The sequence below is a fragment of the Cheilinus undulatus genome, linkage group 22 (genome assembly GCF_018320785.1).
Source record: "Cheilinus undulatus linkage group 22, ASM1832078v1, whole genome shotgun sequence".
Classification (NCBI taxonomy): domain Eukaryota; kingdom Metazoa; phylum Chordata; class Actinopteri; order Labriformes; family Labridae; genus Cheilinus; species Cheilinus undulatus.
In genome coordinates, this window is record NC_054886.1 from 10,856,144 (window position 1) to 10,997,029 (window position 140,886).

A 140,886-nucleotide genomic window follows, 5' to 3' on the forward strand; every position below is an offset into this window, starting at 1 on the left:
TTGAAAACTACTGATGTAAAGGATGTTTTGATACTGTATGGTTGATGCTATGTGATTAAATGTTGTGACACAATAACACACAACAGACTACGATATAACAGGATACCATGAAATGTAATAGGATATGATCTGAAATTATACAAAATGAAAGTAGATGATTTATACAATATCAGAAAATGGTATGTCCAAATGCAACACGATAGAATAGAATATGACAGGATACTACGACATAGTAAAAATAGGATATCATACCTTACTATAGGAAATCCCATAAAAGAATAGAATATGCACAATAGGATTCATTATTATACAAAATGATGCGAAACAAATAATGATACAGTTATGATACATATAATACAGTTCTATAGAATCTGATTCTCAGCATGATATAATACAATAGGATACATAATGAAATGATATATGAAATATATGATACAAAGTGATGCAATACGATAGTTTTGATACGATACAATATATAAGGATACAATAAGAGGTTAAGAGGTTTTGCTATGAGACAGTATTGTATGATACGATATGATACATGATATGATATGATATGATACAATACGATATGATACCAAGTGGCTCTACCAGCCTGTTCCACTCTGCTGTTGTGGGGACAAGTAAGGCAGAGTGAGCGCAGTGAGCAGTTACAAACAAGTGGAAAAAAAGAGACCAAAACTTCAGTAGATCATCTGTTCTACTGCACTCATGAAGTGCGTGAACAACACTGCAGACTGCAGTCTCTGTTAACAGACGGATGATCTCCACAAACCTCTCAGTCCTCCTCGCCTTTGTTGTAAATAAACCGCCGGCACCTGCTCATTTGTTATAACTCCTGCTTGCCCAAAATAAAGGATTGTTCTACTACCTTACACTATCTGACCAACAATTCTGAGCTCTTTTAAAGCTTTAAGTAAAAACATATTACCTTGGCAACAGATCAGTCGATTACAAGCGATCCATGTAAACATAGCAAGTGATGTCTGCACGTCTGCTGCTCATCCTTCCTGTTCTAAGTATCATAAACAACAAAAACAACCATCTCCATGTGGACTGGCCCTGAGTATTTAACATGTAGGTGGCATACTCTAAAACAAGAGACGATATGAGGTATGATATGACCTGTTACAATACGTTAAGATACAATACAATGTGATACCAATCAATAAAATATGATACAATGCAACAAGATAAGACCAAACTTTATAGGATTTTATGATACATTAGTGAAAGTTGTCTCTGAATCCAGTTTTCACTCATGTAGCTTCCTTACTGGTTAATCAGCTGTTTATGATGATGTCATCCATACTGATGAAACCAGTCATCTTCATCCTGTGAGCTCTGTTCCCGGGTTCTTGCCCAGGACATTATTGGGGGTGGGGGGGGGGGGGGGGGGTGTTATTTAAAGCTCGATTATTTACTTTCTTATCTCTCCCCTCTTTAAAAATTCACTTTCTCCTCTCCCCCTCCTCCCCCCCTCGGGTGGATGGTCGCTCGGCTCTGTAATTGGCCGTGTCGGAGGCTTCATTGTCCGCTTCTTTTCAGGCCGCAGGTGCAGATAGTAAAGCCGGAGTCTCCGCTCCTCCCCCGGCCGCCTTTGTTCCCTCTCCCCACTTCCCCCTCCCCCCCGCCGGGCAGAAAATTAGGGCTGCTTTCTGGGGGCTTCGTCCCCGAGCTTAACCCTTTCACCGACCGCCCGCTTTCTCATGGAAATGTGAAAGAGCCTGCACCGGCTAATCGGTCACTGAGAGGAGGGGGAGACGCGGGGGAGGAGGGGGGAGGAGAACAGATGCATGTGGGGAAAGTGGGAGCTCCTTAGGGTAAATTTAATTTAATTTAAGGAAGTGTGCATCATTTTAAACTTGTCTAAAGTTTGTAGTGATGATCATAATGTTGAACTTTCTCTGGTAGACTACGAAATCTTTCCTAACACTTTAAGAGGATTTCAGTAAATTTGGTACTTCTGCAGAAAAGTTTGGAGGGAAATAAACTTTATATGATGGCAAATTTTACATACTGCCTAATCTGTCGATATTTAATGTTTTGGCTTTGACTCGCCAATCCAGAACATTCCCCTTGTTGTCTCTCTGTGGTGTTGGGTTGTCTTACTTGAAACTAAATCTACCAAGCCACAGTTTTCTTGCAAACTGAATAAGATTTTCCTCCAGGATTTTCCTATATTTTAATTACTTTTTACCTTTACAAGTCTTCCAGTGCCGGCTGCTGAAAAGCAACCCCACAGCATGATGCTGCCACCATCCTGTGTTTCGAGTCTTTGAGTCTCTGATGGCCAAAAAGCTCCATTTTGGTCTCATCAGACCAAAGAACTTCCTTCCACTTGAGCATGGAGTTTCCAACATGCCTTTTGGTGAACTCTAGTCCAGATTTAATCTGAGTTTTCTCCAACAGTGGCGTTCTCTCTGCCACTCTCCCACAGAAGCTTGGATGGTGAAGAACCAGCCAACAGTTGTTGTATTGAGAGTCTCTCCTATCTCAGCTGCTGAAGCTTGTAACTCCTTCAAAGTAGTCATAGGTGTCTTGGTGGCCTCTCTCACTAGTCTCCTTGCACGCTCACTCAGTCTGTGAGGACGGCCTGATCCAGGCAGAATTACACATGTGCCATATTCCTTCCATTTCTTGACGATGGAATTGACTGAACCCTGTAGGATGTTCAGAGCCTTGGAAATGTTTTTGTATCCATCTCCTGACTTTTCAATCATCTTTTCTCTGAGCTGCTTGGAGTGTTCTGTTGTCATCATGGTGTAATGGTAGCCAGGAATACTGACAAACCAGTTGAGACACATTGACTGCACTCAGGTGATCCCAATTTCACTGATTGTGAGACTACTAGGACCAGTTGGATGGACCTCTGTTGAATTAGGTCAGTCACTTTAAAGGGGGTGAATATTTAGACAGTCACTTATTTTACATTACAGATTTTTATTTAAATTACATTACTTTGTAGAAATCTGTTTTGACTTTGGCATTAAGGACTTTTTTTGTGTGTAATTTTTGGTCAAGAAAGTCAAATTATATCGACCATGATTGATTTATAAAATGAATAAAGGGAAAAACATCCAAGGGATTCAGTACTGATTACAAGAACCGTATTTGTATTTAGCTGGGCCTTTTTCAAACATTGTTTTTATTGTTTTTAACCATCTTTGTGTTTTTCTTCTCTGTCTTCATCTTAACCCCTCATGAGGGAAGGTGGGATACTTTATAAATAAAGAATAAATAAAATAAAGCTATAAATATTAATAATTATAATTAGGACTTGTTTAAAGCTAAATAGTCTGACTTCCTTTTAACCCGTCTCTGTTTTTCTGGCAGAGAACCAAACAAAGTGTCTCTCGTGTTCACGACTGCAGAAGTTTCAGCATGTATGAGGGTTGTTTTGGCTGCTGTCCGAGGGCGGGGGGGCAGGGGGAGGAGGAAGGGAGAGGAGGGGGGAGATGGGAGGTGAAGGGGGAGGAGAGGGGGGGAGGAGGGGGGGAGTGTCAATGAAAGGATTTTCTGGTCCAATACATCCTGTCACTTAGCAACGAGCAGCGAGGCTTCAACAAGTGGTTTCCATGGAAGTGAGGAGTGACTTAAAGTCGCTCACAAAGACCGGGTCTGTGTGGATCAGGTGCTGCTGCTGGGCTCAGTTTAAATGTTTTTTTTTTTCATTTTTTTAATGTGATGTTTAATTAAAATCATAACCTCTGTGGTTTGTTTATGCAGTCTGATTCTGGTCTCTGTTGATCTGATTTCATTCTCTCTCTCCCGGTAAGGGTCAGACTCTCATTCAGACGGCGTTTTTGTCTCTTTTCTTCAATGAACATTCCTACAACCAAGAGGAGGAATCAGGAATGAAATCAACACAAAAAGACAGGAACAAGTTCAGACAGCGGCTCTTCAAACGCTGTGGGTACGATTTTATGTTGAAAATAAAAACTCTAGTCCTATCAGCTAAAAGGCCTTCAAATATGGACACTTTATTTTTTACTATAAACCCTCATGGATGAGCTCAGGTTTTGATGTTTGTAGTGCAGTTACTGTACATTTTAGAGAATGGCACCAGAGAATTTTTTTGTCATCTTATCATGATACATGTGTGTATCAATTTTCCTGCACACAGCTCTTACCCAGTGCCCTATCTCACCTTTGGCACCCCCCAGGGGCCAATGAGTGATGGATTTGCACAGCTCCACCACTGGATGGCTATTTCCACAGGGGAACAATTTTTTAAAAAACGATTCCTTTACTTTTTATATATGTTAAGGACCCCAAAACAAGCCACAAACAGTTGGAAAAGATAATTCCTGCAATTTCAATAGGGTCCTCGCTGACCAAGGTTGGTGCTCGGGCCCTAAAAAGTCAAGTCAAGATTAACGCTTAGCCTGAACCTCCAATGTTAGTCGCGATTAACAGTCGAATTTAACACTGAATGTAAGTCAAGATTAATGCCTAACCCTAACCTCCAATGTTAGTCAAGATTAATGCTTAACCCTAACCTACATTTGTCAAGATTAATGCCTAACCCTAACATCCAATGTAAGTAAAGATAAACCCCTAACCCTAACCTCCAATGTTAGTCAAGATTAATGCTTAACCCTAACCTCCGTTTGTCAAGATTAATGCCTAATCCTAACCTCCAACATTAGTCAAGATTAATGCCTAACCCTAACATCCAATGTAAGTAAAGATAAACCCCTAACCCTAACCTCCAATGTTAGTCAAGATTAATGCTTAACCCTAACCTCCGTTTGTCAAGATTAATGCCTAATCCTAACCTCCAACATTAGTCAAGATTAATGCCTAACCCTAACCTCCGTTTGTCAAGATTAATGTCTAATCCTAACATCCAACATTAGTCAAGATTAATGCCTAACCCTAACATCCAACGTTTGTCAAGATTAATGCCTAACCCTAACATCCAACGTTAGTCAAAATTAATGCCTAACCTCCAACGTAAGTCAAGATTAATGCCTAACCCTAACCTCCGTTTGTCAAGATTAATGTCTAATCCTAACATCCAACATTAGTCAAGATTAATGCCTAACCCTAACATCCAACGTTTGTCAAGATTAATGCCTAACCCTAACCTCCAACGTTAGTCAAGATTAACGCCTGACCCTAACCTCTGTTAGTCAAGATTAATACCTAACCCTAACCTCAAATATAAGTCAAGGTTAACACTTAACTGCCTCACCATTCTCCTTGTCTCCTTTATCACCTTCCTTCAGCCTTTATAGAACTACAGTGTTGCTGGGCACCGTGGTGAGGCCAATGGGAGACTAACCCTAACCCCCTAACCCTAACCTGCACTCGTGGTCCCAAAATGATGCCTAAAACCACCTAGTGTGTCTCCAGTCTACACAAAGAACTTGTCAGTCTTTATATCTCTCATTGAAAACAACCCTCCCTCCTCAACAGGTGAGTGTGTTTGTTGGCGTGCAGGTGAACGTGGGCGGCTGCTGTTCTGCCTGTTTGCCTCTTCAGTTGTACTGAACGCCACACTGAACATGAGATGGACTCTGGGTGTTTGTGAGAGAGTGAGTCAGCGTCATGGCGTGCGGCCGCTGGCATGCAAAGCCAGGGTGGAACCGAGCGGCCACACACGCTCAGAGCCAGGTAGACTGGTTCTAAAAGTGAGATAAAGATCCATGTTTAGTCTGAGACGAGAACAAAACACCACTGATGACACACGGAGGAGGAAATGTCCGAAAACAAACTTTAAATTAACCATGGTGTTATTTTGGGAGAAGGTTTTAAATTCTGCCTGAATCACCTGAAGCTGCTGTGGTTTTTATTTTTAAGTTTAAATTTGCAGAAGAATTAAAAAAACCTGGTGAGATTTAAAGGTGAATCAGTGCACATTCAGACCACCATGACGGGTGAGGAGTGAAGTGTTTGCTCAGCCCTGAAAGATGTCTGACAGGTGAGGCTAATGAGGTGAAGAAGGCGAGGTTTCACATGTGTGGAGGGGAGCGGCAAGGCTCTCTCCCAGGTGAAAAGGTGTATTTAAGGGTGGAGCATCAAGGTGTGGGCCGCTTTTGTTTTTAACAATCAACACATGAACACACTTAGACTTTACGTGTTGTTTGTGGACTAACATGTTTAAGTTTAAGTAGGCCACTTTTTAAAAGGCATTTAAAGCAGGAGTTACTCACGTCTATCCTCAGGATCCACTACGACCTCTTTAATGAGCAATCACAGCCCAAATTTACTAAAATATTCAACCAATTAAATTGCATGTAAAATAAATTATTACAACAAGGATATTCAGGTCAAAAACGAAATAAAAATAATAAACATTCATATTTTTTCCCAATTTATTTTACAGAGATCTTTTAATTAAGATCAGATCTGATCATAAATATAAAAATTTGTTAAGTTTTAGGAATTTAATCCTTGAAATGCTCCTTTGAATGCAAAACTTTGAAAAACCCCAAAATTTAAATATTGTTTACATACTACACGCAAATTGGATTTCCTTGAAGGGGGTTACCACAGCCTTGAATAGGTTAATAATGAGCTACAACTTTTCTTTCTTTCTGCTTTTTTTTTTTTTTTTTTTTTTTTTGCATTTTAAAATTTCTTTTTAAATTGTTAAAACAGCACCCTCATAGGAAGCCAGGAAAAAGGCATGTAAGGATTAAACATGTGATCAATCAGGATTAACTTTGGGGATCCAGGAATCATTCAGGATTACATTTAATAATAATACTGCATTAAATCAAAGTTGCTGCTCATTTTTAACATATTCAAATTTGCATATAGAATATGAAAAATATTTCATTTTTTGTCTGTTCATCACAAACATAACACTTGTGTGGTTAAATTCCTAAAAATCATTTGTATTTGATATTTATGATCTGGTCTGATCTTGGTAAGTTTCATTAGTGTTTTTTAATGATTTTGTTGGACCACAATTCAGAAATAATGTCTGATTTTTATTAGTTAATTTTTCAGTATATTTTTATTTATTATTGGTTTAATCATTCTAAATTATTTCAGTGACCATTGAGGGTTTTTCTTTCTATTTTGTCCACATGTGTATGTTAACTGAGATGTACCATGTGTCACACATCCTTAATGTTCCTCAAAAATGGAAAAAACAAACCAAAATAAAGCGGTAGATTTTAGACTGAATCAGATTTATGTGAAACTAAACAACAAAATCATTTTTTCAGTCTCAAAGGACAAAAATCTTCTCAGACATTTAGAAAAAATCATCAGAATCAAAATAATAAACCTGGATGTGAAACTACACATATCAGTGCAAAATAACAGCTTCAAGATATTCAGCGTTTTCTGTGAGGCCTGAGGTTGTCGCAATCTTTGATGTGGTTTTAAAAACCACGTCTTTTAATTGTATAATCTGTTATTTACATGATCAGGCAATAAAAACAGACCAAAGCATGAAGATAGAAAGGAGAAGAATGAAGATGTCAAAAACAGCAAGAAAACTCCTCAACTCTGCTTAAATAGCACAAAAACATTGGCAAGATCTTTACTTTCTCAAAATCTTTTGTGAAGGAAATGGAAAATGTAAACTTTTTTAGACAAATGTTCTTAACAATCTGGAGACAACACTTCCAAAAAATTTTAAGGAAAGTTTAAGAGAATTTGAACAAGTTTTGAAGAAATGTTTGGAAGGTTTTTTGACTGTTCCTGTTGGAAAAAAAGTGATTTTTTTTCAACAGAAGTTTTTTGGATGAAATGTTTCACAAAATTTTGATTTAATGTTTCAAATTTTAGACAAATGTTTGGCTCTTCCTTAAAACTGCAAACAACAACAACAAAAAAAATCACCAAAGATTAGAATTTTTCTTGGAAAAAAAAAAAAAAAATATATATATATATATATAAATATATATATATATATTTTTTTTTTTAAGCAAAATGACATTTGGATGGCAGTTTCTAAAAGTTTAGCAGAAATTTGAAAAAAAGAAAAATATTTATATTTTCAAGCTGTTCAAATAAATTTGTGACAATGGCTTCAACAGTTTAAAGGACAGTTTTTTTTTAAATCTTAGACAGAATTTTGGGATCTTATTACAAAACTTGTCAAAAAATTTGAACAGAATTTTTAACATTTTATGGCAAAATTTCAAGTAAACGATTACTATAACTTTGAAAATCCTCATCAACCTTTTCAAAATTTCCAAATGAGAATAGTGCCAATGTTTCTGAACAATTCTAAAAGTGCATAGGAGTTTTCCAGTGTTTTTTGATGACTCACATTAATAAATTGCCCATCATTGTGTGTCTGGGACTTCTATTTTTGCTGCTGTGGAATCAGTCATCATCATCATCATTCATCCTTTACCAGAATCATATTGAATTTCTGAATGATGTTATCATAACAACCTCAGATTAAACACAGCCTGACTGGAATGAGACAACTTTCACTAAGAGGAATGTAAAAACAGAAATCTGGACCCAGCAGAGACAGAAACCAGCAGACTGTCTGTGTTTTATCTGCATGTTTGTGTTCACATCGTGTTAGTCCACTAGGTTCACCGTCCCCCTCGGTGGCCCTCGCCATGATTCCATTTTCAGCCGTCTCTATGACGGTCTGAAGTTTGATAAGGAGAGATAAAGTGTTGCTCTATGGTTCAAGTTTAGCCTCAGTCTGTCGTTTCTTTACTCCTTCTTCTTTTTCTTCTTCTTCTTACGTTCTGGAGAACTGTTCCAGTAGTAGAGGACCTGCAGAGCGATGATGCCATTACAGGCCGATGATATGACGTAGGTGAGCGCCATCAGAGAGTCTCCTGTTTCCTGTAGAAACACCAGAGAGCGCAAGGTGAACAAGAGCTGATGAGAGTTTTGGAGCAGGATGGAATGCTTTATAAGCTTTAAAGGATAACATCATTTAAGCAGTGGATGGAAGGTTTCATAAACCTCAAACAAACACATCATTAAAGGAAGAGGATGGAATGTTTCATAAACTTTAAAGGATAACATCATTAAAGGAAGAGGATGGAATGTTTCATAAACTTTAAAGGATAACATCATTAAAGGAAGAGGATGGAAGGTTTCATAAACCTCAAACAAACACATCATTAAAGGAAGAGGATGGAATGTTTCATAAACTTTAAAGGATAACATCATTAAAGGAAGAGGATGGAATGTTTCATAAACTTTAAAGGATAACATCATTAAAGGAAGAGGATGGAATGTTTCATAAACTTTTAAGGATAAAATCATTAAAGGAAGAGGATGGAATGTTTCATAAACTTTTAAGGATAAAATCATTTAAGGAAAAGGATTGAATATTTTAATGCTTTAAAGTATGACGTTATCTTCAGACCCAGGTATGGAATACTTTATACTCTTTGCAGGTTGATATCATTAAATGCAAGGATGGAATGTTTTACAAACTTCAAAGGATTTTATCATTAAAAGCAAATTTCAAGGGCTTGAGAGGATGAAATCAACTTCAGAGGCAGGGATAGAATGTTTTATACACTTCAAAGGTTTACATCAACAAAGATAAGAATGGAATGTTTTAAAGGCTTTAAAGGATGACATCATCCTTACAGGAAAAGAATGAGATGTGACGTAGTAGCACACATGTGCAGCTCTGCAACAAACCTACTGGCGACGCTACCGTGGTTGAGGAACTGTGGTTTACAATGTGGATTAAACGCCAAGGCCGATCAGAGGAGAGAACGTCTACTTCGCCAAGAAGAACTTACTGTGTGGCTCTTTGCTCTTGTTTAAATAAAGAAATGTGGTCTAGTTCTGATTACACTGCTGCTTTACCAATGCTACAGCCGAGCTAACCGCTCCAACAGCTCCCATTGTATATACAGACCCACACTTAACACCCTGGCCCCGTAACTCGTTCAAACTCAGACCAAAGCGGGTTGGCAGAAGGGGGGAAACATCTTTTCTTTTCAGCTTTGTTTCTTGCCCATAACTGTATAAAGACATGTGGTCCAGAAGTGACAAAATTACCACATGGAAGTTGTTGTCGGCTCACAGTACAAATAAACCTGGCCCATAGCTACCGCCTTGTTCTCCTCAAATGAAGCTGATTGGTCTGAACAGTGTCTGGTTCACCACAAATGTTGCAGACAAGAGCTTTGCCTGGATTTGCCTGACGACAGACATGGAGTCTGGCCAATCCATAAGCTTAGCAAGGTTAGTGATTGTGTTGCTTATTATCACGTAAACAAAGAGGATTTTTATTTTAATTTCCTGATCAAGATGAGTAAATAGTTTCCAAGAAAAAACTGAAGTAAGAAACAACAAAAAGGAAAAATCTGATCTCTAAAATGACACACATATGTTCCACCCAGTCTCACCTGCAGTGAGGTGAAGATGCGAGCGAGGGATCCAGCAAACAGCAGGAAGACGGAGATGGCCGACAGCTGACCGGTGTGTCCGTTACGGAAGTTAGCAGCCGCCTGAATCAGCTGAGACAAAAACATGCGCTCACATTTTTACAAATATTAGAAAGGCAGTTTCTTCTCAATCATGATTTTATCTTAAAGCAGGTAAAGGGGTGGACTCATCATCATTTTTCACAAAAAGGCACAAAAATCATAATCAGTGACTCATTTTTACTAGAATCATATCAGTCAGTAATCCTGGTGTCACATTAGCCCTTATATTGATCCATCATGTATGTATTAGAGTCCGTAGCATTCTTTACCCTGCCGATGATGATGGCTGGCATGTTGGAGGCCTGCATGGAGGTGACTACGGACATGGGAGTGACAGGAGAGAGGAGGATGAGCAGCAGAACGAAATACACGACCAGGAACAGCAGACCTGGAGACAGGGGAGACACCATGATGTTTTATGTTTATGTCTGAACCAAAAGAGGAGGCAGTTCACATTATCCTAGATTATATTAGTCAAGATAAAACAGTTATGATCAATTTTCATTTTTTATTTTCTTCAGAAACTTTTTCAAACAACAGTGCTGCAGCAAAAGCTTAAGAGTAAAACAAGTCAAATTTAAAATAAGAGTTAAAGACTGATTAGAGGTGGTGTGTATGAACAGAAATCTTGTTCAAAAATGTCTGCTGCTCACAGGTTTTAGTGACATGCCTGCTTTATGTTGAACCAGCCACCAGATAGCGCTGTGTGTCTATTTTTGAAGGTCTGATGCTTCAGCTCTTTTAAAATGAAAGAAAAGTGAAACCATCTTCTAACCATCACAATCTTAAAATCTTTGAATGTTTTATGATTTTTTTGTATTTTAATGTTTCATTTAACATTTGATGGACAAATTGAGTAATTAATCTTTGAATAAGTAATTCTCATACCTGCAATAAATCAGTAAATAAAAAGTAAAAGTTGTTCCCAATTTGATTTTTAAATTGCTGATTAATTCTGTTGATTTTTTTCTTTTTTTTTTCTTCTTTAATTGTTTCTTAAATCTGATGAATTGCTGCTCTTTTTTGTTTGTTAGTAAAAGTTTTAATCTTAAATGTTTATTGGATAAGAAAAGTAAATTGACTAAAATTTTTGGGTTTAAAAATGGTGTAAAAGAGGGATGGTCCTCTTTACTTTAAAGCCTGGTTACATTTAGCATCAATAACTGGCATTGGAATACTAAGTGACTGCATGTTAGTACACTATCAGAAATCTCTTTTCCTAACACACATCATCTCAGGAGCCTGACAGGTGCTGATAAGAATGACTGGGGCCAATTATCCACCAGCTAACTGGCTAGTGGTGCCGTTTGAACAGCTTCCTCATGTTGTCATAAACATGCTTTTAAAGGACAGCCTGACATCCCATTTAGACAGTAAATCTAGAGGAGCACTGGCTAGACTGGAATGAAAAATGGGGGCACCTGCATGTAAAAGGCAAGGATGGAATATGCTACAGGCTTCAAAGGATGACATCATCTTCAAAGACATGGATGGAATGTCTTTTAGGCTTTAAGGGCCTGTGTCCATAGCAGGCTTTTTTAACACTGATAGTACTTATTTTTAATCTTAAGCCAGGGTAGTCCAGAGGTCTGAGCGCTCAGCTCAGCGTCATCTGTTTTTGTCCCAGTGCCAGTCAAAATCAAGAAGGGGCGGGACTTCTGACAACAGTGAAAGGGAAGCTAATAAATCTCATTTTTTCCTCATCTTTTTTCAAGGGTAGTTTTCAGGTCTGCGGTTGCTGCCTGTGTGAGGACAGGATTACTTTACATTGTCTGCATGTCTGCTGTGTGATATTTCCTGGAAGTATGTAAATATGAAGCACATAAGAGTTATTTCAAAACAATGTTAGAGAGTCTACCAAGGAAAGCAGGGTTCAGTTTTTGTAATGTAGCAACAATAAGCACTCTGGAAATGTGGTCCTGAGCATTGCTAGGCTACTAAAAAAACGGTTATTGACACGCAGCCTTACAGATGACTTTATCTTCAAAGGCAAGGATGGAATGTTTTATGAGCTCCACGGGTTGACTACCTTAAAGGCATGGAATACACATTTTATAAGCTTAAAGGATTGAGGTCGTATGCAAATTCAAATTTACAAAGGAATGTTTAATGCACTTAGAAGGCTGACACCATCCTCAAAGGCAAGGACGGAATATTCAAAGGCTTAAAAGGTTGACATCATACTCAAAGGCAGGGATGGAATGTTTCATAACCTTAGAAGATTGACTTAATTCTCAAAGGCAAAGAAGGAATGTTCTATATGGTTAAAAAGTTTGACATCTTCAAAGGCAAGGATGAATTGTTTAAAGGCTTAAAAGGTTTACATCATCCTCGAAGGCAAGAATGGAATATTTATAGACTCGAAAAGGTATCATCCTCAAAAGCAAGGATGCAATGTTCTGTATGTTGAAAAAGGGTTGAAATCTTAAAAGGCAAGGATGGAATATTTTGTAACCTTAAAAGGTTGACTTCATTCTCAAAGGCAAGGATGGGATGTTCTATTGGATTAAAAAGTTTGACATCACTCTCAAAGGCAAGGATGGAATGTATATAACCTTTAAAGGATGACTTTATCAAAGACAGTGGACAGAATGTTCCCTTCCATTTTCGCCAAATAGTAGGCTATAGATGGCAACTAGGTGTCCTTTGTTAGGTTTTCAGTGTTGTCTTTTTTTTGTGAAATCCTGCTGTTAAAATAATTTCCTCATGTGGAACAATAAAAATCATCTCAATCTGAGCCTTTTCCAAACCCTCTGAATTTTAGATACTCCACTTTAAAATAATCATAATCATAATCATACACAGATTAATCAGTCGTTTCAGTTATTGTGGTTGCAGTCCAACAGTATTATCTTTAATGTGAGCACTCTCTCACCTCCCTTCGTTCGCCCTCCATAGTGCTGGATGAGGAAGCCGATGGCGACAGTCTGCAACATGAGGAAGAGCGCTTCGCCCCACGCGCTGAGGAAACAAACGGCACACATTACACAACAAGTCACTCAACATTTAACAGAAGAGAAACTCCAGGATGACCAGACCCACCGCACTGACAGACCTGAAGGGGAACTTGTTGGCAATGCTGTAAGCCATCGTTCCTGTGATGGCGAGAAGCTCCAGCAGCACTGACTTGAAGCTCAAACCTTCAGCACTCTTTGCTCCAATCAGCTTCAAGATCTGAGGAAGCTTCACTGTAAACAAACAGATGTTATAATTTTAATCAAAATTACATCTTTATTATCAGAAGTTCAGGCTTTTCAAATTATTAAACATTCAAACACAGGTATTATTGTGCAGTCTGGTGCAGCAGTAGTATGTATTCAAGAACTGTATTGGTGGAGCTGACAGTCCCCTGGGGAGGACCACATGGAAGAGGTCAACAACTGCAAGCAGCTCAAGTACAAGTAGGCAGAGTAGGGGCTGGAAAGCTTGCTATGAGTAGATACAGGTGGGATGTAGAGGCTTTGCTGCCTGCTTCCTTTGCAAACTCTACTCCCTTCTTGGCATTATGGGAGCTGCAAACAGCAGAGCCATCAAGTCCACCACAGAGTCTGCAAAAACAGCCTCTGTACCCGACCCGATCTGAAACACCCGATAACCTCAGGATACATCAGTGATCCATACTACTTTTAGAGACTGAAGGTGTAAAACCTTTTCACTTATCCTGATGTGATCACTGAATTTTCAAAACAAAATGAAACATTTTTGAAGAGCAGGGTTATGTCATGAAGATCTCCATGTACCAGGCTTTTCTCTGAGTAAGCTTCTTGACAAACCTTTAAGCTACAGTTAAGATATGGTTTATCTCGAATCTAGTATGAACTTTGTTAAGTTTCTGTTTCAGACTTTGAGCACGCTGATATACAGGGGACGTTTAGTCTCATTCGAAGCTTCCTCTGTTTTAAGACAGCTGTTTGATTGTTGGACTAAAAATAACAAATGCATTTTTAATTTTATTTATTTAACCTTTATTTAATCAGATAAAAACCCATTGAAATCAAGATCTCTTTTACAAGGGTGACCTGGCCAAGAGGTCAGCAGCACACGTCATAATAAATAATCATATTCAAGAGACAAATAATAAACAACATGTTAGAACACACAATAACAATTAGAGGTAACATAGCATACTCTGAAGGACAGAGGACTAGAGAAAATGATGATGCTTATTTATGCTGATGTTAATTGATAAGCTGATTTTGCCATTTGATGAACTTTTAGTGTTTATTACATTTTTCTAATGTGAAAATTTCTCACTGTACAACTCCTCAAGCTAATTGTGACACTCAATTTCAGCAGAATCATCAGAGACTAATATCAGGTCTGATAGCACTTCATGCCATGCAAAATACTAACGGTACTAATGAATTGATTGGATTTAAAAGGCAGCATGATGATGTAACAAGGCTACCTAAATAAAAGTTAATAGTATCATATAAGTTTGGTTTTAAAATCAGTCATGTTAAATAGACTATTAAGGATATTATGACAAAAGATTTGAACGCTGCTTTCTTAAAATGCTTCATCCTGGTCAAACTTTTACTGCAACTGAAGATTGTTAATGTCCCCTGAGAACACTGAAGACCTTTCCAGGTAATCACTCAAAAATGCTGATGCTTTAGAATCAGAGTGGAAGAGTTTGTTTTTACCCATCACTGATCCCAGGATGATGCCGATCCCCAGACCTTTGCTCAGCACGATCTTCAGACATGGTACTGAAATTATAGATTAAAAAATTAGTTAAAAAACAAAAATGATCATTAAAAACATATAAATATTTCATGACTTCAAAAATATTTAAATGATCACAAAATGCATTTAATTGAGTGTGAAAAACATTAATAATTTATGCAAAAAAAAAATCCCTAACATTTCATGGACACAATAATATTTCAGAAAAAACAAAAACAATGTGAAAAATTTCACATTTTACATAGAGTGACCAGACATCCCCAATGTCCAGGGACAGTTCCCATTTGAAAGACCCGTCCTCGGCTTGTGCTGTCCTGGAAAATGTCCCTGATTTTAACCTTGAATTAAAAAAAAACTTCAAAGCTAAGTCGACGCTGAAACTCTGATTGTGTCTGCACACAGGCTAACAACTTCTTCTTCTCTAACTACAGACTGAATAAAACTTCCCCCTGGTGCATTTCAAACTAATCAGGTGCCCCAAAAAATCAGAAAAGTTCAGCTTTGTCCGTAGCCTTACGTTACAATAAATTCAAACATTTCCTGTAAGGAGTCTGTCTCTTCTTCCAAATAAAAGTCCATTTGCGTTTTACCAGTTAAATGCATCCAGTGGGATGCTGCAACATAACACAGCACCAAGAAGCTCCTCGTTAATAAATAATAAATACAATAAATAAAATAGGATATGATAACAATTCCTGGACCTAGACCAAAAAATGACGCAGGTCACTTCCAGAATTTCTTAACATGGGATTGGTGCTCCTGGGGACCTCTGGTAAATCATCACAGAAGACATCTTTTAATACAGTTAGGCCTATGAAAATTAACAAAATCAATAATTAAATTTAAGAATTTAATGCAAATACTATGTTTAGGTTCATGCATTACTGCATGTACTAGTAATCTCATTTTACAGTTTCGTGTATTCTTACTCTTTTTTGTTTTCTTGTGGTCTGTGCAGCTTTTTCAGCACCTTTTCCCCGACAAATAAAATAATAATAAGAATATTAAAATAATGGAACATTGTAAACTAAGATACTGACATTTTTAGCCTATTCTTAGTACTACTATAGCTTAACCAAACATACCCTAGTAACACAAGTTATGTACCAGTGTTAATAATCTACTTTGTTGTTTAAAAAAATTAAATATGTTAAACTGAAAGTGTCATGACTATATTTCTCGGCCACTGAACTTGAAATGTTCTGTTTTCACTTCAGAGATTTGGTCACCTTCGTTTTATATCAAGTCTTTTTTTGTCCATAGAAATGTTATTTTTTTCATTCATGAATCTGTTTTAGTGTTTTTACCTTCAGGGCTACCGTAGAAGTGAAGTAGAGCTGATGTGTGTCTACTTCTGTTTAATATGAGGAGGAAGGACACGGTTTCTCTGTTTTTAAAAAAATTAACGCTTCAGCTTTTTAATTTAGCTTTACAACTAACTCTTTGTCTACACCTACAGTAAACACCGGATTAAACAGATAAATCTGTCTTTATATATACCTTTAGGTGAACATTACATTGACACAACATTCATTTATGAAGCTAACAGTTAGCTGATTTAGACTTAATCAAGCCGTTTTTATATTAAATAAATATTTGTCCTACCATCCAGGAAGTTAAAGTTCAGGAAGAATTCATCGTAACATGATTCTGGCATAAAATAAGAGATTAAAAGTCCTTTAAAAGGGTCCATAAATGATGACCCTTCATCTACTACAGCTTTCTCCGCCATGGTGGACAAGAGGACTGACGTAGCACTAAGACGTGTAACACATAAAGAGTCCCACCTTCATTTCGTATTCCAGCGCAAAGGTTCCGCTCCAATTATTGATTGAACAAAGATAATTGTATAACTAAAATAACATAAATGAAATGAAATAAATAAATTAGGTAAATTAAAAATAAATACAAATAAAGTAAAAAAAAGTAAATAAACAAAAACAAACAAATAAATAATAGAACAATAAGAAATAAATTGATAAAAGAAAATAGTAATTAGAAATAGAAAAAAGGAAGAATTTATAAAATAAATTTCATAAAAATATATTATTTATATGAATAATAAATTAAACAAAAAATTAAAAAAGACACTAAAATACATACTCTTGAAAAATATTAATAAACCACATAGTTGCATAATCATAATCAACTATTTATAATTAGATTAACTTAAGGGCCATCATTTCCTTTATTTGAATAGCATAACGGATAAGTTCATAAACACATTTTTTTTTAAATATTAAATACAATACTATTAAAAATGTATTTAGAACTGCACACTTAGCAGTCTATGGCATGCATATTGCATGAGCAAGGAAATCCTTTTTCCCCCCAAAAGTTGCCAACTTTGACCTACTATTTAGCAAAGATGGAGGGAAAGAGGTCACCAACATCCCCAGCTTCACCAGCATTCCATACCCTGCCTTTATTGATGTCAACCTTAAAAGTTTATACATTCTTTCCTTGCCTTTGAAGATGATGTCATCCTTTGAAGGGTATCAAACATTCCATCCTTGCTAACATTGCAATTGTATGTTGGATTTGAATGCAAATGAACACCGTTCTAAACCATACTTTCCTTTAAGCAGCAAAAATAATCTGTATTATTGCACATTGTCCCCAATAAATAATATCAATACAAATACATATCAATTGTATGGATCATTAGATAAATACATACATGTAATTTATAATTTTATCAAGACATACTGTACCTTTGGGGAAAATGTACAGTAAACATATTCAAAAAGATGCACAACAGTGTTTTCATATAAAAATGCCTCTTAATGTCTTATTTTCAAATCTATTATTGTCATATTTTGAAATTCTATTTTAGAGTATAGCATTAACTAGAGAAATAATTTTACTGAAATAATGACACAGGTAACACAAGGATTTTAAAAAGTGATTATTTTTTAATATAAACAAGTGTAATTCACATCTACATTATTTGTCTGTACATTTATGTCAAAACATTTCTTGGAGATACCAGTTTATCTATATGACACATATTGGTTAACTTCAAATATGTTTTTTTCATTTTTATTTGCTTTATTTTCTTCTCCTGTTTTCTGTTTGACCACGACCCAAAACCAGCTCAGTGATTAAAAAAAAAAAAAAAACGAAAGATCAGGACAAAACTCTTAGAAAAAAATCATTAAAAAAAATTATGGAATACATCTGTACTTTCATACGTACATCCATCATCTAGTCACCCTGTGGGTTGGCTCTTTTTGGTTGGGAATGTTGTCTCCTCTTTGGTTGGGAATGAGCTAGAGCTGGTGCGGAGGTGGAGCTGGACATACACACACAGCATCGGCTCTGGTACTAAACTCCTGAGGAGGGCATGGAAGTTCTTTTACTCTGGGAAACTTAGAAACCCTGGCTAAGCGCTCAGTGTTGGAGTTTTCCCAGGAGACGAACAGCAGCACAGGGTAGATAGCCCTCTTAGAGTATCTGTGGGGAATGGACAGGGAACTGATCACAACCTGGTGTTGTGTTGGATCAGATGGTGGGGGAAGCTGCCAGACAGACCTGGTAAACCCAAACAGGTAGTGCGGGTGAACTGTGATCTTCAACTCCCACTTCTGAAAGAACTTTGTGTACGTCCCGGGGGGGGGGGGGGGGGGGGGCAGATGGAGTCTGAGTGGGACATGTTCAAGGACTCCATTGTGAAAGCCTTGGCTAGTAATTGTGGCCAGGTGGTCATTGGCGCCTTGTGTGGCAGCAACCCCAGAACCTTGGGGTTTCTCATCCAGTCTACATGTTTTTTGTGGACTTGAAGAAGGCCTAGGATCGTGTCCCTCAGGGGCCATATTGGCCTTATTTAGTTATCTTGAGATATGAAGCTGGTTTTCCTGTCAAAAGAAAATACGATACAATATAATGGGATCTCAACATCTCTGTCCAGCTACCTGAAAATAGGGATCAAACCATGTTCAAAAGTATCAGAGAAGGTGTAGATGTGAACCCTTCGATCTGCATCATAAAACGACACCTGACCCTCCTCCACATCCACGTACACCCCGATCCGTGCAGGCACGGTCACCTTCTGCAGGTTAACAAGTGTGTCGTTGCACGCCCAGAATTTGGAAGCCATCCACAGAGTGTAGAAGCCTCCACGAGGGGACATGTTGTAACATTTCATCTTCAGAGCGGACTGGGACATCACACCAATCCTCCAGTAGCCTTCAGACGACACCTCCACCTCCCAGTAATGTCTCCCTGAAGAGATGATGGTGTCTCCCAGCACAAAGGGCTGCTCGGGGCTCTGACTCTGTGAGGGAGATGAGGAGGAAGGCCCAGACTCAGAGAGCTGCAGATGGTCTGAAGACATAGCGAGCCAAGGGTGACATGTGGAGATGTCGAACTTTACAGAAACTGGGTTAGAGAAACGGATAGAGAAATACTGCATCAGAAGTAGTAGTGATTAAAAACTCTGCTGGTCAAGGTTTAAACTCAGCCTGATACATTGTTTAGTGTGGCCCCTGAGCGTTTCAAAAGAAAATCACTTTTACCACTTTTAAAGGAGCATATTGTGGATAAAATATGTTTTAAACTTAAATTGTACAGCAGTTGTACACTTGGTCTGTTTTTCATCATAGCATGTTTTTGGTTGTCAGTACTGATTACCTGTTGCACTCTGAATCCACTGCCACACTGAAACAGACACAAACAGATAAAAACATGATGAAAGCTATTTAGTAAAAGCAAATATTAAACACTTGTAAAAAAAAAATAGAATAAGCTCTAGTACAAACATGTACTCCATGAGGAGGCCTAAATGAGAAATAAAGGATTTAAACCAGTAAAGGATATTAGCTGACTTACCAGAGTTCGGGATGTATTTGGTGTTCCCACTCGCTGTCTTCCACGCTTTCTGTTTGCTTTGCAGCCACATCTTTGAGACAGCTTCCTGTAGGGTCAGATTCATCATACTATATTACTGTCTGTTGCTGGAATTAAACCGATATTTTTCCTTTCCTTCTGCTCTTACGCTACTAATTTGGTGAAAACATGCTCTATATTAGTTGTACAGTGACACGATACAATACAGTATGGTAAACGATAATATAAAATACAATATGACATGATACCCCATTATACAATAGATAAAACAGGATGCAACACAATAAAAAATGATACATAGCTGGGCTATGATACAGTACGATATGATACGATACAAAACAATACGATAGGATATGAAACAATGTGATGCGATACAATACGATAAAATACAATATGATGCAATATGATAGAATACAAACAATATGATACAATAGAATAGGATACAATATGATAAACGATATAATGGGATGCAAAACAATACAAAAGGATATGATACAATGGAATAGAATGAAACATGAAACAATAGAATAGTATACAATAGGATACAATATGATATGCTAAAATAGGATACAATACAAAACAATATGATACAATAGAATGGGATACAGTATAATAGGATTCAATATGATACGATATGACCCGATAAGATACAATACAATTTGATAGAATAGGGTACAATACATTATGATACAATTCTATACGATAGAATAGGATACAATACGATACAATATGATACTATACAAGAGGATACGATACAATACAACACAATACTATAGAAAGGAATACGATATGATACGATACTATAGAACAGAATAAGATCTGATAGAATACAATACAGTACAATACAATACAATACAATACGATACAATATAATACAAAAGGATACAATATATGATAGAGAAGAAAACAATACAATTCGCTACAATATGAGACAACACGATACAACACAATACCATATGATACCATACAATACCATAGAATGGGATACAATATGATAAAAAGAATAGGATGCAATACAATATGACAGGATACTATACCATACGATACGAAACATTACGATACATGACGATATGATACGATGCAATCATACAATAGAATATGATACAATACGATTTGCTAGAATAGGATCAATACATTACGATACAATTTGATACGACAGAATAGGATACAATACCTTATGAGGTGATACGATACAATACGATACAATACAATAGAGTATACAATATGTTACAATACAAGACGATACAATACCATACGACATGATACAATATGATACGATAGAAGAGGATACAATACGGTACAATACGATAGAATACAATATGATACTATAGAGGAATACGATAGGATACAATACTATACTATACTACAATACTATAGAATAGAATACAATATGATAGGATAGGATAGGATACGGTCAGATATGATAGGATACGATATAATAGGAAAGGATATGATATGATAAAAAAGGATGCTGTTGAATGGGATATGATAGGATAGGATACAATACAATACAATACAATACAATACGATACCATAGAATAGAACATGATAGGATAGGATAGGATATGATAGAACAGGATACAATATGATACATTACTATACAATATAACAATACAAAATGGTTCAGTACAATAGGATACAACAAAATACAATATGATACAATACGCTGCGATACGATACAACATGATATGATACAATAGGGCAGGACATGATACAATGCAGTATGATATGATACAATATGATATGATTCAACATGATACAATACAATACGAAATGTTTGGATGTTATGACATGTTACAAAATGATAAAATACAATAAGTTATGATACGATGTGATACGATACAATAATATTTGATAAGATCTGATACAATATCATTTAAAATGATACAATGTGATTTAATGGTAACAATACAATATGATAGGACATGATACGAGAGTTGACATTAGAAAAAATTAGATCAGATGAGATAGAGAAGATGGCATAATCTGATAAAATAAGATCCAGAACTATCTGTTCCGATCTGATTTGATATGATGTGAAAAAGCAACAGTTAAGCAGGACACCAGAGGGTTTTAAAAACAGAAGTCTACAACCAAAAGCCAACATTACCATGTCCATGTCCACTTCTGATATATAGTCCATGTTTGTTTCTAAATAAACTCATGGTGATAAAGGTGCTAATATCATGATCAAACCAATCCATAAATGTTAATCATAAAAAACCCACCTCAGTATCCTCAGCCAGCAGAGACCAGGCCACAAACTCCAGCAGAGGAAGAATGGCTGACATCCTGGACTTGTTGGATCCTTGAGCATACAGCAGCTTCTTCAGCTCATCATCAGACACACCATGAGCCTGGAGGGACAATTTGAGATTTATGACAGGATATATGACACATCCTGACATGTATTTATATCCCCAAACATGAGAACTTGTCTCCTAAACAGACCTCTTTAATATCCCTCAGCTCTACAGCCCACTGCTGCAGTCTGTCGTTGAGTTTCTCCTCCTCTGGTCTCTCTTTCTCTCTTCTTCTGCTCTTTACATCTGTGACCCTGGTTTTCATGTTGGCCTGGAGATAAAACACGGAGCCTCAGAGTTACTACTTTACTGTAAAAACAGACACATTCGGGTATTTCAGTGTTTAGATAGGATGAAGAAATTAAATAAGCATCACTGACCATGTTCATCTCCAGCTCTGAGGCCCAGCTCAGGATCAGACTCTTGTTGATCTCCAGGCTCTCTGGCTCTCTGCTGCCCTCTGCTGTTGTCTCCCTCTTTTTACTGCTACATTTCCCCTGGAGAAAGAGAACTTTGTATCTGAAATGCACTTTTTTTTTTACACAAAATCCTCCACACAGTTGCTTAGATTACAAGAGTAAAACAAAGTCAGAAATGTGGATCTTGGTTTCTCATTAAGGATTTATTGATCCATCTGGAGGAGAGAAATACTGGGAACTGCTGATTGACACACAACCCTTCCAAAAACATGCTTTATTTAAAGCTTTGGTCCTTAGTCCATCACCCATCAATATAAGAGAAAAAATATGTTGAAAACTATGAACACATGGAGCATGCTGAGATCTGTTACCTGGCTGATGTTGTTGACCTCCTCTGACAGTTTCTGCAGCAGCTCCAAGCACTCAGATAAACTCTGGAGTGTCTTAAAATTGTGCTAAAAAAATGAAGAAACAGTAAATTTATTATCCTCTTTCACACAACCAACTCCTGTTTAGTTTTTTGTTTTATGATTCCAACTTTTTGTGACCTTGGCTTCAGATGAGGGGTTCCAGGCAGATAAGGTGCTTGACAAATTCTGAGAATCTTTTATCTGCAAGAGCAAAATTAATTAAAATATACGTTAAAAGCTAAAAATCTTTAGTTTATGAATGCTGAGAAACAGCTGACCTGGAGCTCACTGAGGTGAGGTTTCAGCCAGGGTTCAGAGCTCACGAGACTGACTTTCTCCAAAGATTTGGCCTGAGGATGGAAGAAGAACAACTCAGAATTCAGGGATCTAAGACAGAGTTCTCAAGTTAAAGTCAAGAACCCCAAGAACCAGATGTAGAAGAGTAGGAATCCTGATTCCCAAGGAGAAGGAGTCCTCTGATCTGAGCCTGTTCTGTATCATGTCACAAATAAACTGAAAAATGAGTAATAGAAATAAAAATCAAAACAAAAAGAGTTTGTTTTTAGTTTTCTGTTCCCCAATATGATATAAAGTGCCTGAAAGTGCCCTGGGCAGTCTTCATTCATTTAAACAGGACGACTTCATTCTGGATATTCTGTCTCTATATTCAAAATGCCAAATAAAAATCTTCTTGTTCTAGTTTTAAACACGTCTCCAAAGCTGAACTTTTGACTCAACTCTCTTGATTGTACTGCAATCTTGACATACCAGCTTTATATCTCACATGTGGACTTTATCCTTGTTATTTAAACAAGATTATTAAAATTCAGAGTAAATACACTACTTTCATCGGATAAATCAGTGTTCCTCTATTTACCCCTTTTAAGTTTGACTTTGTCATATTGGCTTTACTCTAAACAGAATGACTTCACATATCAATGGTTGACCCTTTCACCAACTTTTTAACATTCCTTTCATTAGAAAATAAAGAGAAAAAAACCTACCCATTTCTTTGTGATTACAATTTTACTTTGGGTCTCTGACACAGTTGTCATATTTGCGGCCATTGTCCATCCAGAGTCAGTTGACGGTCTCACCTATAAAACCCACACGAAGAACAAAATATGAACTTATAGACACAAAAACAAAGTAAATCTGATCTATTATTCCAAATGAAGTTTCCTTCAACCACAAACATAAAACCAAAGAAATAATCCCAGAAGTTACTTTCCGTCTTTGATGTTTCTGTGAATCAGTGATCAGGTTTTTGGAGTCTGAACTTTGGATGATTTTATGATCTCATAATAAATGTCATAAAACTGTTTACTGGATGTAACCTTAAACTTCTGAATGAAGGACTTTGATCAGATCAGATCATATTGAAACTGGTCTAACCATCTTGGCCTATTAAAAAACAAAAGGCGAAGCAAAGTAATACTAAAAAAACAGGTATTCATTTCTTCCCCTTTTCTCTCCTGTTTTCTGTTTACGACTAAGATTCAAAATCAGCAGTCATGAAAAAAACAACAACAAAGAAATATTTTTCAAAAGGTCACGTGAAATCCCTTAGCTATTCTTTCCATTTTCTCATTCCTTCTTTTGTTTGCCTGTGCTTTTTAATCTAATCTAATCTACTCCATCCTGATTGATTCAGTGTGTTGCTTCTGTAATTATAGCAGGAATAAAACAAGAAAATACACAGATGAACAGTGATTTATACCATTTATTGTCAAGGTGGCAAAGTGCAATCATTAAGAAGTGATTAAAAATAATAATTAATGACATTAACTCATTGATTGACATGAACATGCTTTTCATCAGAGAGAACACAGACAACCTCCATCAGATCAAACAGAACAAATCTGTTTTTACTGAGCACAGAAACCGTCCAGTTGCCATCATTTTTAAATATTTTTCCTCCAAGATAACAGATCAGTATCAGTTTGTTCCCTGATCTCTGGGTGTGAGTTTCCTCTCCATAAAAATGATTCACTGATATGTTTTTTTTTTTTTTTTTTAAATCAAGGTTAAAGTTTTTATAAAGTATGAAAAATAACAGAAAGAGAGAGACAACAGAGGATCAGTTTAGGTTTACAAAGGGGAATATAACTTTATTTGAATTAATGAATAGCTAAGAGATTATAAAGGGATTTTTTAGTTTACCTGGAGTTTTGAGGATCTTAATGTATATGTTTAAAGTTTACAATAATGACAAGCAGCTGGAGTTTGTTGTAGGACGTTTATTACATCATGACCCCAATTAAATGTGTATCGCGATTAAATAGTTATCTGTATGTCCTGCATCATGGCCTCTGTTATTGTTATACGTATTGAACAGAAGCCTCTGTATTGTGATATGTATCCTATTGTGGCCTCTGTATTATGATGAGTATTGTATTTTCAGTCACTGTTAAAAGCAGATGAATGATTCCAGAAGAGTTTGAAATGATGGATATAACCCAGTTTTAATAAACAGCAGAGTCATTGTAGGCAGGCACGGAACTGCAGGGTCTGCTAAAATGACCACTGAATATCTGACAAAAGAGTAAGGGTGTTTGCTGCAGTTTATGGGGTCATGGGAGAACAGCTTCCTGTTGAAGGCAGAGCCAAAGGTAGAGGAGCCTGGGATGATTTCAGGAGGGATGAAGGGTTTGCTAATAACGGGACATGGCAGTGGTGGTGACGTGAGGAAAGGAACGGATACACATGCACAGTGAAAACACTATTCTTTGAGAGTAACTAATGTTTTGGTGGTTGTTGATTCTTTTTCTTTTATTTCTAAGCACAGACTGAGACGAGACTGAAGGCAGTCCCAGCATTCATCCGAGCCCAGGGCGCATACTCCTGCAGAGGAAGAATGGATGGCATCATGGACTTTCTGGGTTCTCGGGGATCCAGCAGATTCAGGTCAGATATTCTGTGAGCCTGGAAGGACAATTTAGAGTTATTGATAAACAAACAGACCTCTTTAAGATGAGATTAGATAAGATAAGATAAGATAAGATAAGATAAGATAAGATAAGATAAGATAAGATTTTCCAAAGCACACAAGAGAGTAAAAGGAGGATTCAACTGGTACAATGAATAAATACAAATAGGAAATATAAAAATGTAACTTACAAATGATAAACTTAACTTAATCATGATTAATCACATTTTTTTTAAAGTTTACATATATTTTTAGATTTTTAAAGGCTGTTATTGTCAAGTGTTTTATTTGTATTCTTTTAATTCTATGTACAGCACCTTGAAAATGCTGATCTGAGTCCTTATCGATACTTTCTATGGTTTGGTGAAAAGACAAAATAAGGGCCAATATTTAAACTACTAGTATTCTTATCTGAGTAGTGCTTGAGTTAAAAAGCTTTGATTCAGTCTGTAACATCTATTGTATGTTCCTCAAATATAAACACATTCACAACTGTATTTATTGAAGTTTCTCATCAAAAACTAAATTTTCCCATTTTTCATCAGTATATATAGAATATAATCATCTAATTTACTGAGGTTACCTGGATGCGTCATATTTTCAGTTTTCAGCTCGTAAAGTTCGTTAATTAACTTCAGTTTTGGCAATTCCACTGCAGATTTCTACACTGGATTAATATAGTTAACAAACAGGACTTGCTCAAAGTTTTGGAACTCTTTTCAGCATTTCTCTGAGCAGCTGAAGAGACTGGTATGACCATGGTGATCCTGTCTTATTGTTAGCATCTTTGCTAACATTAGCAAAGATGTGCTTTGCCCGAAGGTGGAACTTAAGACTCGTTGTGCTTCGGTGTAAAGACAGTCCATCACTGCAGTACGTACCCACAATTTAGGTTTTATCTTAACTGATATTCACCAGCTTTTAAAAAAGAAAATTGCCATTAAGCAGACCTGAGTCTGTCTCACTCATCACTGCTGGCTGTGTCTGACCCTCTCACCTCTTCACCCCCAGCCACGTAAACATCCGCACTGAAGGACTACGGGAGCAAGTTGTGGTCAAACTTAGTCATATGATTAAATTGCATTATCAAGATTAATCACAAGCGTTAACGCATTAATGTTAACAGCCCTAGTGTATATACACATATATACATAAACAAATATATGTAAGCAGATGTGTACGGATTACACACATAAATATTAGTTATTGATCAATAGTTAATACTTGGTGCAGTTCTTATTGTGGAGTCTAACAGCTGCAGGAAGGAATGGCCTGGGATACCTCTCCTTCACACACTTTGGGTGTAACATCCTGAATATTCCTGGTGCTTCCTCTAAAATACCCTACTTGACATTCTAGTGTATCTACAGCCTGTGTCTACTTTAAATGTTACATTTTTCCCATTTACTTTTAGCTCTTTTCTGATTGTTTCTTCTCTAGGGATGACTATCTCCAGTGTGGAAATTTAGGATGAACATCTCACAATGTGACTGCTGCTACGAACAACGTCGACTAACCAACCCATAGGAATGCAGGACGAAATGATGCAACTTTAAATGTGACACTAGTGCCAACATACAAGTTAGATTTAGAAAAAAGACAATGCCAAAATGCAGAAGTTTGTGGGATTCCAACAAAGAGGAAAATCATGATCCAGATGTTTTTCTCAGCATATATATGCTACATTTAAATCAGGTTTGTTGTTGCTGTGCTCTATGATTTACCGAGGCACTGGTGGAGTAGATGGATGATGCACACTGATGTGGTGCACACTGATGACGTTTATTTCTTTACACATCAGTGTACATCATAGCCTGCAATTCAGTGGCATTCGGCGGGAGTTGTAATCATTCAGTCTGCACACATCAAACTTGATGTATAAGATTCATGTCTCACAGCGTAGCATGGCAGAGATCGCTAAAACTGCAAAATCTGCAGGAGGCCTAACAGAGACAGGATGAAAAGTTTTCTCCAACTTGGCTCAGCGCTATGATGCATGAGTGTATGCTGGTTGGACGGTTCCAGTGTGATTTTAAAGGTGTGACAGAGTCACAGGCTTGCAGTACAAAACAATTTGCCATATTCTATACATTTTGTCCCCAAAAAGTTACATTTTTTCATATTATAGATCTGGAAAAGATGCAGCAGAAAAAATAGACCCAGTATGTGAAGACCTTAATATGATACATGGTGAAAAGTTCCTCATCCTTTACCCCGTTTTGTTTCTGTGGGCTCTTTTTCTATAAGTCACTTTTTTACAGTAGTGACATTTTTTATTGGTGAACCTGTAGTCTTTGCCAGGCGGTTTTCTCCACCGCATCTGTAGCATTTTCTAATGTCTGGCTAGAGCTTTGGTCGTGTGTTGCCGACCTTTTTCGCCAACCTAGCTGCTCCTTTCCATTTACCAGGTTCCTTCATGCCATGTCAATCCATAAAGTCTCTGTTTGTCACCCTCATTGCTTATATAAACTTGAGTGCAAGTCTCCTGACCGGCCTTGGCATCAATTATATCCACTGAGAAACGTCATTTTGTCTTGTCTAGTCTAAACTTTTCTCCAATTACCCTTCGAGAATTTTAGAAATGTCCTGCCCTTCCCAAACGCTTTCTCAGGGAGCTTTCCCAGATGAATATGAAATATATATATATTCATGCAATGGAGATATCAAACAGTCTATGTGTCCTGTCAAGTTAGCTGTTTATTATCCACAGGGCTTTATGTTGTAAACTTTTGGAATCCATCAATTCTCAACCCACAGACCTAGGGACAGAACAATTACACACCCCAAACTAATCACTCTGCCAAAGCACACAATTCAGTCTAGCACTTCAACTGGCATCTCAGACAGTTGTGGTCAGCCATATTAGCGTTAAACCTAGTCTTGTTCAAAAGTCAGTCTCTTTGAGCTTAATCTAGAGAATTTTTAGACATTTCTGTCGTTGTTTTAGGTTGTTGCTATGAACAAACATTTGTATAAAGAAATCATTTTTGTCTACTCATGTTGATAAAGGGATTTCAGTCTTGATATATTCCTGTATGGTACATTTAGACCAAATAAAAATAGTGTGATTAATTTGGGATTAATCACATGTTAAGTATGAAAGTTGTGACATCAATTAAAAATCAAGATTAAAAATTCTAATCTCTTAACAGCCCTAATAAAAATGCAGGTGAAAACCTGAAAACGTTTAGTTTATGAATGTTATGAGAAACAGCTGACCTGGTGCGTTCTGAAGTTCGGTGTGATCCACAATCCAGACTGACTAACAGACCACCGAGGCTGAAAGAAAAACAACATGTAGTCAGTCTTTATTAATCTTGACTGGCCTTGGCATCAATTAAATCCAAAGAGGAACTTGGTCATTAACAATCTATGGTGACAGTGGACTGTCAGCTCAAGAGTTGCGCATGTGCATAACATCTTTCTGTCTTGTTCAGACTCTTCATTTGTGCCACTGATCACTAGATCTCTCATCACTGTCAATGAGAATTCATAGTCCTGCTCCAGATTTCTCAGTTCTGCCACATAATCACCCACACTTTGCTTTTTTTCTAGAGCCCCCTGTTGGCACAAAGATGCAACAACATTCCACAGTCACTTCATGACACAGGGGAAGGGCACAAATTTTAGACATTTTAGAATATATCCAAAATCTGTACATATTAATGATTATTTTCAAGGCTCCAGTTTCAAACCAGGACACCCAAGAAGTTTTCTGAGAGGTATCAAGGATGATTGGAGCAACAGTGTGGCATCAATTTTGACACAGACAGACAGACAGACAGACGGACGTTGCAATTATAGTAGTAGGACATTTGTCTGTTATGTGTCTGATGTTACTGACCCCCTCTGACAGTTTCTGAACCACAAGCGAGCCCTTGTGGTCCGTTATGAGCGACTCTGCGGCCGCTCATAACGGACCTGAAAGGAGAAGAAACTGCAAATTTTGTTTCCTCTTTGACACAACCAACTACTTTATTTGACTTTGATTCAGACTTTTTTGTGACCTTGGCTTCAGATGAGGAGTTTTAGACCATTGTACTGATGAAAATATTCTACCAGATATACTTAGAAAAACCTAGGCCACTTTTTTTGCATAACATTTCCATTCTTCACACTAGAGGAATTGATAAGATACATGCATGTGAAGTACTTAATGTGCTTTTTAATTTCTAGAAGACCTCAGGATGGAGCTCTGAAATAAGATAAGCCAGTTGTAATTACTGATAACTGTTCACCTCCAAGCCCACACTGACCACGTATATATAAGAATACCAGCAAGCCCTCAATTCTGCCTGGTCCACCTACTACTCCCAAATTATCCTTTCCAGCTCCTCCAACCCTAAAGCTCTTATCGCCACTGTCAATAAACTCCTTAAACCCTATAACAATAGCCCCTCAATCTTCCCCATTGACAAATGCAACACATCCCTATCAAATTTCCAATCTAAAATTTACAACATTTACAGCGGATTAAGCAACCTCCCGTCCACCCCTGACCCCATCCAATCAAACCTCCTTAAAAAATGTCTCTTAGCCATCTCTACTGTCATTACCACCATCATCAACTCCTTCCTTTGCATGCACTGGTTCTGTTCCCCTATCCCTAAAACTTGCAGCTGTTACCCCATCCTCAAAAACCTGAATCTAACCCTGATCACATGACTAACTCCCAGCCCATCTCCAACCTCCCCTTTCTGTCAAAAATTCTGGAATGCGCCATCGCCACACAACTCAAGTCCCACTTCTCCCATAACAAACTTTATGAACCATTCCAATCCCACCTCTGACCCCAACACAGCACTGAAACAGCACTAGTGAAAGTCACCAACAACCTCCTCTTCTTACTTCCTCTGACTCCGGCCACATCAACATCCCCATCGTCCTGGACCTCTCAGCTGCATTTGATACCATCAACCACTCCATCCTGCTCTCCCATCTGGAACATTCACTTAACATCACTGATACAACACTTTCCTGGATTAAATCACGCACAGACAACAATTCATTCACATCAACAACTGCTCCTCCTCCACCACTCCCCTGACACTAGGCATCCCCCAAGGTTCGGTGCTTGGTCATTATCTAACTGCTCCCTCTTGGTAATATCATTCGCCACCATGGACTTCACTTCACTGTTACACTGACGACATCCAGCTTTACATCTCCACCACCTCCATCACCACAAACACACACTACACCTTAAACAACTGCCTCTCTGAAAAAAACCCCCCTGATGAACAACAATTTCCTTTCACTAAAATACAATTAAAAATCAAGATTAAGGATTCTAATCTCTTTACAGACCTAATAAAAATGTAGGTGAAAACCTCAAAAACATTTAGTTTATGAATGTTATGAGAAACAGCTCACCTGGTGCTGGAAGGTAGGTGTGATCTGACGTTCAGGTTGTCGAAAACACCACTGAGGCTGAAAGAAAAACAGGATTTTTCAAAAAAATGTATTTGATTAGGACAGTGCATGTCAATCAACATTTCTGCAATATACATCAATGTAAATATGCTGGTAATAGCACAACTTTATCAATCCTGACCAGCCTTGGCACCAATTATATACACGAGAAACTCTGTCGTTAACAATCTACGGTGGCAGTGGCTCGTTAGCTCAAAGGTTGCACATGTGCACAATGTCATTTTGTCTTGTCTAGACTAAAATTTCCTTCAATTACCTTTCCAAACGCTTTCTCAGGGAGCTTTCCCAGATGAAAACGGAATATATTCATGCAATGAGTTTACAAAACAGTCTATCTGGTGTGTCAGGTTAGCTGTTTACTGCTGACAGGGCGTTATGTTTTAAACTTAAGAGATCCGTCAAATTTTCAACCCACTGGCATAAAGGACAGCACGATTACACAAACCAAAATCTAATCACTCTGCCAAAACACACAATTCAGTCAGGCACTTCAACAGGCATTTCAGATAGTTGCGGTCAGCCATATACTAGGCTTTAAACCTATTTTTGTTCATAAGTCAGTTTGTCCTCCTACAGCAGCCTCCACTGCCAATGATCACTCAATCTCTCATCATTGTCAATGAAAATTCACAGTCCTGCTCCAGATCTCTCAGTTCTGCCACATAATCCCCCCACACTTTTGCTTTTTACTCTGCCCCCTGTTGGCCCAAACATGCAATTGATTTCCACAGTCACTTCATGACACAGGGGAAGGTCCCAAATTCTGACATTTTAGAATTATATTGAAAATCTGTTCATATCTGTAATTTTTTCAAGGCACCAGTTTCAAACCAGTACACCCAAGAAGTTTTCTGAGCGGTATCAAGGACAATTAGAGCAACGGTGTGGTGTCAAATTGAGACAGACGGACTGACAGACAGACAGGTGGCCAAATAATAGTAGGATGTATGGCTGTTACCTGTCTGATGTTTTTGACCTCATCTGCCAATCTCTGACACACATGCAAGCTCTCCAACAGACTCTGTGGCTGCTTATAACGGATCTGAAAGGAGAAGAAACTGTAAATTTGATTTCCTCTTTGACACAACCAACTACTTTATTTGACTTTGATTCAGACTTTTTTGTGACCTTGGCTTCAGATGAGGAGTTCCAGACCAGTTCACTGATAAAAATATCCTACCAGATCTTCTTAGAAAAACATATGCCACCTGTTTGCATAACTTTTTTTCTATTCTTCACACTAGAGGAAGTGATAAGATACATGCATCTGAGGTACTTTATACATTTCTTTATCATTTCTAAAAGGTTTCAGGACGTGGCTGTTGAAAAATGTTCAGGCAGTCATAGTTATTGTCAGGAAGGAGTCTCTTCACTCGTGATGCAAAACTGTTGAACATCAAAAACAACAATAATCCATCAGAAACATCAGAAAAGGAATCCCTGCAGTGATCTCTGGACAACATCCAACATCTAAATGCACCTGAGCACATTTAAACACATCTAAACACATAGAAACCCTCTGCCTTAGGGCAACATGGGAAAACTCTGCCTATAGAAAAATGAGGGCTGTCAAAGTTAGCCCATTAATGACTCTGTTACTTGGAGTTTGTAGAGTCTAAAATACCCCTCACTACTTGCTGGCTAAGTACACTGCCAATGCAGAGAGGAGCATTCAGTCTCTTTGAGCTTAATCTAGAGAACTTTTTGGACATTATCTGTTGTTTTGGGTTTTTGCCATGAACAACCATTTGCATAAAGAAAGCATTTTTGTCTACTCATGTTGATAAGGGGATTTCAATCTTGATATATTCCTGTATGGTACATTTAGACCAAATAAAAATAGTGTGATTAATTTGGGATTAATCACAAGTTAACTATGAATGTTTATGAATGTTATGAGAAACAGTTCACCTGGTGCTCTCTGAAGATAGGTGTGATCCGATATTCAGATTGTCCAACAAATGACAGAGGCAGAAAGAAAAACAACATGTAATTGGTCTTTATTAAATCCTGACTGGCCTTGGCTTCAATTATATCCAAGAAACTCTGTCATTAACTATCTTTATTGGCAGCAGCCTGTCAGCTCAAAGGGTGTGTATGTACACCACATCATTTTGTCTTGTCTAGGCTAAACTGTCCTCCAACTACCTGTTGAGATGACCAGGGAATGCCCTGCCCTTCCCAAACGCTTTCTCTGGGAGCTTTCCCAGATGAAAATGGAATATATTCATGCAATGGGTATAAAAAACACCCTGTCATGTCAAGTTAGCTGTTTACTGTTGACAGGGCTTTATGTTTTAAACTATCAAATCTAGGGGGACAGCACAAATACACACCCCAAAAACTAATCACTCTGCCAAAACACACAATTCAGTCAGGCACTTCAACAGGCATTTCAGATAGTTGCGGTCAGCCATATATTAGACTTTAAACCTAGTCTTGTTCATAAGTCAGTTTGTCCTCCTACAGCAGCCTCCGCTGCATTCTTCCTCATTTGTGCCAATGACCACTCATTCTCTTATTATTGTCAATGAAAATTCACAGTCCTGCTCCAGATCCCTCAGTTCTGCCACATAATCACCCGCCCACTTTGCTTTTTACTCTGCAGCCCCCTGTTGGCACAAAGATGCAATAGACTTCCACAGTCACTTTATGACAAAGGAGAGGGTCCCAAATTATGGTATTTTAGGATTTTATTAAAAATCTGTATATATTCATGATTTTTTCAAGGCACCAGTTTCAAACCAGTACACCCAAGAAGTTTTCTGAGAGGTATCAAGGACAATCAGAACAACTGTGGCGTGTTAAATCCAGACAGACAGACAGACAGACAGACAGACAGACGTCACCAATTACAGTAGTAGGACATTTGCCTGTTATCTGTGTGATGTTGCTGACCTTCTCTGACAGTCTCTGAAGAATATTCCTGCTCTCCAACAGACTCTGCGGCCGATCATAACGGAACTGAAAGGAGAAGAAAGTTTTATTTCCTCTTTGACACAACCAACTACTTTATTTTACTTTTTTGTGACCTTGGCTTCAGATGAGGAGTTCCAGACAATTATACTGATAAAAATATCCTACCAGATCTACTCAGAAAAACCTAAGCCACCTGTTTGCATGACTTTTTCTTTTTTTCCAAACAACAACCATAATTTATCAGCTCCTTTAAAAGCATCTCAGAGCTCTAACTCAGCACATTCAATTTTTCATGATTGTAATTTGTTTTTACAAATCAGTGCTATTGGTCACCCTTTACATCTGTCAGTGGGTTTTTAACTAATTCTAAATGAATAAAATATGTAAAAAGATGTATTTTTTATTCCCTAAAAACCTCGGATTTTGAAGTCTTGAAAGAATGAATCATTTTTACAAGCTGAAAATAATTGAAATTACATGTATCTCAAAGAAAAAACAAGTTAAACAAAGGTAAGTCTCATTGAATCTACTTGAAAATGTAAGTAAATTTCACTTCAACTTTTTTGTTCTTGAACTTTAACAGAGTAGCAGTTTTTTTTAAAGATTAATTTGGCTTATCTACAAAAATAATGTATGCAAAAAGTTGCCTAGGTTTTGTGGGTTGGGCTGAATATTTTTTATCAGTGCACAGCTCGATAAATCCTCAGATTCTTTTTTTCTACAGGAAAAAAATCCAATGAAAATGGAGACTGTCAAAGTTAACCCATTAATGCCAAAGGCAGGCCATGCTGGACTGTTTACAATGGAGATGCTCAGACAACTCTGCAAGAAACAAACTTTTAACAGTCTTTGTTCTCATTGGACTGTATCATTCTGTTTTGAGCCCACTTGGTGTAACGGGATTTTTCTGTTAGCCTTTATTTCCCCATGTGAGGCTGAAATTCTCTGTTTTCAGGGTAAAGGACCCAGGAATGATCTTAAAGAGATTTAAAATTGAACTGACCATGTACTTTATGAATATGTGTGATGATGAGATTTGTTGTTATGTGTTAGGCTGCTGAGAACAACAGAGGAGTAACTTCTAGAAGTCTGAAGTTGGACACTGCATTATGGTGTTATTCAGTATTGTAACATTAAGGTCAGTATCCATTACCATGCTATGTAGCATTCAGTCTCTTTGAGCTTAATCTAGATATATTTTTAACATTTCTGTTGTTGTTTTGGATTGTTTCCATGAACAAACATTTGCATAAAGAAAGCATTTTTGTCCACTCATGTTGATAAGGGGATATTCATCTTGATTTATTCCTGTATGGTACATTTAGACCAGATAGAAATGGAAAAAAAAATTTGGGATGAATCAAAAGTTAACTCTGAAAGTTGTGACATCAATTGAAAATCAAGATTCAAAAATTTAATTTCTTGACAGCCCTAATAAAAATGTAGGTGAAAACCTGAAAACATTTAGTTTATGATTATTATGAGAAATAGCTGACCTGGTACTCATTGAAGGTAGGTCTGCCACCAGTCTTGTAAGAGTGTACAGCACGCCGGCGAAGCTGAAGAAAACCAACATTTAATCAGTTTAAATCAATCCTGGTGTTCAGAATCAACTGCATAGAAGATTCAACCCCAAATTGAAATAAAACACTGAAACAGCTACCTGACAAACATTTAGTTTATGAATGTTACGAGAAATAGCTGACCTGGTACTCATTGAAGGTAGGTCTGTTGCCAGTCTTGTAAGAGTGTACAGCACGCCGGGGAGGCTGAAGAAAACCAACATTTAATCAGTATAAATTAATTATTAGTTGTAACAATAAGGCTTAGTGCATCTGCACTCTCTCCTGCTCATTTGATAATTTTACTGAAAAAGAAAAAACTGCAAAATACTGAAAATCACTGCAAAAAATTCATTGAGAAAAAGGAAATGTCATAGTGCTACTGACATGATTAAACCGAATTTTTAAATTACTTTTCCTTTTAATTACTTGAGCCTCTAAAAACCAAGGAACAGAATACAGAATTTCCATAATATATTAATGATCTATTATTATTATTATTATTATTATTATTATTATTATTATTATTATTCCCTCTCCACACAGGTACATACTTACTGATGGTGACATGATCTTAGTTTCAGTGTACCTTTCACATTTTAAGGAGGGCTGTCTGTCTGTATCAGGTATTGATAAACTAGTAGAACGAATATTAATTAGATGAGGATTAGATTGGGTTATTTATTTAAAGAAAAAAAATGCACTAATAAAAGGGCACTTACTTTCAAGGAAGAAAAAAGGCAGGTGCTCAAGCCCCCTTTGACGTCTATGTATGCGCGTGCCTGGCGCAATGGTCAGTAATATCAGTGTGTCATCGTCCTCCGTTTCATCATCTTCATCAAATAAATATTTCCTTACTGCTCTGTTCATTGTAATTATAGACCACGCCTGTGTAAACGTATGTCTGTAGTTGTTTCAGTTTTGGCTGCTGTTCATTCATGGTAAAAGAAATCCTGAATGTATAAATTAATTGATAAAATATCAATTTATAAAGCAGGAAGTTAAACACCATCAAGGATGATTTCTCTGAACTATTAATGGCCAATGACTGATTTCCAGACCTACTAGTTCGTCTGATAATAGTGTGTTTTATGTAATTTAATAAAAACAGCAGGGATACAGATGTGTGTTTTTTTTTTTTCCTTTTTCCAGCCTCTGAGTCACACATATCCAATCATCATCTAATGGGCCAACAGGTGTGCGTTTTGCTGCATGTCTCTGCAGGAATGTGATCTCGGATTGAAAATGGTATTTTATCTTTTTTTCTGTCTCACTGGCATTGTGGTGTTGGTGATCTAAGTGCATAGCCACTGATGTGCCACATGGCCTGTGGCAAAACAAGCGTGTCCATCTTGTTGGGGAGGGAGTGGGCAGGTGCAGAGATGCCTGGTATGGCAGGTTTGTGTGGGGCTGCTCTTAGCTTGCAGCCTCGCTCGTTTTCCCCACTTCCGCTTTCTCGCACAACGCCATCTATGCCTCCCCCCCATCTGGCTGTAGGTGTTGTGCTGCTTTCAGGTCCTCCTCCTTTCAGTCTCCGAGTGCCCCATTCTCCGGATAATCTCCATTGGGACAGATGCTAACTCTGCAGGCACGCTTCCTTTGCAGTAGTCAAAGACATAGTCTCTTATACACAGAAGTTGAGTGTAGGGATTTGTTTTGCTGCTAGTGATGGGGCGCCAGGCCACTGTGTTCATACGCACCACCATGCTACCTCAGTAGGTAGCATTCAGTAGTCTCCTGTTGATCAGGCAGTGTTCTGTGGCAGTTACTTCCATTTGTTGTAAGCCTTTAAGCTAACCAAGAGTTGTAATTGAGACTGAGATCTTCCCTTTCGTCTTTTTTGTGTTTTTCTTGATGGAAATTTCCCGTTCTTTCTCTCAAAGGTGTCCTGGACCATCCATCTTGTTTGTTGTCATAGGTTTCAACACATGTTGATTTAATGTAAAATAACACTACAATTCCAAGATATAACTAAAGAGTTCATCTGAAATTGTGGGCGGTTTGACATCTGCATCCCATCAGAGCTACTTCTTTAGTGGAGTAGTTGCAAAAGAGTATCTACGTATATGCACAACTGGCACAATTGTTTGTGCTAAAGTCCACGCTATTAGAATGGTGCAACAAAATCTTAGTGGATCTCTCCCAAAAAGTGTCTGCTTGATCTCAAATCTTTATTTGATCAAACTTCCTGCACCCATGCTTCTACCTTGCACCATTGCAGTCGACTTCTTTTTGGCTGTTAGATTTTTAACATGTGTGTGTATGTGATAGTATGTTGGGACTTCTTAGTGAGATCAAAGCAAATTTCTCCTGGAGAACAGCACAGCAACAACAGGCAGAGCAAACATGATTAGTCCATCTTCTACCTGTTTCTCATTGGTTGGGTAAACAAAGAATTAAAGAGCAAGAATAGGTTTAGAGTGCACAGAGAAAGTTTGTACACCACAGAACGTCAGTAAGTCATAATCTTAAAATGCTAGAATGCGCTCCTGAGTTTTGCAACAATATTGACTCCGTAAACCAAAGCTCAAAATGACAGCAGCAATTCCTGCATGACCTTGTCTATGTCAGACCTAATTTAAAACATCTTAAAATATTCCCTGCTACATTTCCAAGCTCATAGGTCTGCTGTTTTCATGATGACCCATTATTCACCATGACGCAGGAAGTTGTTCTTTGAAGGGCAACATTGCTCTAAACTAGGACTGGGTTAAAAAAAAAAATCGATTTTCCGATTTAGATCGATTCGTTAAAAAAATTATGATATCAATTCATATAATCCAAGGAATGATCTTTAATATCTGCCTTTTCCTTCTCCTGTCGGCTCCTCATGCTACCAGTCTCAGACTTACATCACTTATGACCAGCACTTGCCTTAAAAGAGTTTAGACTGATTCAAGGTTTAAATCTTACATCCAATCATCTTATTTTGGATATCTAGACGCGTTATTAATACGAGCTGGACATCTCTTCCTCAAACGTAAACCTCAGCTGATGCAGTGAGAGCAACTGAGCTATGTGGGTGACTCAGTGGAGAGCGCTTAAGCTGCTGCTGCAGACTCATACACACAATAGTGATTGTCTGGGGTGCTACGTTCGAGAGAAGCAAACCCTGACTGTTTTGTGAAACCCCTCTACATCAAAAGGGTTAGAATGAAAAAACTTGCCTTTTTCCTCATGATTTTAATTTCAGTCTGGTTCTCTTCAGGTGTTGTATTCTCCGCCATTATTTATCCAGAGTCTGCTAAAGGTTACACCAATAAAACACACATGCAGGGCAGAATATGAAGTAAATCTGATCCATTGTTCCAAACAAAGTTTCCTTAAACTATAAAAACGAAATTGAATAAATAATCCCATGACTTACTTTCTGTGTGTGATGTTTCTGTATAGATGTCGTCGTGTTTGTGAAGTCTGAACTTTGGATAGTTTTATGTTCTCATAATAAATGTTATAAAACCACCCCCTGGATGTAACTTTAAACCCCTGAATGAGGACTTTGATCAGATTTAATCTGGTCATACAGTTACAAGAAAAAGTATGTGAACCCTTTGGGATTTCTTGGATTTCTGCATAAATTGGTCTTAAAATGTGTTCTGATCTTCATCTAAGTCACAACAATAGACAAACACAGTCTGCTTAAACTAATACCACACAAAAATGATGTGTTTTCATGTTTTTATTGAACAAAACATGTAAACATTCACAGTGCAGGGTGGAAAAAGTATGTGAACCCCTAGGCTAATGACTGGTTGACCCTCCTTTGGCAGCAATAACCTCAACCAAACGTTTCCTGTAGTTGCAGATCAGACCAGATTTTGGACCAATCCTCTTTACAAAACTGTTTCAGTTCAGCAATATTATTGGGATCTCTCTTGACGCCATGCTGCAGCATCTCAATCCGGTTGAGGTCAGGACTCTGACTGGGCCACTCCAGAAGGCGTATTTTCTTCTGTTGAAGGCATTCTGTTGTTGATTTACTTCTATGCTTTGGGTCATTGTCTTGTTGCATCACCCATCCTCTGTTGAGCTTCAGTTGGTGGACAGGTGGTCTTAAGTTTTCCTGCAAAATGTCTTGATAAACTTGGGAATTCATTTTTCCATCAATGACAGCAATCCGTCCAGGCCCTGAGGCAGCAAAGCAGCCCCCAACCATGATGGCCCCTCCATCATATTTCACAGTTGGGATGAGGTTTTGATGTTGGTGTGCTGTGCCTTTTTTTCTCCACACAAAGCGTTGTGTGTTCCTTCCAAACAACTCAATTTTGGTTTCATCTGTGCACAGAATATTTTGCCAGTAGTGCTGTGGAACATCCAGGTGCTCTTTCGTAGACTTCAAACGTGCAGCAATGTTTTTTTTTGGACAGCAGTGGCTTCCTCTGTGGTTTCCCTCCATGAACTCCATTCTTGTTTAATGTTTTACTTATTGTAGATTTGTCAACACAAATGTTAGCATGTGCCAGAGATTTCTGTCAGTCTTTAGCTGACACTCTAGGATTCTTCTTCACCTCATTGAGCATTCTGCGCTGTGCTCTTGCAGTCATCTTTACAAGACAACCACGCCTAGGGAGAGTAGCAACAGTGCTGATCTTTCTCCATTTGTAGACAGTCTGTCTTCCCATGGACACATGAACATCAAGACTTTTAGAGATACTTTTGTAATCCTTTCCAGCTTCATGCAGGTCAACAATTCTTGATCGAAGGTCTTCTGAGAGCTCTTTTGTGCCAGGCATGGGTCACATCAGGCAATGCTTCTTGAGAACAGCAAATTCAAAACTGATGTGTGTTTTTATAGAGCAGGGCAGCTTTAACCAACACATCCAATCTCATCACATTGATTGGACTACAGGTTGGCTGACTCCTGGCTCCAATTAGCTCTTAGAGATGTCATTAGCCTAGGGGTTCACATACTTTTTCCACCCTGCACTGTGAATGTTTACATGTTTTGTTCAATAAAAACATGAAAACATATCATTTTTTGTGTGGTATTAGTTTAAGCAGACTGTGTTTGTCTATTGTTGTGACTTCGATGAACACATTTTAAGACCAATTTATGCAGAAATCCAAGAAATCCCAAAAGGTTCACATACTTTTTCTTGCAACTGTATGTCCCTCCTTCTCATTGGTGAATTAGGTTTCTTCCACAAATAGTCGGGTCAAATTCCTGTTATGGTCTACCACAGCTGTTTAATAAGTGAGTTGCGACATTCCCATGAACTGCAATTAAGGAATAATAATAATGAAATCAAATGAGAGTTCCAAACATTAGCTGTTTCTCAAAGTCCAGGGTGAAGGGTCCTCCCAAGTCAGGTCCCTGATCTGCGAGGCTAGAGTCCTTCCTGGCAACTATTGAACACAAATTTGGAACAGTGTGTGATTACATCATAGGAATGCCCATGCCCATATATGCAGCGATGGCACAACAACTTTTACTCAGGGTCATTTAATATCATCATAATATAAATAATAACATGGTTGTATACTCATACTCATCATTCAGTTTAACAAATTATGTACATAATAAATAATTTTTACCATCTCACATTAGACAACTGTACCAATGAGAGGTATCTTGTGGCAACTAAGAGCAATGAGACAGACTCAGAGGTAGATCATGCCCTGAGCTGAAAGGCTGCATTCTCTCTATCATAATAAACCAGCTACATACCACAGTCAGCAAGTGAGCAACTTAGTAGACAACTTCATTCATGTGTAGAGGTTTTTCAACATCTAAAACAGCAATAATTCAAAAAACACGTGCAAGTGAATCCCAGCAGGGATCACTGTAAAACAAGCAACATCTTAACACAGCTAAACATCTAAAACAGATCTAAATACCCTGCACTCATGCATGATGGGAAAACTCTGCCTCCCAGATCTGAGATGGCAGTAGGCGGAGCTTAGATCAATTGACTCTCTATATCAGGGGTATCATGGTACAGTTAAACCTGGTCTGCAAGATCATATCATATTTTTATTCTAACTGGCCCACGGGTATAAGGTCTGCAGATTTCCTCTAGTAAAACCTTGATGATCGAAATTATCCTTAAGTTATAAAAATGTGTAAAAGTAAAAAGGAAAAGTAATTGGATCAAATGTCAGGAATGTAGGAAAAAAAATAGTTTGTGTTATATCATATTTTCAATTTCACAGCTCATATTTATGACTTAAACTTGTGATTTTGACATTTTATTTCATATTTTGACATTTTGAACTCAAGATTTCAGATTGAATCTCATATTTTGTCCTTTAAAATGCAAGATTTCGAATTTTATCTCATTTGCCTTTTAAAGTCATTATCTTGACTTTAAATTTCATGTTTTGATCCCAAAAACTTATCTTGTCATTTATTAAGTAAGTATTAAGTATTATCCTGTTTTGTAAAACTGCAATAATGCAATTACACAATGCATTAAGAATAATAAGCACAAAATTAAGGCACAGTCAAAAACTATAATTAGCAAACTCAAATGCTTAGTCATGCTGCCAACTTACAGCTCTGCTAGCTAAAATTCTAACTACAAATATAGAGCCAAAAATATGAAGCGCAAACTTAAACATCACACTCTGTCTCTATCATAAAGCATAAAAATATCATACTCACTGACAAATAGTGTCCAAGACCAAAAATCCCCCCCCCAAAAAAAAAAAGAATTCTGCAGGAGGTGAATCAATGCCATCTGCACTCCAAGGTACTCACATGACAATTAACTAGCACATAGCCACTGGTCTCTTTTCAACCAGGAGGGGGCAGTGTAAAAACAAAACTTAACTCAGACTGTATACAGACTTTACAGGCAGTGTAACAATCAAACTGAACTGACTTAAAGGACAGAATAAGAAGTATGTAGAAAAGTAAAGTTAGAGATTTTTAAGACTAGTCAAAAAGTAAAATTACACAAAAACTACTCAATAACATTATGGGTAAATGTAATTAGTTACTTTACATCCCTAAAATGTTAAATCCCCTCCCTATATCATAAAAAAGGCTGGTATACTTGTGGTCAAAGTTGTAATTAGTATGCATCCATTCATCCATCTTCTTCCACTTATCCAGGGTCGGGTGGCAGCAGGTGAGCAAGTCCACCCGGACGTCCCTCTTCCCAGCAACATTTTCCAGTTCTTCCTGAGTTTTTCTGAGGCGCTCCCAGGCCAGATGGGATATATAATCCCTCTGGCGAGTTCTGAGTCTGCCCAGGGTCTCCTACCAGTTGGATGAAGACCTCCACAGGAAGGCACCCAGGAGGCATCCTGATCAGATGCTCGAACCACCTCAACTAGCTCCTTTCAGTGTGAGGAGCAGCTGCTCCACCTCGAGATCCTTCCAGATGTCTGAGTTCCTCACTCTATCTATAAGGCTGAGCCAGGCCGCCCTCCTGGGGAATCTCAATCATGAGGTTCAGGTGCAATGGAGACCAGGCAGCAAGGGTGGAGGCCCAGGAGAACCGACCCCTAGCCGTGTAGACTGAAATTAGACATTATGCATTAGTATTTACTGGAAATTGCAGCGAATATATATTTTCTACTGTTGATATAAGTTATGACTCGTCAAGTAGAAGTGGGATGTAGAGGGTTTGTAGCAAGGTCAGTGGTTTCATTACTCAGAGAGCTGGGGATGCAGGGACAGAATTTACAAAAGACAGTTAAGGAGATGTCAGACGACGCAGTTCAGGCCAGTCAGTTGATTTGGATGAGGAGTCATAACGCTCTACCTCCCCCTACTCCCTTGTATTCTGTTTAATCATGACTAGAACCCAAAACCAGCCGAGTCATGAAACAAACCATCAAAGAATAGCAAAAAACAACAAAAAAGAAACATTAAAAGTCACGTGGTATTTTATAATGTGTGTATTTTTTTCCATTTAATCTATCTAATCTTAATCTCTTCCTCCTTTAAACTGATGGAGTATTTTCTTCTGTAAATAAAGGAAGAATAAAACACAAAGAAATGAATTCAGGATTTCCATCTTTTATTGTGTTAAAGGTGGCCAAGTGCAGACATTGGAAGGTGTAGTGATAAGAAAAATATAATGGAAGTAACTGATAAGAACAAGATCTTCACGGGGGACACATGAAACTTTCTTCAGATGAAGCAGAACATTTGAATCTCGATAATTCCCGATATGAATGCAGAGCACAGAAACCTTGAGTTGATTCTGAGGGAGGATTCCCTCACTCCTCGCCAGTTCAGCACACTTTTCCTGAAGTTGCCAACAAAGACAGTTAGCATGAGATGGACAGTAAAGTTGTGGTTGTTACTCCAATACAGTCTAAACTAAAAGATACAGAATTAATGTCAAACAGAACCCAGGAGACCTTCTGAAGATCTTCATGAAGCAACAGATAAATACTCATTATTGCAGGAAATCAGAGTAAAGTGAACTTTGAAGAAGCATGTTCCCTTCAAGCATCCATCACTGTTACATGTTTTCCCTGAGCATGGACTAGCAGGTCAGCTTGTCTGATTTTCAGCTGTGTGCCTTTCTCCAGCCACCCAAACACAGGGATCAGACCGTGTTTGAAGGTATCAGAGAAGGTGTAGATGTGAACCCTTCGATCTGCATCATAAAATGACACCTGACCCTCCCCCATGTCCACGTACACCCCAACCCGTGCAGGCATGGTCGCCTTCTGCAGGTTAACAGGCGTGTTGTCACATGCCCAGAATCTAGACGCCCTTAACAGGGTGTAGAAACCTCCATGAGGGAACAGGGTGGGGCTTTTCTTCTTCAGAGTGGACTGGGACATCACTCCAAACCTCCAGTAGCCTTCAGACGACACCTCCACCTCCCAGTAGTGTCTCCCAGCAGAGATGATGGTGTCTCCCAGCACAAAGGGCTGCTCGAGGTCCCTCTGACTCTGAGAATGAGATGAGGAAGGCTCAGTCTCAGAGAGATGCAGGTCTGAGGTGAGCCAGGGGTGACATGTGGAGACGTCAAACCGTACAGACACTGGATTAGAGAAAGAGACAGAGAAACATCAGGAGTAGAAGTGATAATAGCACATATGTCAAAGTCAAAGTTAGGTTCAACAGTTCAACGGTCTGTTTTCTATCTTAATATGTCCGTCGTTGATTGTGAGTGTTAATTACCTGCAGCGCTCTGAATCCACTGCCACACTGAAACACAAACAGATAAAAACATAACAGCAAGTTATTAAAAACAAAAATCAAACACTCAGAAAGAAAATAAGCTCCATATAGTACGAACAGGCACTCCACAAAGCAATCTAAATGAGAAATATAGATATAGACCAGTAAAGGATGTCAGCTGACTCACCAGAGTTCGGGATGTATTTGGGGTTTCCGCTCGTCGTCTTCCACGCTTTCTGTTTGCTTGGCAGCCACATCTTTGAGACAGCTTCCTGCAGGTTTAAATTCATCTCACATTACTGTCTGCTGTTGTCAATTTGAACATGTTTTTTTCTGGTCTTTCTCCTCTTTACCTCATGTCTGGTTTAAACATGTTCCACATCATGTGTACACTCATCAGTAATCAGATTATTCCTTATTTATCAGCAGTAATGTCACAGCAGAAACAAAAATGGAAAGACACATTTTTGGACACAACGGGAAATGATCTGACACAATCTGATCTGATCCAGTACAATAATATATGCTAAGATATTAAATAATACAGTATGAAAATCTAACAGGATATGATATGATGGGTAATGATGAGGTGAAATGACACAATATATGATATGATATGGAAAAATACAATGTGATGGAAGATGAGAAAAGACAAGAAAATACCAGATAAGATTATTTGATATCTAAATCGATTAGAAAATTTGTGGTACAATTTTTTTTGAAGACATGATACAGTATAAAATATGATTAGATATGAGAGAGATGGAACATGGCCAAACAAGATGATAGAACACAATCTGGTACAGTACTCTATGATACGATACAGTATAATATGTTACGATAAGATTGTATAGTCACTTACTGCTAAGCTATGACAACATACCCAAACATAATGTTTGCGTAACACAAACATTACATTATGATAAAGAAACATTAACTTTAATGTTTTCCCTAATGTATAATTTGTTACTTAAACATGAAGTTCATGTGACATTAACATTACGCAAACATAACATTAACGCAGTGTTTACATAATGTAAACATTAAATTATGAGAGTGTATCATTTACGCTTGCAATAACGTAACATGTATGTCATGTAATGTGACATGTGATAATGTGATTTAACATTTACATTAACCTTGCGTTTGTGTTACATAAACATTGAGTTATTGTGACGTTAACATTAATGTAAGTTTTATGTGATGTAATGTTGAGGTTAATGTAATGTTATGTTAATGTAAAATAATGTTCAGTTAACTTTTGTGTTATGTAAACATTACATTACTGTGATGTTTATGCTAAGGTAATGTTTACGTTAAGGTTATGAAACAATACAATGTGAAACGATACAATACATCGGATAAAAGAAGGCATGTTATGTTTAAGTTACAATAATGTAATGTTTTTGTTTCATTATAATTGAATATATGTGAGATAAAGTAGGTTACAATTCAGTATGTTACATTATGTTATGTTACAAGAGCACATGATGCCACAAAAAAGGTGCAAAACAGTATGACATGCTATGAGCTACGCTGAGTTGATACGATATGAGCTAAATTTAGATTAGATGAGACGAGACAAGACGGGATGATCTGATAAAATATGCCATCAAGTCTAAGAAGTTTGGTAATAAAATCTATGACATCCCTATTAAAACGTATTATAAATAATAACCAACAGAAACTCACCTCAGTATCCTCAGCCAGCAGAGACCAGGCCACAAACTCCAGCAGAGGAAGAATGGCTGACATCCTGGACTTGTTGGATCCTTTGGGATACAGCAGCTTCTTCAGCTCATCATCAGACACACCGTGAGCCTGGGGGTACAATTTGAGATATAGGACAGGATATATGACACATCCTGACATGTATTTATATCCCCAAACATGAGAACTCATCTCCTAAACAGACCTCTTTAATATCCCTCAGCTCTACAGCCCACTGTAGCAGTCTGTCATTGAGCTTCTCCTCATCTGGTCTCTCTTTCTCTCTTCTTCTGCTCTTCACATTTGTTCCTCTAGTTTTCATGTTGGCCTGGAGATAAAACACAGAACCTCGGGTTTGTGGATTTACTGTGAAATATGTTAATATGATTCACATATTTCTCATGTTTAAGTCAAAGTATGACTAAATGAAGGAGTACTGACCATGTTCATCTCCAGCTCTGAGGCCCAGCTCAGGATCAGACTCTTGCCGATCTCCAGACTCTCTGGCTCTCTGCTGCCCCCTGCTGGTGCCTCCTTCTTCTTTCTGCTATGTTTCCCCTGGACAAAAAAAAAACCCATCTGACATAAATCTTAAATACACTTTGAACCTGTGTTAGCTGTAGATATCACTCTGAATTTTTTTTTTCTAGTGGATTTATTTGTCTCCTACATCACTGGTTCTTTATTATTTTCAGTCTCCTTTTAACCCCAGTCTTAATGAAGCCAAACATGATGTAGCTTTATTCCACGTTTTGGGACTTTTCTGCACCATTGACCATGATATATCAGACAATATAAGCAGGTTAAAACATGTAGATTTGGAACTATGAAAGTATGGAGGATGCTGATATCTTTCTGTTACCTGGCTGATGTTGTTGACCTCCTCTGAGAGTTTTTGCAGTAGCTCCATACACCCAGACAGACTCTGCATGGACATCAGATCAGACTGAAAGGAGGAGAAACTGATTTCAACACACTATCCTTTATTTATTTGACTCTGATTTGGACTTTCAGCTACCTTTGCTACAGACGAGGACATCCAGGCTGGAACAGTGCACGATAAATCATTAGATTCTTTAATCTGCAGGAAATATCACATGAAAAATGCACCTTAAAACCGAAGAATCTTTCAGAAATAATGAATGAATGTCATGAGATTGAACAGCCGACCTGGAGCTCACTGATGTCAGGTCTCAGCCAGGATGCAGAGCTCACTTGAGTGATTTTCTCCACAGCTTTGGTCTAAGGAAAAAAAAAAAAAAGTTTGGTGTACACAAGCCCGAAGTGGACATACATCCATAGTCTTTATTCTACTTAGTTTTCCTGTTATAACAATTAAAACTTCAGCCAATTATTCAAGATTTCACTGTAATTCATAATCATTCTGGGCATAACAAGGCTGGTTTCCCCAGTACAAAGAGGTAATTTCTAAGAAATTACCAAAATTTCATTCTAAGCAAAATTCACAAACTTAATTTGTGTGGTCAAAATGTTTTCAGGTGTGGGTGTTCATTAGTCATGAGTGGGTGGAAATGAATCCTTATGTCTGACTAGTTTAGAACCACTGCTGTTGAATTCTGATTAAATGAAGAGACCATGAAGACTGACACCATTGATAACATGGTGACAAATTCAAGTTTTTAACTGTGTAATAAAGCTGTTTAAAATTAACTTAACAAGATGTCTGCAGCATTTTTATGTTTTTAATAAATCAGGTTCCTTCAGGCCCTGTTTACTTCATTTATTCATTTATTTATTCTCATCTTTGAGTTGAATACAAAAACCCAGAACGATTGAATTTGCATGTTAAATGAATTTATCAGATCATGCTGATATTTTGTTTTTATGATGCATTTTCAGAATAAAGTAAAAATTGAACATTCGATGTCTTTGATACCTGCAAAAGTATTCATCCCCTTGGATAAATCTTTAGTTTATGAATGCTGAGACACAGCTGACCTGGAGCTCACTGAGGTGAGGTTTCAGCCAGGGTTCAGAGCTCACAAGACTGACTTTCTCCAAAGATTTGGCCTGAGGATGGAAGATGTGCAGAAGTGTCCAATGTAGAAGATTGAATGCCAAATTGAAAATAAACATTGGAATAACTGCTTTATGAATGATTTATTTTTATTTTACTATTTATTTATTTTTAAAGCTTAAAAGTTAAGAGAGGTATATTTTTGTTGTTTGAGACACAAACATTTTTTCTTAAATTCTGTGTTTTAAGTCGGGATTCGGAAATTTAACTCAGAATTCAGGGATCTAAGTCAGAATTCTCAAAAAGGTCAGGCCTCAGGGTTTAGGGTCAGCATTCTGAAATAAAATGAATTAAGAATAATGAATCTCATGATATACAGCCGACCTGTAGCTCACTGAGTTCAGGTCTCAGCCAGGGTTCAGAGTTTGAAAGACTGAATTTCTCCACAGCTTTGCCCTGAAGATAAACATTAAAAACATTTAATCAGCCTTAATTAAATCTTGATGTAAAGAGAGTGGACTATATTGAAGCTCCAACAGCAAAATGGAACTCAAAATTGGAATAGCTGCATGTTAAACACTATCAGGTTTATAAAAGTATGCTTGATGTTCTTAGTTTCTATGTGGCTACTCAGGTTACTGTGGGAGAAACAGCCTATCCCAAGAACCAGATGTAGATGAGTGGGAATCCTGATTCCCAAGAAGAAGGAGTCCTCTGATCTAATCCAGTTCTGTATCATGTCACTCTTGAATGTTGAAGGGAAGATTTTCTTTAGTTTCAGACACAGAGGTTAAATAGTTATTTAGAAATGAACAGGTTAAGAGACACAACAGCGCAGAAAGAAAATGTCAAAAAAGAATGTCACAGCCCCAGTGTTCTATTGTTCTATTCAGTTTCTTTGAAACTGATAAATGAGTAACAGAAATAAAAATCAAAACAAAAAGAGTTTGTTTTTAGTTTTCTGTTCCCCAGTATAATATAAAGTGTCTGAAAGTGCCCTGGGTGGCTGGTCCCCCTTGTTTTGCTTTTATGTTTTTAAGAGTAAATTGGTGAACAGCTTGTTTCTTGATTATCAACATAAAAATCTGTTTGCTATAATGTACACTGACCCGCCCTGACTGACCTGTCCAATCAGATTGGTGAGATTTGTTCTGCAGTCCATCAATCTTTGCACCTTATTTTTGTCAACCATTATATGTGTTTTGATTCAAAATAGATGAATAATGCTATGTCAATGTTTGTCTTCTAGACTTGGAATAAGGATTTGATTTGTTATTTTTTCAGTCATTTAGGCTATCTTGTGGTTATCGTTTATAATACAAAGGGTTAATAGCTTATAGTCAAAGGAAACCAGAGTAGCCCACAAAGGTGCAAACTTTGATTTCCTGATCATTGTGTCACAGTGAAACAGGTACATGTACTACAACTGTAAAATAAAGGTTTGAATAACAAGCCGGCTTAAACATGCCCTGGATTTGAATATCTCTGGATTACTGTAAATCCCTTCATGCAATAAATCAAATAAAAAGTGGAGTAATCTTTGAGCTGAAGTATTTTTTCATATCAACATAAAGCCAACCTTTTTATGTGTTGATATTCAGAGGAAGAGCAACACAAAAATCAACATGGAATGTTTGATTATTTAAAAATCAGACCAAACTTCTAAAAGTAACTGCAAGAAGACATCATGAGTTTATTTAGTTAGTTGATGTGGTGTATCTAGTATGTAGCAGCGAGAAGCATGAGATGTCATGAGAAGTACAGTATTAGTGGATTTCAAAACTACAGATTTGGTTATTAGTGCCCCATGATAGTTTTCAAAGTTTAAGTCACCTTTTTCGAATTATGCCAAACAGTTATGAAATTTACAAGACAAAATAAACAAGATTATCAAATTCAGAGTAAATACACTACTTTCACCGATAAATGAATGTTCCTCTAATATTCTCTTTAAGTTTGACTTTGTCATATTGGCTTTACTCTAAACAGAATGACTTCACATAACAAAGGTTGACCCTTTCGCCGACTTTTTAACATTCTTTTCATTAGAAATAATAATTTAAAAAAAAACCTACCCATTTCTTTGTTTTTACAAATTTACTTTGGGTCTCTGACACAGGTGTCATATTCACTGCTATTGTCCATCTAGAGTCAGTTGACAGTCTCACCTATAAAACCCACATGAAGAACAAAATATGAACTTATAGACACAAAAACGAAGTAAATCTGATCTATTATTTCAAATGAAGTTTCCTTCAACCACAAACACAAAACCAAAGAAATAATCCCAGAAGTTACTTTCCGTCTTCGATGTTTCTCTGAATCAGTGGTCAGGTTTGTGGAGTCTGAACTTTGAATGTTTTTATGATCTCATAATAAATGTTATAAAACTGTTTACTGGATGTAACCTTTACTTCTGAATGAAGGACTTTGATCAGATCAGATCATGATTAAAACTGGTCTAACCATCTTGGATTATGAAAAAAACACAAAGCAAAATAATACTAAATAAATCAGGTAATCAATTCTTCCCTTTTTCTCTGCTGTTTTCTGTTTAATCACGACTAAGATTCAAAATCAGCAGTCATGAAAAAAACAATAAAGAAATGTTCTTTAAAAAAAAAATCACATGATAATTAGCTATTCTTTCCGTTTTCTCATTCCTTCTGTTATTTGCCTGTTTATTTTGCCTTTGCTTTTTAATCTAATCTACTCCATCCTAATTAATTCAGTGTGTTGCTTCTGTAATTAAAGGAATTAAAGGAATAAAACGAGAAAATACAGAGATGAACAGTGATTTATACCATTTATTGTCAAGGTGGCAAAGTGAAATCATTAAGATGTGCAGTGATTAAAAATAATAATTAATGACATGAAATCATTGATTGACATGAACATGCTTTTCATCAGAGAGAACACAGACAACCTCCATCAGATCAAACAGAACAAATCTGTTTTTCCAGAGCACAGAAACCATCCAGTTGCCATCATCAGTTTCAGTTTGTTCCCTGATCACTAGGTGTAAGTTTCCTCTACATAAAAATGATTCACTGATATGTGTTTTTTAAACAAAAATCAAGGTTAAAAGTTTTAATGACAACTTTCATATAAAGTATGAAAAATAACAGCAAGAGAGACAACAAAGGTAAATATAACTTTATTCAAAGGTACTAGATCTCCCTTGCCCGGACGTGGGTCACAGGGGCCCCCTCCTGGAGCCAGGCCTGGGAGTGGGGCTCGATGGCGAGCGCCTGGTGGCTGGGCCTGCACCCATGGGGCCCAGCCGGGCACAGCCCAAAGAGACAACGTGGGTCCCCCCTCCCATGGACTCACCACCCGTAGGAGGGGACATAGAGGTTGGATGGGCGGCGGCCGAAGATGGGGACCTTGGCGGTCCAATCCTCGGCTGCAGAGGCTGGTGCTGGGGACATGGAATGTCACCTCTCTGGTGGGGGAGGAGCCTGAGCTTGTGAGTGAGGTTGAGCGGTACCGGCTAGATATAGTTGGTCTCACCTCGACGCACAGCTTGGGCTCTGGAACCAGTCCTCTTGAGAGGGGTTGGACTCTTTTCCACTCTGGAGTTGCACCTGGTGAGAGGTGCCGAGCAGGTGTAGGCATACTGATTGCCTCCTGGCTGGCAGCCTGTACATTGGGGTTTACCCCGGTGGACGAGAGGGTAGCCTCCCCTCCACCTTCGGGTGAGGGGACGAGAGGGTAGCCTTCCTCCACCTTCGGGTGGGGGGACGGGTCCTGACTGTTGTTTGTGCGTATGCACCGAACAGCAGCTCAGAATACCCACCCTTTTGGAGTCGCTGGAGGGGGTGCTGGAGAGTGCTCCTTCCGGGGACTCCATCATCCTGCTGGGAGACCTCAGTGCTCATGTGGACAATGACAGTGAGACCTGGAAGGGGGTGATTGGGAGGAACGGCCCCCCTGATCTGAACCCGAGTGGTGTTCTGTTGCTGGAATTCTGTGCTCGTCATGGGATGTCTATAACAAACACCATGTTCAGGCATAAGGGTGTCCATATGTGCACTTGGCACCAGGACACCCTAGGTTGCGGTTTGATGATCGACTTTGTAGTCGTATCATTGGACTTGCGGCCACATTTCCTGGACACTCAGGTAAAGAGAGGGGTGGAGCTGTCAACTGATCACCACCTGGTTGTGAGTTGGCTCCGCTGGTGGGGGAGGAAGCCGGTCAGACCTGGCAGGCCCAAATGTATGGTGAGGGTCTGCTGGGAACGCCTGGCAGAGTCCCCTGTCAGAAGGTACTTCAACTCTCACCTCCGAAAGAGCTTCAACCACGTTCCAGGGGAGGCAGGGGACATTGAGTCCAAGTGGGCCGTGTTCCGTGCCTCTATTGTCGAGGCGGCTGATAGGAGCTGCGGCCGTAAGGTGGTCGGTGCCTGTCGTGGCAGCAGCCCCTGAACCCGCTTGTGGACACCGGCGGTGAGAGGCACCATCAAGCTGAAGAATGAGTCTTATCAGGCCTTTTTGGCCTGTGGGACTCCAGAGGCAGCTGACAGGTACTGGCAGGCCAAGCAGTTTGCAGCTTCAGAGGTTGCCAAGGCAAAAAATTGGACATGGGAGAAGTTTGGAGAGGCCATGGAGAATGACTTCCGTACGGCTTCAAGAAGATTCTGGACCACCATCCGGTGTCTCATGAGGGTGATGCAGTGCGTTTTCAACACCTTGTACGGTGGAAATGGCGTGCTGTTGACCTTGACTCAGGACGTTGTGGGTCGGTGGAAGGAATACTTTGAAGACCTCCTCAATCCCATTGACACACCTTCCGATGAGGAAGCAGAGTCTGGGGACATGGGTGTGGGCTCTTCTGTCTCTGGGGCTGAGGTTGCCAAGGTGGTCAGAAAGCTCCTTGGTGGCAGGGCCCCGGGGGTGGATGAGATCCGCCCTGAGTTCCTCAAGACTCTGGATGTTGTAGGGCTGTCTTGGCTGACACGCCTTTGCAACATCACCTGGGCATCAGAAACAGTGCCCCTGGACTGGCAGACTGGGGTGGTGGCCCTCTTTAAGAAGGGGGACTGGAGGGTGTGTTCCCATTATAGAGGGATCACACTCCTCAGCCTCCCCGGTAAGGTCTATTCGGGGGTCCTGGAGAGAAAGGTCCGTCGGATAGTCGATCCTCAGATTCAGGAGGAGCAATGTGGTTTTCGTCCTGGCCGTGGAACAGTGGACCAACTCTACACTCGGTAGGGTCCCACAGGGTGCATGGGAGTTTGTCCAACCAATCTACATGTGTTTTGTGGATCTGGAGAAGGCATTCGACTGTGTCCCACGAGGAATCCTGTGGAGGGTGCTCTGGGAGTATGGGGTGCTGGACCCCCTGATAAGGGCAATTCGGCCCCTGCACGACCGGTGCCAGAGCTTGGTCCGTATTGCCGGAAGCAAGTTGGACTCGTTCCCGGTGCGTGTTGGACTCCGCCAGAGCTGCCCTTTGTCACTGGTTCTGTTTATAACTTTTATGGACAGAATTTCTAGGCGCAGCCAGGGCGTTGAGGGTGTCCGGTTTGGTGGCCTCAGGATTAGGGCTCAGGACACGCTGGAGAGACTATGTCGCTCGGCTGGCCTGGGAACGCCTCGGGATCCCCTGGGAAGAGCTGGACGAATAGGCCGGGAAAGTTCCTCCGAAGAGAGGAAAGTCTGGGCTTCCCTGCTTGGGCTGCTGCCCCCGTGACCCGATCTCAGATAAGCAGAAGAAGATGGATGGATGGATGGAGTTTAAAAACCTTTAAAGGTCACCTCTTCTGTTGTCCACTACAATAATGACAGGCTGCCGGAGTTTGTTGTAAGACATGTTTATAACATCATGTTTATGAAATTAAATTAAATGTGTACAGTGATTAAATAGTTATCTGTATGTATCACATCATGGCCTCTGTTATTGTTATACGTATTGAATCGGAGCCTGTGTATTGCGATATATATCCTGTTGTGGCCTCTGTATCATGATGAGTATTGTATTGTCAGTCACTGTTAAAAGCAGATGAATGATTGCAGAAGAGATTGAAATGATCAATATAACCCAGTTTTAATAAACAGCAGAGTCATTGCAGCCAGGCGTGGAGCTGCAGGGTCTACTAAAATGACTGCTGAATATCTGACAAAAGAGTAAGGGTGTTTGAGTCCCGACTACAGTTTTACAGGGTCATGGGAGCACAGCTTCCTGTGTCAAGCAGAGCCAAAGGCAGAGGAGTGTGAAATGATTTCAGGAGGGATGAAGGGTTTTACTATCAATGGGACATAGCAGTGGTGGTAAGGTGAGGAAAGGAATGCAGTGAATAGATTATTCTTTGAGAGTAACTAATGTTTTGGTGATTATTGATTCTTTTTCTTATATTTCTAAACACAGACTCAGATGAGACTTAAGGCAGTCTCAGTATTCACCCGAGCCTAGGGTGCATTCTCCTGCAGAAGAAGAATAGATGCCATCTTGGACTTTCTGGGTTCTTCAGGATCCAGCAGATTCAGCTCAGTGAGCTCTGTGAGCCTGGATGACAATATATAATTATTGATAGGATATATGATACATCCTGACAATGTGAGTGTTTCAACGCATGTGTATCTTCAAACATAAGAACTCTTTTCCCAAACAGACCTCTTAGATAAGATTAGAAGAGATATCCCTTTATTAGTCCCAGAAAGGGAAATTCCAAATTCACAGCAGCAAGAGTGGTGTAAACAAAGCACACAAGAGAGTAAAAAGAGCATTCGACAAGTACAATGAATAAATACTAATAGGACATATAAAAATGTAATTTACAAATTAAAAATGTATAAATAGTATTTACAGGAGACATTTATACGTACACCTATATACACAAATATACATGCACAAATATATATAAACAAACTTGTAGGGATTATACATATAAATATTAGTTATTGCACAATAGTTTTTATTTGGAACACTTTTTGTTGTGGAGCCTAACAGCCGCAGGAAGGAATGACCTGCGATTCCTCTCCTTCACATACTTCGGGTGTAGCATCCTGAATATCCCTGGTGCTCCTTCTAAAATACCCTACTTGACATTCTAGTGTATCTACAGCCTGTGTCTACTTTAGATTTTGCATTTTTCCCATTTACCTTTAGCTCTTTTCTGATTGTTTCTTCTCTAGGAATGACTATCACCTCATCCAGACTCTACATCGTCACCTTCTTTAGGCCTTTGCACACAGAGTCCGTTTCTTTCATCTGAATTTTTGCACGTTTATGTTGAGAAATAAAATGGAGCTCATGGTGTGCTAATGATTTTTACACATTGATGATTTGGATTGGAGTCTGCTGCCCCACTTTAAACATTGTAATTTGTCTGTGTATTATGTGGATATCAACTTTGGAATTATAACAGATAAAGGCAGAAGTTTGTACTCAAAGCCATCTAACACCTAGTCTACACTGTGTGATTCTGGGCTGTCCCAGACCAAAGATGACCAGTCGTGGTGATATCTTTGGTTGTGGCTCTAAAACGATGGTCCTCACTGGGACAGACGGCTGTTGTCATGGTCTTACGACCCAAGATATCCTGGGATAAAATTCTGACAGTGTCAGAAATGTAGGATGAATATCTCACGACATGACTGCAGCTAAGACCTACGTTGACGAACCAACGAGTAGAAATGCAGGATGAAATGATGTCACTATAAATACGACACTAGTCCCAACAAACAAGTTTGCATTAGAATGGAGACAATGCCAAAATGCAGAAGTTTGTGGGATTCCAACAAGAGGAAAATCATGATCCAGATGTTTTTCTAAGCCTATGAATGCTATATTTACATTGGGTTTGTAACTGCTGTGCTCTATGATTTACCATGGCACTGTCAGCATAGATGGATGATGCACACTGATATGGCACACTGATGACATTTATTACTTTACACATCACTGTACATCGTAGCCTGCAATTCAGCCTGCTGTTTAGTGGGAGTTGTAATCATTCAGTCTGCACACATCAAACTTGATGTTGTGTAAGATTCATGTCTCACAGTGTAGCATGGCAGAGATCGCTAAAAATGCAAAGTCTGCAGGAGGACCAAGAGAGACAGGATGAAAAAGTTCTCTCCAACTTGGCTCAGCGCTATTATGCATGAGTGTGTGCACGCTGGGTGGATCCAGTGTGATTTTAAAGGTGTGATGGAGTCACAGGCTTGCAGTACAAAACAATTTGCCACATTGTATGAATTTGGCCCAAAGAAAGGTGACGTTTTCTCAGATTATAGAGCTGAAAAAAAGCAGCAGAAAATAATAGACCCTGTGTGTGATGACCTTAAGGACAGAACAAGAAGTATGTAGAAAAGTAAAATTAGAGATTTTTAAGACTACTCATAAAGTGAAAGTATGCGAAAACTACTCAATGACAGTAATATGAGTAAACGTAATTAGTTACTTGAACATAAAATGCTAAATCCTGTCCCCATATAATAAAAAAATGCTGGTATACTTGTGGTCAAAGTCGTAATTAGTACACATCCATTCATCCATCTTCTTCCACTTATCCGGGGTCAGGTCGCAATGGCAGCACTCAGTTCTTCCTGAGTTTTTCTGAGGCACTCCCATGCCAGATGGGATAGTCTCTTCCCAGTTAGGCGTGCCTGGAAGATCTCCACAGGAAGGCACCCAGGAGGCATCCTGATCAGATGCCCAAACCACCTCAATTAGCTCCTTTAAATGTGAGGAGCAGCACCTCCACCTCGAGATCCTTCCAGATGTCTTGAGTTCCTCGCTCTATCTATAAGGCTGAGCCCAACCACCCTCCTGAGGAATCTCAGGCATGAGGATCAGGTGCAATAAAGACCGGACGGCAGGCAAGGGTGGAGGACCAGGAGAACTGACCCCTAGCAGTGTAGACTGGAATTAGACATTGTGCATTAGTATTTACTGGAAATTGCAGCTGATATCTATTTTCTACTGTCGATGTAAGTTAGGACTCGTCCAGTAGAAGTGGGATGTAGAGGGTCTGTAGCAAGGTCAGCGGTTTCATTACTCAGAGAACTGGGGGTTGCAGGGACAGGAGTTGCAAAAGACAGTTAAGGAGATTTCAGATGATGCAGTTCAGGCCAGTCAGTTGATTTGGATGAGGAGTCATAACGCTCTACCTCCCCCTACTCCCTCGTATTCTGTTTAATCATGACTAGAACCCAAAACCAGCCGAGTCATGAAACAAACAGTCAAAGGGTAGCAAAAACCAACAAAACAGAAACATTAAAAATCATGTGGTATTTCATAATGTGTGTATTTTTTTCCATTTAATCTGTCTAATCTTAATCTTTTCCTCCTTTAAATTGATGGAGTATTTTCTTCTGTAAATAAAGGAAGAATAAAACACAAAGGACAGAGATGAATTTAGGATTTCCATCTTTTATTGTGTTAAAGGTGGCAGAGTGCAGACACTGGAAGATGTAGTGATAAGAAAAATATAATGGAAGTAACTGATAAGAACAAGATCTTCAGGGAGGACACATGGTACTTTCTTCGAATGAAACAGATCATTTGAATCTCGATAAATACCGATATGTGACCGAAGCCAGATGAAGTTCCTGCAAGACGGTTTCCCGGTTGTTGAGAAAAATGGATACAAAGTCGTTTTCTTCAAAATGATCATTTTCCGTTTTTTCTCATTTCATGCAAGTCCGACATTTAAACTACTCAGTCGATGAAAAAAGTAACACAATGTGATATTTAAAAGCGTTAATTTTGTGTTTTAAAATGCCCTATTCTCGCAGTTGCTGCAAGGATATTGAGGGGAGGGGAAAGCGAAACTGCAGGGTGATAATTGGCCACTCAGTCTGCCATTGTTCCCAGTTTTGCCTATTGAGATGGACAATAACAAACACCGCATGGCTCAAACGCCACCCCCCTCGGCACGTATACAGCTGTTTCTAGTTATCACCTTTATCAACAAGCCTCAAGATGCACCCTGCAGCGAAGAAAAGTAGAAGAGATGATGAAGAAGCAGCAAGAATTATCAACAGACTTCGGACAACTTCAAGATCACTCGACAGGGCAAGTTTGATGACGGCGGATTTGCTTTGGGAATATTTTGATGAGCTCAGTCCGATTCAGAAGCTTGGTTTGGGTGGACTTTATGTAAATGTGGCCCTATTGTTCACACCCATCTCCCGGCTTGCCTGAAGGTAGGAGAAGTCCTGAAACTTTGAGTCTGTTTTTCTCAGAACAAACAGGAACTAGAAGTTAACATTCAAATGAGCATATCTTTGTAAAATATGCTCAGATTAAGGTGTGCGATAGACCGTTTGAAAGCTTGGACTCTATGCTTTCATAATGTGTAAAAAACTCAAAAATGACCTTGGACGACTTGCAGGACTTTTTACCAGCTTTGGTGTCATATGAATGCAGAGCACAGAAACCTTAATTCTGAAAGCTATGAATACATGCTAGGCCAGTAGATGGCAGTGTGACTTTGTAAAGAAACGTGCATGCTGGTGTCCTCTTCCTCCTACAGAGAAGTGTGGTGAAAATATGCAAAAATGGATAACACTCCTAGGTTAGTGGGGATGGATGATGAGGTGGAGTGCATGCAAAAGGCAGAGGATGGAATGTTTGTGAAGCTGAGGATGCTGGTGACTTTTTTTTTTTCATTTTTTTCCATTTTTTGCAAATAGTAGACCATAGTTGGCAAATTTTGGAAAGGTGGGTTGAACTGGCGAGGAGCGAGGATACCCTCGCTCCTCGCCAGTTCACTCACTTTTCCAAAAGTTGCCAACAAAAGACAGTTAGCATGAGACAGACAGTAAGTTGGGGTTGTTACCCCAAATTCAGCCTAAATTATAAGAGAGAATAATTTTCAAACAGAACCCAGGAGACCTTCTGAAGATCTTCATAAAGCAACAGTTATATACTCATTATCACAGGAAATCAGAGTAAAATGAAATTTAAAGCAGCATGTTCCCTTCAAGCATCCATCACTGTTACATGTTTTCCCTGAGCGTTGGCTGGTAGGTCAGCTGGTCTGATTCTCAGTAGCGTGTCTTTTTCCAGCCACCCAAACACAGGGATCAAACCGTGTTTGAAGGTATCAGAGAAGGTGTAGACGTGAACCCTTTGAGCTGCATCATAAAACGACACCTGACCCTCCTCCACATCCACGTACACTCCGACCCGTGTAGGTACGGTCACCTTCTGCAGGTTAACAGGTGTGTTGTCACATGCCCAGAATCTAGACGCCCTTAACAGGGTGTAGAAACCTCCACGAGGGAACAGGGTGGGGCTTTTCTTCTTCAGAGCGGACTTGGACATCACTCCAAACCTCCAGTAGCCTTCAGACAACACCTCCACCTCCCAGTAGTGTCTCCCAGCAGAGATGATGGTGTCACCCAGCACAAAGGGCCGCTTGAGGTCGCTCTGACTCTGTGAGGGAGATGAGGAGGGAAGCTCTGCCTCAGAGAGATGCAGACGGTCTGAGGAGACCTTGAGCCAGGGGTGACATGTGGAGACGTCAAACCGTACAGACACTGGATTAGAGAAAGAGACAGAGAAACATCAGGAGTAGAAGTGATAATAGCACATATGTCAAAGTCAAAGTTAGGTTCAACAGTTCAACAGTCTGTTTTCCATCTTAATATGTCCGTCGTTGATTGTGAGTGTTGATTACCTGCAGCGCTCTGAATCCACTGCCACACTGAAACACAAACAAATAAAAACATAACAGCAAGTTATTAAAAACAAAAATCAAACACTCATAAAAAAATTTAAATAAGCTCCATATAGTGAGAGCAGGCACTCCACAAGGCAATCTAAATGAGAAATACAGATATAGACCAGTAAAGGATGTCAGCTGACTCACCAGAGTTCGGGATGTATTTGGGGTTTCCGCTCGTCGTCTTCCACGCTTTCTGTTTGCTTGGCAGCCACATCTTTGAGACAGCTTCCTGCAGGTTTAAATTCATCTCACATTACCGTCTGCTGTTATCAATTTGAACATGTTTTTTTCTGTTCTTTCTCCTCTTTACCTCATGTCTGGTTTAAACATGTTCCACATCATGTGTACACTCATCAGTAATCAGATTATTCCTTATTTATCAGCAGTAATGTCACAGCATGAAAAGGTGGAAAGACCCATTTTTGGACACAACAGGAAACGATTGACACAATCTGATCTGATCCAGTACAATAATATATGCTAAGATATTAAATAATACAGTATGAAAATATAACAGGATATGATATGATAGGTAATGATGAGATGAAATGACACAATATTTGATATGATATGGAAAAATACAATGTGATGGAAGACGAGGAAAGATAAGAAAATACCAGATAAGATTATTTGATATCTAAATCGATTAGAAAATTTGTGGTACATTTTTTTAAAAGACATGATACAATATAAAATGTGATTAGATATGATGAGAGAGATGGAACATGGCCAAACAAGATGATAAAACACTAACTAACAATTTGGTACCGTACTCTGTGATACAATACAACATAATATGTTACGATAAAATTGAAAAGTCACTTGATGCTAAGTTATGAGAAGGTATCCAAAAATAATGTTTTCGCAAATGTTACATGATCATAATGTTTATGTAAAGTAAACATTACATTATGATAATGAAACATTAACTTTAATGTTACATTTGCCTTAATGTGTCATTTACATTACTAAAACATTATGTTTATGTGGCATTAACATTACGCAAACATAACATTAACGCAATGTTTACATAATGTAAACATGAAATTATGAGAGTGTATCATTTATGCTTGTAATGTTTACATTGATTGAACATTTACATTAACCTTGCGTTTGTGCTACATAAACATTGTATGTTAGGGTTAGACATTTACATTAATGTAAGTTTTATGTAATGTAATGTTAAGGTAACCTGACACGCCAGATTTGTTTCACACATCCATCTGGGAAAGCCTCAACAGGAAACATTTGAGAAAAGGCAGAGGCTTTGAAAAAACTCAGAGTGTGATTGGGTGAACGTTCTGTCTGTCACATCTCTATGGGCCAATCAGAGCAACAAAACACATGACGTAGCCGCTATTGAGCTGCCTGTGCGCAGCTACTGAGGAATAATGTGAAACATGGCGACTATGGACATGTAAGTACTTGACTTTGGCGTTTTGAAAAGAAAACAACTCACTGCTGTTCTTTGTTCTGCTTTTAACTAAGAAATGTTGTCAAGTTCTGATAAAACTGGTGCTTTAGCAACATCCACGCTAATCTCTTCCTCCATAACTGCACCAGCTCTTGCTGCTGCTTGTTAATGTCACGACTCTGCTGCGCCTGAAAGTACTGCCCCTCGTCGCTGATTGGTCCTGTCACTTTCTAAACGGGCCCAAACGGTTCAGATGGGAGCTTAACAAGATGGCAGTTTTCATCAAGATTTGCCAGTGAGAAACCTGGAAATGGGCGTATCCATCTGCTTTGCAAGGTTAATGTTAAGGTTAATGCAACATAATGTTTAGGTAACTTTTACGTTATGTTAACATTACATTAATGTGATGTTTATGTAAAGGTAATGTTTACGTTAAGGTAATATTTACATTAATGCAACATTAATGTAATTGTAACATTAACATAATGTTACATATACATTTACCTCACATTTCATTATGTTATGTTACAACAAGTTATATTATGTTACTTTATGATATAATATAATTATATACAGTAGGAAAATATATGTTACAATAAAGTACGTAACATTATGTTACATTACATCATGTTAATGCTACATTAACATTACTTTAATGTGATAGTGGGTTAAGGCACCTTTTGTAAGCTTATGTTACATGTATGTTACATTGACATATGTCACAAAAGATGACTAACACTTAATGTTACAGTACAACAACATACAATGAAATACAACATATTACGGGATACAGTAAGATGAAGACAAGATGAGGTATGTCATGTTTCACTGATTAATTTATGTCATGTCAAGTAATGTTATGTTACATAATGTTATGAAACAATACAATACGAAAGGATACAATACATTGGATAGGAGAAGACATGTTACATTTATGTTACATTAATGTAACATTTTTGTTTCATTATAATTGAATATGTGAGATAAAGTAGGTTGCCATTCAGTATGTTACATTATGTTATGTTACAAGAGCACATGATGCCACAAAAAAGGTGCAAAACAGTATAAAACGTTGATACGATATCAGCTAAAATTACATTAGATAAGACGAGACAAGATGGGATGATCTGATAAAATACGATCTGGTACTATCTGATCTGATCCTTTTTGATATGATATGGAAGAATATGAATTTTGATTATAGCCAAAAAATAAGTATTTAGTTGGCAACATTTAATCAGGAAACCAGAATGTTTCAAAAACAAAAGTCCACAGACTAAAAGTCAACATCAAGTCTAAGAAGTTTGGTAATAAAATCTATGACATCCCTAATAAAACGTACTATAAATAGAAACCAACAGAAACTCACCTCAGTATCGTCAGCCAGCAGAGACCAGGCCACAAACTCCAGCAGAGGAAGAATGGCTGACATCCTGGACTTGTTAGATCCTTTGGGATACAGCAGCTTCTTCAGCTCATCATCAGACACACCGTGAGCCTGGGGGTACAATTTGAGATTTAGGACAGGATATATGACACATCCTGACATGTATTTATATCCCCAAACATGAGAACTCATCTCCTAAACAGACCTCTTTAATATGCCTCAGCTCTACAGCCCACTGCTGCAGTCTGTCGTTGAGTTTCTCCTCCTCTGGTCTCTCTTTCTCTCTTCTTCTGCTCTTTACATTAGTCCCTCTAGTTTTCATGTTGGCCTGGAGATAAAACAGAACCTCGGGTTTGTTGATTTACTGTAAAATATGTAAACATGATTCTAAATATTTTTTATGTTTAAGTCAATGTAGGCTATAAGTAAATGAAAGAGTACTGACCATGTTCATCTCCAGCTCTGAGGCCCAGCTCAGGATCAGACTCTTGCTAATCTCCAGACTCTCTGGCTCTCTGCTGCCCCCTGCTGTTCTTTCCTCCTTTCTGCTATGTTTCCCCTGGACAAAAAGAACATATCACATAAATCTGAAATACACTTTGAACCTGTGTTAGCTTAAGATATTACTCTGAATTTTTTTTTACATTTCTGGTGGATTTATTTGTCTCTTAAATCACTGGTTCTTTCCGTCTCTTTTTAACCCCAACCTTTATGGTGCCAATCATGATGTAGCTTTATTCTAAGTTTTGGTACTTTTCTACACCATTGACCATGATGTATCAGAGACTGCATCAGGTTAAAACATGTAGATTTGAAAACTATGAAAGTAAGGAGGATGCTGATATCTTTCTGTTACCTGATTGATGTTGCTGACCTCCTCTGAGAGTTTCTGCAGCAGCTTTACGCACTCAGACAGACTCTGCATGGACTTTAGATCAGGCTGAAAAGAGAAAAAACGGATTTCAACACACCATCGTCTACTTATTTGACTCTCGCTTGGACTTTCAGCTACCTTTGCTAAACACGAGGGCATCCAGGCTGGAACGGTGCTTGATAAATCATCAGGTCCTTTAATCTGCAGGAGGAATATAATATTAACATGTGCATTAAAACCTAAAAATATTTCAGAAATTAATAAACAGTGAATGTTAAGAGACTCAACAGCTTACCTGGAGCTCACTGATGTCAGGTTTCAGCCAGGGTGCAGAGCTCGCTTGAATGATTTTCTCCACAGCTTTGGTCTGAGGAAAAAAAAAAACATTTCATGTTGGTGTACAGAAGTCCGAAGGGGACATACATCCGCAGTCTTTATTCTACTTAGTTTTCCCGTTATAACAATTAAAATTTCAGCCATTTTCACAAGATTTTACTGTAACTTATTGTTATTTATTGGGATAACAAAGCTGGTTTCCCCAGTACAGAGAGGTAATTCCCAAGAAATGACCAAAATTTCACTCTACCTGAGGAAAATTCATAAACTAAATGTGCATGGTTAAAATGTTTTAAGGTGTGGGTGTTCATCAATCTTGAGTGGGTGGGCATGGATCCTTGTTTCTGACCACTTTAGAACCACTGCCGTTTAACTCTGGTTAAATGAAGAGACCATGAAGAACAATAACAACATTTTAAACTGTGTAATAAAAGTCTATATTTAACTTTACAGAGCTGTTTTACATTAACTTAACAAGATGTCTGCAGCAATTTGACCCCATTTTATGTTTTTATAAATCCAGCTTCTTCCTTAATGTTGTTCAGACCTTGTTTTCTTCATTTACACTGATCTTTGAGTTTTTAAACCAAAAAAAGTAACATTTAAATTGGCATGTTAAATGAATTTACCAGATCATGCTGATATTTTGTTTTTATGATGCATTGTCAGAATGACTGGTTAATCAGTATTCCTGGCTACCATTACGCCACTAAGACAAAGGAACACTCAGAGCAGCTCAGAGAAAAGGTCATTGAAAAGTGTAAGTCAGGAGATGGATACAAAAACGTGTTCATGTCATTGAACATCCTCTAGAGTTCACTTAAATCCATCATCAAGAGATGGAAGGAATATGGCACATGTGTAACTCTGCCTAGATCAGGCCGTCCTCACAAACTGACCTAAAAGGGGATGAAAATTTATGCAGTCACTTATTTTATATTACAGGTTTTTATCTAATTGACATTACTTTGTATTAACTGACAAGGGTTAGGGTCCTTTTCTGTAAATCTATTAACTTGTGTTTTCACGTTTTTGCACATGCAAATTGACGACTATTTTCTGCCTTTGCATGCAAAAGTAGACAGTGAACCACTTCTACTCTAAATTCAACCCTGCTATTTTCAACATTTTAACCTAAATCTTTACAATCTGCATTAATGTTTTTGCATTAATTTTAGAAATGCTGTCTTAATTTTCAAAATGCAAAATAAAAACCCTCCTTATTTAACTTTAAACAAGACCCGAACACTGATCATTTATTTAAACTCTTATTTTTGACTGTATTCATAAAGTGACAATATTAAATCTCACATTTAGGCTTTATTCTCAACATTTAAACAATAATCTCAAAATTCAGAATAAACGCTGCCTCTGTGTTAGATCAGTGTGCCTGTGTTTAACACTAAGTTAGCATTTGTTATTATCTGAACCTTACTTTCAACACAATACATCCTTTATATTAGAATTAAAAATGAAAGCATACCCATTTCTTCTTAGCTGCTGATTTAGTCTGAGTCCCTGAGGCAGGCGTCGTGTTCTCTGCCATTGTCCATTCAGAGTCTGCTGACAGTCACACTTGTTGTTGACACACAACAAACACAACAAAATATGAACTTTTAGACAAAAAAATATACTGAATCTGAATGATAATAACAATAACTTCATTTGTATAAATAAAGCAATAGTACTTAAAATCAATGTCCTACCTTCTGTCTGAGAAGTCTCTGTTTATCTGCTGGTGTGTTGGTGGAGTCTGAACTTTAGTCGACCCTATCATGATCGTAATAAACGTTATAGAACCGTCTACTGGAAGTTACCTCCACTTCTGAATGAGGACTTTGGCCAGATTTAAACTGGTTCAAACCATAAAAACACAAAGCCCTCAGTTATTCTCTTTCCTTAGAAACTAGAACGTCCTCCTGGTGGTTACCTCCAACAGGTACATGATCACAGGTGATGATGTGATTCTAAGGAATTCTATTAATGGGGGATGAATATGAGGCAAAATGATCTTCAAACATTGACACGGCATCCCAACGTTTTTGGAATTGGAGTTGTACTTAGTTTTTCTGTGATAACAATTAAAATTTCAGTCATTTTCACAAGATTTCACCTTACTTATCTTGTCTTCTTCGGATAACAAAGCTGGTTTTCCCAGTACAGAGAGGCAATTCCTGAGAAATTACCAAGATTTTACATTTACATTTTACACAGCGCCCCGACTTTTTTGGGAATTGGGGTCGTATTAGAAATACATCTAAAAGAGAAGAGCTGGCTAGAATTAGATATGCAAAAATGCAGAGTTGTATGAAATAAGCTGTTTACAGTAGAGATAAATAATGGAAAGGTTACGGTATTTACAGATGTTGTTGACCACTACTCAGAGCCACAGCTCATTTTTGAAAAATCAGGTTGAGTCAAGAGCAGTAAACCTGGCCTTGTCCCAACTTTTTTGGAGATGTGTTGCTGCCATCAAATTCAAAATGAGCCAGTATTTTTCATGAAATGGTAAAATGTCTCCGTTTTAACATCTGGTAAGTCATTCATGTTTATTGTGAAAAAAATATGGGTTTATGAGATTTGAAAATCATTGACCTGTTATTTATTTACATTTTAAACAGTGTCCCAACCTTTTTGGATTTTTTCTGATCTCAGCTTTATAAATGACAGCTCTGTTTGTGGGTGATATTGACTCTGGGGGTTAAAGGTTGGTTAACATTTCATCATTAGCCTGACACAAAGTTACAGTTACACAACATTAACCCATAAACCTGTGAAAACCTTTAACATGATCTGTTCTGGCAGACTGTCTGATAGTTAGTGCACTAGCGCCATCTTCTGGACTGATATACACTGGCACATTTCTAAGTTTTACTTTCTAAGCTGATTAATGTTGACTGTTTCTGTACAGTCTTATGAAAACAACCAAAAAACAAAAACACATGTAATATGTTAAAGTTTTGGCATTTTTTATGATCAGGATTAGAACCAGAAACCTTCTTGCTGTGAGGCAACAATGCCAAACCCTGCACTGAAGGAGACAAATGAAATAATTTCTTATTCAGACAAAACTGAATAAGAAAGAAGCTCATTCAGTCAACATTTTAGTATGTGATAATGTTGGATCCATGAACCAGGCTGCCTGGTTTCTCACTCGCTCATTGTACCATTATCTTTTTATTTTGTTTTAAAATATTCTAATTATACAAAAGGTTTTTAGTTCTTGACCCCCCGCTCCAGTAGGTGGCGGTAAAACCCCAAAGCTAAGTTTACTAACCATGGTTGGAACCGTAGAAGAAGACTTCATGTTCCTGTAGTTTGTTATGATGAACGGTACCGGTCTTCCAAACTCTCCCCGGGTCCAGACTCTCCCTCTACCGGACTCTCAGACTCATTTTCCCGGGTCTCCGTACTCGGTATCGGTTCTGAAACCGGGGTACTGCCGCTCTCAGCCGGACGGCTCGTTTCGGGCTGACGGTACCGTGTCTCTGATCTCCGGACCGAGGATTATCCTGGTGGACACTGGAGGACCCTGGGACAAGGACTTCCTCATAGGAGCCCTGGAGAAGCGGGACATGGACCCGGGGCACGTGCAGGTGGTGGTGGGCACTCACGGACACTCTGACCACGTGGGTAACCTGAACCTGTTCCCGCACGCGCTCATGATTATTGGCTATGATGTAAGCGAAGGTGAGACGTACCGTCCAAACAAACTGTCAGAGGGAGAGACTTACGTCATCGACGAGCACGTGAGTGGTAATTATTTATTATCAATTATAATATTTTTGTTTTGGTAACATTTTTTAATCATTGTTATTATTATTATTATTATTAATAATAATAATAATACCAATAATGATAATAATAAAATAATATGACACCAACAATAATTATAGTATTAATAATCATATCCATAACAAAATAATATTAGTTATTATACTATATTCATGATTTTTTATTTTGTTACTATTATTTTCTCAATAGTTATTATCATCGATATTATTATCATTATTATTTTTATGATGATGATTACTATTACTATTATTCTACAATAAAATACAAATAATAGTAATGTTTTCATTATCTTAATTTTTATTGTATTTTATTATGAATAATATCACTATGACAATTATTAATATTATTATAACCATTATTATCAATTATTATTATTATTATTATTATTATTTACAATTATTGTATTATTATTTTATTATGGTTATCTTTTAATTTTACAGTCATGATTAATTTTAGTTGTAGTATTTTATTGTTATTATTATTATCATTTTTAGTATTTCATTGTTATTAATAGTGGTACTTTTTAAATTGTCATTAGTTTTTTCATTATTAATAGTAGTTGTAGTATTTTATTATTAGTAGTTGTAGTATTTCTTTTATTATTACTGTTATGTGTATCAGTACATATGTGTGTAGTATTTAATTATTATTGTTTTTAGTACAAGGATGTCATTATTATTGTTGTTCACTGATTTATTATCTTCACATTTTTACATCCAAGAACACAAACTGACAATTTATTATCCCTTTACTTTGTGTGGGAAATTATTAAAACAGTGGATAAAATGAGCTCCACATAGGTGGAAAAGCTAAAAACCTTAAATAGACCTGTGTTTTTGATTGTGTCTCTTCCAGGTGAGCGTTGTTCCCACTCCGGGTCACACAGGACAGGACGTCAGTGTACAGGTGAAGGGAACCTCAGCAGGTACTGTGTTCATAGCCGGGGACTTATTTGAGTGTTGCTCAGACGAAGACAGCTGGAGAGAACTGAGCATGAACCCTGCAGTACAGGAGGTCAACCGCCAGGAGGCGCTACGTACCGCTGATGTTATCATCCCGGGACATGGACTGCCATTTAGAGTTGTCAGGAGCTAACGATGAAGTCAGAGAGTTGGAAGTGTCATGTTTGTTATGTAATGGAAAAGTTCAGCTCCATTATTAAATCACCCAGATGTTATTAATAGCTTTGGTATTCTTAATGCTTTTTATCAATAAAAGAACGACTAAAGCACATTGAAAAGTATGGGACATTTTAACAATCTAAACATGGAGATCGGGGTTCCCCAAGGCTCTCTGTTAGGTCCTTCATTTTTTATAATGTTGCATCCCAAATTTTGCCAATCCAGTATTACAAATGAGACAAAAATGTGTAGTTCATTAAGATTTGGTGAGTATAAACACATTTTGACCATTTCTTGACTATTTTTAGAACCTCAAACCCAAACCTGACAATGGAAGGAGTGAGGTTAGTATTTTTTCGCTTATATTTGTGTATCTGGAGACTTACTGACCAACAACATATAAACTATAGCTGACCACACAATACATGATTCTAAACCTGACTTGAGGCCACATTTGTCCCCTCTGAGGATCCTCCCATCAGGTCAGCCATGATTTAAGGTTCGCCATAAACAACTATTAGCCCAATTAAATCCTCAAGTTTGACTGCTGTTTGATAGTTGCTGTTGTGCACTGGTGCCCCGCCTCGTTCAGCAGCTGTATTAATTATTTCTTTACCCACAAACATGCAGAGCCCACCAGTGTCTATACTCCTCATGCTCAGATGTTGTCCTCACCATAGGCACCTTGGGTTTAAACTTGACTAGTGGCCCCTTTCCACTGTGTTGTCCTCCGCTTTCTCTCTCCCCAGTTTCTGACTCCATCCACCGCCCTCTCTTTCAAATAAAAGCAAATGACCCTAGATAGAAAAAACGTTAAGATAAAGCTCCTCTGTTATTTGGTTTTGTTTAATTTTTGACCAAATCCCAGCACAAACATTTACTTTTGACAAATAGGGATTGTTCTACCCTCCTGATTCCTGAGCTTTTGTTTAAAAGACATTTTTAATTTGTCCCTCTTATTTTGGCTCTCTAGGACCTGATTAGACTAAAACCCAAGCCTCGTCTTTGAACAGGAAGTAGTTTTCAACAAAAACTTATGAGGATGATAGGCTTATCTTACTGTACAACACAGAAAATATTATTTTTTTACTTGATTGAAGACATTTTTTTTTTTTACAAAGAATGTTTTGAAAGTGTTAAAGATGCTACTTCAAGACCTGATGAAGGACTAATGAAGAACTATTAAAACTTTTTACGGCTCAGTATGAACTAAAACTCCACAAGTTATGAAGGACTATAAGTTTTCTTTAAGATTATAGAGATTTCCAAAACATGAAAAATCCACCCAAATTCCACCAAAAGTCCAAGACAAAAATATTTGAAATATATATGTATTTTTTATTACATCCCTTAAAAATGCACTTAAATGTCCTTAAATGTTCCCCAAACCTTTCTTAAAAAGCCTAAAGATCTCATTAACATTCACCAAAAATTCACAGGAAATCCTTTGAAACAAATTTCAAGTGAATTTCCACCAAAATTTCTTGTCAAATTCCCCCAAAACTCCAAGAAAGTTATGGACTATTTCCAAACACTTTCCCCCAAAATCCATGAAAATTAGGAAGGAAATTCCTCACCCAATTTTTTTTTTAACAAATTCCCATGTACTTTTAGAGTTTTTCTAACTTTTTCTAACTTCTAGAGTTTTTATAAGGTACAAAAATTTCAATTAAATTAGACATTCCAGGCAAATTACCATAACTTCTATGGAATTTCTGGACTCATCTAAAAAATTCTTACAGCAGAAATGATTACTTTTGTAGGAAAGTCGAAAGGTAACGTCCCCATATGTACCTGCAGGGTTACAGGACGTTGATTTTAGAGAGGGGTTGTACAATGATACCTGTAAGGGCCATGACTGCTTTGAAAAACAACAACCACCAGGTGGTGGTATGAATCCAGACTAATTGTCAACTTAACTCCCCAAACCCTTTTCACTGGTATGAAAATAGAAATTACTGAGTAAACTACCAACCTGCTGATATTCAGCTGCAGAATCAGTTTATATTAAGCTTACTCTGGATCATGTTTAACACATCCCTGTTGTTTTTAATCTTTATGATTGACAAAACTTGCATGCCATGCATGACATTTTAAATCCTTTCTTATATTTCTATACTTCAGATTTTGTTTGTTAAATAAATTAATAAAAAGGCTTTCAAAAGAAAAAAAAAAAAAAATCATTAGAATTATCAGCTCATGTTTAAAGCTTGATTTTAATAATTTACAACCATACCGGATAGAACAATTCTGGTCATTTCTCTTTTTAAAAGCAGTAATTTCCCACGCACAAATGCTTGCTTGTAGTTGTTGCTGCCAAGGATGGAACAACCAATTATGGGGTTTAGGGGGTGACGATTTTTTCACATAGGGCCAGGTTTGGATGGCTTTTTCCCTTCATAAATTAAATCTTCATTTTAAACTGACCTTGTGCTTACTCAGGTTATCTTTGTCTAATATTAAAATTAGTTTGATGATCAGAAACATTTAAGTGGGACAAATATGCAAAAAAAAAAAAAAAATCAGGAAGGAGCAAAATGCTGAGATGCATCCCCACAGCATGATGCTGCAACCACTGTGCTGTGAGTGTTTTTTTTGTGTTTGTGGTGATATGCAGTGTTTTGTCGTCTTGTCTGATGGCCAAAAAGCTCCATTTTGGTCTCATCTGACAAAAAACTTTCTTCCACTTGACCATGGAGTCTTCCTCATGCCTTTTAGTGAACTCTAGTCCAGTGTTAATTTGTTTGACTTAAACTATGAGTAAAAATGTTCATTGACCGCCTTTTTTTCATGACAAAGACTAGACCAAATCTAGCCAAAATTAGATCTTTGATGACTAAAACTTACAAAAAATAAGTTAAGTTTTAGTCAAGATGACGAAGACTAGACTAAAAGGTAATGTAGTTTTTGTCAGACATTCAAAATCCATATTTTTCCACTGTGAGTAAAAAATCTGTCAAAAAAACTATGTATCTGTTGCTATTTTACCTCTCAGCGGTAGAAAGCAGGAACCCAACGTTTGGCAGAGTGCATATGACACACTACCATGATTTGGTACCAGATTTAGGCAAGAGAATAAATGCTTGGACTAAAGGTAATGACTAAAATGTGAGAACTTTATATAGACTAAAATGTTTCTGAGTTTTTGTCGACTAAAACTAAAAAGGGTAGAAATGACTAAAATGTGGCTAAAACTAAAATGCATTTCATCTAAAGACTAAAGCTAAGACTAAAATTAAAAATAGCTGCCAAAATTAACACTGGTCTAGTCCAGATGTAATCTGAGTTTTCTTCAACAGTGGCTTTCTCTTTGTCACTCTCCCATAAAGCTTTGACTAAATGCCACATATGACTTTAAATAAGTGATGTTAGATTGCAACCTGTGAGCGTGTAAATGTATGAGGGTGAATAAAAGCAGCGTTTGGACAGACAGAAGCAGCAGGTTTCTTTATTTCTGTTGCTCGAGCTTTACAAAGTCGGCATTCATGACACACAGAGACGCAGTGAGCTACAGAAGCTGAAACACATACAGGACGAGTGAGTGAAGAAGACAACGATGAGGAAGAGGACGAACTCATCAAACCAACAAGGAAGAAAAACTCAGATTTATGGCACTCAGAATAATATATTGCTTTGAAAACACAGCCTCTATCCGCCATCATTGTTTGATCACCACGGCTTTAAATATCAAATATATTCTTTACCACGTTATTGCTAACATGACACTAACAGGAGAGATCAACACTCACTTTGATAATATTTGTACAAACTTTACAGAAAATAACAGTCCAAGTTTGGCAGGATATACTTCAGGACATGCAGGGATCTGATAGGACGGAGGGAGGGAGGGGGAGGGCTTAAGCATGGGGGGGGGGTCTCCCATTGGATGAGAGGAGCTGTCACTCACACAGCCAGTCCACCATGCACACGTTTATCTACTGGACGATAGGTACAATCCTTTATTCATGTTTGTTCTCTTTAAAGCTAAACTACACCAGTCCCAACATGCCAACGGAGACGCTTCGGCCAATCACAGCTTCCTACAGTCGTACGCACACACAATTACACGCTGATACGGTGATATTAAAGTGGTAAAAACAGAAAAAAAACATGGAGTGAGAGCAGCACAAGACAAAAGTCTTTTAAAAAGACAAGAAAAAACCCCAAATGTCCCTTAAAAAATCAAACTTGTTAACACTCGTTAGCTAATTTGTATTTCTATTGATACTTAAGGACAGCAATTATTTCTACTTCCTGCATCCTATTTGGATCATTTTGAGAGGAGGTTGTACAGTGGCCCTAAAGATCCAGTGCAAATACGTTTCACCGAATAAAAAAATACTTTACTACATGGAAAAAAACTGCACAAGCAAAAATGTTCAACAATAACCCTCCAAATGTTGAATACAATTTCAGGGCACACCCACAAATGTACTACAGTGATTTATTACATTTATACATATGTAGGAATGAAAAATCACTGTCTCTCAACATTGTACTAATTTCCTCTAATGTACTGTCAGCTGTCAATGGCATCTTTAGCTGAAGTCCCATCAAAAAAGGTTAATTTTTTCTACCATGAAACAGAAGTAGTTTTTTCAGAGTCTTAAACACTGGTGGAGCCATGAATCTTCGCGCAAAAATCTCAAAGTGAAAGGGAGAAGATTGAATACAAGTTTGGAACATATTCCATCAACATTTGAACAACAGCATTGAAAGCAAAAGGGAATAATTATTTTTGCGAAGCTATAAGGTCTGTGTTAAATGCTCTTGCCACATTTACAAATTGCTTACTATAAATCAGGAGAATTTAGAAGTTTGATGTTGGTTTTGTCAGTGATTATGAGAAAATCTCTTAGTTGTGCCCCCTAAAATCTGCAAAAATGCAACCCCTGCAGCACTTTACACCCAGGATTATGAAATTTGGAGGGCATATTTATTTTCCTGAGATCTACAAAAAAAAGCCTCTTGGGTCCATATTGAAAAACTAACAGAAAATCAGCCACATTGATTTTAAACATGGGTAAAATTAGCCATTTCTTGGATGCTATTCTAGGGTGAACTCCTCCTTTAGTGGCCATCCAGTCTATTTGAAAATTTCTCCACAGATAGGGGAGACACAACCAAAAAAAAAAAGGCTATAAAACTTGTGTATAAAACTTAAAGGGTGTGGCTGTGGCAACATCAAAATTATAATACAAAAAGACAGTGGATTTTTTTCTGCCTTATTACAGGGATCCTTTTTGGCATCGTTCCTCCTAGGAGGTCCATCTGATCTGATTAAAACTTGCAGCAGAGCTTGAAAGTATCTTAAATAAGAAAATTTCTTGAACTTGTTTATGAAGCTCAAGGGACATGGCTGTTTTAGCTTGTCAAAGTTTGATATCTGGCCATATTATTTAAACATAACCATAAGGGAGAGACTAATAGGAATATGCTATATAAATATGTTGTAGTTTTAAATGTAAATCTTGTTTTTTTTTTTTTTTCTGAGGCAGTTTATTTAGGAATATTCTTAAAAAGAGCCAAACGCGCCAGTATTTTAGGCGGGAAGAGACCAGTAAAGGCTGTTTGTGCAGGATTTTATTCTATATCATGATCCCTGACTGTTATTTATTCTATTATTACCCTCTTTATCGTTTATTTCTGATGCCATGTGTGCTTTTGCATTATCAGAGTCACTTCAGAGCTGCAGCTTTCTCATCCTCGGTTACATAACGATGCATTTCTTTGCCTGTCTTTTCATCTTCCCGTCACATCTCCACCTCTCCTCCTGCCTCGTCCATCTCCCCTGCCCCGTCCTCCCCCTTCACCTCCTCCTCTCCTCCATTTTCCATCATCCCTCCATCCTTCATGTCCTGTCGGCTGAGCCAGCGCTCTGTCACTTTATCCTGCACTGAGTGAATTACTCTCCCTCCATTAGGCTAACGAGAACGCAGGAGAACGCAGAGGGATGGAGGGGGGAGGGACAGAGAGAGATGATGGAGGGGAGAAAAGTTAGATGAGGTGGAAGGCTGGAAGGAGAGAAGGATACGAGGATGAGAGGAAGGACGGTGGGTGGAGGCTGATTAGTGATGAAGATGACAGGCGGAGCGGAGAGGAAGATTAAAGATGAGAAAGATGGCGAGAAGGGTGAGGAGGACAGGGATGGCGGGAGGGGCAGGTACAAAAGAAGAAGAAAAAAATGGAGGAGGGGGAGATGAGAAGAAGAAGAGTGTTTTTGAAAAAACAGACAGCTGTTTATGACACCGAGTGTACAGCAAAACACATAAAAAGAAACAAACTCAATATCCAGGGCAGATTTGCCCACCCAGTTTTTTGAATACAGCAAATATAGATTTAATACATTAAATTTATTGAACTAAAACTTAAATTAACCTTTAGTCTTTGTATTCACTTTTATTTGGTTGTTGGTTTGCTTATTTAGTGGAGGTTATTAGTACTGATAGGCATTTTTGAATATTCTCTCTATTATTGCCTACTTTGGCTACAAGATTGAGCATATTTAATTTTGAAAAAAATTATACCCTGAGATAAAGAATAACTACTTTTGCAAAGCTATAAGGCCTGTGTCAAATACATGCTGCAATAGCACAGTGATAATTACCAAATAACAGGAGAATTCATTAGTTTTAGATTGTTTTGACAATGGATGAGGCAAAAATGGCTTGGTGGTGGTCCCTGCAACATTTAAAAAATGTAGCCCCTGTGGCACGTTGCAGTGAGAATTATGAAATTTAGTACACATGTGTTTCTTACAGAGACCAACAAAAACTCCTCTCAGGACCACACCGTAATCTCAACAGGAAGTCTGCCATTATACATTTTTGGTAAAAATATGGGTAAAATTAGCCATTTCCAGCGTGTCAGTCTAGGATCAGCTCTTCTGCTGTGGTCATCTGATCCAGTTGAAATTTTTCTCACAGCAAGGGGACAATAAACAACAAAAAGCTATAAAACTCATGTATAAAACTCAAAGGGTGTGACCATGGCAAGTGGTAAATACAAACTGTATATGCTTGTTTTTTTTTTTTTTTTTTTTTTTTTACATTATTCCAAGTGTTCCTTTTTGGAGTTACTCCTCCTAGGAGGTTCATCTGATCCAACTCAAACTTGTAGCAGAGCTTGAAATGATCTTAAATAAGAAACGTTATTCATCTCATGTATGACACTCAAAGGACATGGCTGTGGCAGCTTGCCAAAGCTTGATGTCTAAATGTGGAGATTGTTTGATGTTTATTGGGTAATATGGTTAAAATGAGCCATTTCCAGTATGCCATTCTAGGATTCACTTCTCTGGTGGTTATCCAATCCACTTGAAATCTTCCTGATCGCTACAACAGACATCACCAACAAAACACTAGAAAGCTTGAGTACAAGTCTCAAAGGTCCTGGCTACGGCAACATTTAAAATTTAGAAGACAAAAAGCCAGTAGATTTACTTCTCGCCTCACTGCAGGGTTCCCTTTTGGAGTCACTCCTCCTAAGAGGTTCATATGATCTGGTTCAAACGTGTAGCAGAGCTTGAAATGACCTCACAGAACATAACTTGTTCATCTTATGTAAGAAGCCCAAAGGACACAACTTTGGTAGCTTGCCAAAGGTTTATATTTCTTGATTGTTTAATGGGGTTGATCTCTGATCTAGTGAATAAACCAATGAAAATGTGTTAGGTGAATAGCTCAAAGGGCAAGGCCTTGGTAGCTTGTCTTGTTTTGGTTACCAAAAATTTAAAGCATAGTACTGTACATTGTCCACATTGCGCTAAGACACTGCCAACATTTCCATCAGTTTCCCCAATTTTTGAGGAAATTTAAATGTCTCTACTTTTTTAAGGGTTAGGGTAAATTTTAACAAAAGATGTCAAAAAATGTTTTTAAAAATTTAAGAAATAGTTGTGAATGTTTATTTAATTAAAGTTAAAAAAAAAAAACTTTGAGCCTGATTTCAGTTAATAATGTGATCCCCAGTCCTCACCAATACGTGACGTTTTAGCAGCAAAAAGTTTAAATTTCCAGAGTTTCTTTAATTTTTTTGTGCAGCTTATTAATTTAAAACTGTGAGAATATGGCCTTACCCAAACACAAAAAGACAAAGACAGACAAGGTGCAAAGTGAAGCAGAACACCGGTGTTGTGAAAAAAGTGGTCTTCAACAGAAAAAAACCTGAAAGACGGAAAACAAAAACCCTGATATGTTGAAAAGAAGGAATCGTCTGAAACAAAGATGAGTTTATGTCCATGTATCAACACTCATGCACATGTTAGACACACATGCACACACAACAACACATCAGACATTCACAGCAACACATTACACACGCACGCACACATTAAACAGTCCAACATGTTAGACAACCATGCACAATAAGACACACACGCACATGGTAGACATCCACACACACATTAGACACACACACCAACACCTTAGACACCCACTTACATGTTAGACACCCACGCACACGTTAGACACACACACAAACACCTTAGACACCCATGCACACGTTAGACATCCACGCACACGTTAGACATCCACACACACATTAAACATCCACACCAACAAGTTAGACAAGCATGCACGCTTGCACGCCCGAGGTAATGACGAATCTTTGACGCTTGTGACATCACTTCCCTCCACAGCCCTTAGACAGACACACTGAGACGTCAGCTGAATAAATAGAATAAATTAAATAAATACACGTCAACAAACAACCAATGAAGTCACACTTCACTGTGAGGGGGCGGGGCTATGGAGGGAAATGAGCGCTCTCTTGGCCGGCCCCCTCCCTCGCCGCTCTCGCTCTCTTTCTCTCTCTCTTTCTCTCTCTCTCTCAGTGGTCGGGGCTCAGAGGTCGGTGCAGCGCTCCTGCTTGCTGTAGTGATCAAACTGACTCTTCCAGTGCATCATGTAGGAAGACCAGCGGTGGAACTCCACCTTCCACTGACGCTCCGCCTCGTCGATGTTATCTGACAGGAAACACATAAGAAGAGGGCGGGGTTAGACAGGTGAGCACGCAGTCATAGTTACCTGAAGAACTCTTCATTGAGGCCATGAAACTGGTCATGATACCAGGACCTCAAACTTTGAATAACTCTAAGTCTAACTAAAATCAAAAAGTTTGGACATTAAATATGAGACTTTTTCAACATCAAAACACAGAAACAACACTGACTTAATCAGACAAAAACATTGCCATAATGCCTCTTCTGAAGTTTTGCAAATGCAAGAGGCAAACAAACCTTGTCTAAGGAGACACCATAGTCCTTAAAGACATAATTTGCAAAGGTAATGGAAAATCTAAAACTCTTTTCCGTTTGCTTGAAAAATGTTGACAAAATTTTGTTAACCGATTCAACAAGACAGTCTGAACATTTATGACAAAATGTTGTAAGTCTCTTTACAAAATGTTTAAATATTTTGACAAGTTTTGAAAGGAAATGTTAGGATTTTTTTTCTAAAAAAATGTTTAAATATCTTAATATAATATATATACAATATATACCTAAAAAATAGAAAATTTTGACAACTGAAAATTGCTCTTAACAGCTTTGAAAATAATTGGTGTTTTTCTTAAATTTGTTTTTATAACAAAGGTTGTAAAATCTTTTAGATGGCATGTAAAAAAAAAACAAAGAAGTTTCAAAAATTTTGAGGAAAGTTTTCAAATTCCAAAAAGAATGTAAGAAAAGTTCCCTTAAATCAAAGTAGGTTTGAGTAAGTTTTAGAATCAAATTTGTGAATTAATTCGATATATATATTATTCAATATAATTTTTAAAAAAGTAACAAAATGTTTAAAACTATGATAAAAAAGAATGTTTTGTAAATGCTGGCTAATTGTAAAGCATACAAATTTATTATCAGCTACAAAATAGCTGAGGAATGTTAGGAACATTATTGGCGGCACTATCTGAATTGATTTTAACTTTTCCCCAAAATTCTTAACAAAATAATTACTTTGTATTTATTTATCTATTTAATATTTTTTAAGAAAATTTCAAAATTAGTATAATGTTTTTTGATAAAAAAAATAGTACAAAAATTGTAAAATGTTAGGATCTTTATGTAAATAAGGAAAAAAGTTGTGAAATCAAATTTTAAAAACATTTTTGGAACTTTTGTCAAATGTCAAAATGTTTCAGGCCAGAGTTAAAAAAAAAAAAAAAAAAAAAAAATATATATATATATATATATACCAAAAGTTTTGAAAATCTGAGCATCAGGCAGTATTGGTGCTAAAAAGTGACGCAAAGACAGAGGTACTACAAACTACAGAATAAAAATGGAGTTTAACATTTCAAGAACACATTTCAAATTAATTTCCAATAAAAACCAAATGATGCCTTAATAAACCTAATGTACTGTAATATGCTTGTACTTGTCGGGTTTGTTTCATAGAAGCTTTATATTCATTTATTGTATTATTTACCAGTGATGTTGAGGAGGCGTGGCAGGAAGCGGTTCCAGAAAGCACACATCTGGTTCCTCAGTCCTCTGTGGATCTTCAGCGGCTCGGTGTTCAGACCAACATGTTTCTGCTCGCTCAACGTGAACACAGGCCAGCGCTTCTTATTCTCCACCATACCATCATGGTTCAGATTTGGGTTTCTACAGAAACAGAGAACAAAGAGAAAAATATTGAAGTCAACAAGGTTAATATGAAGTAAGAGCTCATCATTCTCTCTGGGCTCTGCTGCCTGGTTTTCCTCTGCTAAGGCTGGATCCATGCAGGGATGATTCTGGACCTGATTTGACTCCACGAACAATCAGGGGTGTGGCCCAATTTGAGACTTGACTGTCTAAACAATCCCTGAGTATGGAGAGTCAATCTGATTATTTTACTGCTCCTGGTCAGGTCAGAGCCTTCCTGATCCGGAATCATGAATATAAATCAGGTTTCATAGTCATAATTTGAGATTGGGCTGTCTATGATGGAATACTCCTGAATCCCGACCCTAACCCCAAGTCTGAGGAACATTAAGTATCACATGGAAACATTTATGTAGTCACAGGGAGCAATCAATGAGCAACTACTGTATATTTGTTTTGATCAGGCATCTGGAGTCACCAGTACTTTCTTTACCACAACCCCAATTCCAAAAAAAGTTGGGGCACAATGTAAAATGTAAATAAAAACAGAAGTCAAGGATTGTCAAATCTCATAAACCCATATTTGATTCACAATAGAAAATAAACATGTCAGATATGTTGAAACCGAGACATTTTAACATTTCATGAAAAATATTTGCTCATTTCAAATTTGATGGCAATAACACATCTCAAAAAAGTAGGGACAAGGCCACAAAAGCCTGGAAAAGTAAGTGATACTAATGAAAACAGAAGTACAGATGGGGAGATGTTCACAAATCTGTGAAAAATGTGTCTAAAAATTGTTTAACAACTTCTGAAAAATGTCCTCAACATAAAAAAAAGTGAGGACTTTGAATATCCCACCATCTACAGTCCATAATATCAAAAGATTTAGAGAATCTGGAGAAATCTCTTTGAGCAAGGGACAAGGCTGAAGGGGCCCTCAGGGGCCACTGCATTAAAATCAGGCATGATTCTGTACTGGAAATCACTGCATGGGCTCAAGAATGCTTCTAGAAATCACTGTCTTTAACACAGTTGGCTGTGCAATCCACAAATTGCTTGCATCAGGCCAAAACCTCTTACCTCCAGAATCCCCAACTGAAGCTAATGAAAAAGATGCTGTATTTTGGCGAGAATTTATAACACTAAATGGTCATAGTCAGCATCTTTTTGACACTTTATATTGGTTTACTATTTATCAAACCCCACTGACAGATGCAATGTGTAACTAATAGAACTGATTTATGAAAAAAAAAAAAATCAAAATCATGAAAAAGGAGGATACAGGGTTTTGGTCTGATGCCAGAAAAAAATTCAAATTATAGAAATATCATGCAAGGAAGAAGCCATATACCGACAGGATCCAGAAAAGCTGCCGTCTTCTCTGGGCTGAAGCTCATTTAAAATGGACTGAGACTACATGGAAAACTGTTCTGTGGTCAGATGAATCAAAATTTGAAATTCTTTAAGGAAACCAAAGATGTTGTGTCCTGAGGGCTAAAGAGGAGGGGGACCATCCAGCTTGTTATCCTGGCACAGTTCAAAAGCCTGCATCTCTGATGGTATGGGGTTGCAGTAGTGCCTATGGCGTGGGCAGCTTACACATCGTCTACAGACAGTTGTTAAGAGTGGATGCTACACAATGGTTAACATGGCCCTGTCCCTACTTTTTTGACATGTTCTATTGTAATAAAATATGGGTTTATGAGACTTGACAACCCTTACATTGTTTTTATTTACATCTTACACACTGTCCCAACTTTTTTGGAATTTTGGTTGTATAAGCACGCTATCATGCGTATACAACACATGAATATGATTTCAATTTTTTAAATTCTGTGTTTGTTTTTCTATTTTTTCAAAATGGCCTCTTAGACCCACCAGGGTGCCATGGTCTAGACTTTGGGAATTACCGGTCCTTTGTAAGTGTTTAGAGAATGCTAATGCTAAAAATGGGATCAAACTGTCTCCCTTCCTTTGGTCTTCCACTTTTTTAAAACCTGTTAAGATCTTTACATCCTCTCCTGTGTAACCAGCCTGATGCGTAGAGAGTGGAATAATCTTTAAGACTCCGTTTGAAGCTGTGTTTGTGCTTGTCCATGAATAACAGGAGTCAGTGTTGGTGTGTTAGAGCCTGAGATCAGCGCTGGTGTTTCTGCAGCAGAGTCATTCGTCACTGCTGACACGGACAGAAAGGCTGCTCTGAGATCATTACATTAAAAGCTTTAATGATCCTCTCCCTGCTGAGCTCATTTCTTTACAGCCTGCAGGACGGGTTTAATGTTTGAATCGTAGAAATTATTCCTCACCCGGTGCGAGCGAAGTTGGCCCAGTATCTCATCATGCGGCGGCTCAGCTTCTCCTCCTCCAGCGTGTAGTTCAGCCTCTTCACCAGCGGCAGGCCGAACACAAACTCAATCTCGTAGCCGTGGATCACTCCCATCCACTCGGGCCACGGCAAGTTAGACGCCTGGTGGTCAAAGAGGTACAGGTAGACACCGCCTGGATAAAGAGGAGAACAAAGAGATGAAGGCTCAATTACTCTATAGCAACGTCATTGTCTGCAGACGTTTATAGTAAATGATCACCATCTGTGTTTTTTAGAAAGAAAGGATTGATCTCTTTCTGATCATTAAACATATAAAATCAAATCAATATCATTTCCCTTTCTTATCCAGACCTGGAGATCTCTTCTTCCTATCCCCACTGGCTCAGTCAGCTAGGCAAGTGGCTGGTAAGTCCCACACTCAGGGAAGAAACTGAGCTAAGGTTCAAATTTCACTACCAAGAAATCCTCATAAACATTTATTAATTAAGGGTGACTGTGGATCAGTAGGTAGAGTTGGTCCTCTTAAATCCAGTTATCCCCAATCTCTAATATCACTTGTGTCTCTTACCCTGTGAGTTTCCCCCGCTGTTCATCCCGCCCAGTCCTGCGTTAGCCTTCGTGGCGAAGTGCTGGGCGTAGGAGCGGGCAAAGTGAGCGAGCGGGCAGATAACATTATGGTCCCCGACGATGTCGTCCATGGCATCACGGTTCTTAATCCCGTTGTTCTCATCCATCCAGTCGGTGTACTGCAGCACCACAGCCTCCAAACCGATGTCGTTGGCGTGGGGAACGCTCAGCTTCACACCTACAGGAGAAATTTAGAGATACAGTCTTTGAAGTTGCTGTCAATTAAAAGAGTAGCGTGGCTCACTTCCTGTCGTGGACTCAGTCCAATAAAAACCTCTCTTCATTTACTTAACAGTAAACCAACGCTGTGGTTTCATGGATTTGAGCATCCTGGAATCACTCTCAGCATGACCCAAAGAAGCCACTTTAACACTTTTTCTCTCTCAATTATGTGAAATGTCAATTAAAAGGAGTCCTAAACTCATAACAGGAAACAGGAGGTGAGAAATTCTGACTAAATCTTCAGGATTCTGCCTTTTCTAGGAATTCCTATACTATTCTCAGAATTCTGACTTTAACCTCAAAATTATGACTTTAATCTTGATTTTCTGACTTTTTTCTCAGGAATCCAACTTTATTTTCAAGATTCATACTTGAATCTCACATCTTTTTTCTTTAGAATTCTAGTTTAAAACTCTGAATTTTTCCTTTTTTTCACAGAATTCAACCTTTAAACTCAGATTTCCAACCTCTTTTACTCAAAATTTTGACTTTAATCTCAGGAATCTGACTTTTTCTAGGAATTCCAAGTTTAATCTCAGATTTACAACTATTTTTCTAAGAATTCAGACTTTTTCTAGGAATTCCAGTTTAAATTTCATAACTTTTTTCCACAAAATACTGACTTTGATCTTGGAATTCTGTGTATTTCTCAGAATTAGACTTTGATTCAGAATTCCAACTGCAATTGCAGAATTCTAACTTCAATCTCAAACTTCCAACTAATTTCAAGGAATTACAACCTTAATCAGAAATAATTTTTTTCTCAGAATTCTAACTTTTATCCCAAAATTTCAACTTTGATTTTACAGTTTATTTTGATCTCAAAATGCTGACTACAATTCCAGGACTTAGACTTTTTCCCAAATTTATGACTTATCTAGGAAATGTGAATTGAATTTCAGAATTCTGACCTCAATCTTAGTATTCTTTTTTCAGAATCTCTACTTAAATCTAAGAATTCTGACTTGTTTTCACAGAATTCCAGCTTTAGTCTCAGATTCCTGACCTTTAACCCCACAATCACACCTTTAGTCTCAGAATTCTGACTGTAGTCTCGGAATTTTGATATGATTCATATTTTTTTTTTCCTCAAAATTCCAACTTCAGTTGCAGGGTTCTCACTTTTTTCTAAGAATTAGACAAAAAAATTATTATTATTATTGTTATTATTGTTTTCATCATTATTATTCAGTTTCCTTAATTCTTTTCAGAATAATCTATCTAGTAATAACTCAGAGGAGTTTTAGAAAAATAATGATAGTCTTAATTTAATGCAGGAAAACTAACACAAACCAGAAGTTATTATTATTACTATTATTATTATTATTATTATAAATAGGAGATTACATCTTCTTTTATATACTGTATATTATTATTATATTAGTATTATGGTCCAGCATGGGCTGATGGAAGCCACGGACTTGCCCTGCACGGGTATTAACCACGAGGTGGGACTGGCTTTGAGAGGATTTCCTCCTTTATATTTTTTTGAATATCTGAAATAAACTTAAGGGCCCAATGAAGCCCCTGAGTTGCCAGTTGTCTACCCCCGATCTAGTGTATATCCACAGTGTATATACAGAAACGCAGTTTACCAGTGGCGAGTGTGAACAACACTGCAGACTGTAGTCTCTCTTAACAGACTAATGATCTCCAAACAGCCCTATGTCCTTTTAGTGCACATCACCGTCTGCCTGTCTGCTCATCACCCTGACTGCTCAATTTATCATGAACTATAGAGTAGACCATGTATGTGTGAGTACTCAGTCTAATGATTGTTGTCTGTTGAACCATGAAAACGTCCTAAAATCAGTGTAAGCCGCGGTTATTGTCACAAACATTCAAATGAATGAATAAAATGTGCAGCAGATACTCCTCATATCCACTCCCTGTGATCACTCTTTGGTCTGTTGTAATAAGCTTTGATCAAACAGACACTTCTAGATCATTTCTGTCTGTCTTCCTTCTTCACCTTCCAGGAAGTCCTCTCTGGAGATGAGGCTGTCATTGTCTTTGCTGAAGCCTGGAGCGCCATACAACAAGAAGTAGGATCCCTCGTCCTGGTTGACCCCGAGCAGCACTGAAGTGTCTTTAAAGTTTCCTGAGTTCAGCATGGCCTCGGGTGTGTCGGGGAGAACCACGCCATCGACCATGGGGACGAAGGAGAACCTGAAGAGGGCCGACCATGGCAGGACCTGATCAGAGGGGTACGACAGGGAAACAGTGAGTATGTCTGACCAATCAGAGGACTGTCAAGGATACTGAGGACTGTGAGATCTAGTTTTTCCTTGCAGTTACCTGCCATTCCTGGTCGATGAGCTCCTGGGGTGTTTTGCTCCTAAGACAGTCCACCAGCTCTGTGTCGTTACCTCCATTGCAGCCGACCAGTTTCCCTAGCAGCGTGGCCCGTCTCCGGGCCTCAGCGGGGCTGACCGAGGCCCAGGGGCAGTTAGGGACACCGCTCTGAAGGATGGCCCGGGTAAAGGTGGGCCGGCTGTTGGGAGACAAGAGGTGGTACCCGACAGAAGCTCCACCAGCGCTTTCTCCAAAGATTGTCACCTGATAAGGACAATCAACCACAGAGTTTTAAAACAGTCTTTCACTTGATACACATTTAAAAGTCTCAAGACTTTTAAGGCCCAAACTAAGCAAAACATGGACCAAATGAAAAACCTCTGCAGGAAATCCTAACTTAAAGGAACAAACAGATTGGTAATGAATGTACATGTACCTGTCTGGGGTTTCCTCCAAAGGCATGGATGTTGTCTTGGACCCACTGCAGCGCCATCCTCTGGTCAAGCAGACCCACATTTCCAGGAGCTTCTGAAGAGCCATGCAGAGCGAGGAAGCCAAACGCTCCAATCCGATAGTTCATGGAGACCACGATGACCGTTTCACTGTGAGCGAGGTAGCGACCGTCGTATACATCCAGAGAAGAAGAGCCGCTGTAGAAACCTGGTGGATAGATCAACAAGCTGTTAATGTCACACAGAAAACAGATGTTTTGTTTGCATTCAAATGGCCTATGATTTGGCAGAAATGGAGGGAAAAAGGCCCCAACATCCCCAGCTAGGCCAACATGCTGTCCTCTGCCTTTAATGACATCATCAAAGCTTATAAAAAAAATTCAATTTTCTGCCTTTAAAGATCATCTTCAAAAGCAGATGATGGAATGTTGGTGAAGCTAGGGATGTTGGGGCTTTTTTTCCTTTGTTCTGGCTCAATAGTTTGCAACTTTTAGAAAAGTAGCTGGAACTGGCAAAGAGTGAGGGAAACCTTCGCTCCTTGCTGGTTCCAGCTGACCTGACCCCCTTCAGTCCCGGCTGACCTGACTGGAGTGAGTATTTTGATGAATGGGAAGTCAGTACCTCCTCCGTAGATCCACACCATGACAGTGAGGTTGTGTGGTCTTGCCGAGGATGGCACCCATATGTTCAGATACAGACAGTCCTCGCTCATCTCTCTGTTAGGGTTCCACATCTCGCTGCCATGGAAACCAGGGTACGATGTGTCCACAAACTGGTAGCAGGCGTTGGGGTACTCCATGGCTTCATACACCCCCGTCCAGGGGCGTTTGGGCTCGGCGCGGCGGAAACGCCGCTTCCCCACGGGAGGCTCGGCAAAGGGGATGCCCAGGAAAGCGCTGACATAGCTGTGGTCCAGCACGGGCTGACGGAAGCCACGGACTCGCCCTGCACGGGTATTAACCACAAGGTCGGACTCGCTCTGAGAGGAGCAGAGGGGGATGAGGAGGGAGAGGATGAGCACGGAGGAGAGGAGGAGGAGGATGGAGGTCTGCATGGTGGAGGCAGAGACGGTTGGCGTGGTCGAGATTCCCTCCGATCAGTCTGCGAGGGTGGGGTTGGATCTGAGAGAGAGAGAGAGAGTAATGTAATTAGAGTGATGGAGAGCAGGCAGAGATAGATCAGACCAGAACAGGGAGCAGGAAGTCTTTGTCGTGTCATGGGGGGAAAAACAAAGATCTACTCAGACAGGTAGAGAATGGACATCTAAAGTCTTATTTTATATGTTAATTATTCATCAAACATCGTCCTAAAACCTTTAAAATCTGTTTTGGTAACTCTCTAGGCTGCATGAATCAACGTAAACATCAGATTCACTGTGTGTGTGTTTTTTTTATCTGTTTAAGAAGATTGAGCATGTCAGAGAGTATTAATGAAAACTATCCAGTGTCAACCCCAAATCTGTTTGACTATAGGTTCGGAAATCTCCTGGGAAATGAGCTGACAGAGGTGGTGGATTGTGCCTTAACAGAAAATCTTCATTTGACCATGAGATTCTCTAAGTCTTTTCCCTTATACTCCTCTACACCAGTGATAGCCAGGGTTGGATGGTATCATGTTTACAGGTAGTCTGTCTATACGCATGTATGAGCTGTTCAAGACAAACAGCAACATCAGTATTGGCTGATATCAGCTCTTTACAAAAATCAATAGTAGTAGCGGGCAAGGCCGCCCATAAGGGGGGATACAGGGGAAAGCTTTCTGGGGCCCAATCAAGCTGGGGGCTCATGGAGGTCAGTAAATCATGGTCCAGTGTAAAGTTAAGCCAACCATATTTTATTTTTAACCTGAAAAATAACCACTCTTATCAAAAAAACAAAAGTAATTTTATTTATATATGCTGTAATACAATTTTGACTTTTTCAAGATGTAAACCCCTTTTCTTAAAACAGAATTATGTTTTTTAGGTTCTGTTAACAATGTGGATGGATGGATTAAACTAAACCTTTTGGAATGTCATGTCATAAATTGGATTAATTGGCAAAAGGGTATTTTTTTTACCTGGCAAAACCAGGTTAAAATTGGGAAAGCAGAGCAAAAATGGGTTAAAAAAGTCATAAAAACTTGTGTTAAAAAAGTGTTACAACTTGGTAAAAAGTGGAAAATGGCTAAAAGGGGTGAAAGAAAATGCAGTAAAACTTTCCAAAGACTGGCAAAAATGGGATAAAAGTGGCAAATTGTGTAAGCAGTGAAAAAAATGGCAATAAATAGTTAAAAGTAGTCAAAAGAGAGTGTCAAAAATGGGTTTAAAGCAAAAATGCATTAAAGGTTGCAAAGAAGTGGTAAACATTGGTGGAGAAAGTGGTGAAAAAGAGTTGAAAAGTGCCACAATTTTATAATTTCAACATCAGAACCCAATATAAGTTTGAAACTTTTCTGCTCCAAAATGAAGTAACTGTTAGCCAGGATGATAGCATCAATGCTACTGATCCAACACGCATGAACTGGTATCATCAATAAATCATTACTGGAGAGGGGCCATTCACTGGTTTTGTCAGGGGTCAAGGCAATTCTGTAGGCCTGGTTGTGGGTGGTAAACATCAGTACCATTAGCGGTAAAATTTCTCTCATGGAATGGATTATCACAACACCATCATTACTGGTTTAAATGTTTGCATTGTGTTGTAGTGGAGACAGAACCAATGCCACCAACAGGTGCTGTTCTTACTATCCTGCAGCACAGTAAACAGACAAAAACATGCAGTGAGTGTACTCGCTCTGTAGAGTGTCTCTATCTGGAGCTTTAACACAAAATGTGAGCTGTAACAGATCACTCATTTTTAACTCATGACTCTCTTGTTTTAAGTTTGCAGTGATTCAAAGAAGCGAGCTGTGGGGTTAAAGAGGTCAGAGGAGCAGCTGTATACACTGTAGCTCCATACACTCGCTGGTACTGCTGCCAAAGCGAAGTTAAATCAGTGTTAAACTCGTTAATTCTGACAGGTTCTTTACAATAAAATTCTGTAGTTGTTATTTTTCTTGAGTGTTTTTTATGTGGAGGCTGCAACAGGAAATGTGGTGTTGTCAGTAACAGCGCGAGTAATGAAACTACAGGAGCAATTAGAGAGAAAAAAATTCAACAAAGAAAAGGTGCAGATTCTCTCTCTCTTTTAGAGTGATCAAGAATTTTAGACCAGTAGATCCATGTTAGAATTCTTATTTTTTCAATGTTTTTGTTCCCAAACTTTGTAGATGCAGTAGTAGATGGTGGGTTCAGGTGCAAAGGATGTTGTATTCAGGTACAGTAGATGTGTAGGTGGATCTTGCTTCCCAGAAAAGCCTCATTAAATATTCAGCATCCGTCTGTGTGAGTTGAGCAGCTCAGAGAAAATGTGTCGGAGAAGCTGTGAGCAAGATTTAGTGATCAGGTTTTTGCAGGAAAAAAAAAAATTCGAATCATTAAAACAATGAAACTTTTTCTTAAGTATGTTTTCAGGTCCAAGCTCCTGCATTAAATGTTATAATCTGACTGATAAATAGACTGAACATTAGTCATTTACACATGCATATCACAGCAGGGAGGCTCGGGGTTGACTCTCAGGAAGAAGCACATGGTGTTAAAGACAGAAGAAGAAAAAAATATGGCTAGGTATTTTCCACAGCCTCCCAATACAAGATGTAGGGTGATACACACTGATTTAGGGTCATAAACTTGTCCTAATAAAAATGATCGACACTGAAATTACTATAGCAGCTGACTCTATTGGAGAGGATAACAGGAGGGGTGTAGTTTTAAGGCTCTTACACTTTGAAACATTTAAATTCAGACCTCTGGAGATCTGATTAAATTAGTCTTAAAATAGTCTTGTTATAATCACTTAGGTTTAAATAAATGCAAACACAGCCATACTTAATCCAGTGGTTCCCAACCTATATTCTGGGCACTGTCTGCTCTGGTGTAAATAGTTTTTAAAAACCATGATCAGAAACAATTTATTAGGACGAACCTAAAATAAAAGCAGAAGAGAATCTGGTAATTCTTGAGCAGAAAATTCCAAAAGTTTTAGTTTAATAAGTTGTATATTTAAAAGAAAGCACAGAATTTCAATTTTAAAATAAAACTTGAAATTTCCAAGTTAAAAAAAGTTTTAAATTTTCACATTAAAAACTCAACAATCTCAAGGTAGCCGTTATCAGTGCTGCTGTTTGGCTCATACGTAGCATTTGTTGCTAACTGCTAATTAGCCTTGCATCGTGTGTTGACGTAGATTGATGTTGCTGCAGTGTTTTACCTTGTTTACTGCACAGCGTGTATTGATCATGTCCAACTACTGACTTTCTGATGTTTGAAGAAACCTCTACTAATCTAGTATGTTTGCTTTTAGCCTGCTGGCTGTAAACAGACGTTATGATCTATTTCACTGGTCTGAGTATAAATTGGTTTTGGTTCAGTGGGACATGAGCTGCATCTGAATTGAGCTGGAAAAATTCAGAATAAAAGAATTCTGCACAAACGAGGGGAGTTTCTCCACTGAAATGTTAGACTAACTTGGATTTTACTCTGAAAATCCCAAACCAGAAGCCTAATCATGTAGTGTTTATCCTCCCAATGCAATATTCTACTGATGTAGACATACATGTCTGTTAAAACAAGGTAGTATTGGCTGTCTGTTTACAGCTCTGTATTACTCTGCAGAGAGTCACACAGCACAAAAATCCTAAAAACTTTCCACGATAATGAGCCTCACTATCTCTTTAAATCCCACTGTAATCATAATGTTGTACATTACGTCTACTATAGTGTAGACTTTTGAGCTCTATATTGTTGAGTGTTTTCAGTAGAGTGTGTTGTGTTGGAGCGTGCAGACGTGTTTAAATCCTACTAGCTCAGCGACAAAGCCCAGGACAGCTGTGTGGTCATGAGGGGAACTATAAAAAGGCTTCAGAGGAAGAGCCTAGTAAATACCACACGCTGTGGCGGATTAATATGACACTGTGCTCGCCGTTTGTTTGTCCTCGTGGTCAGAAACTTAATGAAGCTGACGGCCATGTGATGGTTATTCCTAAAAGAATTAGAAAGCTGATCTTTATTTTGAAAACTAAAATCAATGTGATGATGATGGGGTCTGACAGAGTGGAGGATAGAGATATCCTGATTAATCTGAAACCATCACTATCAGCTGATTTTGATCATGATTACATGACTGATCAGTTCACAGAGGTTTGGTTTATACCTCCATTTGGAGGTCATGGGTCAAAATCAAAAAATGTCCTGGATACGTGTTACTACAGTTGTCATTGGGCAAGAGGCAGAGTTACACCTGTCACAAGTCACCTGGTCACCTGTCAATCACAGGGCTAACATGTAAAGACAAGCAGGCACACTCACATCTATGGGCAATTTAGAGTCACCAGTTTACCTTAAGATTGTGTCTTTGGAGAAAAGTGGAGAACGGCGTAGAACTCAAACATGTATGAGGAGAACATTTAAACTCCAAACAGAAAGGCCGGGGTTTGGACCAGGAACCTTCCTACTGTGGCGTCACTGCACCACCGTGCTGCCCACATACACATCAATCCAATATTCATATCCTTGTTGAAAGCAGCAGGTTAAAAACCTTCCCTCATCTCCAGCCCTACCAAACATTACCAACATTTTTTGTGCAATCTCCTGTAGACTCATCTTATAAAAAGAAGGTTTTATCTAAGCTTTGGTACTTTTTGTAAAAAATATAAACTAATAGATTATTTTAAAACATGTAGTATTAAAAAGTGTCACACGCTTTGACAGCCTAAGTTTGTAAGAAATAACAAAGGAATGCCTCAGGGGGTCCATTTTAGGTCCTTTATAGTTTAATTATAGGGAAAAAAATATTCACAATTCACAATATTTACTACTGGTGGTAAATATCAGCTATTAGCTATAAATAATGACCAATGACGGCTGTTATTATCTTTCATCATTGGCTGAAAATATCTTCCATTATTTGCCATTAATGTGGGCCAATAATGGCCGTTAATATTGTCCAATATTGGCTGTTAGTATCTTTCAATACTGGCCAAAAATATCTTCCATTATTGGCTGTTATTGTCAGCCAATATTGGCTATAAATATTGTTCAGTTTTGGCTGTTGATATTGGACAATATTGGAGGTTAATATTGTCCAGTATTTGCTGTTTATATCTTTCATAAATGGCCAAAAATATTTTCCATTATTGGCTGTTGATCTCAGCTAATATTGGCTGCTAATATTGCCCAATATTGCCTGAAAATATCATACATTATTGGCTGTTAACATCGGCCAATTTTGGGTTTTAATATCTTTAATATTTGACTGAAAATTTTGGCCAATATTCACTGTAAATATCAGCTAACATATACTTCCTGAACTAAATTTATTTGCCGATATCCACTGGTTAAAACAAATTTTTTAATAATGGTTTACTTGATATCTGCAAAAATTTTGTATCATACATCCTTGTTCAGTCATTTCCTGTATTAATAACAAAAAGTTTAGCTTTAGCTGCCTCCTCTCCAGCTTTACTTAACATCTTTAATCTGTATTTTAATGTTCTGCTACTTTTTGATACTATCATTTATTATTATTACAGAATAGTGTCATTTTATATTATCATTATATCTTATATAATGTAATGTTTTCAAAACAAAAGGTTGAGAACATTTTAACAAGCAGTGTAAAGTAAAACAGTGTAGTCCCTCAGGGCTCCATGCTGGGTCCTTTAATGTTTGATATGCAGTATTTGGAACCAAAATGTTGCCACTGTAGATGTTTAATTTAGGCAGTGTGTGGTTGAAAAAATATCCCAAGATCTATATCTTTAAAGATTTGCTACTTTTATTGTTATGGATAATAATATTAAATATAATTGATAATTTTAAACAGAGAATTCTAAACATTTTGATTACTGAAGTGTCCCTAAGAGCTCCATGTTGAGTCCTTTAAAGTTTGTGAACAAAAGTGTTGCTAATATTGCTTAGGGGTGATCTATTAATCAAAATTTCATTGGAACCAAAATATGGACTGCTACTCTGAAAATGCAGGATGTTCTTTGTCTCTTTAAGGTGAAATTAGTTCCATTAAGTTTGACATTTTTAACAACAAAGAAGTCCTGGTGCACATGTTATTCACTCATTCATCATGTTTATTCTCTTTCGATTATTATGTAATTTTTTTTTTCAACTGAAAAGAGAAAAAGGATGTAAAATTGCCCATTATTTATACCACAAATCATATCAAAATCACAGTATATGTAAAAAATACTGGAATGCATTAAGTCCTAATGTAGATTTGATTTGATAAATATATGACTACATAGTTGTTTTTAATAACTGCTTCAGAACTTTTGCACACATTTTTTTAGCCTTTTCAATCTTGTTATTTTGAAAATTACTGCAGTATCCATAGATGCCATTCTCTATAACAACCCTCTGTAGATAAAGATGATCATATAAGCATGAATCAGAGAGTAAACGTGTTGTAGACAGTTTATAAATGAGATATTTGTTTACATAAGACGCCGTGGCATTGAAGACATGTAGGAGGTCAGAACAGGCCTGTTTATGAGAGAGGGACGGAGGAAGGTGACATCACTAAAATAGACCGACTATATCTCTATACAGCCCAGAGTGGGAGCAGCTGCCCCCCTATCCCTTACACCACCTCCAAACTAATCCTGTTGCTATGGCGACCATACATCACACAACATAAACAGGCGCCTCTAACAGACAGGTGGGAGAGAGGCGAGGGCGGCCATTGTTCTTCAGTCTTTAAATGTTATACAGATGAAAATGGAGAATAAGAAACGCTGGTCCAGACTGTGGCGTCCTCTCAGAGCCGATGTGACTGAAGCTTTTAGGTTTCATAAATTTGCAGCAGACGCCTGACGTCACAGTCATTATTAATAGCAGAGACAGCTGTGAGAGGAGACAACAGAGAGGAGGAGAGAGAGGCTCCTGGGTCCACAGAGAGAGAGGATGGAGAGAAGACGGGGCGCTCAGGGACCGCTGAAGTCTGCAGGCTTGTCTGAGCTACAGTGGCTGTGATAACATGGACTCAGAATCCTGGATATGAGACTGATCTTTGATTGGTTCATACTAGTGATATGGAGTATACATACAAACTGACAAAGCTGGTTATGATATCATTTAAACCTTTTCATGCTAGATTACACAGTAGGGCCTGCTCGGTCCTGAAAACAAGAACTGGCAAATATTAGCTTAAAAATTTTATGCTGTCTTTATCAGGCTTGCACATCTGGACGCTGCAATTTTACTCTGTTCTTCTTTACTAAACTGCTCAAGCTCTGGTACCTGCACAGGGATTGGGCGTGAACAGCCCTTTTCAAGTCAGGCCAAAAATTCTCAATTGGATTGAGGTCTGTGCTTTGACTCAGCCACTCCAGAACATCCACCTTGTTGTCTTTAAACCATTTCTGTGTAGCTTTCTCTGTATGCTTCAGCTCATTGTCTCACAAGAAAATAAATCTAAGCCGTAGTTCTCTTTGAATAAGATTGTCCTCCAGGATTATCCTACATTCGATTTACCCTCTCCCTTTACAAACCTTCCAGGACCGACTGCTGAGAAGCACTGCCACAGCATGATGCTGCCACCACCATGCTTCATCGTAGGGATGGTGTGATGTGCAGTGTTTTTGATCTTGTCTACCAAAAAGGTCCATTTTGGTCTCATCAGACCAAAGAACTTTCTTCCACTTGACCATGGAGTCTGGCACACGCCTTTTGGTGAACTCTAGTCCAGATTTAATCTGAGTTTTCTTCAACAGTGGCTTTCTCTTTACCACTCTCCCACAAAAGCTTTGATTGGTGAAAAACCCGGCCAACAGTTGTTGTATTGAGAGTCTCTCTCATCTCGGTTGCTGAAGCTTGTAACTCCTTCAGAGTAGTCATGGGTGTCTTGGGGGCCTCTCTCACTAGTCTCCTTCTTGCACGCTCACTCAGTTTGTGAGGTCAGTCTGATCTATGCAGATTTACACGTGCCATATTCCTTCCATTTCTTGAAGATTAAGATGATGATTAAGATCAATAACCTTTTCTCTGAGTTCTTTTGTCTTCATGGTGTCATGGTAGCCAGGAATACTGATTAACCAGTGACTGGACCTTGCAACTGGTCCTGCACTCTTGTTAAATTATAGTGTTATAAAAAGCCTACAGTGAAATCAAATATTTAAAGTAACTGGACAGAGCTGAGCTGCGGTGAGACGAGGGGAGACGGGTGGTGGTTTGGTTCCAGTGGGTGAGGAAATAAGAGAGGAGAACTGGGGAAGACTCTGAGGGGAGGGGATGGGGGGAGAAAGTGTGTCACTCCTTAAATTAGACCGAGGAATTCATGTCTGAAGTTCACAGGAGGATTGGTTTCACGGAGGGCGGGTTCGAGTCACATCGAGTCACATGTCTGAGGAAAAAACCTGGAGAGAGACGTCAGAGTGAGCGCGGGCAGACAACAGACAGACCTACGGTATTGATCAATCACAGCCAACCAAAACAACATCATGACACTGACAGGGATGGAGTGAGGAGCAGACGGTAAACCTGGAGAGGAGTTTGCAGGTTGTCTTAATGATGGTTAATGCGGAGAACAGATGGGCATACAACAACTCATAAACCTGCAGCAGCTGCTGAGAAATATGAACATTAATAATGAACGGGGAATCTGTTTGGAGTGAAAAATCTGAGGCAGGCAGAGGATTTCAGATCTAAACTGGTTTAAAAACATGGTAGACCACAGACATCAGGATATCCAATTTTATGATGTGCTTTTATTTTGAAGGACTAGTTGTTCTGTCATATTTTTTGCTCCATCTGAAGTCCAAACTGGCCTATTTCCATTAAAATAATTGTTATAAGGGGTAAAACTGTACGCTAAATTTTTTGGTATCTTTGTTTGGTACATTTTCTGTGCAGAAGTTGAAGCAAATGCAACGCAGAATTTATTTTTGTTAATTGGGAACTTGAAAATTTTCCTTGTTCATGTTGTCTAAACTGTAGCATTGACAGCTCAGGTTTTTTCTACAGTTACAAATAACACAATATATATATAAAAGAATAAATAAATTACATTTAAATGAAAAATTATGCTGCAAACTCCTAAACAAACACTAGTGAGCTTGTGAAGGTAGCTAATTAGCATCTATCCTGCTGACATCAGCGCTGTTTTACTCTTTAACCAATGGGACTGATTGCAGAGTTTGGAAGCATTTTTCACAGGCCATTTGAGTTGGTGAGGAAATTCCAGTCTGTCTGGAGTTTGAGGACGTCTGTCTTACTTATTTTGGTAGGCTGGCCAATCCCAGTAAGTTGATCACAATTTTCCTCATTTGTGGGTAATGGCTCTCTGGAGTCCCAAAACCTTATAAATGTATTTGTAACCCTTTGTTGACTGATATATGTCAGTAACTTTGTTCCTCCTCTGTTCTTCTCTTTCTTTAGATGGTGCCATGATGTGTTGGAGCTCTTTTAGCCTACTTTACTTCATCTGAGTGGCTCTATTGAAAGATTTCTGGATTCAACATGATAACAGAGACATCAGCTCAGTTCTAACAGTGAGGCCTGGCTGTAACCCTTGCTCTGACACATACAGTAGACAGCGAGGGTCTGACCGACACTCCGGCTCTACGGGAATCATTGGAATTTTCCATTTTGCGGTTTGGGTGTCTACAGTTTCACGCTACAGCCGATTACAGGACAGGAACTCCCCCTGAGGACCAGAGGACGGGAAAGACTGGAATAGATCACAAAAGCTCTGACAGACCATCATCAGGCCCAGTCTGACACCTCTCCTCTTCTTCTTCTAGGATTTTTTGGAGCTCTTTACTGTAAATACAGTAACTGGTCGGATCATTTCATCCTGAACTGAAGCAGAACTCTGTGTCCATAAAAGGTCTAATCATCAGGGTTACCAGGATTTATCCCAGTCTGATTAATGGAGGGAAATCTGTGGTTAATGAGGCTCTTCTCCACAGATTTAACATCTATGAAGATAATCAGCATCAATTTTACCTTTATTCAAACTGATCACATAAATAAACATGACAGTCAGTACTTTTACTAAAGTACTTTAACTGGATTACAACAGTTGTGCACTTCTTTCCACCTCTGCTCTTGCCCAGTGGCAGCCTGGATCAGCTCCAGCCCCCCTGACCCTAATAGGGGTTCAGTGGTGATGGATGTTGTAATAACCGCTGTGGGGAGTAATGGAGCAGTGAGTCAAATTATCAAGGAAATCTGTTTTGATGGGGGTTTATTTATTTATTATTTAGGACTATCCAATTGTTTGACTGAGTCACATGACTCAAGGTGAAAATATGCAGTATAGTTCAGTCCTGTAGTAAAGGTTAAAATGTTAATCGTTGGTGTTTGCCGTCCGGGCTCTGCCCTCTTTACTTCTCATAGATTTATACTGAACTATGAGAATATAGACATAAATACTTGTAGACCTGGAGTAGCTTATATCTTAAACCACTATCAGATCCTACAGGTGGATGCTGGGTGGAGGCGGGGTTAAATGTGAGAGGGCAGCACTGATTTAACTCTCATGACAAATGACAAAAATGGCAATATATATATATATACAATCAAGATCAGTCCTGACCTTAAATATTAAATCCTGATTAGTCTTTAGGAATTTAACCTTTTAAATGTTGTAAGGTATGTTTGCAATGTAAAAATAAACACAAAATATGAAATATTTCTCATATGCAAATTGGATTTCCTTGAAGGGTATGATTATGAGCTGTCAAGGTACAGCTCCTGAGCACAAAGGTGGCTCATTTTAAAACTAAACAGGAAAAAATCCACTTATGTGTCACTATGGAGTAGCATTTCACCATATAAATGGTGAAGAACACTAGTGGGGTGTTCTAGTGCAGCTGATAACCTAATCATAACCTAACCCAAACCCTTAGAGTACTGTGGAAATAATGAAATAATTATTGAAAATTGATCTTTAAAAAATCAACTAGATGTCAGTCCTCACCTGTTCTCCTTTCTGAATCTATAATTATCAATAATATGATTTTTAAACCTTACCTCACACCCTGAAGCTCCATCTGCCTCTCCTGTCTCTCCCCTGAATGTATGACGGTTCTTCTCTTGATAAAATTGTTTATGTTTAAAAAGTATTAATGGGCTAACACATATTTCACTAATCAGTTTAAGACCTCACCTGAGCTTCCTCAGTCTCTCCACCTTTCATCGCTTCAACTGCCTCGCTACTCTGTATTCTCCTGATAAGACATTATTGCACATTATATCTAATATAATGTCATACTTGTTGATAAATGGTCGGGTATGATCTGTGGCGCCGCCAGGATGACAATTGAACATACACACAATAACCATTCCAGCGCATGAATGACACCTCTAGGACAAGAGCGCACCTACAAACAGGTGCACAGAGAGAGAGAGAGAGAGAGAGAGAGAGGGAGGGAGAGACTAACGCTGCAAGTACTACACCAAAACTTAGATTAACCACATGCAGCTAGAAAACTGCCCCTAAAAACATCAGAACAGCTTTAAGAGCAGCAAAGAGAAGAGCAGCTAGAGTTACAAGAGAAAGTCCACCACTTATAAGTAATACAAAGCCAGAAGATGGAAAATTCAGAGGACAGGTGTATGCTACATGTAGGTCTGACGTTTTACGAACATTGCCGTGCGTTTTCCACTCTTACTATAGTTACTTCTGATGTTTTAAACTTGCGCCAGCTCATCCCTGGCAAGACAACGTAAAGAGTGATTTTGCGTTAAAATGCTTATGTTTTGTGTTGTAATGCTTGTGTTTTGTGTTGGTGGTTTTGTTGGGGTGTAATTTGAGGGTTTTATGTGGATAAGGGATTGTTTGTGTGGTGTTTATGTTGTGTTTTGCTTGCAGTGGTTTTCAGCACCGTGAATTAGAGTGGAGAGGGCTTTGGTGACTCCGCGCACCATGCCATCCAACTGTTTGTGTGTTTATGTCAATAACCAGCGCTGAAGGGACCATGTGGTAGTGGCATAATATTGATAGGGACGTGTCCCTAGCATCCCTACCCAATTCTACGCCCCTGCTTGAGGGGACTGTGGACAGGCCAAGGGCACATATTTTGTTAGAAAAGCCTGAAAAATTATTTTTTGCATAATATGTGACCTTTAATAATAAGGCTGGGCAATTAATCTAAATATAGATTAAATCATTAAATGGCCTGCAGCAATTTTCAAATTGCAGAAGGTGGAATATTTTTCCTGAAATGTGTCAAAATACCAGTTTACAACTTTCTGTAATGCTTTATTTTAATGGGCCCTAATTACCTGGTAATTTTATAGTAATGTGCAATTATCTGGTAACATCTCAAGAATAAGATGATAATTACCTTTAAAAAGTTGGTATTTTAACAAGTTATAAATTACAAATATTAAGGAAGTATTTACCTAGTAATAATGTATTAATTATAAAATAGTTCTTTATAATATTTTTTGTTTTTTTGGGTAACTAAGTGGTATTTTACCATGAAATTCCTTGAGAGGATAATTTTCTAATAAATCTCTCGATAATTCTCAGCTTCCAGTTGAAGTGAGTCCTTTCACTGAGTCATTTTTAGGGTGAGGGTAGTGTAAAATGCCACCTAATTACCAGAGAACTGCACAGTATTATGAGGAATTCCTTATAACTAATACTACATAAATGCTTCCATAATATTACTTGGTAAAATGTCAACTCATTATTAGGTAACGGCACCTCATTCTTGAGAAAATTACTAGATAATTTATTTTATTTATTTATTTTTCATTTTATTGCACATATTGAATAAAGAAAAATAAAGAAAATTGAACATTCAAATGAACATCAAATAGAACAAATTATTACAATACGATTGACAAAGTGCTTAAACAAGATCCACAACAATACCCTGACAGGAGAAAACGCAAAGCAGAAGTGAAATAGACTATAATGTCAGAGAATAATTAAGAGTTTGTTGTGCTTAACTGGTCCAAAAAAAAAATATTTAGTTTGTTTCTTTAATTAATTTAAGTTGCTGCAGTTTCTGTTCAAAGTGATTCAGGAGGGATTGCTCCAAAGATCTGATCTCATGTTGGCAACTTTTCAAGATGGAAACCAAGGATTCTGCGCAATTTAGACAGACTGCAGGAGTTTTCTTGAAAGTTTTCATGAACTTCTAGTGTTTTCGCTGCTGGATTGAGTCAATATTGTTGATATTCTTTTCTTTGACAGGAATCATACAGAAGGTTAGATTTTTGATATCTGTTGATTTATAAATTGTTGGCTCCCTGCTGTACAGTTCCTGTTTCTCTGAAAACCACCAACAGAGAAAAAAAGGTGGATCAGTCCGCAACTGGAAATAGTCCCCAACAACTGCATTAAACTACCCTGTTTACCTGCTAAAAACGATGCCCAGCTGTGTTTGTGAATTATTTAGGAGTTCTTTAAAAATTAAACTCACAGTTCCTCTTATGATGTCTCACCATCAGTGGCTCTTCTACAGTCTCTTCATGGAAAGTTTCTATTAATTCTTCCTTTTTATTCTAAATGAACAGAACAGAAACAGCATATGATGTGGTTTTACCTTCAACATCTGTGCAGATGAAGAAAACAGAGGAGGGGCGGATATATGAGACTGTTTCAGGGTTGTCAGGTTATCAGAATACTAAACTTCCGTATAACTCTTGATATTCTCTGTCCTATTTTACGATCTGAAGCTGTCTAAATAGGGAAAGAAAATCTCAGTAACTGATTCTATTGAACTGTCATACTTCCAAGTCAAACAATGCAGTATTAATGTTTGAAAGTGAGGAGTTTGGAAAGTTGGACCACCTCTGTGATTAATCTGTTTACAAAGATATAATATAAACCTTAGACATGGTGTATTATGAATCATTCTTCATGTCATACTCGCTTACTTCCTGTTTTATGGTGTGAGATTATCTTTAGTAAGACAAATTAGCTGATGATGTGTTATCATTTGGCTCGCTGTTGTTGTTTTTATCATAGTAAAATCCTGACCTATGCCACTCTGACGCTGATTCAGTATAAATCTCTGACGTTCTCCAGCAGTAACTCCACAGTATAGCAGCAGAGTTTGACTCCTAACCTGCAGAGCCTGTGGGCGGGTTAAGTGTCAGGACAGAAAACAGAGGAGAGTTTCATGTGGGAGTGGGCAGAAAAATGCTCTCTAACACTTCATTTATACTGAAACTGGAGGGCAGAGTCCTCGCTGTAACATCCAGAGAGATGAGGCTGTCAGAGGGCCTATACTTTTTATACTAGTGTTTAAAATAACACAATGAGTCCTCTCTAACATCCACATAAAGCAGATAAAACTGTCAGAATGTTTAATACTGTAGTGAACCACATGTTTAAAAACTGAGCAGGAACCTGCACTTTGAATTCTGTAATATTCTTTGTAAGAGGGAGAATGACCTGATGATTTTTTTTTTTTATCTTCTTGTTTTTGTTTGATCATAAAAGAAAGAACAAAGAATGGAACACTGGTGATGTAACATTCTTTTTCACACCTGTATGGGGAAACAAGTAAAGAGAAAACAAAGCAAAAAAACAGAAAGAAAGAAAAATGTTTTGCTTTTCATCTTATTGTTTTTGTGCAGAGCAAAAAAAAAAAAAAAAAAAGATCAAAGAATGGAACACTAATGATGTAACATTATTTGTCCCACCTTTGTGGGGATACAAACGAACAGGAAAAAGCAAAAAAAAAAAAAAGAGAAAGAAAGAACAAAAATGGTTCGTTTTCATCTTATTGTTTTTGTTTTATCATAAAAGTAAAAACAAAGAATGGAACATTGGTGATGTAACATTATTTGCCCCACCTTTATGGGGTTACAAATGAACAGGATAAAAAGCAAATAAAGAGATACAAAGAATGAAAAATTGTTTTTCATCTTATTGTTTTTGTGCTTAAAAAAAGAAGGATCAAAGAATGGAACACTGGTCATCTAACATTCCTTTTTTCATACCTTTATGGGGTCACAAATGAACTAGTAAAAAAGCAAAAAAAAAAAAAAGAGAAAGAAAGAACAAAAATGATTTTTTTTCCATCTTATTGTTTTTGTTTGATCATAAAAGGAAAAACAAAGAATGGAACACTGGTGATGAAACATTCTTTTCTCATAACTTTATGGGATTACAAATACATGTAAATAAAAGCAAAAAGAGAAACAAAAACAAAAATGGGTTGTTTTTCATCTTATTGTTTGTTTTTTTTTTGCTGAACAAAAAAGGAAGATCAAAGAATGGAACACTGGTGATATAACATTCTTTTTTCATACCTTTATGGAGTTACAAATAAAAGGGGAAAAAAAGAGAAAAAAAGAGAAACCAAAAACAAAAAATGGGTTGTTTTTCATCTTATTGTTTTGTTGCAGAACAAAAAAGACAGATCAAAAAATGGAACACTGGTGATGTAACATTCTTTTTTCACACCTGTTTGGGGTTTTACATAAAGAAAAAACAAAGCAAAAAAAGAGAAACAAAAAATGAAAAATGGTTTGTTTTTCATCTTATTGTTGTGCTGAACAAAAAAGATGGATCAAAGAATGGAACACCGTTGATGTAACATTCTTCTTGAAACCTTCATAAGGTCACACATGATGGAAAGGGTATTATTCCTTTTTTAACATTCTTTTTTGATCACAAAAACAGAAGTTGAACATTCATTCATTCCTTTTTTGAAAACAAAAGACAGAAAAAAATATTTTTTCATCTTAATGTGTTTGATCTGCACATATATCTGGGCTTTTAATTATTAAAAAATAAAATCTAGTTTCTGCACATAACAGCCGACCGATGCTCCTTAACTGGCTGTATTTCCATCTCCTATAAATATTGTGCTCATATTTTGTCATATCAGCGTGCTCTAATACAGGATTACAGCAGCTTTCCTCTTAAATCCTTTAAGCGGCTAACAGACGGAGAAAGTGCTCCCTGGACGCTCAGAAACTGCAGCGTCAGAATCACTTACAGATATTATCCCTGAGTAGAAATCTAACTTTTAATAATAAAGCTGCAGCATTGATTAACATTTGGCAGAGAGAGCGGCGTGCAGAGCCAGCTGTCAGAGCTGCATTAACCGTACCAACTTATGGTGGACGTAAATCAGACAGCAGAGAGGGAGGACACGGTTTGTTTAAACCACCATAAACACTCGTACATCATCCGCCGCTGTCTTATCTCTGACCTCAGCCAACACGCAGCAGCACCCTCCAAATGCCGTTATCTAACACGTACACTGCTGTGGGAGCGTTTGGGGGAAAGAACGGGATCTGTACGGCTTCTGGAAGGAGAGGAGGGCCGTCAGCATGGACAGAAAGATGACATCCAATACAACAGAAGGGATGCACCAATGGTGATGATGAAGATGCACTCAATTTTTTCTCCTCATTATCATGATAATTCAACTTCTGTGTTCAAGTATTACACCAAACATCTATATATAAACTGATTCCTGTTATTCAACCTTCATTTTGATTTTTTAGTCCTTTTTTTTAGTCATTTTGGTTGGCTGGCCACTGAGAATTTCAGTTAATTGCTTCACATAGACAGTCATATAGTCATCAGTCCATTATATATCAGTCCATAACAGGGTAACTTTGTGTGGGGTAAAAGGTGGACCAGTCCCTGTGGACATAGTCCTCCCCAGCTTTTAGTGGTTATAGCCAAATTATAGACTGTTCTTTTGATCTCGTCAAACTCAGACATGGTAAAGGCAAAGAATAAAAATTTTGCACACTTACCAGCCTTCGTTGTATTGAGATCCTGTTTGTGACGCCAATCTGATGAAGAAATATTTAATAACCACTCCAAGAACTGAGGTGAGAGAAAGACACGAGAGACAAGATGACTTAAGTTGAGCTGTTTACTTAGTCTCGGCCGAGGAGAAACAGTGACATCAACACAGTGAGAGGTTGAAGCCAGATTTCTAACGAAGCCCAAAGTAGTTCATGCTTTTATTCCTCATGGTAAACCTTGATCCTGATCATAACTCAAGATATGATCCACAGCCTCTGCCATACTGGAGCCAGACAGTCTCCACCTAAAGGTAACCAACACACGAAACTGTGAGGAAACATTATAGGAACGAACAGCATTTTATCTACTCAAGGATGTGAGTTTAGACTATCAACCAAGGAGAAGAGGAGAGACGCCAGAGTCTCCATTCCTTACTGTACAGTGTGACCTGGGACCTTGGATAAGCTTAACAGAACATTTATGAATCATCAGAAATGGAAGGAATATTGGATTTTTCCTTATCAGCCACTCCGGGGAAAGTTTACCACTGTTCTCAGTTTTCCCCATCTGTGGATAATGGCTCTAACTGTGATTGGCTGAAATCCCGAAGCCTTAGAAATGTCTTTGTAACCCTTTCCAGGCTGATAGATGTCAGTGGCTTTGTTTCTTATCTGTTCTTTAATTTCTTTAGATGGTGCCATGATGTGTTGCAGATATTTTAGCCTACTTCACTTTGTCAGACAGGATCTATTGAAGGGACTCATTCAGTCCACAGGTCTGGCAGTGATCAGGCCTGGGTGTGGATAGTCAAACTGAACTGAGCTTTATAAAAATGTGGCAAAGCACAGTCAATTTGGGATTTAACAGGGGCGGGAAATGACTTTTTCACATAGGGCCAGGGAGGTTCGGATGGCTTTTTTCCCTTAATAAATGAAATCATCATTTAAAAAATGACTTTTGTATTCACTCAGGTTTTCTCTGCCAAATATTAAAAATACTCCTCTAGGTGAAACAGCATTTCACAATAAAAGCCTCCAGAGAAGAGGTGGACATTTATTCAATCAGCTCTCTAATTCAGAGCTTCCCCAGTGGTGTGCTGTGCAAATTTGTACAACCATTACTACAACGATGCAGCAACGGAAGAAACGGGAACTAGGGGTGTGGGATAGGATGATTTTAGATTGTATCATTAAGGCCTTAAAATAATTCTTATGGGCCTAATTTGAACTAATTTGAGATGTTCTGAAAAGTCAGGGATGGTAGGTTTAGGATGTGTTAGTAACGTTACCATATCAGTGCTGGATTTCGATTCTCATCCTTGACTCACTTGGAAGTCGGGCTGATTTTCAGCCTGATTGGGCTTTTGTAGTGTAAAAGCTTAACCAGCTGCTTTCAACTGGTCCAATCACTTCTCTGCATTTTTGATATTTTAATCCCTGCCACTGTGCCTCCACCACAAGGTAAATAACTCAAATGAGAGTCACCCAGCGGAGGGAGAGAGAGAGGCGCAAGCTGCACATGGCAATCCAGGTAGAGGGGAGTGAAGACAGCAAAAACAAAGATTATATTACTGCCTGATAGTTTCACAGCTGTAATGCTCTAACAATCTTAAACTGGGCACAAGGATGAAGGATGCTTGTACTGAAGTAGTGCTGTGAGTTTCACTGCTCTCTACCCTCTGTCACAGCCTCTACTCCCCATGCTGGTTTTATTCACCAGATCGCAAATATTAAGTCCCATTATTATTTCACTTAAGTGTTCACGGCAGTGTTACTGTCTCTTACAGACAGATAGACAGCAGAGGAGAGAAAAGGGGATGTCTCCTGGTCCTTAAAAGTCCTGAACTGTGGCCTTTTTTTTCCGTCACCTTAGTAAATAAACACTGCATGCTGTCTTATCGTAGATAACGTGGGCTGGACCAGGTGGGTTCTGTTATAAGTAGGGCTGTCAAGATTAATAAAGTTAATCATGATCAATTAACGTCCACAATTGGAGCACTAACATTTGTTTAATCACAATTAATTGATCCACCACTGCTTGATATCTTTCACTTACAGATTAGTGGACAAGACAGAAGTCATCCACACCTTTTTGATGATCTCTTATTTCATTTTCAATCCATGGCTAGTTCCCTTTTACGTGGTTAAGTCCATGTTTACATCTACCTCTAAAAGTAGGTCTGTACCCAAACAGGAAGTCAATTACCCTTAATGACATGAAAACAGTTTAAAATGGATATTGCAGACTTTTAAAATGCAATAAAATGGTGCAATTAATTGTGATCAACTACAGAAATTTGGAGATGAATTAGAAATTTTAATCTTTTGGCAGCCCTAGCCCAATATAAGTTATTGTTATAAACTAAGACAAAAGCAATTACATCAGAGAACATCTGTAGGCTAAATGATTCCATATAGTGATGGTGCCACTAGGTCCAAGCTAACCATCTCTGAACTCATCAGTATGTAATGACATCAAAATGAGGCTGGACTGATTAAAAATGCTTCATTGAGCTTGATATGTTCATTTTCACTTCATTCAGACCCCAAGGAGTATTTACAGTGGCCATCATAGTGCACATCATATATCAAGCATCAAGCTCTGACTTTATAACCACAGGGAGCCCCAATAACTGCCATATGACAGCTATGGTAACTCTCAGGGGACATACTAGTTAAAAGGCAAAATAAAAACATTAGCCCCAAGCTCCTTAGCACACACAGTTAACAACAAAAGTAGAGACCTGAGATATTCTCACATTAAGTTTAGTGGAGGGAGAAGACTTCAGTGAGCCGATGGCGCTCGTCAAGCTGGGGAAAAAAGCCGCCGTATAACGAACAAGAGCTATGAGAGTGGAACAGACGTATGAGGGAAGAGCAAAGGCAATGGTTGAATAACATCTGGATTGTCTCCTTCATACTAGAGAGCTCTGTGTTGATGTTTGTCTGATAGCCCTCTGCTGCATTATCATCTTCATTTAGAGCAGGGATTTGAAGATCAGACGGGCAGAAAAGGATGAAAAATAACACAGCGGGCTCCTGCAGCCTGAGAATACTGTAGAACCCCTTCTTTTACCAGTAAGGAGCCTGCACCGATTAGATTAGTCTTCAGGTAACGTGCATGTTATTCTTTGCTGTTTTAAAAAAAATACTAATCAATTAGTCGGTGCATGGATGCAATTTTTCTTGAGTTGACTACAGACCTACTAGCAGCATGAATTCTCATCTACTGATCAAAATCAGCTGATAATGATGCTGATCAATGAGAACATCTCTAATGATCACACAGTCTAAAAATAAAACATTAGAATCAATCCAGCAGGGAACATTCAGGAATAAATAACATTTTAATAAATTAGACAGCAGTTAAACTCTCGATCCCGATGAAGATGAAGATTGTTACCTTTAATTGTAGTAAACCAAATCATCTACACCCTAGTCTCAGACTCTCACTGAGACTGAGGGTGAGAAGAGGAGACCAGAGTCCACATAGAGGAGTCTCAGCATCGATTCACTACACCTGTCTCCTCCAGCTGCACCCAGAGAGCCAGACCTCCCCCCCAGGAGTCTGTGAGACTATAGGACCCCCTCTGTCACAGACCAGACCTGCAAACCACTAAACTAATAAACCAGTACTTTCATCCTACTGGTCATCAGTAAACCAGTAAACCAGTACTGTCACTGCACTGAGCATCAGTAAACTAGTGCTGTAATCCTACAGGGATCTCAGTGGTTCCTGAGCAGTTAAAACAGTATTCCTGTAAAACTAAATGGGTTCTCTGAGGTCTACGGAAGCCGAACTGATTCAGTACTACCGTAGATTCAGGGCTGATGTCCATCCTGGTCCACTGAGCTGTGAAGGTCTGAAGACCAGACACTAAAGTCTAAATAGGTTTAAAATTAGACCGGAGTCAGCAGAACTGAGTCTACTCGTCTTGGCTCTAAAGGTCCTGGTTCTACTGGTCCTGGATCTACTGGTCCCGGGCTGTTACCATGGATACGGTTAAAGGGCACCACATCTGTCACGAACCGGATCAAGCACAGCCAGATCAGGTCTACACCTGTCACGGTAATGAAGCCCACGCAGAATCCCGTGATAAATTCGCCGGTTCTGGTCTATATCCCCGTGAATTCCGGGACAGACTGACTGTCGTGTTCCCGTTAACGGCCAGCTCCCGTGTTCCGGTTCTTACCTGTCGAGCTGCAGCTTCGTGTCTGAAACCGGAGGAGGACCGGAGGAGACAGAGGTCTGTCGGTGTGAGGAGGAGACCGAGTCCCGCAGCAGAGGAGCCTGAGGCCGGCTGTCAGCCACTAAATGTCGGTAAATCTCCTCCCAGCAGCCGCTTCAGCGGTTCACCGATCACCGAGCCCGACCGTAAAGCAGTGACGGCAGGGGGAGACTGCTGCTAATAAATACTGCCTGTAAACATAGTGGAGACTGAAAGTCTCGCGAGAACAGGCACTGTATGTTCGATCTCATACAGTACGGAGACCCTGTGGTGTCAAATAAGCTGCATGTCTGATTATGTTTGAAGATCTATAGTGGCCCTGAAGGAAAACTACAGAAAAAAATATCAATGCATTTGGAAAAACATTAATGGGCAGGAAAAACATTTCACCCTAGGATTAAATATTAAAACATAAACACATTTTACTTATCACAAACATGTTTAAAAAGACAAATGATCCAATCTATGCAAAAAATATTTGACAGAAAACACAATGTTTCTTAAAAGCCAAATAGAGAAATAGATAAATGTTGGTTATAATAACCCCCCCCCAAAAAAAATTATAAAAAAAATTGTATAAATTAAAAACAAAATCATTGACCAAAAATCTTATAATAAAATGCAATGTTGTTAAACTACAAGCAAAACAGATTTTATAAAATGTTTGCACCGCAGGAAAGACAGATGCAACGAACTTTACACATAAATATTTGATAAGAAATGAAAAATGTTTTATGCAGTGCAGAAATATTCATGAAATAAATTCACGTTATGCAAAAAATACTGAATGATATTTCACAGCTTTGCACTTACTGAATTCATTTTCAAAAAAACAAACAAGCGGAAAATGTTTTTCCTACTGCAAAAAAGCCATATGTTTAGCATATTTGATAAAATGCCCCCTCCCAAAAAATACAGAATAGAAAGTTTAAATAAACGATATCACTAACTGCAAATTTATTTTAAAAGGAAAAAAAATCTCTAAATGCAAATTATATTTCATTTTATTTTATTTTATTTTATTTATAAAAACACTTAATTGAACAATTATGCCCCTGCCAAGAAAAAAAAAAAATCACCAGATGCAATCATTTAATTTTTGATAAAAAAAAACACACTGAGCACAAAATGCCCAATGAAAACCACAAAAAAATACTGAATAAAAAATGTGTTTCCTAAAATTAAAAAAACAAAAAATTAAAGATAATTTCAAAACAAAGCAAAAATATTTAAATAAAAAACAAACAAACAAACAAACAAATTTTATTATATACTAGAGCATTAAACTAGATGGAATAAATATCTGATGTTTGATAAATTGAACAAATCATATAAAAATCATCAAAAGAATTAAATGCAAAATGCATTTTTCAAAATAAGGTATAAACAACACTCCATATGACAAATATTTTTAAAATCAAAAAATCAGTCTGTAAAGGAAATAAGTAAGTCTTAAAAATGGAGTGAAAACCAGGGGAGGTCGAGCTACTGCAGCAGTTTCCCCCTTCATCAGCCCAAACAAGATGAGATTATTTAATCCCAACAGGTTTGATAGACCATTATTTTGCAATGTTCTGTTTTAATTGATCTTATTTGTTTATTACTAAGTTTGCCTTTTATACTGTTTTATACTTTGGTTGACCCTGGTTGTTTTGAATTTAATCCTAACTCAATAATATTTGATCAAAAATCAAATGGAGTATTGAGCCCAAGTATTGATTTCTGCACAGAGAAACTCTACCAAGAGACCATGATTGAGCAGTTTATGACTGCGACAAGTGGTTAAGGTGTGAAAATAAAACGCTCTTAATTCTTAATATACTTTTGTGTCCTGACAGTAGTGAATACTTAGGAAAAAATAAAAAGAAAAAAAACCTCACAGATATACAGCAGCAGGTAGGAATTTTGAATTAAAAGAAATCTTCTGTCTCAGGTCAGGACAAGCCACTCACTTTTGGTCTGTTTCCTTAAAGTGATCCGATTTGGTTGATTTGGCTCACATTAAGCGCAGGCTCATTCGTGAATGGCTCATCATGAATCAATCTCTGTTGATAGTACATCGCTGTTTACCTTAAACAGGTTTGAGAATAAATGAGGATTCAGCTAGCCTCTTAGCTCAGTACTTGGCTCCTCTAGACTCTGGTCTCCCTTCATCTGGATAGACCACTCTAGGAGGTCTGCAAGGCTGAGTCATAAGAGATCTGGATCACCTCCTCTCCAGGTAAATCAGATAAATTGTGGTAAAAAAAAAAGATCACTGTTTTCTGAAGTGTAGTGATCGTATTTACTGTATGTTCTGATGATAACAGCAGCGTGCAGGCCGATTTAGAGCTGTAAAGTACTAACTTTCCTCTGCTAATATTCATTCCTTATGGCTGTCAACCACTTCCTGATCCCAATGGACATTCAAGATCATGTGATTGCAAACAATGTATTCAGTACTGACCAGATAAATGAGACCTGAGCTATTTTGTAACCTTTGTGTCTCTCCTAGACTTTTTGTCTTAAAATGCTTGTAAAACATCAACCCCATAAAGCACAGTCAAACTCTAAACACTTTTTATCAGGACAACCTGGGCTTTGTGACAAAGGGGTTTTTTTTTTTGGCACAAACTTCTTCTCCCATCTCTTTGGGACCAAAAAGTTAAAATATAATCCCTCTGCGATAAAAAGTCTTCAAAATATTCACATTTTTACAAAAAAGGCCTTGCACTTTTGGGGATTTGAGTCATTAATTAAAGCAGTTCCTGTCTGCAGAGACAAAGACCATTTGCTGTTCGGCAAAGCATGGTGTGGTGATGGAACAGCCTGCCATTGGTTGTCACAGCCCAGTCACAATGCATTCAAACAGACACTATGGTGGTGGATTTACCCTGCTAGCTGCTGGAATGATTAAAAATGGATTATAAATGGACAAAAAGACATCCAATATCAGAGTTAATGGTGTGGATTTTATCTTTAAATACCCCAGAGTCGGCCAAGTTCTAAGCTCGCTGGGAAATGTTCTGTAAGAGCTATGAAGGCATGGATAGCGTCATTAGAGTGGCACAATGTACTGCTTTCACAGGAAAATACAATAAAAATACCCCATCCTCAGGGGGTTAACCCTGTGAATAATCAAGACAAGTTTAGAGTTTAGATTAGCAGTAGTTGTGCAGGTCAACTTTCACTGATTTCATTAGTAGCATTGTTTGGCAGTTGGGGGACAAACTTTGCTCAGGGCCTCATATAGGCTTGGGACGGCCCTGCTGAGGTTTTTTTTTTTTCAGGCAATGTTTTGTAGATTATAACATAAAATGAAAGAGGTATAAATCATAATCAGTTCATTTGTTGTCTTTTTAACAGCCTCTTTTAAACATCAGAGGTGGCACATGCCGGCCTGCTCATGGTAAGTTCCAACCCTCCACCATAATGAATGTTTAATACAGTATAAGACAAACTTATAATGCTAATGAATCGATGCACAAGCAGTGTCCGTCAACCTCCAGCAGGTGAAATGTGAGTTTAAAAGTCTGAATAAAAATGTGATTGGACGTCCTTGGTCTCTCACAGTCGGCCCCAGGGCCTATAAAGGGACAACTGCCGTCTTTTTTTGGCTCTGGAGACAACAACTGTTGTGGTGAGCCTCCCTCAGGATTAAACGAAGCCTGGCTCAGAATAGAGGAGAGTTTCAGTGTGGAGCTGCAGCTGGAGTCAGATTACAGCCAACAACCAGAACGGAGGAAAACATTTACATAAAACTGTCAAAATGAGATGAAAAAGTGAGATTTATTTATAAAAAGGCAGATGGAAGAGAAACATGAGGAAAAGTCCTCAGACCAAATAAAAAAGATTCATTCAACCCCGTCAGTTTCACTGTATATAATAACAGAAATATGTCTTAGCTGTGCATTCTGCAGACTCCACTTTTACATGCTTAGGGATGTTTTTGCTGAATGAATATCAATCACCTTTTCATGACGTCAGTCAGTACTAATGCTGTGTTGATTACACAAACAAACATTTTGACAAGAAAAATTCATTGATTTGCTTTTCATGACAGCAGCATGAATGGCAAACATATTGAAAACTAAAATAATAATGGTTTTCTAGATTTATAACGCCCTGATGAATAAATACGAAAGGATTACAGCGAGTGTGAGTGGGGGTCATTTTCTCCCTATCTACTCCATCTAAAGGTCTGATTTCTAAATCATGTCACTAATCATTTTCATTTCCAAAACTTCTATAAAGTCTGTCAGTTTCCTTCAGTTTGCTCTTGTTTTGTGTTTCAATGTAGAAATGACCTGTCAGTTTCTTTCCTCTCCTGACCAGAGGGGGAGCCAGTGGGCCCATGATTGCCCCCCCAAATATCCTTAAAATGATAGGCTATTTGTCTTGTCGTTCAAACAGTAGATTCAATCACTAAGAATATCATACCTCTCATGTCTTTTATGCTTACACTAAAGTTGAGCTACACTATATTGCCAAAAGTATCCACTCACCCAACCAAATAATTGAAATCAGGTGTTCCAATCACTTCCATGGCCACAGGTGTATAAAATCAAGCACCTAGGCATGCAGACTGTTTCTACAAACATTTGTAAAAGAATGGAGCTCAGGAGCTCAGTGAATTCCACCGTGGTACTGGACTGGAAACAACAGCAACTCAGCCACAAAGCAGTAGGCCATATAAAATGACGAAGCGGAGTCAACGGATGCTGAGGCACATAGCACGCAGAGGATGCCAACTTTCTGCAGAGTCAATCGCTACAGTCCTCCAAACTTCATGTGGCCTTCAGATTAGCTCAAGAACAGTGCGTAGAGAGCTTCATGGAATGGGTTTCCATGGCCGAGCAGCTGCATCCAAGCCATACATCACCAAGTGCAATGCAAATCACCAGATGCAGTGGTGTAAAGCACGCCGCCACTGGACTCTAGAGCAGTGGAGACGCGTTCTCTGGAATGACAAATCACGCTTCTCCATCTGGCAATCTGATGGGCAAGTCTGGGTTTGGCGGTTGCCAGGAGAATGGTACTTGTCTGACTGCATTGTGCCAAGTGTAAAGTTTGGTGGAGGGGGGATTATGGTGTGGGGTTGTTTTTCAGGAGCTGGGCTTGGCCCCTTAGTTCCAGTGAAAAGAACTCTGAATGCGTCAGCATACCAAGAGATTGGACAATTCCATGCTCCCAACTTTGTGTGAACAATTTGGGGATGGCCTCTTCTTGTTCCAACATGACTGTGCACCAGTTCACAAAGCAAGGTCCATAAAGACATGAAATGGAGCGGAAACTGAGAGCCAGGCCTTCTCATCCAACATCAGTGTGTGACCTCACAAATGGTCAAAGCTTTCCATAAACACACTCCTAAACCTTGTGGAAAGCCTTCCCAGCAGAGATGAAGCTGTTGTAGCTGCAAAAAGTGGACCAACGTCATATTAAACCCTATGGATTAAGAATGGGATGTCACTTAAGTTCATATGCGAGCCAAAGCAGGTGAGCAAATACTCTGGCAATATAGTGTATGTCAAAGTGGCCTCGTCATCCTGATATTTTTTCTGCATCTGGCTTAGATCAGAGGACTCCTCCTTGGGAATCAGGATTTCCACTGCTCTACACCAGGCTCTTGGGATAGAGTGTTTCTTCCAGACTAAAACTTTACTGTAATGTCTTTAATTATTGCTTGATTGGATATTATTGTTGTGTGTATGTGTGAATATATATACACACAAAGTGAATAATTGTATTGGCAGATATTAATATTTCTGCTGGTATCTACAAGTACAAATTGGTCTGTGATTATTGGGCATACAGATACAGACAAATAAGTTATTGGAGTTTTAGGCTGGACCAACAGACTTACATCAGCTGAAGTCTTTTTCTTTATACGTCATCGTTACTCCTTACACTTCAGAGTATGTTTAAAGGACTGAAATGTGTCATCATCAAACTTTTCATTGTGGCTTTTAGGAACTGAAGTTTTAGGTCTAAATAACATTTAAATATCAGTGAAGATTAGGATTGGATATCTGCAAATTCCAATATTGTGCATCCCTTATATCCCTAATATGGATACATAATTTAATAATAATCTAAAAACCTTGATCAGCTTATGGATACCATGGTAAAGGAATTGGATGATTGATGCATGAAGATTCAGTATCAACAAATTGTCATTAAAGGTCAATTAAACTAAAGATATAATATTTGGAAACTGGTAAAAAAAAAAATAGGAAGGTAAAAATTATGGGAGATAATAACCAATGTTTGAAAATAAGCGCTTCAGAGTTGTCGCTGATCACAAATTATGTTGGAGAGCTCACGTTAAAACCATATTGTATAATGTGGATTTGTCTTAAAGGGGACATATTATGCAAAAATGACCTTTTCAGGCTTTTCTGAATGTGTACTGAAACAAGCCCTTCTCAGATTATCCCCTCATGATGTCATGTAGGGAGTTAGCACCACCCCTAGGTTCGGTTGGCCCTCCCCTCTTGGATCAGGAGAGGCACATCCGTTTCCTGAGAGGGGCGGAGTCAGAAAGCTCAGTAACATTTAAAGACACAGAAACAGCTGGTTCTGAGCAGGGCTGAAACAGAGGGTTTTTAGACGTGCAAAAATCCTAAACTGGAGTGTTTTTCAGCAACAGACTTCAAATTCACATTTTGGGGACCTCTGAGATCAATATAAACTTGTCTTGTAAGCGTTGATATGTCCCCTTTAATTGTGATTCTGATTATTGTCAAAGTACTCCATAAACATCTATTTAAAGGTGCTAAAAAGTGTTTGTATTGCATTGTAATTATAATTATTATTATTTTAGAAATATACTTCATACATGATGCACATCCATAATGATTATACACTGCCTGGCCAAAAAAAAGTCTCCACCTGGATTTAACTAAGCAAATAGGTACGAGCCTCCTATTGGATAATTACTGCATGGGTGATTATCTTTCAGCTGGCAACAAGTTATTTAATCCCAGCTGATGCAATGAGTAACTTCTTATTTCTTAAACAATGGATTTTTCCTTCCCTAATGGCACGGGCATATTCCAAGATGACAATGCAAGGATTCATCGGGCTCAAATTGTGAAAGGGTGGTTCAGGGAGCATGAGACATCATTTTCACACATGGATTGGCCACCACAGAGTCCAGACCTTAACCCCATTGAGAATCTTTGGGATGTGCTGGAGAAGGCTTTGCGCAGTGGTCAGACTCTCCCATCATCAATGCAAGATCTTGGTGAAAAATTAATGCAACACTGGATGGAAATAAATCTTGTGACATTGCAGAAGCTTATCGAAACAATGCCACAGCAAATGCGTGCTGTAATCAAAGCTAAAGGCGGTCCAACGAAATATTAGAGTGTGACCTTTTTTTGGTGGCGACTTTTTTTTTGGCCAGGCAGTGTATGTTATGTATGTGAGGCCCTAGTACCAACTGCTTACCTTGACCTAACTGAAAACTAAAGTGCAGCAACTCTAAAAATATTCTTGCATACAGTAACCAAGCATATATACTTTTTGTCCAGTTTTGATAAATGTTTGAGATCCAGTCTGATGAGGGAATAGAAACAGTCACTGCATTCAGCTGAAAATATCTGCATTTCTTCATGAAACCTCGTCTGTGAGCTTGAAATCGTCTGCTCTTTCTCCTGTTGCCGTCGGTTAACAAGGTTTGTGTTCTGCAGCATCTCTGTAGAAATGTGGGGGGAGGATCAGAGGGTAGATGAGGAGAGGAGGTGCTGCAGCAGAGACATTTTAATCAACTTAAGTGCCTCTATTGGACCTGTCTCTCCTTTCCTCTCTCCTCTGGTGGATTAAACTCAGAGCTGTAGAGATCGGGTCTAGGAGCAGTACAGAACTAATATTTAGTCCTCATCCAGCTGCAGCTGTCTGTCCATCAGTGTTGATAAAGTCTGAGTAAAAAACACCTTTACTCTCTTAAAAATTACTTATTTTTAAGCTCTGTCCATCACTGTCACACCCTGAACCTAACATGAACACACTCCCTCGTTCATCATTCTCAGTGTTTCAGACTGGGTGCATGGCAGCTGCAGAACAACTGCGTAACGGCTTGATCAACATTGCACTGTGCGTGTTAACAAGTCAAGGAAATCAGACCGTCTGTGTGGCCATGGTCACATGGTACAGCCAAGGCCACCCATAAGAGGGGATAAAGGGGGCCAATGGAGGTCAGCAAGACCATGGTCCATTTTAAAGTTAACCAGTGATAACCATATTTTATTTTCAACCTGAATAATAACCACTCTGATCAAATCAACACAAAATAATTTTATCTATTAATGTCGTAGTACAATGAAGTCTTTTAAAGAATGTAAACTCCTTTTCTTAAAACAGAATTACCTTTTTATTGGTGATGTTAATGGTGTACATAACCATTAGGAAAGTAATGTTAGACTTCACAGATAGGCACAAACGTCAAGATGGCAGAAAGTAAAGAGGAAACTGAGACTGAAAAGTGGTGATTTTGGAGTTACAAGGTTTTTGTCCAACACCAATCATATGTGAAGCTTTCTACAGCAAGTAGCAGCATGAACTGCAATGGATTGTGGGCTAATTAGTTCCTTTTAAAAAAACAACAACGACAACAACAACAAAAAAAAAAACAGTCTTGTACCTTTCCTCTGTTTTCAAACACTGTTTTTCACTGCATAAAACTTCTTATAGTCACAAGTATTCAGTTTAACTTACATCCTAAATGAAAAGTGTCAAAAACAGGAGCATATTGAATACATAAATGAAGATATTTAAAAATTAATGAGTCCCTATGACTAAACAACACTTCCTTTATTTGGACAGAGCGCTAATCTTAAATGAAAAATATTCTTCGGTAGAACTGAGTGTTCAATGCCAGACTATCCTCCTTCAGAGACCACAGTGATGATCGATCCGCTCCATGTGATGTCTTCAACGGACCAATGAACATTTATCCATCAGAGGGCCACAAGGTCGGAGGACTCAGAGTCCCCTGAGAGAATGATGGAGTTCAGCAAATTTAACAGCAACTGTCTGTTAGACTCATAAAAACCAGCATCATGACACCCCGGGGAGACCCACAGGGGAAGTCTGGATCAGTGACGGTCCACACTTGGCTCAGATACGCCTCAGCCAACCAGATCATGGGAAACAGACGGTCTCTGACATGAAACAGTGGAAGATTGCTATTCACACATCTACATCTACTTCATAGCTCCTTATTTCTTCTCCTCCTTCAAGTTTATGTGACCCTCCCTAGAGTCCTACAGTGACCTCATGGGAGGCTGGGACCCCTACTCTGCATAACACTGGTGATCTGTGCAGCTGTCCTTTATCAGATATTGTTTTTGCATGAAAAAAAAAATCAGAATAAAACAGTTGTTTAAATGAATCATGAGCTGTTAAAATAAATGCTGTGCTTCCTCAAAATCTCTGAACTTGGAAGTTACAATGGAAAATCTTCATGTGCAGTCATTGAAATTCCTCCAAAAGCATCAACAAGTGCCCAATCCAGCTTATCTTCTCCCCAGTAGACGTCTGCTTCCAGTGAGTTTCTCTCTCTGATTCCAGCTGGAGGCAGACGGAGGACTAGCTGACATTGTGAGCACAAAGACACAGTTTAAATGTGCAGCCAGTTTGTCCTCCAACCGTCAGATTAATCTCATTCTGCCCTCCTCTTCTTCCTCCATCTCTCCCTCCTCTCCTGCACTGCAGCGTCTGCCTCAGCATAACAGCTCTCAGAGAATTAAGAAGGAGCCGTTCAGCAGCAGAGCTCGTATATTACATAATCAATACGGTGGGCACTAAAAGTGCAGACACTGTTCACTGTCATCGACACTGCTGCTTACAACCATCCGTCCATCTGCTAAATGGACCTTAGCTAACATTTAGCCTTCTGCCAATCGGCCAGTTAAAGCTTTATTTATTTGGTTTAAGATAAAAACTACAAACTGAATCAAATATTAAACAACCAGCCTGTTCTTGTTCTGTTTTAAAAAGTGGCACAGAGATCCTGATATTTTTCTGCATGTGGCCCTGGATGAAGAACTGTAGAAAGAACGTGAGTTATAACTTTGTTTTTCTAATTCTAGGGGAAAAAACATCAGAATTCTGACTTTAATTTCAGAATTCCAGCTTTAATGTCAGAATTCTGATTCTAACCTCAAATTTTGACTTCAATCTCAGAATTCAACACTAATCTCAGAATGATTTTCATCCATCAGCCTTCAACCTCTTTGGTCCTGAGCAAAAGATGATCTTTGGTACTGCTCAGGTGTAACGGATGCCCAGGTTGCTTTGATAGCGGCTTTCAGGTCATCTGCATTGTTGGATCTGGTGTCTCTAATCTTCCTCTTGACAATACCCCATAGATTCTCTTTGGGGTTCAGGTCAGGCCAGTTTGCTGGCCAATCAAGCACAGTAACACCATGGTCACTGAACCAGCTTTTGGTACCTTTGGCAGTGTGGGCAGGTGCCAAGTCCTGCTGGAAAATGAAATCAGCATCTCCATAAAGCTTGTCAGCAGACGGAAGCATAAAGTGCTCTAAAATGTCCTGGTAGATGGCTGCGTTGACTGTGGACCTCAGAAAACAGTGGACCAACACCAGCAGATGCCATGGCAGCCCAAATCATCACTAACTGGAAACTTCACACTGGACTTCAAGCAACGTGGATTCTGTGCCTCCCCAATCTTCCTCCAGACTCTGGGATCTTGATGTCCAAATGACATGTAAAATTTACATTCATCTGAAAAGAGGACTTTGGACCACTGAGCAAGAGTCCAGTTCTTTTTCTCCACAGCCCAGGTGAGACGCTTCTGACATTGTCTCTGGTTCAGGAGTGGCTTGACCCCAGGAATGCCACATTTGTAGCCCATGTCTAGGATTCGTCTGTGCGTAGTGGCTCTCAGCCTCAGTCCACTCCTTGTGAAGCTCCCCCAAATTCTTGAATGGATTTTGCTTGACAATCCTCTCAAGGTTGCGGTTATCCCTTATGCTGATGCACCTTTTCCTACCACACTTTCTCCTTCCACTCAATTTTCTATAAATATGCTTGAATACAGCACTCTGTGAACAACCAGCTTCTTTAGCAATGACCTTTTGTGGCTTACCCTCCTTGTGATGGGTGTCAATGTCTGTCTTCTGGACATCTGTCAAGTCTGCAGTCCTCCCATGATTGTGTAGCCTACTGACCCAGACTGAGAGACCATTTAACGGCTCAGGAAACCTTTGCAGGTGTTTTGAGTTATTTAGCTGATTAGGGTGTGACACCATGACTTTCCAAAATTGAACTTTTTCACAATATTCTAATTTTCCTAGACACTGAATTTGGGGTTTCATTATCTGTAAGCCATAATCATCAACATATTAAGAAATAAAGGCTTGAAATATTTTATTCTATGAGTAATGAGTCTATATAATATATGGGTTTCACTTTCTGAAATGAGTGACAAAAAACTTGTACCTGTATGGAACGCATCATATGTTTCTCTTATGTTTCAGCATGAACATTCTTGATAACAGTGTCTGAGCATGCTATCTATGTCCTCTGTTATGTTTCAGTATAAGCATTCTCAATAACAGTCTCTGAGCCACCTATGTGTTCTCATATGTTTCACATTCTTGTTACGGGTCTCTTAGCATACTTTTCATTGCTGCGTTCCATTTACCTCGGAAGTTGGATGTCGGAACTGGGAACGACGTGACGTTGTCTGAAATACTGGATTTCCCAGTTGTTTGTGTTCCTTTTGTCACAACCACGACGAATTTGAAAAACGATGGATACCGTTCTTGCGTTAGCCAGCCATTGTTTTAAACAACATTGACCAGTTGCTAGCAGATGAGCCTTTAAAACAACACATGGCACCGTACTTCATGTTTTAAATGACTGTTGCTACACACGACATGCAACCGCAGGGTAGTGCTGTGTCTACAATTTCTTAAAGTGCACTGAGAACCAGCAAAATGTCCTGAAACAGGTCAAAACCACAGCTTTTACTACACATAATGCTTTGTCCCATCATGCTGTGTCGTCAAAGTTGGGGTGCTCTGTGAAAGAACGAAGTTTTAAGACATTCCATTTATCACTTTTGGTCGGAAATCAGAAAAACAAGTCTTAATAGGAGTTATGACAACAAAAGGAACGCATCATATGTTCTCTGTTATGTTTCAGTATAAGCATTCTCAATAATAGTGTCTGAGCATGCTGTCTATGTTCTCTGTTGTTTCAGTATGAACAATTCTAGGCTATGAGCATGTCGCCTATGTTCTCTGTTATGTTTAAGTATAAATAGTTCTAGGCTCTGAGCATGTTGTCTATGTTCTCTGTTATGTTTCAGTAGAAGCATTCTCAATAATGGTCTCTGAGCATGCTGTCCATGTCCTCTGCTGCAACAGAGCTTTAATACATCTCCATAGCACACTGCAGTCAGGAGAGCTCTGCTTTTAAAGCCAAAAGAACATTTAGTTTTATTGGCCATTATTACTGTCAGCTCTCACTGCTCCATCTGTTAATGTATCCCCCTAATAACTCTCCATCTTATGTTTCTTTGGCCACTGAAATAGAGGACCGTGTCCAGCTTTGTGGGGTTGGATTATGGAGATCAGGTCAGTGCATTACACAGAGTATAAATATCTGTTCATTTCATTACCCACTTTTCCTTAGCTGGTCGCCTTTTGGAGGAAAATGCATTTCAGCGTCAGACTCTGAACATAAATTTCACTGAGCCAACAAAACAAAACAGTAAATTATTTCTGCTCAATCTTGGCAGGAAAAGATACAGATTAATCCAAAAGGGTGAGCTTTATTGAGGAAGAAAGACAGAGAAAAGAGGATATCTAAACAAAGGAATTTATGGGATTTAAAGACTTCTGTTGGATTTGGACATTTCTTATACTGCAGGACAGCAGAATGTACGAGGGACAAAAAAGGGACCAAAAGCAACAATGATTAAGGGAACATAAAAGGGGAGAAATAAGAGACTACAAAAATAAAAAGGACAAATAAAAAAGGACATTGGAAAAGAGACGACAAAAAGGACACCAAGAAAAGGACACCAAATAAAGGGCAGCAAAAAATAAAAACTTAAGGACAAATAAAAAGGGACAACCAAAAGGGACATTAAAAAAGTGGACAACAAAAAGGGACAACAAAAAAGGACAACAGAAAAGGATAACAAAAAAGGACCACAAAAAGGGGCAACAAAAAACGGACAACAAAAAGGACAGCGAAAAAAACAGCAAGAAAGGGGACAAAAGAAAGGGACATTTAAAAAGGACATCTATAAAGGGACAATGTCAAAGGGATAACAAAAACAGTAAACAAAAAATCAACAAATTAAAAGGACAGCAAGAAAGGGACAACAACAAACAACTAAATAGGGACATCACAAATGGACAACAAAAAAGGACAAAAAATAAAAAAGGACAACAAAAAAGGGACAACAGAAAGGGATAACAAATAAAAAGGACAGCAAAAAAGCAAATTGCTCACTCCTTGTCCTCTGACTAAGTCTTTGCCTCATTGGGTTTGATAATGTTAGCAAGCCAACAGCTGGTTTCTAATTATCCACTTGCTTAAGAAGCTGGTAAAATCCAAATAGCAGTGGTCCTGGGAGAGGACCCTGGGGAACACCCCAGATCTGAAATTTGTTTAAAAACCATGAAGTTTAACATGCCCGCACATAGCACAGCACACCTAGCATGAGCTTGGTGTCAGATTTTGGGTTTAAATTCTGCCTAAAATATAACTATGGTGAAAAATTTAAAAATTATCTACAAACTGGAGGATAACAGAACTTACAAGGTCTGCTCTGGCTGCTTTGGTGAGGTCAATAAATGGCCTTAAACAGCAGATAGTTGATTAATTTACATGTTTAAGAGGAAAAAAAGAACTATGTCAACAGAGAAGATCTGATCGTGTCCAGCTGTCTTTTCTTGATCCCTTGAGGTCGGCAGGTTTAGATGGAGACGGAGCAGTCGGTCATGAACAGTGAAACAGCTCTGTCTAATCTCTAATGGTGTTGAGCAGGCTGTGTGCTGCTGATCCAGACCTATTATCTAATTGCTACTGCAGCAACACTGACGGGGCATAACACATCAATCCCCCCTCCCTCCTGCCTCCCCCCATATCTGCTGTGTAATTAGTTTTCTTTCGTCCATCTTTCACTGCTTACTAAGACACTGTGCACACTATATGAACTCTGAGCACATCATAGGGCTGTTATCCTTCATCTTTTAGCATCATTGTCTCATATATTTTTCATTTTACTCATTCAGAATATGACACAAACATTTAGAGACATTTTCTGTTAGGTTGACTCCAATATGTGAAATGATGGGTTAAATGAAGACTTTGAATGACCTTTTACAAGCAAGTAAAAAAAGCAAAGAGGAAATTCATTGATAATATTCACATAATAATTATTCACAAAAAAACCTATGACCCTAGAATAATGCATGTTTGCATGGAAACAATTCTCTGAAAACTGAATAATCTTTAATATTTCTTTTCCAAAAAGTCAGATTTCAACATTCTGGTAAAGCCTAAACTACAAAGAGAGTAAATTCTTAGAGAAAATGTAGACAAATAGAACTCAGGAGGCCTCCATTGTTATCGTAGTCCACCTACTTACATGTCACTTTTGACTGGAATGGTAATGACATGTGCAAAAACTCAAAAGGTGCAAAAAGATAGCACCCTGGAACCCTTTTAAATAACTTTTGGTTTTCAGTCACACAAAACACTGTTAAAGTTTAAATAAACTGCCAAAACACAACAAAAAGGTAGCTGTTTTGGCTGAAATGTTCAAATATGGCCTAAGCGTTTAAAGTATGACCCATAAAAACATGATGTTCTGAGTCTCTGTTTAAGTGAGAAACAATGACATATTTTTGTTCAAAAAGCAAATAAATAGTAATTTTTCTTCTTCTGAATAGTTTTAAAAATGTGCAACTTAAAAGTATTATTAAAATGAAATTCTTACTCATACTGTCTGGAATCACAAAAAAGAAACCCAGTCACGGGCACTGTCTGTATTCTTTCTTTCTTTTAATCCCAGGAATATTATTTTTAATCATGGTGTTATTCTATCATAACACATTAAATGATTTATTTTAATGAATTCTAATGGAATACAGTCAACTAGGCTATTTAACCTATATCATTTTTTATTATAATAATTGGTTAAGTAAGGTTTTATTGAAACTGGCCAGAATATTTCATTTAATACAGTTGTGTTTCATGTTATTTTTAGTTGTTTCTTTTGATCCTCTTCATGTTTTATGTCTTTTTATACTTTGAATACAATAAAAGTTTGTTTTTGACTCTAAGTACTTGCTATGTATGCTTTTGAGTGGTTCTCTAAATTTCCCTCGCCTTAGTTAATCTTCAGAGCTAACTATACACAACAGTGTATCAGTACTCACACATATCATTAGTGATTACCTGTGAACACCTGAGGAGGTTTTATGTCTTTCCTGTTAAAACCAAGGTGAGTTTAAACCCATGAGTTGGCTATTCTGTTTTAACCTCAGTTTAAGGAGAGAAAGAACGAATACGGGTCAGATACTGTTCCTTAAAACCAACCGAGGCTATAATAAATTATCTATGATAATTAATGAACTTCTTCGACTGTTTAATAAATGTTTTATGGCGCTATAAAAGGTCGCTAATGCTAACGGCTAATCGCTAAGAGCTAGTAAACACTAAGCTAACTGCTGAGCTAGCTGCTAGCTCTATTTAGTTGACCAAGGATAGCAATAGACTACAAATCAATGATCTTTAAATAACAGTTCATTATTACTGAGACTATCAAATGAGAGCCCATTTCTGCCTCTTAAAAAGACAAAAATATCAAAGTTAAGTAATTATTTAAAAAATACATAATTAAATAAATACATTTATGAGATGGTCCTAATTATGTGATAAAAAAGTCAAATTTATACAATCATATCCCGACATTAATCTCAGAATTTTGAGTCTTTTTGTTATAATTCTGACTCTTTATCTCATAATTGTGATTAATCTTATGTAATGACTTTTAATCTGATAGATATGATCTTTTTTTTAATCTCATAACATTGGCTTTTTTCTTAGTAAAGACTTTTTATCTCTGAATTTTAACTTATACCTATACTTTTTTAAACAATGTCAAATATCTATCTAATGTTTATGGAAGTTTGACTTTTTATCTCATAAATTCGACTTTAGTGTCCTAATTTTGATTAGTAATCTCATACGTTGATTTTTTTCCTTGGAACTTTTAATCTCATTATTTCAACTTTTTATCTCGTAACTATACTTTTACTTTGTAACCATAATGTGGCATATCTATCTCTTAATTTCAATGTTTATCTGATTATAACAACTGTTTTATATCTCACAACACCTTTTGATCACACTGTGGAGTATCTGTCTCATGATTTTGACTTTTATGTCATAATTGTGACTTTTTTTATTTTTATTATTTAAACTTAATGTCGTATAACTTCTCCTTTTTAATCTCATAATCTTTATGTCAAAATGTCAACATTCTGTCTCATAGTTATACCTTTTAACCATACTGTGGACCATTTATTTCATAATTTTGACATTCATCGAATAATTTGAATTTGGCTATATATTTCATAGTAAAAAAATCTATCTTGTATTTTTTTATAATTTGGATTTTTTTAAATCTAATAATTTTGACTTTTTTACTCGTTATTTTGATGCCCTATCACATAATTTTGACTTTTGATCTTATAATTCTAACATTCAGTCCGATAATTATACTTTGTTAATCAAACTGTGGACTATGTATCTTACAATAGTGGCATTTATCTCATAATTTTGACTTTTGATCAAATTTTTTCAACTGTTTCTAATAACTTAGATTTTCTAAAATCATATAATTAATGCTTTCGGTCACATAGCCTAATTAATATATTTCATCACACAGCTATGACACTTTAGTCTTAGTGTGTCAACTTTTATATTGTTATTCCAACTTTTTTCATAATTTTCATAATTTCATAATTTTCATTTCTTTCTTAGAATTTTATTTATTGCCATAATTTTGAGTTTTTAGCTCAAATTCTGGACTTTCTATTTCATGATTTCCACTTTTTAATCCTAATATTTTGAATTTTTAATAATGTTATTATGACTTTTTATCTCCTAATTTCCAAATTCTGTCTTATAAGTATACTTTTAATTATAATGTGGACTAACTCATAATTTTGAATTTTTATTTTACATTTTTTACTTTAATGTTATAATTTCAACTTTTTATCATTATAAGTTTGACTTTCTATGTTGTGAGTTCATTTTTTAATCTCTTTAAATAATTTTTAATCATGACATTTTCAGCATAGATTATAGCATACCTATTGTCCCACTGATTGAGTACTGAAGGTGCTTCATTAGGTATGTTTAACCACCTACAGGCCTCAGACTTCCAGACTCATTAATTACCTCTGCCACAGAGGTTATGTGATCAAGTGGGTTTGTTAGTTTGTTAGTTAGTTTGTAAGTTAATTTGTTAGCAACATAACTCAAAAATTGTGAACAGATTTTGATGAAATTTTCAGGAATTGTCAGAAATGGTGTAAGGAAGAACTGATTAGATTTTGGGACTGATCCGGATCACCGTCTGGATTCAGGAATTTTTTAAAGGATTTTTTACTATTGGGAGATAGGGCTAATGGCGGAGGTCTGCGCTGTTACCACTTTACACCAGGAGATGGCGGACATGAGTAACTTCAATCCCAGCAGCATTTTGAGTGTGGTACTATTCAAAGTTTTGGGGTTTATAGAGTTTGAAAGACGCACGCCCGGTCGAGGAGACGAGTCGAAGCGTAACAGAGAGAAAGACAGCGAACTGTTTTGAGAATACTCACAAAGCTGGGAGGAATTGAGGAATATTCAACCTCTGCCATGACTTCCAGTCATCCAGTGAGACCATGGGGGAGACTGTCAGTGCGTCTGTAGGCACCAGCAGGCAACGCTTCCACCATGACAGTCCACCCTTAGCAAAGCTGATACTTTGCCTCACCATGTTTCCATCCCCCTGGGAGGGAGCATTTGGCGAATGCTGTGGTGGGGGGTACATGGGGACGGATCCCGGGATTTTTTAAAGGATTCTTCACTATTGGGAGATGGGGCTAATGGCGGAGGTCTGTGCTCTCTGAGTGCTTTTCTAGTTAAGTATAAAAACTAAACCAGAATAATCCCTGATAAAACTTCAAACATCCCTAAAATCTTCTGTTTATTTATAATTTACTGCTATATTCCTCAAAATATGATAAACTGACTCTCACAGCTTTATGTAAGAACCCTGTTTGCATCACAGTGGCACCAGTGAGGGCATGGGGATGCCCCCTGTTTCCAGTTCTGTTTAGTTTTGTGTCTTTTGTGTGCGTTTGTCCTCAGGCTTGTATATTTTCATGCGCCGAGCCTCTGATGCTGAGTCCTTGTGTCAACATGCTCTGCCTGTTAAATCCAATCTGATTCAGATTCTCTCTGTTTCAAGTTTATTTTTATACATATAATAATAACCATTAGAAATATAAAGCAGCAGATATTAAAGGTTTTTAAAGGGTCTAAATATATCAGCTTCACATTCCTGTCTCTTAGTCACAGACATTTTTAGCTCCCATTCAGAACACCAGAGACATTCTGTTTTTATTCTCCTCCATTCAAAGGTTCTCTTTATTGTCCGTCTGCAGCCATGTGGACAGGCAGCTCTCTGAGTGCAGCTATACTGCACAGTCACACACTAACATATGCTAACAGCACGCTAACAGCATGCTTCTGCAAGGCTGGACCAATAAGATGAAAGTGGAGACCTTTGCACACTGGGCTCTGTTTTTCCACTCACAATTTCCAGACATATGTTAATCATGTGTGCACCCTGGCTCTGTAACTTTTGTCAGTTATTGTATCATTTATTGTATCACCTTGATTTTCTACCTTGTTTTTATACACCTGTCCACTTCCTTTAAGGCCAGATCAGACTACAGAGTTTTGCATGATTTTGACCTGATTGCATCGTTGCTGCCAACCTGAATCTGAACTTTTTAAAGCAAAATATGCTGTAGTTCATTGCCAATATAATATGGTTGCCATCATCATTGTTTGGCACATTGTTTCTCAACATTAATATGAATATATTAGGCTACTTCCTTTCCACATTCGGGGGGGGGGGTTGCATTTTCTGATAACCTTGCAAAGCAGCTGGATTGTCCAGATTCCATGCCTGTCATCAGGCAGATCAATCTCACAAAGCAACCCCAAGCTGTAAATTATGCATCAAATGTATTCATTCTCTGGTGTTATTTATTTTCTTGCTGTGTATTATAAATGTACTGTCCATGTTGTTTGCATGTGTTGATGAGGTGGCAAATGAGTTTCCCCACTGGGGATCAATAAAGGTTTCTAATCTAATCTAATCTAATCTAATCTAATTTAAAGCTCTAATCTGAAATGAATGTGTCGTATCTGACCTGACCAATCAGCATCATTTAAGGAGAATGAGGTGGTAGCTACAGGTGGGGTTAAGTTGAACTGGAAACTGATAGCAATGGCTGCCACCAGTGTAGCGATTAGCTCAGATGTACAGTAGCTTTAGTAGAGCAGTAGTTTTATCAGTACTGCACCACATTTCTGTATTACAAAGACTAAAGAACTGCACTGAAAGCTTCTCTTGACAGTGATGATGTCTTTGCACATCTCTCTACTGGCCTCGGCATGAGTTTCATCCACCAACAAGCTCCAATACGCATAATCTACGTTAGGGGCTGCATAGACTCGTCGACTAGTCGACCAGTTTACTTCCTCATCACTCAGCAGTTTACTTACTGCTGAGTGATGACTCTTTTTGCTTAAAGTCAAGTAGTCATTTATCACAAGATTAGGCAATTACAGTGTCTAATGTGTAGCTCTTTTAATTGATTTATCTAAGGTTTTTGACACTATAGACCACAGTTTACTAATAAATGTGCTTCATCACATTGGCATGTCATACCTAGCAGCATCATGGTTTGCCAACTGTTTGACTGACAGTGTGTTCAGATGGCTGGATCCACCTCTTCTTTTCTGGAGGTCCTAAAGGCTTGCCACTAGATTCAGTCTGAGGACCTACACTATATTGCCAAAAGTATTTGCTTATCTGCCTTGACTTACAAATGAACTTAAGTGACATCTCATTCTTAATCCATAGGGTTTATATGATGTTGGTCTGCCATTTGCAGCTATAACAGCTTCAACTCTTCTGGGAAGGCTTTCCACAAGGTTTAGGAGTGTGTTTATGGGAATTTTTGACCATTCTTCCAGAAGAGCATTTGTGAGGTCACACACTGATGTTGGACGAGAAGGCCTGGCTCTCAGTCTCCGCTCTAATTCATTCCAAAGGTGTTCTTTCGGGTTGAGGTCAGGACTCTGTGCTGGCCAGTCAAGTTCATCCATACTCATGTTGGAACAGGAAGGGGCCATCCCCAAACTGTTCCCAAAAAGTTGGGAGCATGGAATTGTCCAAAATCTCTTGGTATGCTGAAGCATTCAGAGTTCTGTGCTTTACACCTCTGCATCCGACACTTTGCATTGCACTTGGTGATGTATGGCTTGGATGCAGCTGCTTGGCCATGGAAACCCATTCCATGAAGCTCTCTATGCACTGTTCTTGAGCTAATCTGAAGGCCACATGAAGTTTGGACGTCTGTAGCAATTGACTCTGCAGAAAGTTGGTGACCTCTGCGCACTATGTACCTCAGCATCCGCTGACCCTGCTCCGTCATTTTACAAGGACTACCACTTTGTGGCTGAGTTGCTTTCATTCCCAATCACTTCCGCTTTGTTATAATACCACTGACCGTTGACTGTGAAATATTTAGGAGAGAGGAAATATCATGACTGGACTTGTTGCACTGGTGGCATCCTATCACAGTACCACACTGGAATCCACTGAGCTCCTGAGAGCGACCCATTCTTTCACAAATGTCTGTAGAAACAGTCTGCATGCCTCAGTGCTTGATTTTATACACCTGTGGCCATGGAAGTGATTGGAACACCTGATTTCAATTAATTGGCTGGTTGAGTGAATACTTTTGGCAATATAGTGTATTTTATTCTAGTATAATATATACCATATCAATCTTTTGTTGTTTGTACTCGTACCAAAAAATGTTTGTTAGCTGCCTGTTCTTAGAGGAATATGGATTATGATTTTCAAAATATATAATTTTTTTGTTATTTTAAACAACACTCTTCTCCTAGAATCATTCATGATTTCATCAATGAGTAGTCGGAGTTGAGTCAACTTTTATTACATGAAAGTCAACTTTAAACATTCTCAAGTCGTTGCAACCCCTAATCAACGCCATTGTTTTACTGTCAAGCTCAGGTTACTACTGGAACTGAGCATGTCTACTATCTCATTTTGTCCGGTTAATTTGATCGGCCTGTCGTGAATGTGACAAAAAGTTTGTCCAATCAACTTCCAAGAATTTTTGGAAAAGTCTTGGAGATACGAAACAGTGTTAGGTCAGTGCCATGATATATGGCCTATAAATTTGACATAGTACTAATTGTTACTAGAATTTATTCAACAAAGAGCTGGAATAAGAAGATATTTATTAAATTCCTGTGAGATTTTTAAAATCTGGTTGGGCAATGCTCTTGAATGGTGCTGACGTTTCAGCCTCCTTACAAAGGGTTTAAAAAATGCCTATCGCCTGAATGTAAAGGCCAGAACCTTAAATGCTCTTGTAGTATGACAGAAAATGATGTGTCCTGATCACCTAAGATGCCCCATGACCACAATTTTGACAATACTGGCACGTCAGCCAGTTTCTTGCATCTTCTGTCTTGGTTGACACCCTGACCTGACATCATTGACTTCAGGATTCATGATATTATGAGCATGATATTGGTACCCAAAGACATGAAAATTTCTGCCAAAATAATCAAAAGAAGGAATCACAAATGTACCAAAATAGACATAAAATAGCTTATACACCCCTGTAAAGGTTTATATATGCATGGCTAAGTATTGTATAATCTATCATTATGTAAGTAGTTCCATAAATGTTGAGTTCAAAGTATGCTGAAGATGGATCTAATTATATTTTCAAGTCAATTTCATATGTTATTGAAACTAGAGCTGTTAAATGAGTGAACGTCTGTTTTATTCCTAGACATTTCTCACCACAGTGATGAGACGCTGCATCAGAGTAATCCCACAGCGCCCCTCAGTGGCTGCTTATGTAAGTACTTTATTTTTACTTTGAATTAAACCTCCCTTCCCCTTTTCAGACTGTCCTAAATTAACCAACCCACCTACCTACCTATCACTCTGTCCTTCTGTCAGAAAAGCCTAAGAATTCAGTTCCAAATGTTGTTTATCTATCAAGTAGGTTTTTCATATTACCAGTCTTTTGGCCCAAATCTTGCTCCTCTAATGCCAGTCATTTTTAACATTCCAAAAAGAAAAAACACAACAACAACAAAAAAAACAACAAATAAATCTAAGAGCATTTAAATTCAGAAAAAAATTTATTAACATAAAGTGCATCAAACATATTAAAGCATTGAACATTGTTAACAGTTAAAAATTACATCATAAATAATCCATTGTTCTGTATTTATCACCTTATTCTGTTATTTCATTTATTTAACCTTTCACCAAGTAGTCCATGAGATTTGATTGATTCGATTGATTCAAATATCATGATTAGGATAATTAAGTTTTCTGGCTGTTTCCTACATTAACCATGTCTATCATTCATGTTCAGGATTCCTTTTGATCCTGTTTAAGTGGGTGTTATAATAGAGACCAAAGTTTCTGTCCTCGAAGATACAGAAATTTTGTGAAAATGGGACTTTTACTTTGTAATAATAATGCACCAGTATCTGAAACAGGACCTGAGCAGGAGATAGGATTGCAGAAAATGCTAGGATACCAAATGGCTCATTATTAGGCCCACTGTTGTTCATAGTTTACATACTGAATATTTCAAATCTGCTATTTATCACTATGCTGATTAGTCTGCCTTTTACAGATCTGCCCAGATCTGTTCCTCTTTAGCATTGCATTATTTGTATGTAAAAGGGCACACTGAGATTATTGAAAAACTGTATTCTTTGCTTATTCTCTTTTAAATCTTGAAGGATGGAAATAAGAACCTTTGCTCTCTGGAATTTGTTCAATATCTGTTTTCAAATAACTAAATTGAGAAAGAAGGCTTTTTAGCTGCATGGACAAGCCTCAGAAAGTATTTAATTCTCTGTTGAAATCATCAGGATATCTAAATGTTAATGTTAATATCTGATCATCTTAATACTTATTATTTATATACATTTAAATAATACATCTTATTTTTAAAGAGCCTTTCAGGTACTCAAAAACACAAGTACATTTGTTAAAAATATTTGTTAAAGTAAACAACAACATAGCAACAGCATGAAAACAGTACAATCCCACTTAACATCTTATGTAAAACAGTCATTTGACTCTGGATAGGTCACTGCAGTCTTGAATATATGTAGGGAGAAAGTTCCAGAGGAGGGGGGAGCTGTAGAGAAGGAACTGTCCCCCAAGGTTTGTTGTTTGGTTCTGCCTGGCTCAGTTTTGGGTAAGGAGCAGGATTTGTTTCTGTGGCAATGGAATTGGTTGGAGAAGTAGAGCTGGATGTCCATGGCGTAGCAGTGAAAGCAGCCCATGGTGATGGATGATATTGAAGGGAATTAAGTAAATATAATTAAAAAAAAACGAGGACCTTGGGGAACAGCTTTAGTCAGAGAAGCTACGCAGGAAGTGCAGTGATGAATGAATTGTTGTTTGTCAGTGAGGTAATATTGGGGTTAGGAAAAGGCAATATCAGTGAGGTTGGTTGTGTCAAAAGCAGCAGTCAGGTAAAGAAAGATAAGTTTGCATGATATTGTTGCTCTGAATTGCTGACAGGTCTCTTTGAAGAAGCAATATTTCATTTCAGTGGGTCACACCCAGTCAACACAAGACAAAGTATAAATAAATAAATAAAGATAATCCAAAAGAGATTATTAGTCGCACCCTGTATGTGCACACTTTGGTTTTGCAGTTAAGCTGCCCAGGTTCAAGTCTGACCTGCAGCTCCTTTCCTGCATGCCATTCCCCCATCTCTCTCCTGATTTCCCTCTCTATCCTCTGTCCTCAGCTCAGAGGAGCATTTTAAACTATAATAATGTCAGAGTTTCTTTTGTGACAGCATTGAGTTTAGCCAGTATTGGAGTTCGGTTTTCCTCTTCTCTTGGCTGCTTGTGCAGGAGGCTAAAAACCTTTGTTGCCACACTAACAGTTTATTTTCTAAGACCTAGTTTTTATTGCACTGCTCAGTCGTCCAAGGATGGCCTGATCTGAGGCCTTTTGATCCTCATCTACAAGGAAGACAGAAACATAAACATGATGTTAACAAATGACTGAAAATAGACAGATATTAGGAATAAAGGAAGTTCCTGAGACAGTGATCGTATGGTGTGGTTGTAAATGCTGACCGGCTGGTTGGCTGAGTATCCAGCCATATTAGGCGGGGTTATGTGTCCATGAGCTGATTGTGATGGCGAGGATGTTCTGGCTGATTGTCTGAAGTTATTCTGTGGAGCTGGATGGGTTGGCTGGTGGGCAGGTGAAGGTTGTCTGTTAACATCTGGTTCTTCTCTGTAGCCGGTTGCTTCATCCCGAGCATAGGGGTTTCTGTAGACCTCTAAAACAAAAATAGGAAGGGTTCAGTGAATGTGCAGAAAAAAACAAACTGGCCACTTTAAACACCAACGACACAATCTACCAAAGTAGTAAAACTACAGCGGTACAGGATAAAACTAAACAGAATCGCCGTAGTTAATGCCGATGCAAGTAATGAGGTTGGTCTTGTTATGTTTGAGGTTTCAGTATAAGTCTGGTTGTCCTCAAGGTTTCTGGTTTTTCAAGGTTTTTGCCTGTTCATCACAAAAGCGGTCCTACTCCAGGTTTCTGCCAGTTCATTATCAGTCTGGTTCTGTTGCAGGTTTCTGCAAGTCAAAGGATGTTTTTCCTTTCAACTGTAACTTTGCTGAATGGTCCTTAGTGGTGGATTTATGTTGGATCTAAATAAATAACCAAACAAAGAGTACAGCCTAGACCTTTTCTTCTTGTACTGTATAATGCCCCGAGATGATGTTCAGTATGAATTGAAGTTGTAAGATCAAGATTGACTATGTCATGATCCAGGTTTTGATTTATTATGTTTCTGAGTTTTCCTATGGTTATCCTTTGTGAATTCTGTGATTTCTAGTTTGATCTTGTATTAGGTTTGGAGTTTATTAGGAGTTTTCTTTAGCCCTCGTGTTTCTTGTGTAGTATTTTCCTGTTTCTAGTATTTAGTTACTTCTTGTGTTTTATGTTTTATCACTCCTTGTATTTCATGTCTAGTTATTCTCTGTGCTTCATGTTTAGGTTATTCCCTGTGTTTTATGTTTAGTTACTCCTTGTATTTTATGTCTAGTTATTCCTTGTTTCATGTCTAGTTTTACTCCTCGTGTTTCATGTTTAGTAATTCCCTGCTTCATGTTAGTTTTACATTCCCTGTGTTTCATGTTTGGTTAATTCCTATGTCTCATGTTTAGTTTTACTCCCTGTGTTTGAGTTTCACTCCTTGGTTCTTTGTATCCTCCTGTGTTTTCAATGTTTCTGTAGTTTTGCTTCTTGTGTTCAGTTTTCAGTCCTTGTATGCTTCTTGTGTTAGGTCCCATGTTTCCTGTTTTATTTTGTAGTTGGTTATTCCAGTTTTGCTTCCTGCCTGAGTTTCCCTCCACTTTGATTATCCTTCACCAGTTTCACCTGTGTCTGATTGTCCACACCTGTCTGCCATTGTTAATCACTCCCTGTGTATATAAGCTCTGTGTCTCCCTGTGTCTGTGTCGGTTTATTGCATATGTCTTCCCCGTGCTTGTTACTCCTCGTGCTTCCTCGTGCTCCCAGTGGATTTTGTTTTGTTTTGTTTTATGGACTTTTGAGTTTTGATTCCTAGGGTTTAGTTGTAAGAAGTTCTTTTGTTTGTTTGTTAATTAAATCCTTTTGTTTTATCTGCATTTGGGCCCTCCATTTTGAGTTTTTCCTGAAACCCCTGACAGACTAATTGATATTACAAAAGCAAGAGTCAAGGACTTCCTTGGTCCATGTTTCCACCTGATATGATATGATATGATAAAGTAAACTACAATCTAAAATATTGGAATTCGATAGACAGCAAACAACATAACTGAGAAACTGAATAAATTTTAAAAAATGCTTCACCAGCTCTGTGAAGGTCTGATCTGAACCACTCAAAGTCTGCGTCCAACCACCGATTCACCATCTCCTCGTTCAAATCCCTGCTCCTGCAGATATAGCAGAGACATGACAGCATTTTATTACACATTCCTTTATTATCAGTGCACTATGCAAAAGTCTAATAGTTAAAAAAAAAAAAACTTGAGGTTTTGCATTTTCTTTCAAGAAAATGTGTGGGAATTAGCAACTACAGGCCTATCTCCAACCTTCCCTTCATCAGTAAAATCATAGAAAAAGTCGTCTACAATCAACTACACACTTACCTAACCCATAACAATCTACTATTTAAAAAACATTTCCAAACTTCGATCATTCATGTCTCAGTCTGATTCAGAAAAACTGGTCCATGCAGTCATACCCAACAGATTAGATTACAGTAACGCTCTCTATGCTGGACTTCCAAAAAAGACAATAAATTGCCTCCAACTCATCCAAAACGCTGCAGCTCACCATGCTATGAAATAATCATGGAACATTATGAGACGGAGATGTTTTAAAGCTAAATGCAAAGCCGGAACTACACTCCAAACATGGCTGCTGCACTGTCACTCCGCCCAGTGGTTTACTCAAGAAATAGCTCCGAGTATTTGCTTCATGCGTCGTAATGTTACATAATTATAAGTTATTATTTCATAGCGTGGTGAATGTGCAGGTCACCACTTCACTAGAGCGTTATGGAGTTGTTGGATTGTGTATTTGATGAGTTTGATGAGGGAAAGCTGGTATACCGTCTGCTTACACTGAGTTGGCACAGCAGGTCCGAACTCGGCAGCGGCGATCTAAAAATAGTTTGCACCGACAACTAAAGGTAACAAAGCTATTTCTAAGACTATAGGGATTATAGCAATGGATGAATTTGCCAAAATGTTGAAGTATCCCTTTAAGAGCGGTCTGAAAACACTGCTTTTCTCTCATGCCTTTGACTGTTAGATAAAGTACAATATGTTAGCACTTGCTCTGTACATATATATGTGTGTGTGTGGGTGTGTGTTTGGGGCGGCAATTTGCTTGAGTTGCTGATTGCCTTTTCTCTTTGTTTTTAATCTTCTTTAAAGCACATTGAGTTTACACCTGTATGAAATGTGCTATACAAATAAAATTGAATTGAATTGAATTGAATTGAATTACTCAGTCTTATGCACATTAACTCTATTGCCAAAAGTATTCAATCACCCATCCAAATAATTGAAATCAGGTGTTCCAATCACTTCCATGGCCACAGGTGTATAAAATCAAGCACCTAGCCATGGAGACTGTTTCTACAAACATTTGTGAAAGAATGGGTCACTCTCAGGAGCTCAGTGGATTCCAGTGTGGTACTGTGATAGGATGCCACCTGTGCAACAAGTCCTGTTGTGAAATTTCCTTGCACCTAAATATTCCACAGTCAACTGTCAGTGGTATTATAACAAAGTGGAAGCGATTGGGAATGACAGCAACTCAGCCACGAAGTTGTAGGCCATGTAAAATGACAGAACAGGGTCAGCAGATGCTGAGGCACATAGTGCACAGAGGTCGCCAACTTTCTGCGGAGTCAATCGCTACAGACGTCCAAACTTCATGTGGCCTTCAGATTAGCTCAAGAACAGTGTGTAGAGAGCTTCATGGAATGGGTTTCCATGGCCGAGCAGCTGCATCCAAGCCATACATCACCAAGTGCAATGCAACGCGTCGGATGCAGTGGTGTAAAGCACACCGCCACTGGACTCTAGAGCAGTGGGGGCGCGTTCTCTGGAGTGATGCATCATGCTTCTCCATCTGGCAATCTGATGGACGAGTCTGGGTTTTGTGCTTGCCAGGAGAACCGTACTTGTCTGACTGCATTGTGCCAAGTGTAAAGTTTGGTGGAGGGGGGATTATGGTGTGGGGTTGTTTTTCGGGAGCTGGGCTTGGCCCCTTGGTTCAAGTGAAAGGAACTCTGAATGCTTCAGCATACCAAGAGATTTTGGACAATTCCATGCTCCCAACTTTTTGGGAACAGTTTGGGGATGGCCCCTTCCTGTTCCAACATGAGTATGGATGAACTTGACTGGCCAGCACAGAGTCCTGACCTCAACCCGATAGAACACCTTTGGGATGAATTAGAGCGGAGACTGAGAGCCAGGCCTTCTCGTCCAACATCAGTGTGTGACCTCACAAATGCGCTTCTGGAAGAATGGTCAAAAATTCCCATAAACACAATCCTAAACCTTGTGGAAAGCCTTCCCAGAAGAGTTGAAGCTGTTATAGCTGCAAAGGGCAGACCAACATCATATTAAACCCTATGGATTAAGAATGGGATGTCACTTAAGTTCATATGTGAGTCGAGGCAGGTGAGCAAATACTTTTGGCAATATAGTGTATATGTCAACAATGTTTCATTCATGTTGACTGACTTCTGTTGGCAACTTTTGGAAAAGTGGGTGGAACTAGCGAGGAGTGAGGGAAATCTCCCACGCCATTTCTACCAGCTTTTCTAAAAGTTGTGAACTATGACCTACTATTTGGCAAAAATGGAGGGAAAAAAACACCAACATCCCCCCTTTATAAACATTTTGTCCTCTGACTTTAAAGAGGTTGTCCTTTAAAGCTTTTAAAACATTCCACCTCTGCCTTGATTATGTTGTCTTTCAAAGTCTTTAATTAACTTTAAAAAGATGATGTCATCAGAGCATATGAAATATTCCACTTCTGCCTTGATCTTGTCATCCTTGAAAGTTTTTAATTAACTTTAGAGAGACGATGTCATCAGGGCATACGAAACATTCACTTCTGCCTTTGATGTTGTCATCATATAAAGTCTAATTAACTTCACAAAGATGATGTCATCAGAGCTTGTGAAATAGTCTATCCTTGCCTTTGATGTTGTCATCCTTTAAAGTCTTTAATAAACTTTAGAAAGATGATGTCATCAATCCTTCTTAAACATTCCATTACTTTTTTTGCTAGTCTTTCTTTCTTCATATTAAACCTTTAAGAGAAGAACACAGCTTTATTTTTGTCGACATGCCGGTCTGTTCCATTCAATCTGTATTTTGTATGATGTTCATGATATTGTGTTTTATTGTAAACAATGTAAACATACAGGATTGGTTTATGATTTCAGTGTGAGTCTCACCTCTTCTCTCTGTATTTGTTCCTCAGTGCGAACGCTGAAAGGACTCCTACCAGCAACAAGAGAACAGCGAGTGTCACACTGAGCCCGACGAAGAGCGCCGTCTTCTGTATGGGCAGGCTGCAGTCATCGCTCAGGTACCAGGTAGAGGACGAGTTTAGACAACTGAAACAAAAAGAGAAGAACGTTAGACTGAAGAAACAGAAAAGGAACAACAGCATTAAACTGAGAAGGAAAAATAAACTGTATGGTCGTGTAATGAAATTCAACCCTCTGTTAGCTGTCTGCTGGTATTTAAAGTGATAGTGGAGTAAACTCACTAGCAGATGGGTCCTGTCCCTTTAAACACCATGCACAATCCCTTGTTATGACATGTTTTTGGGGTTGAATGTCGCGGGTGGCAGGGAGTCACACAAGCTAGCATCCCATTTACATCCAAAGGCTCAAAGTATTGAAGAATAGCTGTATCTTCCACCGTTTGTGCACAGGCCACTGGTGAGGGACAGGAAGGACAAGAAGAAGGTAAAGATAAACACTTGGTGGAAAAAAATGATCCATGCAACACCTCTCCTGTCTTCTGTTTAATGCCAGCAGGGATAGTTGAAATAATTTAAAAATTAAAAAAAATATCAAAAAAAGATTTACAAGCTGTTTCTTATATTCTAAAAAAATAAAAGCAGCTTTTTATCTATATCATATCATTAGCCGTTTTATTGCCTACATATTTTCATTTGTAGCTTTACCATAAAATAAAATAAAGATTACATTTATATCACAAGTCTAATTATAGATAAAGATATCTAAAAAATAAGAAAGTGGCTAAAATTTTAATTTGTCAACATAAAGTGCTTTACACACAAAAACACACAGACAGCAGAGTTAAGGTGATACTAACATTCATGGTCCTGTTCTGTAGGTGTCACCGTGGGCTCCACTGTCACATTGAAACTTGGACAATCTGAAAATTTACAGAACAAAAGTCATAATCTAGCTCATAAAAAAAAAACATGTGCATTCTGAAACAACATACAACATGAACTTTTTTGTTGCATTTGAATTTCATGGAATCAAAAGGCTGTTTACCAAGCTTATGTACAGCTCCAACAAGTCTTTTAACCCAAACCACCTCAAATAGTCATGCCCAGGCCTGCCCACAGAAGCATTTTATATTTTCTGTACCATTATCTCATAATTTCTTGGGATGTGGAATTTTCCTTTCTTACCTTCAAAGCAGCCAATAAGATCCTCAACAGCCTTCTTAACTGCCTCAGTATCATTTGCATATACTTCCTGATAGCCCGGTTTATTGGGGATCTCCAGAATGACTTCATGTTCGACATTGACTCTGAGGGGGAGAGACCATCATACATGTCACTTTCAACATTAGAAAGAATATAGTAAAATGAAGAAGAGTTTGTCTGGTTTGAGTGTCTTGACAAACATTTTTTCCTGATTCAACATAAATATTTAAAAAAAGAAATTGTATTTCTAGCCTCAAAAACTCACTTTGAAGTAAATCTTGTTGATGTTCAACTTTGTGCCTGATTGGCTTAGCTTGTCTTTATGCAGCAGGTTCAAATCAGTATTGTTTGTAAACTTTTATTTTCATTTATTTGGCAAGTTTCATCTAAAGTTTTTGGATGAATATGCGTTAACTTTTATTTACATTTTCATGTAAATTTAGGAAATTTCTTTGTAAATCCTTTGAAATTTTCTAGATTTTTTTTTATGGAAAAAGAACTTTCTTGTGAATGTGAAGGTGTTGTGATAAATTTGATGGAAACATTTGGGGGTTCTGCTTATGGGATTCTTTAGAAATATGTTTAAGAATTTCCACAAAAAAAGATTTTTGTTGAATTTGTTTGGATATTTTATAGGAATTGGCTTGAAAAATTCTGAGTATTTTCATAGAGATCTTTAGGATATATTTTCATGTTTTGGACAGCTTTGTTTGACGGTTTGGTGGAAATTTGTTTTAAAATGTCACAGCATTTTTCTTGAAATTTGGGAAATTTGTTTGGATTTTTGGGGAATGTTTTTGCAATTCTTTTTCTGGCATTTCCCTTGAAATTGGGAAATGTGTTATTAATAGTGGGGAATTGTCTTTTAACTTTGGGGGAATTGTATTTTAATTTTGGGGGGACTTCATTTTTATTTTTAGGTATTTCTACAGAAATGTATTTAATAATTGTGGTGAATTTAAAAGTTTAGGGGTAGTGTACTTAGAAATTTCAAGAATTTTCAAAGACATTTCAGGGAAGTTGTTTGGATGGTTAGGGTAATTTTTTGGCATTTTCATGAAATTCTGGGGTATTATTCATAATTTTGGGGGAATTTGATATGAAATTCTAGAGGGAATTAGCTTTAAAATAATGAGAAATTTGCTTGAAATTTTTCAGGGATTTAATTGGATTTTTTTTTTTTTTTAATAATTTGGAATGTTTAGGTTTTATGATAAAGTTGCACTAAAAAAACATTGTTGGAATATTTGAAGAAATTTTAGGGCACTTTCTATTGCACACTTTAAAAATACATTTAAGAATTTTCACAGAAAATTTGAACTTTTAGGGTTTTTTTGTGGATTTTGGAAAGAAAAACACCCTCTTAATTCAGCCTTTTCAGTGGTGTTTTCAAGTGTTGTTGGTGCTTGGCCTTAGTCAGTCCTTGTGGTCCGACATCAAAATTAATCCCCCATCCCTCTCTGAATGACAGACACCATTTCTGACTGACTGAAGACCCCCAGCAACACTCAGCCTTTACATCTGCTCTAAAACCATACTGGGTTTGCTGCTAAACCAGGACCTTCAGGAGATTTGTAGACTTCATTTTTCGGTCTAAACTACTTCCTGTTCAAAGGCGAGGCTGCACTTTTAAACCGATCAGGTCCTACTGATCCCAAAGAAGGGAAGAAACAAAAATGCTTAAAAAAAATAAAGCAGTGCTCTCTGGAGGTTAAATAAGTGGATATTGTTTTCTAATTACCCCACTCTTCTTGATCTGACAGTTGTGTCTTCTGTCCTTAGTTTTATCTAAAAAGAAAAAAATTGTTAACAAAGTTGCTTCAGTTGTTTCATTTTGAATGTAAAATATATGCTGGTATTTAAAATCATGTACCTCTGCCACTTGGAAAGGAGGGAATCTGGCCCGAAGATGTCCTGAATCTGAACTATTGGAAAGGTATTTCACAGAGTTGGTGGAGGATCTTGTCAAGAAACTTCCTGGGCTATAAAGAAAAAAGAGAAATCTTAATTAGAGGAAGAAGCCTTGTTTCCAAAACAGAGGTACTTAACAGTTATCAGTCTTTAAGGAAAGTTTAAAGTACATTACCTGATACTTCTGACCACCACTTCTTTAAAGTTCTCTACTCTAGGTCTGTAATAATCACCCATCTGAAAGAAATGACACCAGGAACTGTAAAAGACTTTATGACACATGATGATGTCTTATACTATGCTTTCCACATTATTATGCAAATGACATTTTCTCTTATGTTCCTAAATATTAATGCAAATGACAGAATATTTTTCAAGTCATCAGCCGTTAGAACATAATTCAAATGTTTTTGAACAAACTTCATACTGATAACCATTCTTTTTTTTTTAAATAAAAACCTCAAAATGCACTGTTCAACATTATTATGCAAAACAGGCTTTTAAAAGATTTTACAGGTTGTAAAGAACTGAAAC

General features: G+C 38.2%; 8 protein-coding genes and 1 long non-coding RNA gene across 14 annotated transcripts; 2 read left to right on the top strand and 7 right to left on the bottom strand.

The window, feature by feature from the left end:
* Positions 1 to 7,127: 7,127 nt before the first annotated feature.
* On the bottom strand, positions 7,128 to 16,826 carry mpdu1b (mannose-P-dolichol utilization defect 1b). Its single transcript, XM_041778747.1, has 7 exons — positions 16,686 to 16,826; positions 15,038 to 15,103; positions 13,447 to 13,579; positions 13,267 to 13,352; positions 10,661 to 10,779; positions 10,311 to 10,421; positions 7,128 to 8,778 (listed from the first exon to the last, which is right to left on the bottom strand). The coding sequence occupies exons 1-7, from the start codon at positions 16,810 to 16,812 to the stop codon at positions 8,644 to 8,646; spliced, it is 777 nt and encodes a 258-aa protein (XP_041634681.1). The 5' UTR covers positions 16,813 to 16,826; the 3' UTR covers positions 7,128 to 8,643.
* Positions 16,827 to 18,716: 1,890 nt separating this feature from the next.
* On the bottom strand, positions 18,717 to 24,264 carry LOC121504996 (nuclear factor 7, brain-like). Its single transcript, XM_041780110.1, has 10 exons — positions 24,065 to 24,264; positions 23,339 to 23,410; positions 23,199 to 23,261; positions 23,022 to 23,105; positions 22,612 to 22,728; positions 22,380 to 22,502; positions 22,157 to 22,285; positions 19,911 to 19,995; positions 19,713 to 19,739; positions 18,717 to 19,460 (listed from the first exon to the last, which is right to left on the bottom strand). The coding sequence occupies exons 1-10, from the start codon at positions 24,125 to 24,127 to the stop codon at positions 18,991 to 18,993; spliced, it is 1,233 nt and encodes a 410-aa protein (XP_041636044.1). The 5' UTR covers positions 24,128 to 24,264; the 3' UTR covers positions 18,717 to 18,990.
* Positions 24,265 to 24,765: 501 nt separating this feature from the next.
* LOC121504262 lies at positions 24,766 to 39,319 on the bottom strand. Of its 2 annotated transcripts, XM_041778961.1 has the most exons (10): positions 39,271 to 39,319; positions 39,071 to 39,147; positions 36,048 to 36,110; positions 35,838 to 35,900; positions 34,321 to 34,386; positions 33,334 to 33,393; positions 32,381 to 32,464; positions 31,363 to 31,419; positions 29,209 to 29,268; positions 24,766 to 25,985 (listed from the first exon to the last, which is right to left on the bottom strand). In XM_041778961.1, the coding sequence occupies exons 2-10, from the start codon at positions 39,128 to 39,130 to the stop codon at positions 25,839 to 25,841; spliced, it is 660 nt and encodes a 219-aa protein (XP_041634895.1). In that variant the 5' UTR covers positions 39,131 to 39,147; positions 39,271 to 39,319; the 3' UTR covers positions 24,766 to 25,838. The 2 variants fall into 2 exon arrangements, with proteins under 2 accessions (XP_041634895.1, XP_041634896.1); XM_041778962.1 differs by lacking the exon at positions 33,334 to 33,393.
* Positions 39,320 to 43,896: 4,577 nt separating this feature from the next.
* LOC121504876 (nuclear factor 7, brain-like) lies at positions 43,897 to 50,872 on the bottom strand. Its single transcript, XM_041779958.1, has 10 exons — positions 50,758 to 50,872; positions 47,875 to 47,946; positions 47,723 to 47,785; positions 47,567 to 47,650; positions 47,146 to 47,262; positions 46,910 to 47,032; positions 46,687 to 46,815; positions 45,182 to 45,266; positions 44,995 to 45,021; positions 43,897 to 44,854 (listed from the first exon to the last, which is right to left on the bottom strand). The coding sequence occupies exons 1-10, from the start codon at positions 50,806 to 50,808 to the stop codon at positions 44,307 to 44,309; spliced, it is 1,299 nt and encodes a 432-aa protein (XP_041635892.1). The 5' UTR covers positions 50,809 to 50,872; the 3' UTR covers positions 43,897 to 44,306.
* Positions 50,873 to 59,372: 8,500 nt separating this feature from the next.
* Positions 59,373 to 67,780, bottom strand: LOC121504094 (nuclear factor 7, brain-like). 3 transcript variants are annotated; one of them, XM_041778708.1, is made up of 12 exons: positions 67,654 to 67,780; positions 66,083 to 66,146; positions 65,860 to 65,951; positions 64,336 to 64,407; positions 64,179 to 64,241; positions 64,023 to 64,106; positions 63,612 to 63,725; positions 63,372 to 63,494; positions 63,149 to 63,277; positions 60,510 to 60,594; positions 60,318 to 60,344; positions 59,373 to 60,177 (listed from the first exon to the last, which is right to left on the bottom strand). In XM_041778708.1, exons 3-12 carry the CDS (start codon positions 65,920 to 65,922, stop codon positions 59,618 to 59,620), a joined length of 1,320 nt encoding a protein of 439 aa, XP_041634642.1. In that variant the 5' UTR covers positions 65,923 to 65,951; positions 66,083 to 66,146; positions 67,654 to 67,780; the 3' UTR covers positions 59,373 to 59,617. The 3 variants fall into 3 exon arrangements, with proteins under 3 accessions (XP_041634642.1, XP_041634643.1, XP_041634644.1); XM_041778709.1 differs by having other exon boundaries at positions 66,083 to 66,229; positions 67,654 to 67,741; XM_041778710.1 differs by lacking the exon at positions 66,083 to 66,146 and having other exon boundaries at positions 67,654 to 67,671.
* Positions 67,700 to 69,354, top strand: mblac1 (metallo-beta-lactamase domain containing 1). 2 transcript variants are annotated; one of them, XM_041778713.1, is made up of 2 exons: positions 67,700 to 68,132; positions 69,027 to 69,354. In XM_041778713.1, exons 1-2 carry the CDS (start codon positions 67,700 to 67,702, stop codon positions 69,125 to 69,127), a joined length of 534 nt encoding a protein of 177 aa, XP_041634647.1. In that variant the 3' UTR covers positions 69,128 to 69,354. The 2 variants fall into 2 exon arrangements, with proteins under 2 accessions (XP_041634647.1, XP_041634646.1); XM_041778712.1 differs by having other exon boundaries at positions 67,700 to 68,125.
* Positions 69,355 to 77,730: 8,376 nt separating this feature from the next.
* ache (acetylcholinesterase) lies at positions 77,731 to 107,957 on the bottom strand. 2 transcript variants are annotated; one of them, XM_041779624.1, is made up of 10 exons: positions 107,769 to 107,957; positions 103,582 to 103,654; positions 86,430 to 86,929; positions 85,793 to 86,016; positions 85,360 to 85,620; positions 85,034 to 85,256; positions 82,781 to 83,017; positions 82,193 to 82,385; positions 79,720 to 79,898; positions 77,731 to 78,257 (listed from the first exon to the last, which is right to left on the bottom strand). In XM_041779624.1, exons 3-10 carry the CDS (start codon positions 86,860 to 86,862, stop codon positions 78,136 to 78,138), a joined length of 1,872 nt encoding a protein of 623 aa, XP_041635558.1. In that variant the 5' UTR covers positions 86,863 to 86,929; positions 103,582 to 103,654; positions 107,769 to 107,957; the 3' UTR covers positions 77,731 to 78,135. The 2 variants fall into 2 exon arrangements, with proteins under 2 accessions (XP_041635558.1, XP_041635557.1); XM_041779623.1 differs by lacking the exon at positions 103,582 to 103,654.
* Positions 107,958 to 123,234: 15,277 nt separating this feature from the next.
* Positions 123,235 to 137,335, top strand: LOC121504250. The gene is made up of 3 exons (XR_005991444.1): positions 123,235 to 123,276; positions 129,959 to 130,027; positions 137,230 to 137,335. It is a non-coding gene; the product is annotated as an uncharacterized LOC121504250 (long non-coding RNA).
* LOC121504249 lies at positions 130,310 to 140,640 on the bottom strand. The gene is made up of 10 exons (XM_041778947.1): positions 140,528 to 140,640; positions 140,315 to 140,423; positions 140,183 to 140,229; positions 138,424 to 138,545; positions 138,096 to 138,158; positions 137,521 to 137,692; positions 137,204 to 137,365; positions 134,071 to 134,153; positions 132,294 to 132,502; positions 130,310 to 132,176 (listed from the first exon to the last, which is right to left on the bottom strand). The coding sequence occupies exons 1-10, from the start codon at positions 140,632 to 140,634 to the stop codon at positions 132,132 to 132,134; spliced, it is 1,119 nt and encodes a 372-aa protein (XP_041634881.1). The 5' UTR covers positions 140,635 to 140,640; the 3' UTR covers positions 130,310 to 132,131.
* Positions 140,641 to 140,886: the final 246 nt, after the last annotated feature.

What these genes read in the sequence shown, in the direction of transcription:
- mpdu1b (XM_041778747.1), bottom strand. Translation starts at nt 16,812, where the DNA reads ATGGCGGAGAAAGCTGTAGTAGATGAAGGGTCATCATTTATGGACCCT. An exon ending in CATCCTGGGATCAGTGATGG is followed by an intron (nt 13,580 to 15,037) that starts GTAAAAACAAAC and finishes GTTTGTTTACAG; the next exon opens with TGAAGCTTCCTCAGATCTTG. An exon ending in TGGAGGGCGAACGAAGGGAG is followed by an intron (nt 10,780 to 13,266) that starts GTGAGAGAGTGC and finishes CCCTGTCTCCAG; the next exon opens with GTCTGCTGTTCCTGGTCGTG.
- LOC121504996 (XM_041780110.1), bottom strand. Translation starts at nt 24,127, where the DNA reads ATGGCCGCAAATATGACAACTGTGTCAGAGACCCAAAGTAAAATTGTA. An exon ending in CAGAGCTGGAGATGAACATG is followed by an intron (nt 22,503 to 22,611) that starts GTCAGTGATGCT and finishes TTTTATCTCCAG; the next exon opens with GCCAACATGAAAACCAGGGT. An exon ending in GTGGATTCAGAGTGCAACAG is followed by an intron (nt 19,461 to 19,712) that starts GTAATCAGTACT and finishes TCTCTAACCCAG; the next exon opens with TTTCTGTAAAGTTCGACATC.
- LOC121504262 (XM_041778961.1), bottom strand. Translation starts at nt 39,130, where the DNA reads ATGGCGGAGAATACAACACCTGAAGAGAACCAGACTGAAATTAAAATC. An exon ending in CTACCTTCAATGAGTACCAG is followed by an intron (nt 34,387 to 35,837) that starts GTCAGCTATTTC and finishes TTCTCCTTTCAG; the next exon opens with TTCCGTTATGATCGGCCGCA. An exon ending in TTCAGAGACTGTCAGAGAAG is followed by an intron (nt 33,394 to 34,320) that starts GTCAGCAACATC and finishes TTTTTCTTTCTG; the next exon opens with CCTCTGTCATTTGTTGGACA.
- LOC121504876 (XM_041779958.1), bottom strand. Translation starts at nt 50,808, where the DNA reads ATGACACCTGTGTCAGAGACCCAAAGTAAATTTGTAAAAACAAAGAAA. An exon ending in CTGACATCAGTGAGCTCCAG is followed by an intron (nt 47,786 to 47,874) that starts GTCGGCTGTTCA and finishes TATTTCCTGCAG; the next exon opens with ATTAAAGAATCTAATGATTT. An exon ending in AGGTCAACAACATCAGCCAG is followed by an intron (nt 47,263 to 47,566) that starts GTAACAGAAAGA and finishes TTTTTTGTCCAG; the next exon opens with GGGAAACATAGCAGAAAGAA.
- LOC121504094 (XM_041778708.1), bottom strand. Translation starts at nt 65,922, where the DNA reads ATGGCAGAGAACACGACGCCTGCCTCAGGGACTCAGACTAAATCAGCA. An exon ending in AGGTCAGCAACATCAATCAG is followed by an intron (nt 63,726 to 64,022) that starts GTAACAGAAAGA and finishes CTTTTTGTCCAG; the next exon opens with GGGAAACATAGCAGAAAGGA. An exon ending in TGCTGGCTGACGATACTGAG is followed by an intron (nt 60,595 to 63,148) that starts GTGAGTTTCTGT and finishes TTAAACCTGCAG; the next exon opens with GAAGCTGTCTCAAAGATGTG.
- mblac1 (XM_041778712.1), top strand. Translation starts at nt 67,700, where the DNA reads ATGATGAACGGTACCGGTCTTCCAAACTCTCCCCGGGTCCAGACTCTC. An exon ending in CTTACGTCATCGACGAGCAC is followed by an intron (nt 68,126 to 69,026) that starts GTGAGTGGTAAT and finishes TGTCTCTTCCAG; the next exon opens with GTGAGCGTTGTTCCCACTCC.
- ache (XM_041779623.1), bottom strand. Translation starts at nt 86,862, where the DNA reads ATGCAGACCTCCATCCTCCTCCTCCTCTCCTCCGTGCTCATCCTCTCC. An exon ending in TCATCGACCAGGAATGGCAG is followed by an intron (nt 85,257 to 85,359) that starts GTAACTGCAAGG and finishes CCCTCTGATCAG; the next exon opens with GTCCTGCCATGGTCGGCCCT. An exon ending in CAGAGAGGACTTCCTGGAAG is followed by an intron (nt 83,018 to 85,033) that starts GTGAAGAAGGAA and finishes TTTCTCCTGTAG; the next exon opens with GTGTGAAGCTGAGCGTTCCC.
- LOC121504249 (XM_041778947.1), bottom strand. Translation starts at nt 140,634, where the DNA reads ATGTGTCATAAAGTCTTTTACAGTTCCTGGTGTCATTTCTTTCAGATG. An exon ending in AACAAATACAGAGAGAAGAG is followed by an intron (nt 134,154 to 137,203) that starts GTGAGACTCACA and finishes CTATATCTGCAG; the next exon opens with GAGCAGGGATTTGAACGAGG. An exon ending in ATCAGACCTTCACAGAGCTG is followed by an intron (nt 132,503 to 134,070) that starts GTGAAGCATTTT and finishes TTTTTGTTTTAG; the next exon opens with AGGTCTACAGAAACCCCTAT.